Source organism: Capricornis sumatraensis, chromosome 16 (genome assembly GCF_032405125.1).
Source record: "Capricornis sumatraensis isolate serow.1 chromosome 16, serow.2, whole genome shotgun sequence".
Lineage (NCBI taxonomy): Eukaryota > Metazoa > Chordata > Mammalia > Artiodactyla > Bovidae > Capricornis > Capricornis sumatraensis.
The window spans coordinates 25,632,288-25,758,400 of record NC_091084.1 but is presented as its reverse complement, the minus strand read 5'-3'; the positions used below and the strand labels follow the sequence as shown (position 1 = coordinate 25,758,400).

Here is a 126,113-nt window from a genome sequence, read left to right as displayed (position 1 = left end):
AATGGGGAAACTGCTCTGCAAAATGTCCCTACAAAGCCCACGTCGACTGCTGATAAGGGACCTGGTGTGCAGGAGACCAGGCAGAGCAGCTGACAAGCCACCAGGGATAGAGGACACTAACCCTTGACTTTGATCTTGACTTCCCTGGTGGCTCAGATGGTAAAGCGTCTGCCTACAATGTGGGAGACCCGGGTTCAATCCCTGGGTCGGGAAGATCTCCTGGAGAAGGAAATGGCAATCCACTCCAGTATTCATGCCTGGAAAATCCCATGGATGGAAAATCCCATGGATGGAGGAGCCTGTAGGCTACAGTCCATGGGGTCCCAAAGAGTCTGACACGACTTCACTTTCACTTGATATTGACAGGCTGGCCCAGGCAGAAGTTTGGACCTGATCTTGCGACAGGTAACCAGAAACAGGTAATCTGCATCTACATGTTCAAACTTGTTTAAAATATAAGCCTCGGGCTTGTTTCTGAGAAGTGAAGAGAAGCTACAAATTGACTGAGAAAGTGGAACCTGACAGTCCAGCCTTGTCTTCATCTCTCCAGGTACTTTAGCTGGATCACCTCTCAGCTGTTTTTGAGTGAAAAGGCCAGTGGTTCCCAAAGGTCCACCCACAGATCATAAAAATCAAGCAAAAACTGACTTAGTACACAGATTCCTCAGCCTTAGCCCACAGCCCCTCAGTAAGCTTGAGAGAGTACCCAGAAGTGTACAGTTCTAAGCACTCTGCAAGTAATTCTGATTACAGTTAGGTTTAATAGTAGTCTTCGAAGCCCCATTTGACTGGATATTCCAAATCTGCCAGGAACAAGCTGTGAATTATTTGATCTCTTTGAGATTCTACCAGTTATATAAGCTGTGCTACCTTAGCTAAAGTCACAACCTCTCTGAGCCTTACAAGCCTCATTGGTTCTAGCAAACAAGGCTATTTGCGGACTAAATAAAACTGCCAGGCACTCGCGATGATGACTGGTTACTGTGAGGCATCATTATCTGTAAATCAGGGCAGGGGACTTGTGGCTTAACTAAATGATCCATAGGCTTCTTTCCAGCTCTAACAATTTAGGCTCCGGTGGAACTGAGGCCTAGCCAAGTGAGTTAACGTGCTCAAGGTTAGGAGCGGCAGAAGGCCGGCTCAGAACTACCCTGGGGCAGGCACCAAGCCCTCGGCTCCCAGGGCGGGGTCTGAGGGCGCTCCCTGCCTAGCCAGCAAACGCACGACGGGACGAGAAGGTAAGGGCGGAGTGAGGCCCAAGAAGTTCTGCAGTGCAGTGCGCGCTTCACCGGCTAGAAGCCTACGGATAGCCTGGAGCCTCAACGTGAGCTCGGGCCCAGACACGCCCCGCCCACCCAGAGCAGGAGGGCGGGGACGCGACATCGTTGCCTAGCAACTGCTCCACAGCGTCCACCCGCCCAGTACCCGCCATAGGAGTCCAAGCCCACAACTGATCCCATCCCATCCTCTGGAGCCCAAACCAGTGTCCTCTGCTCAGTTCTGACGGAGCGATCAGGACCAGACCTGAACGTGCGCAGGCTGGGCCACCCCGATGCAGTTACCTGACCGCGCCCCCGTCCAGACAGGAAATGGCGGCTGTGGGCTGGCGGTGACCGACTCGGACCGGGGAGGGGCGGGGCCGAAGGTGGGCGTGGCCACATCGCCGAAGCCCCGCCCCGCCCCGCCCCAGCGCTCAAGTTCGGGAGCACGCAGCCGAGTTCAGGGCCAGCTCAGGCTAGGGATCTCTGATTGGCATGAAGGAAAGGTGGAGGGGGCGGGCAGGAAAGCCCAAGTGACCTGCGCTGATCCCTAAATGAGCGCTAGGTTTTCACCTCTTTTTCCTCTAGGATTGGGGTAGGGGCGGTGGTGTCACTTCCAAACGGGCAAGGTCAATAGCGGTACTCGGGAGAGTCAGGCTTGCTTATTGGTATAAATGAGATCTTCGGAGAAGAGAGTTACATGACGACTCTTATCTTGAGTTTTCTCATGTGTGACATGTAGAAATGGCACTTTCTCATGAATTTTGGTTAAAGCGCCAGGCGCCTAGTCCAAAGGGCTAAGTTGGTTATTATCCAGGGAGTCGTAGGATTTAGAGCAAGAGACAATGGACTCACAGAGACTGATTTACTCTAAGGAACTGGCTCCCATTATCATGGACGCTGTAAAGTGCACCATCTGCACTTCAGTTCAGTCGCTCAGTTGTGTCCAACTCTTTGTGACCCCATGGACTGCAGCACACCAGACCTCCCTGTCCATCACCAACTCCCCGAGCATGCTCAAACTCATGTCCATTGAGTCGGTGATGCCATCCAACCATCTCATCCTTTGTCATCTCCTTCTCCTCCTGCCTTCAGTCTTTCTCAGCATCAGAGTCTTTTCCAATGAGTCAGTTCTTCACATTTAAGGCCAAAGGATTGAAGCTTCAGCTTCAGCATCAGTCCTTCCAATGAATATTCAGGCCTGATTTCCTTTAAGATTGACTGGTTTAATCTCCTTGCAGTTCAAGGGACTCTCAAGAGTCTTTTCCAACACCATAGTTCAAAAGCATCAATTCTTCAGCGCTCAGCTTTCTTTATAGTCCAATTCTCACATCCATACATGACTACTGGAAAAAACAGAGCTTTAACTACATGAACCTTTGTTGGCAAAATAATGTCTCTGCTTTTTAATATGCTGCCTAGGTTGGTCACAGCTTTTCTTCCAGGGAACAAGTGTCTTTTAATTTCATGGCTGCAGTTACTGTCTGCAGTGATTTTGGAGCCCCCCACCCCCTGAAATAAAGTCTCTCACTGTTTCCATTGTTTCCCTGTCTATTTCCCATGAAGTGATGGGACCAGATGCCATGATCTTAGTTTTCTGAATGTTGAGCTTTAGGCCAACTTTTTCACTCTCCTCTTTCACTTTCATTGAAAGGCTCTTTAGTTCTTCACTTTCTGCCATAAGGGTGGTGTCATCTGCATATCTGAGGTTATTGATATTTTTCTTGGCAATCTTGATTCCAGCTCAGCTTCATCCAGAATTCATGATGTACTCTGCATAGAAGTTAAATAAGCAGGGTGACAATATACAGTCTTGATGTACTCCTTCCCAATTTGGAACCAGTCTGTTGTTCCATGTCTGGTTCTAACTGCTGCCTCTTGACCCACATACAGATTTCTCAGGAGGCAGGTAAGGTAGTCTGGTAGTCCCATCTGTTTTTCCACAGTTTGTTTTGATCCACACAGTCAAAGGCATTGGTGTAGTCTATAAAGCAGAAGTAGATGTTTTTCTGGAACTCTCTTGCTTTTTCAATGATCCAACGGATGTTGGCAATTTGATCTCTGGTTCCTCTGCCTTTTCTAAATCCAGCTTGAACATCTGGAAGTTCACAGTTCACGTACTGTTGAAGCCTGCTTGGAGAATTTTGAGCATTACTTTGCTAGTGTGTGATATGAATGCAATTGTGCGGTAGTTTGAACATTCTTTGGTGTTGCCTTTCTTTGGGATTGGAATGAAAACTGATCTTTTCCAGTCCTATGGCCACTGCTGGGTTTTCCAAATTTGCTGGCATATTGAGTGCAGCACTTTCACAGCATCATCTTTCAGGATTTGAAATAGCTCAACTGGAATTCCATCACCTCCTCTAGCTTTGTTCATAGTGATGCTTCCTAAGGCCCACTTGACTTTGTACTCCAGGATGTCTGGCTCTAGGTGAATGATCACACCATCGTGGGTATCTGGGTCATGAAGATCTTTTTTGTATAGTTCTTCTGTGTATTCTTGCCACCTCTTCTTAATATCTTCTGCTTCTGTTAGGTCCATACCATTTCTGTCCTTTATTCAGCCCATCTTTGCATGAAATGTTCGGTATCTCTAATTTCCTTGAAGAGATCTCTAGTATTTCCCATTCTGTTGTTTTCCTCTATTTCTTTACATTGGTCACTTAAGAAGCCTGTCTCATCTCTCCTTGCTATTCTTTGGAACTCTGCATTCGGATGGGTACAGTCATCTGTAGCTGTGCAAACTGGAGACCCAAGGAGCCACTAGAGTGAATCCCAGGACAAGTCCAAGGGCCTGAGAACTAGGAGAGCTGATGATGGCGTAGGTTCCAGGCTGAGTCTGAGTACTAAGGCAGGAGAAGACCAAGGTCCCAGCCAAATACAGTTAGGCAGAGAGAGAGAGAATTCTGTTCAGGCCTTCAAATGATTGGTTGAGGCCCACCCACACTGGGGAGAGAGGTCTGCTTTACTCAGGCTCTTGATTCAAGTGTTAACCTCATCCAGAAATACAGACAAACCCTGAATAATGTTTAACTAAATATTTAAGTACTTGTGGGCCAGCCAAGTCAATGCATAAATTTAACTATCACAAATATCTGGTCCCCAGACTCAAAGAGCTTATCATCTAAGGGGTGTTAATGCTCAATTAGCAAATAATCACTTAAATTCTCATTGTGATAAGAGCTGTAAGATGTGAAGAGTGAAAAACAAAAGTACCAAAGGGTACTATGTCTCCTCCAATGGCAGGTGGGTTCTTTACGACTAGTGCCACCTGGAAAGCCCACCAAAGGGTACTAAGAAAGTTTAGTCTCAAACCTTGGAGATTGTCCCTGAGGACATGATGCTTCTGCTGAGTCTTAAGGGATCAGTGGGCATTGGCCAGTTGGAGAAGGAGGTGGAAGCAGAGGGGCTGCATGGACAGTCAGGACAGAGCCTGACAAGGATGAAGCATCAGCAGGAGACCAAGCTTGGCTGTAGCCTGGAGCGCAGAAAGTTAGCGGTGCAAGATGAAGCCAGGCCAAGACCACACCGGGCCTTTGACAGCTTCCGAGTCTCCCCGTTAAGTGCTACAGGCAGCTTCCAAGGGACTTTAGGAGAGGAGCAACATGCTCAGATTTTTCATTTTAGAAAATCATTCTGGCTGCAATGTGGAGAATGATCTGGATCGAGGCCAGAGGAACACTGGGAGACACATTAGAGGTTGTTGACAGTGTGTGTTGGTAGAGGGAATAGAGGGGATTAGATGAATTTGAGTTGTGTTTTGGAGGGAGAATTGAAAGCAAGGGGATAATAACAATGGCATTAGGTTTCTGGCTTGAGCCAAAATAGGGCTCTCCATTGGCTGAGATGGAGAAAACTGGAGGAGAATCAGGTGGGGAGCCAGATAATGAGTTCAGGTTTATATTCAGTGCCAGATGCCCATGAGTTATTCAAGTGTAGATATTGAATAAATCAGTTGTCCTTTCTTAGTTACTCTCCTCTTCTTCATATCCTCCAATTTTTAGCAAAGCACAGACACCTAGAATAGATTGTATTTCCCAGCTCTCCTTATACATGACTGGGTCAATTAAATATAAGCAGAAGTGGTGGGTGCTACTTCTAGACGTCATAAAAAAAAAGTTTTCCTTCTCTTTACCTTTTATTCTTGTTGGTTGGAATGTGGACACAATGGCTGGAGCTGGATCAGTCATTTTGGGCCATGAGTTAGAAGCAGTATGCTGAAGATGGAAAGCCACAAGGTAGAAGGAATTCGTGTACTGATTGATGATCATGGAGTTACTGTACTGGTTTGGACTACTGAACTCCATATTTCTGGGTAGCAAAGCTATTTACCCTCAACGATATGTCAGGTTCTTGGATTCTAAAGACTTCTATGTTGTTAGAGTAACTGTTATGTTGGGTTTTCTGTCACTCCCAGTGAAACCTAACGTTATCTGATATGCAAGGCACTGTTCATTTACTCAGCCATAAAGAAGGCTGAGCGCCGAAGAACTGATGCTTTTGAACTGTGGTGTTGGAGAAGACTCTTGAAAGTCCCTTGGACAACAAGGAGATCAAACCAGTCAATCCTAAAGGAAATCAGTACTAAATATTCATTGGAAGGACTGATGCTAAAGCTGAAGCTTCAACACTTTGGCCACCTGATGTGAAGAGCCAACTCATTAGAAAAGACGCTGATGCTGGGAAAGACTGAAGGCAGGAGGAGAAGGGGATGACAGAGGATGAGATGGTTGGATGGCTTCACTGACTCAATGGACATGAGTTTGAGCAAGCTCTGGGAGATGGTTAACGACAGAGAAGCCTGGCATGCTGCAGTCCATGGGGTCGCAAAGAGTCAGAACCACTGAATGACTGAACAACAATTCATTTATTCAACCGTTTTAAACTTGGTTTCCAATTTTTTTCATTACACATCTTTTCAAATAGTCCAAATGATGTCATGCAAAATAGAAATGTTGATATTTTAAATAAAACATGTCAACTTTAAAATAATTTGTTGTCTGAAGAACTCAAACTCCAGAGAAATTTGGGACTGAGATCACATAATTAAAAAGCATGTGAAGGAATTCCCTGGTGGTCCAGTGGTTAAGATTTCGCCTTCCTATGCAGGGGTGCAGATTTGATCCCTGGTTGGGAGCTAAGATCCCACATGCCTCATGGCCAAAACACCAAAACATAAACAGAAGGAGCAATACTGTGACAAGTTCATTAAAGACTTTAAAAATAGTCCGCACCCCCCCAGAAAACCAAAAATCTTTAAATAAAAGCACATGACTAATGTTTTATGTTAGAAGATATTTTTTTCTCTTCCAAGTCATATTTCCATTTTACAACCCCCCGCCTTCCCCGCACACACACATTCTGAATCCAGTCCTAAATATGGGGTATTTTCATGCTTCAGTATCTTTCACTGACCATCATAATTCTCTGCAACAGAAGTATCAACAAACATCGCTGGAGTATTTGCTTTAACCCTACTATACGTCTGGGGTAGAGCCCCAGTCCTCACAGCCCAGTGAGGAAGGTGGATGCATAAACAGATTGTTCCAGGACCATGTGATTAGGACAGTCTAGCCGTTAAGGAAGAGAAAACGGTGTCAGGCAAGTGCCCACAGAAATAGCAATTGACACAGTTAACGTGGAAGCTGAGTGTGTGGGGAGTGTTCCAGGCACAGGGGACAGACTGAGCAGAAATTTAGGAGGCAGGAAATATGTGTGAGAAAACAGAGAAGTTCAAGGCAGGAGTGAGATGAGCCCATCAGAGATGTGGGCAGGGCCCAGAGTACCAGGGAGGGGAGCCACAGGGAGTGAGAAGTAGGGGAGAGACGAGGGAAAAGTCCAGGCAAGACACAGGAGAGAGATCTCAGCAGGAGGCATGCCGAAGAGAGGGAAGCTGTGTGTGCTCCTAGGTCAGGCTGGAATAACAGAATGCAGCCTCCACAGGCTCTTGAGGCATCTTCAAAGTCACCTCCGTCTTGATGACATCTCCGTGGGTCTCTGTCAAGCCCACACCTCACTCCAAGTCCCATTCTGATAAACCCAACAGGATAACTAGACTACGAATCTTTTAAGAGAAGGGATTTTGCTTTATTTTGTCTTAATATTCCCAGCACCTCGTGCTCAGTTGGAACTATAAGAAAGAGATGTGTTGTAGAAGTGAGTTAATCTCTTGCTCTGCATGGAGAAAGGCTCAAATCTAAGTTATTCTAGATGGAAAAGGATTAACAGTGCTTGTAGTTTCTCTGTTTCAGTCTTCCCAGGGAGCTCCATGCTGGAGGACAAATGCTGTGATAGTCACAAAATACATTGCAGTATGAGGCTGATCACTTTAAAAGTGTCAGAAGTCCTAGGAAGCCTGGGTGGTGATGAACTGCCCACAAAGAAGCCGGGTTTCCTCCTGGTAGGCTTACAGCAGGATCTTACCTCTCTGTGGTCAGGTGACTTGCTCAGTGCTGTAACTGTGGTCAGAAGAAGTGAAATGGGCAGAAGCCTTTAAGAGCCAGAGTGTGGCTCACCGTATGTAGCCAGCCCTTCCCCCTGCTCTGCAGCCAGAGAACGGAGTGTGTGCCTGCCTGAGGCTCTGAATGAGAGGACAAGGACCAGAGATGCCCATCTACCTTTGCTGGACATGCGATACTAGTGAGGAATAGACATTTAGAATAGACATTCTATTGTCTCAGCAAATATTTAGGACCCATTTGTTACATAGCATAGCATAGCCCTTCATGTCCAACATGCCCATGCAGACCATTGTTCTTTGCTTGCTACAAAGACAAAACCTGGGGACCTTGTGCGCTGATGTATTAATAGATTATGATTATTTACACATTTCATATGATTAATATTTTAAGTGTCAAAGTCTGCCAATATTGAGGAAAACAGACTTAAAATTCATGTGCTGTTTTTCACTCAGTCGTGTCTGACTCTTTGCGACCCTATGGACTGTAGCCTTCCAGGCTCCTCTGTCCATGGGATTTCCCAGGCAAGGATACTGGCGTGGGTTGCCATTTCCTTCTCCAGGGGATCTTCCCAACCCAGGGGTTGAACCCAGGTCTCATGCATCACAGGATGATTCTTCACCACTGAGCCACCAGGAAAGGTGACACGTTTCAAATACATTCCCCCTAGAGAACCTTGATGAATCACGCTTTCACAACTGCTGCTTTCATCTGACCTAAATCCCTTGTGTGGGACTTAAATTTTACTTTTTCTTTACGTCCTCAGTAAAAAGTTGGAGAACAGTCAGTCGGTCATTTTCACTGTGTAATGAACCTGGACTTGGAGATCATTTAAGCTCTCTCTCTTTCACTCTTCTCTCTTTTTGTGTAAACAGTTCTAGCTGTTTGCCTTTTCTCATCAATCATACTTTATAAACTTACGAGAAATAAAGAAGAAAAAAACTGTGTTTTTTCCCCCGAGGACAACTGCATGAGGAATAAAGGAATTGTACGTTTGTCTCCTGGCAGGAGAAGGTGCAGACAAGGTCAGCCTGGAGACTGGACCCGAACAGACTACACAGCTGTCCTGCTGGGCAACCCCTCACGAAGGGTGCTGGGACTACAGTTCAGTGGGTTACTTTGGCTTCAAGATTTGGCGGGGAAAGAAATGAGGAATTCAGCACTGTCCCTTCCCTCCCTAAAGAGAATTCAAAGACCACATTTGAGTTTGTTCCCCAAAACATATGTCCATTTTTTGAAAAACAGCTAAAATTCTTGCCTCTTGGACCCACCCTTTGCTCTCTCGCCTTATTAGAGATAGAGAAACAATTTCAGGATCCAGTCACAGATTTAGTCTGTGTGTCCATAGCGGGCAAGAGTCTTGGGATTTCTATGCACGATTATTAACAACTGCAATTGTGGCAATGACTATAGCAAGCAACACTCGCTGAGTTGCTATGTGCTGACCATCCCACTTCCGTCCTTTGTAAGATTTATTTAACTTCATTCTCTCAATGGCCTTGCAAGTTCCTATTCCCATTTCACAGACAAGAAATGCAGCCAGGGAGGTCATGTTACTTGCCAAAGTCTGAGCCAAGATGTGAAACCTGGTCTGAGTATCCCCCCACCTCCCGCCCACTCTTGCCAGTTTGTAATATCACATCTCACTAAGTTGCCTCCCGGGCATCAGCTTTCCCTGGAGAGCTGTTTTCAACTTCATCCAGGACTATCCCAGGAGCCTCTGGCCCTAGCTCCATGTCATGGATGTATCAACCTCAGTACTGGGTGCCCCAGCGGTTTCGCAGTCTGGTCCATCCCTCCCACGTCTCCCACTCCATTGGGAAAGACAGGGCGACTCTGAACAGTGTCCTCCTTTGGAGCCTTTCTGTGGATCCTAGGTCAACTCTGCCCGAAAAAGGAAGGGGAATTGGGCCTTGACTTCCAGGTGGAGAGTGCCGCCCATCTCTACCTTGTGTGGAGCGGTACTGCCACCGTGTGGACAAACTGGCTCAGTTCACCTCAGTCGCTCAGTTGTGTCGGACTCTGCGACCCAACAGACTGCACCAAGCCAGGCTTCCCTGTCCATCATCAACTCCCGGAGCTTGCTCAAACTCATGTCCATTGAGTCGGCGATGCCATCCAACCATCTCATCCGCTGTCGTCCCCTTATCTTCCTGACTTCCATCTTTCCCAGCATCAGGGATTTTTTCTAATGAGTCAGTTCTCGCATTAGGTGGCTGAAGTATTGGAGCTTCAGCTTCAGCATCAGTCCTTCCAATGAATATTCAGGACTGATTTCCTTTAGGATGGACTGGTTGGATCTCCTTGCAGTCCAAGGGACTCTCAAGAGTCTTCTCCAACACCACAGTTCAAAAGCATTAATTCTTCGGCGCTCAGCCTTCTTTATGGTCCCACTCTCACATCCATACATGACCACTGGAAAAACCATAGCTTTGATTACATGCACCTTTATCAGCAAAGTAATATCTCTACTTTTTAATATGCTGTCTAGGTTGATCATAGCTTTTCTTCCAGGGAACAAGAGTCTTTTAATTTCATGGCTGCAGTTACCATCTGCAGTAATTATGGAGCCTCCCCCAAAATAAAGTCTCTCACTGTTTCCATTGTTTCCCCATCTATTTGCCATGAACTGATGGGACCGGATGCCATGATCTTCGTTTTCTGAATGTTGAGCTTTAGGCCAACTTTTTCACTTCCCTCTTTCACTTTCATCAAGAGGCTCTTTAGTTCTTCTTCACTTTCTGCCATAAGGGTAGTGTCATCTGCATATCTGAGGTGATTGATATTTCTCCCGGCAATCTTCATTCCAGCTTGTGCTTCATCCAGCCCAGCGTATCTCATGATGTACTCTGCATAGAAGTTAAATAAGCAGGGTGACAATATACAGCCTTGACAAACTCCTTTCCTGATTTGGAAACAGTCCATTGTTCCATGTCTGGTTCTAACTGTTGTTTCTTGACCTGAATACAGGTTTCTCAGGAGGCAGGTCAGGTGGTCTGGTATTTCCACCTCTTGAAAAATTATCCACAGTTTGTTGTGATCCACACAGTCAGAGGCTTTGGTGTGGTCAATAAAGCAGTAGTAGATGCTTTTCTGGTATTCCCTTGCTTATTCGATCCAACGGATGTTGGCAATTTGATCTCTGGTTCCTCTGCCTTTTCTAAGTCCAGCTTGAATATCTGGAAGTTCATGGTTCATGTACTGCTGAAGCCTGGCTTGGAGAATTTTGAGCATTACTTTACTATCATGTGAGATGGGTGCAGTTGTGCAGTAGTTTGAGCATTCTTGGCATTGCCTTTCTTTGGGATTGGAATGAAAACGGACCTTTTCCAGTCCTGTGTCTACTGCTGTGTTTTCCAAATTTGTTGGCATATTGAATGCAGCACTTTCACAGCATCATCTTTCAGGATTGAAATAGCTCGACTGGAATTCCGTCACTTCCTCTACTTTGTTTGTAGTGATGTTTTCTAAGGTCCACTTGACTTTGCACTCCAGGCTATCTGGCTCTAAGTGAGTGGTCACAGCATCGTGTATCTGGGTCATGAAGATCTTTTTTTGTATAGTTCTTCTGTGTATTCTTGCCACCTTTCTTAATATCTTCTGCTTCTGTTAGGTCCATACCATTTCTGTCCTTTATTGTGCCCATTTTTACATGAAATTTTCCCTTGGTATCTCTAATTTTCTTGAAGAGATCTCTAGTCTTTCCCATTCTATTTTTACCCTCTATTTCTTTGCATTGATCACTGAAGAAGATTTTTTTATCTCTCCTTGCTATTCATTGGAATTCTGCATTCAAATGGGCATATCTTTCCTTTTCTCCTTTGCCTTTAGCTTCTGTTCTTTTCTCAGCTATCTGTAAGTCCTCCTCAGACAACCATTTTGCCTTTTTGCAATTCTTTTTCTTGGGGATGGTCTTGATCACTGTCTCCTGGACAGACTGGCTATGGCTGGACAAACACAGTGGCAGAGAAACTGGAGACCTCCTGAGCAGTCAGCTCCTGTTCAGGCATGTATTTAATGTTGGCTGAGCACCTACCAACTATTGCCATGAACTCAGGTCAGCTCCTTCTATTGCTGGTACTGCCACTGCTGTGTAAATTCCTTCCCTGGGTAGGTGATGACATGATGTCAACAATTTAGGCTAGAGTGACTGTTTAACATTTATTCATCATTTATTTAGAGCACTTTATTCTAGGGCTGCTTCATATCAGATATTATAAAGATGCACCAGCTTTGTGCAGTGGGACTTTCTTTGCTTCCGAGGCTTTGAAGACAAGAGGAGACAGAAAAATATAGGGCTTCAGAGGTACTTAACTCCATCTCAGTGTTATTAAAGTTACATGTGTATTTCTATCAAACATTTCTGCTTCTCTTTGTTTTAATAGTTTAATAGTATATTGAAAGCATACCTGAGGAAGTAGAGAAAAGCATAACATCATTCCTTGCAACCCCTTTACAATGAACATTTTGATATATTTCCTTTCTACCTTTTCCCCTGCATTTCTCGGGGTTGAGGTAACCATGCTTGCATGTGATGAAGTAGGTCACTTTACTGATCTGGCGCTATATCATCATCATAGCTGATACATTCTGAGCACCCACGATGTTCCAAGCCCTTTATCAGGGGCTTCAATAGGGGCTTCCTCTCATGAAGCCATAGAACCATCTCAGGAGATAGTATCATTCCCCCCCTTTTAATAGAAAAGACAGTTGAGGCTTAGAGGGGATCCGTATGGCTCTTGCCTCTCATAAGTCTGTCCCACGTTATGCATTGCTATAGTAGTGATCATTTAATCTCTATGGTATTAATCCATTTCATCTACCCATTCTCCCTCCTTCACCTACCTATTTGCCATCATTTTAAATCTTTCAGTTCAGTTCAGTTGTTCAGTCATGTCTGACTCTTTGCGACCCCATGAACCACAGCACGCCAGGCCTCCCTGTCCATCACCAATTCCCGGAGGTTACCCAAATTCATGTCCACCGAGTCGGTGATGCCATCCAGCCATCTCATTCTCTGTTGTCCCCTTCTCCTCCTGCCCCCAATCCCTCCCAGCATCAGGGTCTTTTCTAATGAGTCAACTCTTCACACGAGGTGGCCAAAGTATTGGAGTTTCAGCTTTAGCATCAGTCCTTCCAATGAACACCCAAGACTGATCTCGTTTACGATGGACTGGTTGGATCTCCTTGCAGTCCAAGGGACTCTCAAGAGTGTTCTCCAACACCACAGTTCAAAAGCATCAATTCTTCAACACTCAGCTTTCTTCACAGTCCAACTCTCACATCCATACATGACCACTGGAAAAACCATAGCCTTGACTAGACGAACCTTTGTGGGCCAAGTAATGTCTCTGCTTTAAATATGCTATCTAAGTTGGTCATAACCTTCCTTCCAAGGAGTAATCATCTTTTAATTTCGCTGCAATCACCATCTGCAGTGATTTTGGAACCCCCAAAATAAAGTCTGACACTATTTCCACTGTTTCCCCATCTATTTGCCATGAAATGATGGGACCAGATGCCATGATCTTCGTTTTCTGAATGTTGAGCTTTAAGCCAACTTTTTCACTCTCCTCTTTCAATTTCATCAAGAGGCTTTTTAGTTCCTCTTCACTTTCTGCCATAAGGATGGTGTCATCTGCATATCTGAGGTGATTGATATTTCTCCCGGCAATCTTGATTCCAGCTTGTGCTTCTTCCAGCCCAGTGTTTCTCATGATGTACTCTGCATAGAAGTTAAATAAGAGGGTGACAATATACAGCCTTGACGTACTCCTTTTCCTATTTGGAACCAGTCTGTTGTTCCATGTCCAGTTCTAACTGTTGCTTTCTGACCTGTATACAGGTTTCTCAGGAGGCAGGTCAGGTGGTCTGGTATTCCCATCTCTTTAGAATTTTCCACAGTTTATTGTGATCCACACAGTCAAAGGCTTTGGCATAGTCAATAAAGCAGAAATAGATGTTTTTCTGGAACTCTCTTGCTTTCTCCATGATCCAGCGGATGTTGGCAATTTGATCTCTGGTTCCTCTGCCTTTTCTAAAACCAGCTTGAACATCAGGGAGTTTGCAGTTCACGTATTGCTGAAGCCTGGCTTGGAGAATTTTGAGCATTACTTTACTAGCGTGTGAGATGAGTGCAATTGTGCGGTAGTTTGAGCATTCTTTGGCATTGCCTTTCTTTGGAATTCGAATGAATACAGACCTTTTCCAGTCTTGTGGCTACTGCTGAGTTTTCCAAATTTGCTGGCATATTGAGTGCAGCACTTTCACAGCATCAGCTTTCAGGATTTGAAATGGCTCTACTGAAATTCCATCACCTCCACTAGCTTTGTTCGTAGTGATGCTTTCTAAGGCCCACTTGACTTCACATTCCAGGATGTCTGGCTCTAGTGAGTGATCACACCATCATGATTATCTTGGTCATGAAGATCTTTTTTGTACAGTTCTTCTGTGTATTCTTGCCACCTCTTATTAATATCTTCTGCTTCTGTTAGGTCCAGACCATTTCTGTCCTTTATCGAGCCCATCTTTGCATGAAATGCAAAGATGAAATGTTCCCTTGGTGTCTCCAATTTTCTTGAAGAGATCTCTAGTCTTCCCCATTCTGTTGTTTTCCTCTATTTCTTTGCACTGATTGCTGAAGAAGGCTTTCTTATCTCTATTTGCTATTCTTTGGAACTCTGCATTCAGATGCTTATATCTTTCCTTTTCTCCTTTGCTTTTTGCTTCTTTTCTTTTCACATCTATTTGTAAGGCCTCCCCAGACAGCCATTTTTCTCTTTTGCATTTCTTTTCCATAGGGATGGTCTTGATCCCTGTCTCCTGAACAATGTCACAAACCTCTGTGCATAGTTCATCAGGCACTCTATCTATCAGATCTAGTCCCTTAAATCGATTTCTCACTTCCACTGTATAATCATAAGGATTTAATATAGGTCATACCTGAATGGTCTAGTGGTTTTCCCCACTTCCTTCAATTTCAGTCTGAATTTGGCAATAAAGTGTTCATGATCTGAGCCACAGTCAGCTCCCAGTCTTGTTTTTGCTGACTGTATAGAGCTTCTCCATCTTTGGCTGCAAAGAATAAAATCAATCTGATTTCAGTGTTGACCATCTGGTGATGTCCATGTGTAGAGTCTTCTACACATATTTAAATCTTTCATTTCAGTTCAGTTCAGTCGCTCAGTCGTGTCCGACTCTTTGCGACCCCATGAATCACAGCACGCCAGGCCTCCCTGTCCATCACCATCTCCCGGAGTTCACTCAGACTCACGTCCATCGAGTCCGTGATGCCATCCAGCCATCTCATCCTCTGTCGTCCCCTCCTCCTCCTGCCCCCAATCCCTCCCAGCATCAGAGTCTTTTCCGATGAGTCAACTCTTCACATGAGGTGGCCAAAGTACTGGAGTTTCAGCTTTAGCATCAGTCCTTCCAAAGAAATCCCAGGGCTGATCTCCTTCAGAATGGACTGGTTGGATCTCCTTGCAGTCCAAGGGATTCTCAAGAGTCTTCTCCAACACCACAGTTCAAAAGCATCAATTCTTAGGCGCTCAGCCTTCTTCACAGTCCAACTCTCACATCCATACATGACCACAGGAAAAACCATAGCCTTGACTAGACGGACCTTAGTCAGCAAAGTAATGTCTCTGCTTTCGAATATACTATCTAGTTTGGTCATAACTTTCCTTCCAAGGAGTAAACGTCTTTTAATTTCATGGCTGCAATCACCATCTGCAGTGATTTTGGAACCCCCCAAAATAAAGTCTGACACTGTTTTTACTGTTTCCCCATCTATTTGCCATGAAGTGATGGGACCAGATGCCATGATCTTCGTTTTCTGAATGTTGAGCTTTAAGCCAACTTTTTCACTCTCCTCTTTCACTTTCATCAAGAGGCTTTTTAGCTCCTCTTCACTTTCTGCCATGAAGGTGGTGTCATCTGCATATCTGAGGTGATTGATATTTCTCCCGGCAATCTTGATTCCAGCTTGTGCTTCTTCCAGCCCAGCGTTTCTCATGATGTACTCTGCATATAAGTAAATAAGAGGGTGACAATATACGACCTTGACGTACTCCTTTTCTTATTTGGAGCCAGTCTGTTGTTCCATGTCCAGTTCTAACTGTTGCTTCCTGACCTGCATACAGTTTTCTGAAGAGGCAGGTCAGGTGGTCTGGTATTCCTATCTCTTTCAGAATTTTCCACAGTTTATTGTGATCCACACAGTCAAAGGCTTCGGCATAGTCAATAAAGCAGAAATTGATGTTTTTCTGGAACTCTCTTGCTTTTTCCATGACCCAGCAGATGTTGGCAATTTGATCTCTGGTTCCTCTGCCTTTTCTAAAACCAGCTTGAACATCAGGGAGTTCGCAGTTCATGTATTGCTGAAGCCTGGCTTGGAGAATTTTGAGCATTACTTTACTAGTGTGTGAGATGAGTGCAATTGTGTGGTAGTTTGAGCATTCTTTGGCATTGCCTTTCTTTGGAATTCGAATGAATACAGACCTTTTCCAGTCCTGTGGCCACTGCTGAGTTTTCCAAATTTGCTGGCATATTGAGTGCAGCACTTTCACAGCATCAGCTTTGAGGATTTGAAATAGCTCCACTGGAATTCCATCACCTCCACTAGCTTTGTTCGTAGCGATGCTTTCTAAGGCCCACTTGACTTCACTTTCCAAGATGTCTGGCTCTAGATTAGTGATCACATCATCATGATTATCTTGGTCATGAAGATCTTTTTTGTACAGTTCTTCTGTGTATTCTTGCCACCTCTTATTAATATCTTCTGCTTCTGTTAGGTCCAGACCATTTCTGTCCTTTATCAAGCCCATCTTTGCATGAAATGTTCCCTTGGTATCTCTAATTTTCTTGAAGAGATCTCTAGTCTTCCCCATTCTGTTGTTTTCCTCTATTTCTTTGCACTGATTGCTGAAGAAGGCTTTCTTATCTCTTCTTGCTCTTCTTTGGAACTCTGCATTCAGATGCTTATATCTTTCCTTTTCTCCTTTGCTTTTTGCTTCTTTTCTTTTCACATCTATTTGTAAGGCCTCCCCAGACAGCCATTTTGATTTTTTGCATTTCTTTTCCATGGGGATGGTCTTGATCCCTGTCTCCTGTACAATGTCACAAACCTCATTCCATAGTTCATCAGGCACTCTATCTATCAAATCTAGACCCTTAAATCTATTTCTCACTTCCACTGTATAATCATAAGGGATTTGGTTTAGGTCATACCTGAATGGTCTAGTGGTTTTCCCTACTTTCTTCAATTTGAGTCTGAATTTGGCAATAAGGAGTTCATGATCTGAGCCACAGTCAGCTCCTGGTCTTGTTTTTGTTGACTGTATAGAGCTTCTTCATCTTTGGCTGCAAAGAATATAATCAATCTGATTTTGGTGTTGACCATTTGGTGATGTCCTTGTGTAGTCTTCTCTTGTGTTGTTGGAAGAGGGTGTTTGCTATGACCAGTGCATTTTCTTGGCAAAACTCTATTAGTCTTTGCCCTGCTTCATTCTGCATTCCAAGGCCAAATTTGCCTGTTACTCCAGGGGTTTCTTGACTTCCTACTTTTGCATTCCAGTCCCCTATAATGAAAAGGACATCTTTTTTGGGTGTAACTTCTACAAGATCTTGTAGGTCTTCATAAAACCGTTCAACTTCAGTTTCTTCCGCATTACTGGTTGGGGCATAGACTTGGATAACTGTGATATTGAATGGTTTGCCTTGGAAACGAACAGAGATAATTCTGTCGTTTTTAAGATTGCATCCAAGTACTGCATTTCAGACTCTTTTGTTGACCACGATGGCTACTCCATTTCTTCTGAGGGATTCCTGCCCACAGTAGTAGATATAATGGTCATCTGAGTTAAATTCACCCATTCCAGTCCATTTTAGTTCACTGATTCCTAGAATGTTGACATTCACCCTTGCCATCTCTTGTTTCACCACTTCCAATTTGCCTTGATTCATGGACCTGACATTCCAGGTTCCTATGCAATATTGCTCTTTACAGCATTGGATCTTGCTTCTATCACCAGTCACATCCACAGCTGGGTATTGTTTTTGCTTTGGCTCCATCCCTTCATTCTTTCTGGAGTTACTTCTCCACTGATCTCCAGTAGCATATTGGGCACCTAATGACCTGGGGAGTTCCTCTTTTGGTATCCTATCATTTTGCCTTTTCATACTGTTCATGGGGTTCTCAAGGCAAGAATACTGAAGTGGCTTGCCATTCCCTGCTCCAGTGGACCACATTCTCTCAGACCTCTCCACCATGACCCGCCCGTCTTGGGTTGCCCCACAGGCATGGCTTGGTTTCATTGAGTTAGACAAGGCTGTGATCCTAGTGTGATTAGACTGACTAGTTTTCTGTGAGTATGGTTTCAGTGTGTCTGCCCTCTGATGCCCTCTTGCAACACCTACCATCTTACTTGGGTTTCTCTTACCTTGGGGGTGGGGTATCTCTTCACGGCTGCTCCAGCAAAGCACAGCCGCTGCTCCTTACCTTGGATGAGGCCTATCTCCTTACTGCGACCGTTCCTGACCTTCAGCGTGGGATAGCTCCTCTAGGCCCTCCTGCGCCTGCGCAGCCACCGCTCCTCGGGTTGCTCCTCCCAGCCGCTGCCCCTGGTCTCAAGCTCAGGGTGGCTTCTCAAGGTCACCGCCCCTGGCCTCGGGCGCGAGGTGACTTCTCCCGGCCGCTCCTTACCTAGGACGCGGGGTGTCTCTTCCGGGTGGCCACTGGCCTGGGACGCGGGGTAGCTTCTCCCGGCCGCCGCCCCTTAGTTACTGTTAATATTTTTTGCCAATGTAAACATTACTGTAACACACATCTCTAAATACATTTTTTTATATGGTTAGGATTAATTTCTTAGGGCAGCTTCTAAGAAGTAGGTTTCTCAATCAAGATTTTGAGTCTTTTCATAGTTGTTGGTATTTTCTAATTGCTTCTCAGTGGCGTTGGGCAAATGTGTACACATCAGCCCTGCAGCATCTTCACCACTGACTGTTATTTTTTCCTAACCCAAAAGATGATAAACGATTTGATAGATAAATCTGCGATAAATGGATTATTTTGTGATTTTTCATCACTTCTCACCACCTGCACAGGTACATTCTACCTCCTTTTGCACAGTCCCAGAACGTCTCTGTGGTCTTGGGCCCACTTAAAGCAACAGCTTTTAACCTCGGGCCCATGGATAGAACTCTAGGGGTCTGTGAGCTTATTTGGGGAATAATCACACGTGTATTTCTACAGACTTGTCACTGAGGTGCTGCTCCGTTCATTGTTAGTGTAGGCAACAAATCTCAGTGGTGTTAGCAGTGGCCGTGTTATCATATATGTTCTGCGACACTTTGAAATTAGTTATTAGACATGCTGCTAGAACTTGTGTTTTGATGTGTTAATAAACAAACACATTTAATAATATATCACACATTGGTTTACAAAATATTTTGATAATTGAATTTCAGTATAATTGTTTTCCTTTGTAATGTGTGTGTTTTATTTTTAAAATAAAAACATTACTTTCAAACTACTGTTCTAAGAAGTACTTCCCTGATGGCTCACCATTAAAGAATCCACCAGCAATGAAGGAGATACAGGAGCGGAGGGTTCTATCCCTGAGTCGGGAAGATCCCCTGGAGAAGGGAATGGCAACCCACTCCAGTATTCTTGCCTGGAGAATCCCATGGATGGAGGAGCCTGGTGGGTACAGTCCAAAGGGTTGCAAAAAACCGGAGCAACTAAGCAAATAATTATTTTCCTTTGTAGTGTGTGTGTTTTATTTTTAGAATAAAAACATTGCTTTCAAAATACTATTCTAAGAAGAGGGTCATAGGCTTCGCTACCGACCAGTAGAGTCATAGCAAAAATAAAGTTTAAAATTCCTGTCCTACAAATCTTCATTACAGAAGAATTCCAAATAATAAATGTAGATGCTTCCTTTCTGTGGCTAGAACTCAATTCCTGTCCACTTGAATATCCATGGACTTAGTGATTCATGTCTGAAGAACAGCACATTAAAGGGAAAAGAGTGACTCCACGGTGGAGAAGCGAGCAGACATCACCTTCGCCGAGTGCCCAAGGTCAGCACAACCAGTGAGAAGTCACGTTCCAGCACTCTTGATGCAACAAGAAGGGCACTTCACCTCTGTGACGTTCTTCCCCCAAATCCATAACCCTGGTCTGATCACGAGGACTATCAGACAACCCAAATCCAAAGATGTTCTACAAAATACCTGAAAGATATCTTAAAAATAAAATAAGGATCTAAAGAATAAGGAAAGCCAGAGAAACTGCCCTGGACTGGAAGACACTAAAGAGACAGAAAGGCTAAGTGCAAACTCGTCCTTGGATGAGATACCAGCACAGAAAAAGGACATTGGTAGGAAAATTGGTGTAATCTAAATGAAACTTTCAGTTTTAGTTAGTAGTATTGTATCAATGATAATTCTCTAGTTTTAAAGAAAAATTTACTGAAGTATAGTTGACTTACAATGTTGTGTTAGGTTCAGATGTACAGAAAAGTGTATCAGTTATACAAATACATATTCCCTTTTATTAAGATTCTTTTTCTATGTAGGCCATTACAGAATGTTGAGTAGAGTTTCTTGTGCTACACAGTGGGTTCTTATTACTTATCTGTTTCATATTTAGTAGTGTGTATATGACAATCCCAGTCTCCCAATTTCTCCCCCTTCCTCTGGTAACCAGAAGTTTGTTTTCTAGATCTATAACTCTACTTCTGTTTTGTAAATAAATTCATTTGTACCTTTGATTAGATTCACATATAAGTGATATGATATTTGCCTTCTGGTGTCTGATTTACTTCACTCAGTATGATACTCTCTAGGTCTATCCATGTTGCTGCAAATGGCATTATTTTGTGTTTTTTTTATGGCCGAGTAATAAATGAAATGAAAAAAGTGCAAAAAGGTTGTCTGAGGAGGACTTCTTATAGCTGAGAAAAGGGGAGAATCAAAAGGCAAAGGAGAAAAGGAAAGATATATCCATCTGAATGCAGAGTTCCAACGAATAGCAAGGAGAGATGATAGCCTTCCTAAGTGACCAATGTAAAGAAATAGAGGAAAACAATAGACTCAGAAAGACTAGAGACCTCTTCAAGAAAATTAGAGACACCAAGGGAACATTTCATGCAAACATGAGCACAATAAAGGACAGAAATGATCTGAACACAACAGAAGCAGAAGATATTAAGAAGAGGTGGCAAGAATACAAGAACTATACAAAAAAGATCTTCATGACCCAGATAACCATGATGGTTTGATCAGTCACATAGAGCCAGACATCCTGGAGTACAAAGTCAAGTGGGCCTTAGAAAGCACCACTATGAACAAAGCTAGAGGAGGTGATGGAATTTCAGTTGAGCTATTTCAAATCCTGAAAGATGATGCTGTGAAAGTGCTGCACCCAATATGCCAGCAAATTTGGAAAACTCAGCAATGGCCACAGGACTGGAAAAGGTCACTTTTCATTCCAATCCCAAAGAAAGGCAATGCCAAAGAATGTTCAAACTACCGCACAATTGCACTCATCTCACATGCTAGCAAAGTAATGCTCAAAATTCTCCAAGCCAGGCTTCAACAGCATGTGAACTGAGAACTTCCAGATGTTCAAGCTGGATTTAGAAAAGGCAGAGAAACCAGAGATCAACTTGCCAACATCTGTTGGATCATGAAAAAAGCAAGAGAATTCCAGAAAATCAACTACTTCTGCTTCATTGACTATGCTAAAGCCTTTGACTGTGTGGCTCACAACAAACTAAGGAAAATTCTTCAAGAGATGGGAATACCAGGCCACCTGACCTGCCTCTTGAGAAATCCGTATGCAGGTCAAGAAGCAACAGTTAGAACTGAACATGGAAAAATGGACTGGTTCCAAATTGGGAAAGGAGTATGTCAAGGCTGTATACTGTCACCCTGCTTACTTAACTTATATGCAGAGTACCTCATGAGAAATGCTGGGCTGGAAGAAGCACAAGCTGGAATCAAGATTGCCAGGAGAAATATCAATAACCTCAGATATGGAGATGACACCACCCTTATGGCAGAAAGTGAAGAGGAACTAAAGAGGCTCTTGATGAAGGCGAAAGAGAAGAGTGAAAGGCTGGCTTAAAACTCAAGATTCAAAAAACTAAGATCATGGCATCTGGTCTCATCAGTTCATGGCACATAGATGTAAATAGTGACAGTCTTTATTTTCTTGGGCTCCAAAATCACTTCAGATAGTGACTGCATTGTAAAATTAAAAGACATTTGTTCCCTGGAAGAAAAGCTATGACCAACCTAGACAACGTATTAAAAACCAGAGACATCACTTTCCTGACAAAGGTGCATGCAATCTAAGCTATGGTTTCTCCAGTGGTCATGTGTGGATGTGAGAGCTGGACCATAAGGAAAGCTGAGCACCCAAGAATTGATGCTTTTGAACTGTGGTGTTGGAGAAGACTCTTGAGAGTCCCTTGGACTGCAAGGAGATCCAACCAGTCCATCCTGAAGGAGATCACCTGAGTGTTCATTGGAAGGACTGATGCTGAAGCTGAAGCTCCAATACTTTGGCCACTTGATGTGAAGAGCAGACTCAATTGAAAAGACCCTGATGCTGGGAAAAATTGAAGGCAGGAGGAGAAGGGGACGACAGAGGATGAGATGGTTGGATGGCATCACCAACTCATGGATGGATATGAGTGTGAGCAAGCTCCAGGAGCTGGTCATGGACAGGGAAGCCTGGCCTGATGCAGTCCATGGGGTCGCAAAGAGTCAGACATGACTGAAGGACTGGACTGAAATGAACTGTACTGATGGCTGAGTAATATTGCATTATGTATCTGTACCATATCTTTTTTATCCATTCCGCTGTCAGTGGACATTTGCTTTGCTTCCCTGTCCTGGTTATTGTAAAGAGTGGTGCAGTGAACACTGTGGCGCATGCATCTTTCTGAATTACAGTTTTCCCTTGGTGTATACCTAGGAGTAGGATTTCTGGGTCATATAGTAGTTGTATTTTTAGCTTTTTAAGGAAACTCCATACTGTTTTCCATAGTGTCTGTACCAATTTACACCCCCTCCCTCAGCAGTATAGGGGGTTTCCTTTTCTCCACACCCTCCCCAGGATTTATTGTATGTAAACTTTTTGATGATGGCCATCCTGAGGTTAAAGCATCTGCCTGCAATGTGGGAGACCTGGGTTCGATCCCTGGGTCGGGAAGATCCCCTGGAGAAGGAAATGGCAACCCACTCCAGGATTCTTGCCTGGAGAATCCCATGCACGGAGGAGCCTGGTGGGCTACAGTCCACAGGGTCGCAAAGAGTCGGACACGACTGAGCGGCTTCACTTCACTTCATCCTGACCAGTGTGAGGTGATACCTCATTGTAGTTTCAATTTCCATTTCCCTAATAACTAGTGATGTTGAGCATTTCTTCATATGTTTTTGGGTAACTGTATGTCTTCTTTGGGCAAATGTCTGTTTAGAGCTTCTACCCATTTTTTGATTGTCTTGTTTGCTTTTGATAATGAGCTGCATAAGCAAGCTGGTTGTATATTTTGGAGATTAATCCCTTGTCAGTTGCTTCTTTTGCAAATATTTTCTCATTCTGAGGACTGTGTTTTTATTTTGTTATGATTTCCTTTGCTGTGCTAAAGCTAAGTTTAATTAGATCCCATTTGTTTACTACTTTTGTTTTTATTTTCATTCCTCTGGGAAATGGATCAAAAAAGATCTTCCTTCAATTTATGTCAGAGAGTAATGTTCAACCTAGAGTTTTATGGTGTTTGACCTTACATTTGGGTCTTTAATTCATTTTGAGTTTATTTTTGTGTATGATCTTAAGGTTACAAATTTGAAATCTTCTAATTTCATCCTTTAATTCTCTAGTTTTGATAAACTTATTCTGTTTTACAGTAATTCTCTGCACTATCTTTGTAATTGTTCTATAAATCTGATTTATAGAACTCTTGTCCCCAACCAGTCTTTCCTCCCACTTTCTAGCTCATCCATCCACTCAGTCATCCACTCAACAAACACATTAATCAGCCTCTTTGGCATGGGGTTTGTGCAGAGGTGTGAAGACAATGATGAAACAACAAGAGCTGATAGTCTTTCATGTAAACCTCTAAGACCTGCAGGCAGCTAAGCTTCAGTGGGATGGATATGTCAGTGGAAATTTGCATAGTGTGCAACACAAAGGCAGGGGATGAAACAGAGCTGGAAATATGCCTGGTGAACCAGGCACTGTGGGAGGAGTGCAGGGCAGGTGTGGAAGGGCAGACATGTGAGAGCGTGGTGTCACTTGGAAGCCATGAGTAGTTCTGTCTTGCAGAATCATGCAGTGCAAGCGTGGGTTGTTCTCTGGGAAGCCAGAGGGGGAGGAAGATATGACCATCAGCTTTTTTCCTGTAGGTGGAGAAGAAGAGGAATGTTCAGAGCCAGTTAGTCACCGGTCTGTGCTACAGAAAGCTACGTTCTCACTGAGCAGGAAGGATCGGACCCATGTGGGGCTTCTCTGACTATGCACAGAATGACCCAGGTCCTTCTGTCTTGGATTCTTGGGTTCTCTCTCGTGAGTTCTGCCCCCTGCTCTGGGCCTCACTGTCTGTACATCTACAGTCTCCTTCTCTGCCTGCCTACCTCACGGCATCTCCATAGCCTTGGATTGAGGGCTTTTCTGTGGGGATGACTCTGCAGATAGATACCCAGGTCCCTTCGTCAGTTCTCACCCCCTGCCTGAGTCCTGTGGTTGATGCTGAGTCTCCAGGCCTTCGCTTGTGGGGAAGGAAGTACATACTATTGCAAATCCACCTTTGGGAGCTGGTGACTGCCTAATTAGGTCCATGACCGCATGGGTGAAGAGGAAATAATGCAGACAAAAGACGCTTAGGGTGAGTCAGTAGAAAATATGGGCTCGGAAGTAGAAAGGAAGGATTTGGGGATGAGGCCAGTTACGCAGCTCAGGGAAGTGCGTGGATGGCCGTGCCTTTCTCTGCGAGAGGAAACAGAAGAGGAGAAGGAGAATAGAGGAAAGAAGACATAAAAGAGCTTTGATGGGTTGAGTTCAAGGTACTGGGAAAAGAGTTGGCTATTCATATGTGAATTTTGGAAGAAAAGTTGGGGATGAGGATAAAGATGGAAGGTTATTAGCATAGTTTTAGCATCCTGTATCAATAGGTTGCATGTAGGCCTCCATGCACATATTCATGACTTTCTATTCAGTTCAGTTCAGTCGCTCAGTCGTGTCTGACTCTTTGCGACCCCATGAATCACAGCACGCCAGGCCTCCCTGTCCATCAGCAACTCCAGGAATTCACTCAGACTCACGTCCATTGAGTCTGTGATGCCATCCAGCCACCTCATCCTCTGTCATCCCCTTCTCCTCCTGCCCCCAATCACTCCCAGCATCAGAGTCTTTTCCAATGAGTCAACTCTTCGCATGAGGTGGCCAAAGTACTGGAGTTTCAGCTTTAGCATCATTCCTTCCAAGGAAATCCCAGGGCTGATCTCCTTCAGAATGGACTGGTAGGATCTCCTTGCAGTCCAAGGGACTCTCAAGAGTCTTCTCCAACACCAGAGTTCAAACGCATCAATTCTTTGGTGCTCAGCTTCTTCACAGTCCAACTCTCACATCCATACATAGCCTTGACTAGACGGACCTTTGTTGGCAATATGCTATCTAGGTTGGTCATAACTTTTCTTCCAAGGAGTAAGTGTCCTTTAATTTCATGGCTGCAGTCACCATCTGCAGTGATTTTGGAGCCCCCCAAAATAAAGTCTGACACTGTTTCTACTGTTTCCCCATCTATTTGCCATGAAGTGATGGGACCAGATGCCATGATCTTCATTTTCTGAATGTTGAGCTTTAAGCCAACTTTTTCACTCTTCTCTTTCAATTTCATCAAGAGGCTTTTTAGTCCCTCTTCACTTTCTGCCATAAGGATGGTGTCATCTGCATATTTGAGGTGATTGATATTTCTTCCGGCAATCTTGATTCCAGCTTGTGCTTCCTCCAGCCCAGCATTTCTCATGATGTACTCTGCATATAAGTTAAATAAGCAGGGTGACAATATACAGCCTTGATGTACTCTTTTTCCTATTTGGAACCAGTCTGTTGTTCCATGTCCAGTTCTAACTGTTGCTTCCTGACCTGCATACAGGTTTCTCAAGAGGCAGGTCAGGTGGTCTGGTATTCCTACCTCTTTCAAAATTTTCCACAGTTTCTTGTGATCCACACAGTCAAAGGCTTTAGCATAGTCAATAAAGCAGAAATAGATGTTTTTCTGGAACTCTCTTGCTTTTTCCATGACCCAGCAGATGTTGGCAAATTGATCTCTGGTTCCTCTGCCTTTTCTAAAACCAGCTTGAACATCTGGAAATTCATGGTTCACGTATTGCTGAAGCCTGTCTTGGAGAATTTTGAGCATTACTTTACTAGCGTGTGAGATGAGTGCAATTGTGTGGTAGTATTCTTTGGCATTGCCTTTCTTTTGGCTTGAAATGAAAAGTGACTTTTTCCAGTCCTGTGGCCACTGCTGAGTTTTCCAAATTTGCTGGCGTATTGAGTGCAGTGCTTTCACAGCATCATCTTTCAGGATTTGAAATAGCTCAACTGGAATTCCATCACCTCCACTAGCTTTGTTCATAGTGATGCTTTCTAAGGCCCACTTGACTTCACAGTCCAGGATGTCTGGCTCTAGGTGAGTGATCACACCATCGTGATTATCTTGGTCATGAAGATCTTTTTCGTACAGTTCTTCTGTGTATTCTTGACACCTCTTCTTAGTATTCTCCCATGGAAAAGAAATGCAAAAAAGCAAAATGGCTGTCTGGGAAGGCCTTACAAATAGCTGTGAAAAGAAGAGAAGCAAAAAGCAAAGGAGAAAAGGAAAGATAGAAGCATGTGAATGCAGAGTTCCAAAGAATAGCAAGAAGAGATAAGAAAGCCTTCCTCAGCAATCAATGCAAAGAAATAGAGGAAAACAACAGAATGGGAAAGACTAGAGATCTCTTCAAGAAAATTAGAGATACCAAGGGAACATTTCATGCAAAGATGGGCTCGATAAAGGACAGAAATGATATGGACTTTCTATTAAGCAGCTTTAATTGTGAGAAGTAAAGAGCACTGGACTTAGAGTCAGAGCTGGATTCAAGTTCCAGTTCTGCCACTTACCATCTGTATCAGGGCTCTCCAGAGAAACAGAACTGTATCTATAGGAAGCAAATATAGATACAGATGGGCTTCCCTGGTGGATTAGCTGTAAAGATTCTGCTGGCAATGCAGGAGACATAGGAGATGCAGGTTCGATCCCTGAGTTAGGAAGATCTCTTGGGTGAGGAAATGGCACTCACTTCAGTATTCTTGCCTGAAAAATCCAACGGACAGAGGAGCCTGGCAGGCTACAGTCCACGGGGGTCGCAGAGAGTCAGACATGACTGAGCATAAGAATATATACGTAGATATTAATATATATGGTTATAGGTTAGACAGACAGATGATAGATAAACAGATAGATGCAGCTTTAAGGGATTAGCTCCCACAACTTTAAAGTCCAAGTCTATAGGTCAGGCCAGCAGGCTGCAAACTCATGTAGAAGTGGATGCTGCCATTTTGAAGCAGAAATTTTTTCTTTAAAAAACCTCTGTTTTCGCTCGAAGATCTTCCAACTAATGGGAGGAAGGGACTTTCCTTTGCTAAAAAGCCAACTGAATAAGGATGTTAACCACATCTACAAAATACCTCCCAGCCACACCTAGATTAGTGTTAGATTAACTGGGCGCTATGACCCAGCCATAAGCCTAAGCGTGACATCATCTATGTGGTCTGTGTCAGATAGCTTCTCTGGGTCTCAGTTTCCTCATCTGTAAAATATGATAGAAATTGCTCCCTAAAGAATTTGTGTTAGGACTCTTTTGCTCTTTGCTTATTTATTTCTTTTTGTCTGTGCTGTATCGGCAGGCGAATTCTCCACCACTGGACCACCAGGGAAGTCTAAGACTTCTCATGAAAGTAACAGGATCCTTTTTGAACTCACCTAAACTAAATAAGGAATTTGCAGGCTCACAAATGAAAACTTGGCTTTGGTCACGGTTAGATTCTAGGTCTCAAATGACATCATTAGGGCTTAGATTGGGTTCCCATTTTGGCTTTGCTTTTCTCCGCTGGCATCACTGCAGAAAAACAAAACAACCCACAAACTCAGAATGTCTCTCATTGGCTTGATTTGGGTAACTTGGCCCCATCTGAATAATCACGAGGCCAGGAATGTAATATGACGACTGCCCATGGCCACACCCAGAGCCACAGTCCGCCCTACCCAGCCCATATAGAGTGAGGGAGCATGACTTCCCCGAAGGAAGCCAGGGTGTTGTTACCATAAGCAAGGGAAATAGATGCTGAGCAGGAAAAAGAATTCCACTCGAGTTCATCGTTTGGCTGCCCAGCACTCCACAGGCCTTTCTTCCCAAGTAATAGTTTTAAAAATCCTCCCCCTTTTACGGCTGGACACCAACACACTCACTTCTGCCCAAAGGAGGAGATTCCAAAGCCATCCACTTCTGAGCTTAGCCCCAGGTCAGGGCTCTTTGATGTGTGCCCCCCTCGGTCAGGTCCACGTGTGAGTCTTCACGGTGACATGACCTGTAGCCAAATGATAAATGTCATCAGCCCCATGTGCCCGGTGTGTCACTGTGATGGGAAAATCCTCTGACAACGTGTCACCCCACTGTGGTCACTGAGCCATAGGCTATCTTCCACCCTGCAGTTTGGGAACATGAAATCATCCTGCCTGGGGAAGGAGTGCGCTTCTCCACCAGCCCCCAGTCACCCTCCCTGGAAAGCTGTCCTTTGTCAACTCTGCTCCTTGACCTCACTGAGGAAAGGCATGAGAGTGCTTCTCCTTCCCGGGGTCTGTGACATCAACAGCTCGTTTGCCACTGGTATGTGGGGAGTAGGGGTGGGGATGGGGCTTGTGAGGGGGGTTAAATGTCAAGCAGGATGAGGAGTGTGTCCACACGTGGAGACGGTGCTGGAGAGGTGAGAGCAAGCCATCCGTGTGTGTCCACTGAGAAGGCTTGGGAACAGTAGTACCTCTGGGCTCCAGACCTTGGAACCTCTTGGCTCCTTGGAGAAATGGCTTCCAGTTCTCATGAGGAGAAAGTTCAAGATGATTCTAGAACATTTTGTGCCAGAAAGCAATGAAGTACTCAAAAAATGATGGGGTCTTATAAAAAATGATACAGAAGCCAGCTTGCATGCGCTCCACCGAGTGGCCAGACAAAGGAGCATCGGAGTAAATAACAAGAGTAATAATTCACTGAAAAACGTAGAAAGCTGTTAGTCCACATGGATGCAGATGAAGGATAAGCCTTTTGAAATTTTGATGGAGCAGGGGATGTTTACAAATTTTTAAAGTACCTCTTCACATATTAAGCCCTTGGCTAATGATATTTCCTATAAGGATGAGCAAAGGCTTATTAATTAAGGGCTTACCTGATGGCTCAGTTGGTAAAGAATCTGCCTGCAATGTGCGAGACCTGGGTTCGATCCCTGGGTTGGGAAGATCCCCTGGAGAAGGGAAAAGCTGCCCACACCAGTATTCTGGCCAGGAGAATTCCGTTGACTGTATAGTCTGTGGGGTTGCAAAGAGCTGGATATGACTTATTAATTACAAAGAAGGAGGAGAGGAACTTTGCTGTGGAGAAGCCTGGCAGACACCACCTTAATCCAATGATCAAAGTGAATGCCATCAGGTACAGGAAAATGGAAATTGCATGCCACCTCAGAGGATGCAATGAGAAAACCCATTACCACCTCTGTGAGGTTCTTGTCAGAGGCACTGTCTGAATTTAATTGTGAGAAAAATTCAGACAAATCCAAATCAGGAGATAGTCTGCAAGAGAAATGGCCTGTACTCTTTCGAAAATGTCAGGATCATGGCAAATGATAAAGGTTGAATCTTCCAGACGCAGAGAGAAGCAGAAACCTAAACGGGATTTGTGTTTCTGGAATGAATGGTAGACACATCAAAATGATAATTTTTGCTGAAAAGGTCATTACTGAAACAACTCGGGGAATCTGAATAAAGCCTGCTGATTAAATACTGGTATTAAAACCTATATTTGTTTCTTGATTTCAGTTTTGCTTGTGGTTAGGTAAGGGAGGGAATGTCCTTGATTGTGGGAAATAGTAAAATATGTGCAGATAGTGGGACATCTGGCTAGAAACTTATTTTCAAATGTTACAGTAAAAAGAAAATCTTTTATAACTTTTGTGAAGTTTGTGATTACGATTGGGGGGAGCTGCAGTCATTTTTTGTAGCCATTCTTTTTGATCAAATAAAATATTTTGTCTTTATTTTTTTTTCAATCTACCACTATGTCCACATTGGAACTCTTATATCCAGCCTTAAATATGCTCCTTCTTGTCTCAAAAAAAGCCCCAAATCCACCCTCTGGCTTAAGGCAGATGTCTAGGAGTCATTTTGACTGTCTTCTTTCTCTTACCAGTGAGTCCTACCAAGTCCGCCTCTGGAGAAGATTTTAAACCTGTTCACTTTCCACCTCTCTAATACAAGCTACCATGTTTGTGGGGCTGTGAAGGAGGGATTCATTGAGAGGCCCATGGGAGACGGTCACCTCTGCGTATCCTATAGTCAAGTGTCTAGCTGTGGGCTTGTATGTGTGTGCTTAGCTGTGCAGTCACATCCGACTCTTTTCGACTTCCCGGACTGTAGCCTGACAAGCTCCTCTGTCCATGGAATTCTCCAGGCGAGAATACTGCAGCCTTTCCCTTCTCCAGAGGATCTTCCTCATCCAGGGATCAAACCCCGGTCTCCTGCACTGCAGGCAGATTCTTTGCCATCTGAGCCACCAGGGAAGTTTGCAGTGGGCTTGAGGCTGTTGTTAATCAGGACGCTAACAGATGGCTAGACTTGAGTGGAGGGGAGCAAAGATGTCGCGGACGCGCCCAGCCCCTCTGCATTTGTCCATCCCGGGAGCTGGTGGCAAAAAGTCCTCAACAAAGCAGTGGGCACTGCCTCACTTCTGCCTTCGAATCTCACACAGGTTCTTCCTTTGGCCAACTCTAATTGGAGCTGTCCATAGAGGGGAGTTCTGGGAAAAAGGAGCCAAGAGGTCGGGGAGCATCAGACCATTCTCTGACCCCCCAATCTAAAGTTCTCATCTCGTCCTACACCATCACATCTCCCCATTAGAATTCTCTGGGTGGTGTGTATTGCCAGTTGCTGTTGTCTAATCTGTTTTTCGTGGAGTTCCCCACTAGAAAGTTAGCTCAGGAGAGCCTGGATCTTGTCTGCCCTGGTGCCTACTTGATATCCAAGGCCTAGAACAGAGGAGCACGTGGAAGTGAATAATGTGCCTCACTACCTTGTCTTTGAAGATTTCCTATTTTTAAAAATCTGTTGGATCCTACTTCCACATTAATTTATTTTATTAAATAGGAATCCGTAGAATTAATTTGGTTTAAAATAAAAAAATAGTTCATTCATATTTAAGTCAAGGGAAACATGTTGGTTCTTGGAATTGGAAACTCCGGGACTCTTTCAGGTACGGCTGGACCCAGGGGGCTCCCGTGTCACCGAGATTTGCTCAGCTTCTTGTGGATTGGTTTCCATCTCAGACAGGTTTTCTCCTCCGGTGGCACTTTTTCTTATGGGTTCATGGGAAGAGAGCGTCTTTTTGTCAGCAGTTTCAGTGAAATTTCTGAGAATAGAAGGGGAATCCTTCCTCTGACCCCCATGCCCATCCCAAAGAGAGATGCTATTGAGAGAAGGAAGGAAAATGAAAGCCATCTGGGTAAACGTGTTTGTTTATTACAGACTTGTTATGAGGATCAAGAGATGGTATTTAAAGTTTCCACAATATAATAAACAGAAAGAGATGGGAATATCAAACCACCTGATCTGCCTCTTGAGAAACCTGTATACAGTTCAGGAATCAACAGTTAGAACTGGACATGGAACAACAGACTGGTTCTAAATAGGAAAAGGAGTACATCAAGGCTGTATATTGTCACCCTGCTTATTTAACTTATATGTGGAGTACATCATGAGAAACGCTGGGCTGGATGAAGCACAAGCTGGAATCAAGATTGCTGGGAGAAACATCAATAACTTCAGATATGCAGATGACACCACCCTTATGGCAGAAAGTGAAGAAATAAAGAGCCTCTTGATGAAAGAGGAGAGTGAAAAAGTTGGCTTAAAGCTCAACATTCAGAAAACGAAGATCATGGCATCTGGTCCCATCACTTCATGGCAAATAGATGGGGAAACAGTGGAAACAGTGGCTGACTTTATTTTTCTGGGCTCCAAAATCACTGTGGATGGTGACTATACCCATGAAATTAAAAGACACTTACTCCTTGGAAGGAAAGTTATGACCAAGCTAGACAGCATATTAAAAAGCAGAGACATTACTTTGTCAGCAAAGGTCTATCCAGTCAAGGCTATGGTTTTTCCAGTGGTCATGTATGGATGTGAGAGTTGGACTATAAAGAAAGCTGAGTGCCGAAGAATTGATGCTTTTGAACTGTGGTGTTGGAGAAGACTCTTGAGAGTCACTTGGACAACAAGAAGATCCAACCAGCCCATCCTAAAGGAGCTCAGTCCTGGGTGTTCATTGGAAGGACTGATGTTGAAGCTGAAAGTCCAATACTTTGGCCACCTGATGCAAAGAGCTGACTCATTTGAAAAGACCCTGATGCTGGGAAAGATTGAGGGCAGGAGGAGAAGGGGATGACAGAGGATGAGACGGTTGGATGGCATCATCAACTCGATGGACATTAGTCTGGGTGGACTCCAGGAGTTGGTGATGGACAGGGAGCCCTGGCGTGCTGTGGTTCTTGGGGTCGCAAAGAATCGGACACGACTGAGCGACTGAACTGAACTGAACTGAATGTTACTACTGATAATAATATTGTCATGTAATTAGGTAATGCAATTATTATTACATGACAATATTAACAATAATATTAATAGTATTATTATCACATAATAATACACAATCATTTTTGCATGACATATTAATACTAACATTATTACTGTGTGAAAGCATGTGGCACACTTTAGGGTACCAAACCAATATTAGATATCATTTCCTTCTTCGGAGTTTGTTGAATTCGACATCTAAATAGAGGCGTAGAGCGGAGGAGGTGGGCTCCTTTCCCAGACTCCAGGGGAGGTGGGCCTTCTGTCCAGGCAGCCTGGTTGGAGGGAAGGCTGGCCCTCCTGTCGTTCTCAGGATGGCCACTTGGTGGCAGCTTCAGCCCACTCTGCTCCCTTCCCAGCCAGCTCCCAACACATCTGGGTTTTTCCGGACCGTCAGGGGCCCCAGCCTTTCTCAAACCTCCTGCCTGAGGCTCTCCCTTGTGCTGGAGTTGGGGCCCACGTGCACACAGAGGCACACAAAGAATTTCCACGGCTGCCTGGTGTGTCAGGGTTGCCCCGTGAGGGTACAGAGGCCTTGGGAGCGGGGGACGTCCACCAGGAGTTCACAGAAGTGGCAGGAGGCTGGGAATATATTTGGTGACTACTGTGGGCAAGGGACCCCAGTGGACATTTACCAGCTTCTGGTTGTCAAGCACTCTTTGAGCACCCTTGCCTTTTTGGAGGAAGGGCCAGCCTTCTGAGTCCTAACATCCCCTCAAAGGTGGAAGCCTGAGTACTCAGGCCCCAGGCTTCTTTGCAGCTCCTTACTGGCCACTGGTGAGACCCAGGGCCCTGTGACCAGACTCCCAGAGAGGAAAACAACGCGCGGAGAGAAGTTCTGCTCAGAACCCATTTTTCGGGCTGAGAGTGCTGAGGCATCAGCTTTCTCTTAGAGGAGGGGTTGAAGGGAGGGCAGTAGCACTTGAAAGGCCAGGTGCCCGACCTGGACCTGGCATTGCCTGGGGGGAGAGTGGGCAGTGGTGGCTTTCTCATCGGGTCAGCTCTGCAGCTCTGTTTAAGCGTTACTTTTGGAAGCTTGCTCTAAAGCCCTCGTCTCCAGGCCTCCCACAGTGGCATGAGCCACAGGGTCTTCTTTTCGCAAAATCCTGTTTTGGTTTAATCCACCAGAATCAGCTTTAGCTGCTTGCAGCTAAGAACCCTGACTAATGTAAGTACTAATCCTGATTTATCACGTGCCACGATAAGGCCTCTTTGAAATTTCAGATAGTTCTGTGAGGTAGGAATTTGCATTTTATAGATAAGCCAAACTTACTCAGAGAGGTTAAGTGCTTTGCCCATGGTCACACAGCGTGGACATACCAGAGCCTCAAGTCCAAGGCAGAATACATGTTGCTCTCTGGAGTCCATGATCTTTCCACTGTGCTGGGCTTTCTGCCAGCAGGGCAAGGATATTATCTGTACCTCCACTACCCAACTCAACGCCTGACCCATAATAGGTGCTTCATAAATATCTGACCTTAATAAACACTGAACAAGTGAGTAAATGCTACAATCCATTGTTCTTGGAGTGTGTTTGAGTTTGGAGTGTCTTTGGGGTAGAGTCAAGTCCTGGGGTCGGACATGACTGAACGACTTCACTTTCACTTTTCACTTTCATGCACTGAAGAAGGAAATGGCAACCCACTCCAGTGTTCTTGCCTGGAGAATCCCAGGGACCCCCGGGGGAGCCTGGTGGGCTGCTGTCCATGAGGTCGCACGGAGTTGGACACGACTGAAGTGACTTAGCAGCAGCAGCAGCAAGTCCTGGTACAATGGCAGGTGAAACTCGTCTTAGGAAGTCTCACCTCTCTGGAGAGCCCAGTCTCTTCCTGGCTCCAGTCTCTCTGCTCCAACTGGAACTTAAGCAACAGTCTGTCCCCGGAAGGTGAATTCCAACAGCTGCGGTGATCACGTTGACAGTTTGCTTCCTCCACCTTCAGTGGTGGTGAGGAGCTCAGAGTCGCTGCTATCAAAGGAGTAGAATCTGAACAGAATCTTCTGTGCATCCGACGTACCATCTCCTCTCCTTGTGCCTGAGGAGGGCCACCCAGCCTCTGCTGAAGGATCTGACTGTCCACTTCCAGGGCTGCCCTGAGACAGTAGTCTTCTGCTAGTTGGTAAAGCCAGGTTCCCTCTCATTCTGGCTCTGCTTGAGCCCCGAGAGTATTACATCTGATGCCCACTCCCCTGTAATCGTTTCTACTTCTGAGGTTGTTTTTCTTAATTTAAGTTAAAACATTTTATTGAAGTAACCAGAAAAACAACCCAGTCAAAAAGTGGGCAGAAGATCTAAACAAACTTTTCTCCAAAGAAGACATGCAGATGGCTAATAAACATACGAAAATGTACTCCATACCACTCATTATTAGAGAAATGTAAATCAACACCACAATGAGATATCACCTCATACCAGTCGGAATGGCCATCATCAAAAAAAAACCCACAAACAATAAATGCTGGAGAGGGTGTGGAGAAAAGGAAACCCTCTTGTACTGTTGGTGGAAATGTAACTTGGTACAGTCACTAAGGAAGACAGTATGGAGATGCCTTAAAAAAAATAAGAATAAAATTACCATATGACCCAATCATCCTGCTGGACACATACCCTGAGAAAAGCATAATTAACAAAGACACGTATACTGAGAGACTTTATTTTTGGGGCTCCAAAATCACTGCAGATGGTGACTGTAGCCATGGAATTAAAAAACGCTTGTTCCTGGAAAGAAAAGCTATGGCCAACCTAGACATCATATTAAAAAGCAGAGACATTACTTTGCCAACAAAGTTGCATATAGTCAACGGTATGGTTTTTCCCATAGTCACGGATGGATATAAGAGTTGGACTATAAAGAAATCTGAGCACCAAAGAATTGATGCTTTTGAACTGTGGGGTTGGAGAAGACTCTTGAGAGTCCCTTGGACTGCAAGGGGATCCAACCAGTCAATCCTATAGGAAATCAATTGCGAATATTCATTGGAAAGACTGATGCTGAAGCTGGAACTCCACCTGATGGCCAATACTTTCCCACCTGATGCAAAGAACTGACTTATTGGAAAAGACGCTGATGCTGGGAAAGATCGAAGGCAGGAGGAGAAGGGGATGACAGAGGATGAGATGGTTGGATGGCATCACCGACTCGATGGATATGAGTTTGAGCAAGCTCCGGGAGTTGGTGATGGACAGGGAGGCCTGGCGTGCTGCAGTCCAGGGGGTCGCAAAGAGTTGGACATGACTGAGCGACTGAACTGGACTGACCCCACTGCTCACTGCAGTACTGTTTACAATAGCTAGGACATGGAAGCAACCTAGATGTCCATTGACAGGCAAATGGATAAAGAAGCTGTGGTACGTATATACAATGGAACTGCTGCTGCTGCTGCTGCTAAGTCGCTTCAGTCGTGTCCAACTCTGTGCGACCCCATAGACGACAACCCACTAGGCTCCCCCATCCCTGGGATTCTCCAGGCAAGAACACTGGAGTGGGTTGCCACAATGGAACTACTCAGCCATAAAAAAGAACACATTTGAGTCAGTTCTAATGAGGTAGATGAACCTAGAGCCTATTATACAGAGTGAAGTAAATCAGAAAAACAAATATTGCATACACGTGTATATGGAGTCTAGGAAGATGGGACTGATGAACCTATTTGCATGGCAACAATGGAGACGCAGACTTAGAGAACATGGAGGGTGGGGACGGAGAGGGTGGATGAATGGAGCAAGTATCACAGAAACATTCATACTACCACATGTGAAACAGACAGCTGGCAAGGATTTGCTGGTTGAGTCAGGGAACTCAAATCAGGGCTCTGTGATGACCTAGAGGGCTGGGATGGACTTGGAGGTGAGAGGGAGGTTCAGGAGGGAGGGGACATGTGTGTACCTATGGCCGATTCATGTTGATATATGGCAGGAGCCAACACAATATTGTAAAGCAATTATCCTTCAATTAAAAATAAATTTTAAAAAGAAACTAAAAAAATTTTTTATTGAAGTATAACTAATTTGCCATGTTGTGTTAGTTACAGATATATAACAAAGTGATTCAGCTATACACACACGCATATATATTTGTTTCCCTCATGATTTATTACAAGACATTGAGTACATTTCCCTATGCTGTGCGGTAGGTCCTGGCTGTTTACCTATTTTCTGTGTTGTAGTGTATATATGTTAATCTCAAACTCTTGGTTGATCCCTCCCTGATGCTGCTGTCTGCTTTGGTAAGGGGACATAAACTTGTTTTCTATGTCTGTATGTCTGTTAGGGTTTTGTAAAGAAGTCCATTTATATCATTATTTTAGATTCCACATATAGAGGATCAGTTTAGTTCAGTTCAGTCGCTCAGTCGTGTCCGACTCTTTGCGACCCCATGAATCGCAGCACGCCAGGCCTCCCTGAGTTCACTCAGACTTGCATCCATCGAGGCGGTGATGCCATCCAGCCATCTCATCCTCCGTCGTCACCTTCTCCTCCTGCTCCCAATCCCCCCCAGCATCAGGGTCTTTTCCAATGAGTCAACTTTTTGCATCAGGTGGCCAAAGTATTGGAGTTTCAGCTTTAGCATCAGTCCTTCCAAAGAAATCCCAGGGCTGATCTCCTTTAGGATGGACTGGTTGGATCTCCTTGCAGTCCAAGGGACTCTCAAGAGTCTTCTCCAACACCACAGTTCAAAAGCATCAATTCTTTGGCACTCAGCCTTCTTCACAGTCCAACTCTGACATCTATACATGACCTCAGGAAAAACCATAGCCTTGAGGGTAGCATGTGATATTTGTCTTTCTCTTTCTGACTTGCTTCACTAGTATGACAATCTCTACGTCCATCCTTGTTGCTGCAAATGGCGTTATTTCAATCTTTTTTTATGGCTGAGTAATATGTGATTGTACATATATAACACACCTTCGTTACCCATTCCTCTGTTGATGAACATTTAGGTTGCTTCCGTGTCTTGATTACTGTGAGTACTGCTGCTATGAGCAGAGGGTGCGCGTGTCGTTTTGCATTCGAGTTTTCTGGATACATGGATATATACACAGGGCCCACACTCTTTTTTCACTGGTTAACCTTCAGATGTGTGACGGCAGCCACTTGAAGTCTCCTGTGCTGAGCCCCACAGCCTCTCACTTGCTCCCAGATGTTCTTCCTCGAGTGAAACACACCTGCCCCCTCTGCTGCTTTTCAGATGTGGCTTCCATCCCTCCCCTCCCAGTGGTTCTGCCCTGGGCATGCTCTGTTGGCCTGTGCCTCTTCTTGGTTATAGTTTGTCACCCTGTAGTATGAAAGCTGTAACCCAAGCGTGGTCTGCTCAGGGCTGGGTAGAGTTGGCTTTCGTGTTCCTCACTGTGGAAATCTTACGGCTGGGTTCAAATTCTGGCTCTGCTTCTGGCTGTGTGACTTTGGGTAAGTTATGAAACCTCTCTGTGCCTCAGTTTCTCCATCTGTAAAATGGGGTTAATAATAATATCTACTTCATAGAACTATTACAAAGACTAACAAAGTAAATACTTATCAAATTAGAACCGTGGCTAACACAGTGATGTGTGAAGTAAAAAGAAACACAGTGATCAATATCACAAGTATTTTTGAATGTCTATACTGCATCAACTCTCACACTGAATTTATAGCCAATTAAAAACCCATCATCTTTCTTTCTCTTTGTTCTGCTGCTAAACCCTATCAGCATGCGCTTCAGCAGCTGGATTTTGGAGGGTGCAGGAGTTTACAGCTCCTCCTCGGACATGACATCATCTCAGTGGCTCGTGGCCTCGAAAGGCTGGTTCGCTGGGATGCTGGCTCTGCCCTCCAGCGTGTGCGGTGGAGCGTGCTGAGCCATGGGGCCGTGTCTTGCAAACTCCAGACACTCAACTGTGTCTGCGATCCTTTCTGTCTGCCCGTGCGGTACCGCTGAGTCTCCTGCAGGAGTCTCTCCCCACCCTTAGCTGGATGGACTGGGAGCTGGGGCCAGTCGCCCACAGCGGGGAAGCTGAAGCAAGGTGGTCCCCATCCACCTGCCTCGCAGCCTTTCTCTGCCTGCGGGCTCTGGACCACCTACAGGGGTATCCCGCCGCCCAGACCCGCAGCCTGAGGATCTGGGATCCAGGAGAGTGTGGTTTATACAGTGTCTCAGGAGACCCAGAGGCCTGGCCTAGGGGATGACAGAGGAGCGTGACCAAGCGTGGCTGTGGGCAAGAACCGAAACGGACCTCCCGGCCTGGGCGATGTGGAGAGGAGGCGGTTGCCCATGGGAGACCCTCTCCTTGTCTCCAAGGACCCACTTTCTTCCTTCTTCCAGTATTAGGCCACGAGTGTGGCCGGACTTGTGGGCTGGATCCTTGGGCTCCAAAGTGTGGCTCGCTGAGAAAGCTGTACCCCCTCTCAGCCAGAGAGCTCCTCAAAGCTCTGTCCCTGATGCTCACTGGCAGGTTTCCAGTGGGCTGTTGACAGCCATCGTGACAGAACGCACTGCAAACGGAGAGACTCTGTGGGTTCTCTTGCCTGGGCAGGGGTTGGCAGTCAGACGCCTGGGCCCACCTGCTCAGGAAGAGGCCCCTGCGGGGCTGTCCGCAGACCAGCCCACCGACACTTGGACCTCGGGATCAGAAGCCCTGCACAGACCTCACCAGCCGCTTCTCCTGCCCCCTGTTCGCTCCTCCCGGCCTCCCAGCCCAGAGGTTTTCCCTGAGAGGAAGCTCCACAGAAGGAAGAGCCCTGGGCTAGCTTGTCAGTCCTGCCCATCAGACAATCACGGCTCTGGGTAATAGGACGAGGTTGACTAGGCTGCAGTGTTCTTGCCTTTCGTGTTCCCCTAAGCCGAGTCTTCCCAGCCTGCCTCCATCCTGGAGGGGCTGCTCACTGCCTGGATTTGGTCACCAAACCTGGAGGAAGGTGATCCGGGGCTGGGGAAGGCGCAGCACACTCCCTCCAGTCACACGGGAGCCTGTGACCGGACCCCTCCCTGGTCCCCAGGGTGAACTTCCTCCAGGACTCTGGGCAGGGGACACTGCTGTGTGGCTCAAGATTAAAGGCATCATCCCTGGCCAAGTAGAGACCCTGTTTGTACACACACACACACACGCGCGCGCACACACACACACACACACACACATGCACACACAGGAACACACATGAATGGGCAAATAACCATGATTGGTGTACATGTATACATATATATGTATTCACTTCATTCATGAGCTTGTCCATTCACTCCATGATTCACGTAACTGACAAACACCAAGATTCTACTTTCTGACAGATGCTTTACGATGTGCTGGGATGAAGGAATGAAATAAGACAGACACAGAATCTGCCCTGGAGGAACTGAGACTCAGAGGGAAAGGGAATCATTCAACGAGAAAGTAAAGAAAGTGTGGGGTCTTAGCATATAACTGGAGGGAACGTTAAAAATATTTTACAAACTGTATTCCGTGGATACTGACCACACCTCCAAAACGGAGCCCTGCAGACCCTCTTCTGGATCAGGTGTGACCCCCTGGGTTGTGAGATCTTGCGGGGGCAGGTGGATCAGAAGGATCCCTTGTGAGGGACTGGGGGACAGCAATGGCTTATAACAGTGAAGAAGCATTTCAACATTTTAACAATCTGATACAACAGTACCTGTGAGTGCCAGCTGCACACTGGCCTGCAGAGACCATCTAACAGGGAACTATGCAACCTGGATCATCTTTTAGGAAAGGCTTACCTGATCAGGAGATATTTAAGCCAAGACCTGAGGATGGAGTAAGAGTCAAAGATTAGTGTGCACAGGGGATGCCAGAGAGTGTTTCAGAGAAAGCAAGAAGTGAGAAAGCCCCTGGCATGATTAAGGAAATACATTTATTTCCCCACTAATTCCGGCACATGGAGTAGAAAGGGAAACTCACATGATGGGCTTGGAGAGGTAATTAAAGGTCACGTCAGCAACTCTGAGAGGGCTGAGAGGTGGAACTTTAGTTTAATGGAGATGACATTTCTACCCAGGTGGTGCTAGCAATAAAGAGCCTACCTGCCAATGCAGGAGACATAAGAGATGCTGGTTCAGTCCCTGGGTTGGGAAGATCCCCTGGAGAAAGACAGGGCAACCACTCCAGTATTCTTGCCTGGAAAATTCCACGGACAGAGGAACCTGGTGGGTGTGCTACAGTCTGTGGGGTCACAAAGAGTCAGACACGACTGAAGCAACATAGCATACACACATTTCTACCACCCCATGGCATGGCAGATTGAAGGAGGAATTAAGTTCAACGTTAGAAAAAACTTTTCATTTCATATTAGCCCACCACACCCACACAAGCTTGCTAGCTGAGGAGGGCTCCAGGTGCATGGAACACAGGTTCCTTCTTGTTCTTGCTGTGCTGTGCTCAGTCGAGTCCGACTCTTTTGCAATCCAACGGACTGTAGCCCTCCAGCCTCCTCTGCCCATGGGATTTCCCAGGCAAGAATACTGGAGTGGGTTGCTATTGCCTTCTCCAGGGATTGAACCTACATCTCTTGCATTGGCTGGTGGGTTCTTTACCACTGTGCAGCCAGGGAGGCCCCCTTCTTGTTCTTCGCTCTCTGCTTAATGCCAGTTCCTCGGAAAGGTCTTCACCTATTCCTGCATGTCAAACAGCTATTTCTCCTCTGTGACTCACTAGCCTCCTTTCCTTACTGCGTATTTCTTACCTCACTTATTGTGGACTCATGATGTATATTTAGAGTGTCAGCTCCATGACAGTGAGGTCATTGCTTCCCCAGCATCTAGAACAGGCATGGCCGTGGCTGGTGCTCAGTGATATTTGTTAAATGGATCTTGAATGGATGGAGAAAGAATCCATAAATGGAGGAGCGAAAGGCCAGTGCCCAGCAATGGAGATTGCTTTTAGGAAGGGGAGAAGCTGCTTCCTTATACAGGAGCCAAGAGGCAGGGACAGTATGTGTGTGTGTGTGTGTGTGTGTGTGTGGGTTGTGGGTTTTATGTGCGAGGTTGAGGATGTTCCTTTCTGCCACCTGTTTTTTTTCTTTTAGAAGAAGGAAGCAAGGCCATAAGCTGAAATGGAAGGAATGGCTTGACAGAGGAGTTGGTTTGGGGAAAGTGAAGATGTTTTGTTGGCAATGAATGAGTTGTTGAGAAATGTCATTTGGATTGTTGGGCACTGCTATCTTTAGAGCCTAAGTGAGAGGGACTTGATCTACTGATACGAATGTGACCGGTTACCTGTTTTTTCTCCAGTGGCACCCAGCTGTCCAGGTGTGAGCAAAGAGATGCGGCCAGATGATTTTCCAGGGCTGGAGTTTTATAAGAGGGACACAGAGTGAGAACACTGAGGTAAGGACTGTTGGATTTCAGGGAATGAGTGGTTAGCGTGCTGGACTGGGGAATGGAAGCCGGATATGCAGGGAGAAGAAGGGAGAATGTAGCAAGTGGGGAAAAATCTGGGAGTCAGTGAGTAGCAGCCTCAGCAAGCACGAAGCACTGATTTATTGGCAGTAGCCTGGAAACTTCTGTGGACAGAGGAGCCTGGCAGGCTGCAGTCCATGGGATCACAGAGAGTCAGACACATCTGAGCAACTGAAGAGACACACACATGCAGAAACAGCTGAGTGAGAGTTGGATGGGCCAGCAGCAATGGAGAGCATTGCTGTAATGTAAATTTGAACTTCTGATTCAGGCTGGATGACTGAGATGATGATCGGGTCTGTGGTTTGGTCAAGGGATGAGGTGGTTCAAGGTCACTGCTGACAGGGCAGTGAAGCTGTGTGTTGGAGGGGTGGTCCGCACAAAGCACTGAAGTCATCTAGGGTGATGGGGGAACTCTGGGGGAGAGGAAGACCACGGACAGAAGCCAAGGTCTTGACCGATGAGGGGCAGGGTCAGGCGTCTGCGCTTGGCAGTGACAGCCTGGAATCAGGTGGCCTTCCGTCTCATCAGTGTCAGCTGGCTCCTCCCCTCACCTCTGTGTAAATGCTGTTGCTGTAAGAGCCAGATAGAGAGCTCCTCGGTTTCTTCCTTGCCACACAGCTGCCTGGGGATTTTCTTTTCTGGGTTCCATGCTTGGTTCTCTCCTCTTCTTAGCCTACATTCGTCCCCTGGTTGACCTCAGCAAGTGCCAGGGATTTAATCACAAGCTCTGTGCTGACAGCTTTCACATGTGTCTCCGGACTCTGGAACTTCAGTCTGTTTAAATCTTCACTAGGATGCTCACATGGATCTCAGACTTGGGGTGTCCAGAAACAGAGTCTGCGTTCCTAAACTCTGCTTCTCCATGACTCCTTTTAGAGAGTAAATGGCAATTCCATTTTTCCAGTTGCATGTGTGAAAGTAACTCAGTCGTGTCCGACTCTTTGCAACTGACCCAGGGATAGGACCCAGGAATGATAGGGCTTCCCTGGTAGCTCAGACAGTAAAGAATCCACCTGCAATGCAGGAGACCTGGGTTCAATCCCTGGATTGGAAAGATGCCCTGAAGAAGGGAATGGCCACCACTCCAGTATTCTGGCCTGGAGAATTCCTTAGACAGACAAGCCTAGTGAGCTATAGTCCATGGGGTCGCAAAGAGTTGAACATGACTGAACGACTTTCACACACATTTTTCAGTTGATTTGGCTCCAAATCCAGAAGTCATCCCTGACGCCACTCTCAGATCCATATCCATCACCCATTTCTGTCGTTTTTACCTCCAGCAGAGCCAGAATCATTTGCCCATCATTTCCATTTGGAAATGGAACCAGCTTTTTCCACACACACCATCTTGTTTCATCTACATTGTTGCCTCCTGATTGGTAGCCTTGTTTTTTCTCTTGCCCTCCTGCGGTCTATTCTCTACCCAGCAGCCAGAGTGACAGTTTTAAACCTGAAGTCATGTCAGGCTTCTGTTCAAAATTTTTTTCTCAGCCTTCCATCTTGGTTGAAGAAGGAGCCAAATTCTAACCATAGTCAACAGACCCTCTGTGAGCTAGCTCTGGATACCTCTGACTTATTTCCTACTCTTCAGCCACTGGTACACACCATCCCTTGCTCTTTGCTCTGGCTGAATTGGCCTCTTTGCTCTTTATCAAACACACTAACTAAGCCTTCACCTCAGGACTTTTGCACTTGCTGCCTGAGATATCTCTGTTCAGACATTTGCGTAGCTCAGTAGCTCACTTCTTTCAGGGCTGCTGCTCAGGAGTATCTTTTCAGAGAGGACTACTCTGACTTCCCTCTCACTTGGACTTATTATTGTCCATAGGACTTGGCGCTCCCTGAGTTAGCCACGATAGGCTAAATAACGCTATGGTTGCAGATAGGCTAAATAACGCTATGGTAGCAGGTAGGCTAAATAACGCTATGGTAGCAGGTAGGCTAAATAACGCTATGGTAGCAGATAGGCTAAATAACGCTATGGTAGCAGGTCCTGAGGTGAAGTGGCTTGTGACATAAAGGAGCATCCAGTGGTAGGCTGGAGCCCACTTGTCCTGGAGCAAGAGAGCCAGTTAAATTTTCAGGAAATTTGTGAGTCATAGTTAAGCAGCATCATTATTAAAAGTTAAATCACATAAACTTACAATTAACATACTTAAGATGAGGCAATACATATTCAAAACACATCAGTTCTCCATTGTTTCAGTATTATCATTAGTGTATACAAAGTCTATTGTACACTCCATATCATTATGACCTCTGTGCTTGAGGTTATCTACGCTTCTTTTATTTGCATGTTGGGAATACTATATAATATGTGCTACTGTATGAGGGTGCATGCTAAGTCACTTTGGTCGTGTCCAACTCTTCGCGACCCCATAGACTAGCCCACCAGGCTCCTCGTCCATGGTATTCTCCAGGCAAGAATGCTGGAGTTGGTTGCCTTGCCCTTCTCCCGACTCAGGGATCGAACCTGCATCTGTTAAGTCTCCTGCATTGGCAGGCAGATTCTTTACCACTAGCGCCACCTGGGAAGCCCCAAGCTACTGTGTATCTCTACCTAATTCCTCATCCAGTGATGACATGTTGTAATCGGTCATATTGGACGTATTTTTATATCCCTGAAATCAACAAATGCTACAAATCAAGGTTTGATTGCTTTTGTGTCTCTCTGTGTGTGTGCCTTTCTAGACTTAAAGGAGTGATGGGAAAAATATTTATGATGCAGATTAAACTTTAAAGTATCATGTCTGCAGCCATTACACTCTGAATAGCAAAAATTGAAGCAGTATTCAAAAACTTACACCTGATTTGGCAAAGAGGTTGCTCACTGTTGATGAACGAGTGAAGTTCTGACTCATAGATCTTCATTGTGTCACTTTCAACTTACTTGTTAACATAAATGAACACATCAGCCAACATTTATGTTGGAACTATGCTCATCCATCAGTTGCAACCACAGGTTGATTATGGATACAAGACTTCAGCAAAAATAAAGCATCTGTATCGATTGGATACATGGATTTCAGTACAGAGTACTGTGCGCATGACTATTGTAACTTGATTATGTCAGCAAAGTTTATAATAAACATACACCCCCCCATACATATATCCCCCCTCCCCTCCTTCTTTGGAGAGCTGGTTGTTAAACATTTACTGGGTTGATTGCTCATGCATGTTACAGGTCCATCATGGGCCTATTCACACTCCTCACTCTGGGCCCAGATGATGGCACTTGCACCACGTGCAGAGTTGGTGGGGCAGGGGCAGGGGCCACAGAAAGACCCACTGGCTTTCAAAGTCTCCGTGTAGAAGTGACATGCATGTCCCTGTTCATACTCCAGTATCCAGAGAGAGCCATGTGGCCACGCCTACTGAAAGTGAACAGAGACGCACAATCCTACTGTGTGCTGGGAAAGAGGGGAACTGGGACGCTGGTGCACAGCCCTAATGACCCCATGGCCATTAGTGCTTGGGCATGTATTGTCTGCCCCAGTCCCCCCACAATGAACGAACGTTGCACTGGACAGTGTTTTGTCTCCTGGAGCATCTTGAGACACTCGAAAAGTACTTAGTGAAGCTGAGAGAGACTGGCCTGAAGGAGGAAGGTTCTGGAAACAAGCCCTCATGGATAATGGAGAGTCATCCAAATCTTGAAAAGCAATGTGCTCCTTGCACCCCTCGCCATACTATATGCAGCTGGAAATTTGTGGCACAGGATGCCCCACAGATTCATGTGGCTCTGCGTCATTTAAGCAGGTCCTATGGCCAGAGAAGGAACAAACCCTGGGAGTGACTTCAGACTGACCCAGGCTGGGACCAGGGTGAGGCCGATAGACATGAAGGGCAGTCTCATTCAGACTGGTGCAGGTAGAGGGCCAGCCCTCAGAAGAAGTTATGTTTTGCCCCCTGGGTTCTTTGCCGGTCTCACCTCCACCTGGCTGTCGGGCCAGCTCTTCTCTAGGAACTCCTGATTCCATAGTTAAACAATCCCAACCCTATTGGCTGCTTCTTCCCAACACAGATGCATGGTAGTGTATGCAAGAGAATTCTGAGCTGAGGGAAAGTTTTCTTCACTCTCTGACTCAGAGGCTTCAGTAAATCCTGGGGGCTGAATTAAGGCTCCAAGTGCTGAGAGGGATGACAAAAGCAACAAGGAGGGGCATTATATATCCTAGAAGTCTCGGGTGTCTAACATGGGTTGGCGCCCTGGAGCTCAGGTGTGCGCTGTGACTCCAGCTGTGTTCGCTGTTACCACACAGCAGGGAGGCAAGCGCGCCACTTCCATTTATTGGGTATCTACTATGTGCCAAGGCTTTCCTATAGAGTGCTTCATTGCCAGTACCCAAGTCTACTATTCTTGGCATTTCCTGTTTGTCAAAAAAGGAAACTGAGTCTCGGGGAGATTAAGTAACTCTTCCAATGTCAAAAGGAAAGTGGCAGAACCAGGACTTGAATGAAACCTTTCTGACTCTGATATTTGGTCCTTCTCAATGAGAACTCCTCTATGAACCTGTGAGAAAAGACTAGAAACCCCATCATTCAGGCAACACAAACTCAGGACCCTGGGTTTTACTGGTGTTAAAAAAAAATTACCAGCGTCATTTCCACATTTGATTCACACGACAAACGTCCGTTGACTTGAAAGAAATTCCAGTTGGGCCATAAGAGCTTTTTTTTTTTCTTTCAATTTTTATTGAACACAAGTATTCTGACAGAATGCAAAGTCAAAATTCTCAGTTAGTACTCAGTATTTACACCGGTGAGAATGAAACAAAGGTGGTATCGATGTTTCACTTGGTAAAAAGTCTGTAACAAGAGAGAAGGCCCCCGAAGTCGGGAATGCTGGGTAGAGATGTTAATGGAGATCTGATAACCACCATCCGGACAGACAGCCTACAGTGAAAGCCTGGGAGTCGGAAGGCTCCATAGGAAAGTGTGAAAACCACGTTCCACTTCACAGCTGCACTATATACACTACGGCCCTTCAGGGTTCGGAGGCCCCACGCGTGGCACCCGAGTGCCCCTCTGGCAGAACCTGGCCATGCCGGTCTTTATGTGACTACATATGTATGGCACATACACATATAGACACACAGACAGTGGAAGCTGGTAGGGTGATCCCTCCTTCAAAAAATTAAAAAAGGAAAACTATAAGCTTTTATCTCTTAACATAAAAGATACAACGTCTTGAAAATAAAGCGACTCCCTCTATGACTTTAGAGAAAGCATTGCTCTGTTTTTTTTTTTTCCAAAGAAAGGAAGGCTCACGCATGCAGAGACAGATCTACGTGTGACGGGAGAGAGCAGAACAAAAGGATGGCGGAGTTTGGGGTTCCAGCAGAGCCGGGGTCTGGGGAGGGGGCGGGGAGTCAGCTGCCCTGGGCCAGGTTATCTGAGGGTCGACCATACCTCTTTCTCTTCCTAACCATCAGAACCAAAATCAGTTTACATGACCACAACCCCGTGAAGTGAGATGCACAGTCTCAGTGAGGTATAGTGTGGGCTTGGCTGAGGTGGTCGAAGCCATTCCCATCCCAAGATGAGGAATCGATTCCACTGACAACCTGGGGAAGCAGAGGAGCCCACCGCTCCCCGCTGGGTCCTCCCCTCTGTCTCAGCGTCCAGGAGCTCCCATCTGCTGCGTGCTCTAACCACTGTCATCACCTGGCTTGGTCCTGGGGGCCTGTGCGTGCGAAGCACAGATTTGTGCAAGCCCCAAGGTCAAAGGGCCAGACCTGTGTAGACCCGGATCCTCCATTTCCATCCCCAGGAGCTGAGAAAATGCAAAATAACCCCACACTGAGCAAATGACAAGACCATTATTTTTCACAGTTTGAAATAAACTAGCATAAGCGCCACTGACCAGACTGCAGAAGTGTCAGCACACGGGGGAGTGTGGCCCACAGAACGGACGCAGAGGGAGTCCTGCCACCCTAACCTCTGGCTGCTTTCTCTGTACCTTGGGAAAGGTGCCCGCAGAGCGCTCATTTCTGTTGACTTAGCATCATCGTCATCATCATCATCGTTTCTATTTCATTCTTTGTTTAAAGGCTTCAATTCCTTTTAAGAGTTATTTTTTGTTTCCTGAATGTTTTTTTTTTTTTCTGAACTATCTGCTATACCTTCCGAAACCAAACTATGTTGAAGTTTTATTTCAATACTATGACAAAAACACGTTTCACACTAAAATATTCACGCATCCACAGTGCACAAGCTTGCAGTTCTAAAGTAGAATGAGGGAAAAAAAAAGCAAAATTTCTATACAAAGGGCTGGCTTTTCCCTTCTCCCCCCTCCCATCCCCCTTAAAGTTTCTGTATTTTTTTCCCCCCACTTGGTTTCCAATCCAGGAAAAGTTGTCTTATGACTCCAGACAGCAGGTTGGTGTTTTTTTTTTTTCCTTTTGTTTCTACAAATGCTGCCTAAGTGAACAGAAGGCTGATGTTATTTTACTTCAACAGATTTCCAAAAAAAGACACTAATTCCCTGAAGCACACATGCTCTTCCGCTCAAATCTAGATTCTGGGCTCAAAAGGAAATTGTATGTATATATTTTATTTGGCTTGCTACAAAAAAAGGGGATGTTTGGGGTAAAAATGTGTGTTCACCAAGACCAGCCCCAACTATACAATCTTCTCTGCTTCATTCAACAAAGCCTAAGAGTCCTTCAAAAGGAAGGGTGGGGACGCCTGGGGAGCAGATCCTTTTCACAGATACAGGCAGGTGGTCGCTAATCAGAAGTGGTCTAACCCCCAAGGAAACAAGCAAACAACAAACAAACGGAACCGAAAACCCGAAAGCAAAACCATTCCAGAACGAGATGGATCTTCACCTGAGTCCCACACAGGCAAAAAATTTCAAAGCAGATGGGGGGAAGAGCCACTGTAAACAATTAGATTTTGTAAAGTTGTCCTGGGAGGATCCTACACCTCTAGGCAGTATTTGTAATTAAAAAAAAAAAAAAAAAAAAAGGCAGCTATTTTACATGGACATCGAAACACAACTGAAGTCAAACATTTGTCAACTTGTAAACACTGGAAAGCAAAGTTGGCAGAAAGAAAAAAAAAAGGAGAAAGAAAAGGAAAAGAAAAGAAATCCGAATACTGCAAATTGAGATCTACCCCCAGAAGCTGCATTTGGCATTCTTCCTACAAAACAAGAGTCTATGTGGGAATTGAATTCAGCTAGGAAGGGTGATACACTTTGCATACTGAACAAATACAAAGTGAACAGAAATTATAACTTATTTATGAGGTTTCACAGAGTCCAAACTCGACTGAAAGTAGAAAAATAAACTTGGACTTTGTTCATTCGGTTAGTCTTAGCGTCTGGAAGTTATTTCTCTGAACCCGGTCTGTGCCGGTTCGGCAACACCAAAATCCTGAACCTAGATTCTTTTTTCTTCTGAGCTTCCTAGATTCTTAATTTGGGGTCCTTTTGTTTGATTTTTAAATGGTTTCAGGGAACCGAGTGTCCTAGTTTGGCTGTGGGTTTCACGTTTTTGTCTCATTTTCTTACAAGTGAGTGTGCAACAAAGGAACCCTTTCTATAAATCTACAAAAAGGAGATCCCATGTTGATCTGCTTAGTTTTTTTTTTTTTAAAGGCAAAAGACACTAGAGGAATGAAATGTGTGTGTGTGTGTGTGTGTGTGTGTGTGCGTGTGTGTGTGTGAGATATTGGAGATGCTCTGGTGAAGCTGTTGTGTCACTTTTTATTTTGATCTTTGCTGGTGTCTCGTCACCCATCACGCTTTGCTCTCATTCTCCTTTGTTTGTGTGGCATCGTTGGGGACCGTCTGGACTTCGGCTGGCGCTGGCTTCGTTTCTGTCTCCGGCTTCGCTTCTACGGGACCCTTCCTGTGGAGAATCGGGAAAACAGCACTGAGATCACCGTGTGCCGTAACCCACCCTCCAGCCAGTCCCTCAAAAGAGCACTGGACTCCAACTTCAGCTGCATCTCCGGATCACCTGGAGTCTCTGAAAATCACTGACCCTGGGCCGTGTCCCCAGAAATCCTGATCTCCTGGGGCAGAATGCGGTGACTTTTAAAAGCACCCAAGTGGCTCTAGATGTGCAGCCGAAGTGGAGAGCCGCTGAATCAGAGGAAGGCGCCCTTCTAGCCCTGATCTGATGTGGTGGGCGGGGGGGCTCCAGCTTTACCTGGAGTGTGGAAGTGTTTCAGGAGCAGCCTCTGCTCACCCTGCACGGCTGCAGCAGCAGCAGCAGCTGCCCAGCTTGATCTAAACGCTGTGTGTGTTGGGCTCCCCGGGACTGATTCCAGGGGACCCTCTGCAAATCACGCTTGCCTGTCTGCAGGCCCACCGCTCAGTGCTCTGCCTTTCCTGGTGATGCCCCTGTAGGGCTTTCCCCGTGCAGGATAAGAAGATGCTCTTTGTTACCATGGCAGTTTTCCATGGGAGTCTGGTGAGAGGCTGGAGTGGGCTGCCAGGCTCCAGGGGAGCTGAGTGCAATTGGATGGGCAGGGCCATCCTTTTATTTCCCCACAGACTCAGGGTTCCTGGTGAGGGTCCCCCCTGTGACTCTGGGTGGCAGCACCCCAGCTTATCTGGGTGCAGCCAAGGAGCCTCTATAAAAACCTCCATCTGACTCAGTCACTCTTGGCCTCAGTCAGTCCCAGGAGTGAGAAGCTGGTCTAAGGACGCACGAGAGGAGGCTAAGACTCCAGGCCCAGCTGGCGCCCCTGCATTTTGGCCTCACATTTAAGAAACCTGTACGCTGAAGGACATGGTCTTGAACTTGGGAAACCCGGCCCTCATTCAGGGCTTGGGAGCTAGAGTCTCCCCAGTCACTTGGGGCAGAAGCAGGAGCAGGTGGGTGTGTGGGCATCCGGGCTAGGGTGTCTCGGGGGGCTTCTGGATCAGATCCTACCCACCCCCTACAAGCCTCGGGATCTGCCTCTTCACTTCCTGCACCACTGTGCCATGCTGGTGGGGACTTGGCCTTGGCCCTGGATGACACCCCGCCTGTGGGCCCTAGGGTGGCCGATGAGGGCACCTTGGCCTCTTTAGCTCACTTCCTGAGCTATGCTCATCAGCAACCCAAATGCAAGGGCTCCTCCAGGGACAAGAGATGCCACTGCTAGGATGATAAGGATCAAACGTAATTAACACGGCCTAATTAGTAAGCAGGCGGCTGCCTGCCTGTGCCCCGCTCTCTGCCTTGGCCCAGCCCCTGGCTGACAGTCGCCTCCGAGAAGCCCTGCATGAGGCTGCAGACACATCTATCAGGGAGGACACAGCACAGCACAGACGCACACCACCACGGGACACCACCCGACGACAGCGGACAGAGAGAGGCCGTACTCGGTCTTGGCTGGTGCAGGCGGAAGAGAGCCGTCGGCCGTGGAAGGAGCAAGCTCAGAGGCTTGTCCACTGGCCCCAGCGGCGGGAGCAGGAGAGCCCAGGGCTGCAAAAACATCCTTGGCAAGGTCAATATCTGGGGTCTTGAAGTTCCCTTCGTCCATTTTAAAGTCCTCGCCCTGGGCAGGGTTTGTGGTGCTGACGGAGGCCGCCTCGCTCTTCGGGCTGGCGAGGGCCCTGGCGGCCTCGGGTGGGCTCTTCGAGGCGCCGGGCTGGGTGGGCTCAGGGTCCGGACCTTTGGTGCCGGGAGCCTCCTGCTTGGCCTGGGGGGCTTCCGGGGCAGGGGCCGTCGGGGCAGCTGCCAGAGGACTGGCTCCCGATGGGGAGACGGCCTTGCTGGCTGGAGGGGCCTTGGGGGCCTCGCCCGTGCTGGCCGGGGCGCTGGGGCTGAGCACGGCCCCCTGGGTGGCCAGGACGCTAGAGGACAGGTTGCTGGCGGCCGGGGCTGAGGTCGGAGGGTCGCTCAGGTCAACGAGGGGGGCGACCTTGGGGGCTGGGGCCGGGGCCGGGGAGGCGGCAGTGACGCCGGTCCCCTTGGACGGGGTGGCCTGGCCGGTGGGCACAGAGTTTGAATCAGGGGTGGCCGCGACCGGGGGGGCGATACTGGAGGTCAGGGTGGTGGTCTCACTGGTGGGGCTGTTCTGAGCAGTGGCAAAGGTTTCGGTGATAGTGTCAGAGTTAGCGGTGACGGTGGTGACAGAAGGCAGCATGTCCTCCACAGTGGCTGTGGTGTCAGCAGGCAGCCTGCGGGGAGGACAGGAAGTAGAAGAGATAGACGATGAAGCTGAGACAGACAGAGAAGCCGAGAGCAGGCGGAGGCCGAGGAGGGGGCCGAGGGCGGGCATGCGGGGACGCACAGGCAGGACACAGGCCCACAGAGAAAGGAGGACACGGGAGGCAGCACACGCTCAGGCGGGCAGAAGACACAGGAGACGACAGAGAACGTGGCGCCTGGCGGGGCCTCTCGCCTTCCTCCCTGCCGCCTGCCTGGGGCTCCCTTTCCCTGACACCTGCAGCGGGCCCTGTTCGCATCTCGACCCGGGGAGAGGCCAGCTGAGCTCAGCGTCCACCACCGCAGGCATCCGAGGTCCCTGGGGAATCAGGTCCAGCTGCCTCACAGACAGGGGCTCCACGTGGCCCCTCAGGGCTGGGGCGCTGTCCAGCCAGAGATTCTGCGCGTCCATCAAACTCCATTCCCTTCAAACCCACGGTACCCACGACAGCCTGGCATTCATGACACCCAAAGCTGGACGTGCCTTCTGACTGGTGGTCCTCAAGGCTTAAGAGACCAGGAGGGCCAGGCTTTACCAGGTCCCCAGCTTCCCTCACCCTTTTAGGAAGAAATGCAGAAAACCCTAAAATTCTTGGAAATCCTAAACAGAATCTAAGCTCTCTCACTGATGTTTGTCTCCTTGAGTCATTTCCGGGGTGTGTGTGTGTGTGTGTGTGTGTGTGTGTGTGTGTGACCTGGGCCCAGGGTCTAGGGAACCCACTGATGCACAGAGCTCTTTAAAAGGTCACCCACAGTCACCCAGATAGGACCACGAATGCCTCCTCTCTGAGGAGAGTGGGGTCAGGCATTCCTGGCCCAGGACTCCAGAATTCTGGCCGGTGATGCTGGGCCCGGAGCCGCGGGTGGTAAGCACAGAGGTGTGGGTAGGGTGCTGTGGTGGGTGTGGGGCTCTGCCAGGGAGGGGCCCACGTACTCGGGCTCCGTCAGCGGCGTGGTCTCGTTCGGCTCCGTGTGCTTCCCTCCGTCGTGATTCGGGGTCCGCTCCTCCTCTGTTCGCACCTCCACGATGGGCTCCTTGGACTCGTCTTTCCTGTGGAGAGAGCTCCGCTGGTTCCATCCCGGAGAGCTGGGGGAAGCAGGGGGCTTCCAGGGGAGCCAGCCGCACTCAGGTACCTGCGCCCAGCCCCAGGCTGGCGGGGGCGCGGTGCATCCAGAGCCAGAGCCCAGTGCTGCATCTCAGCCCCTACTCCTGCCAGCTGTGTGGCCCTGAGCACCTCACTCGCTCACCCATGCCTGTGTCCCCACCTGGCAAAACGGGGCAAGTAACAGTCTCCACTTGCCTAGGCGTTACGGACATCAACTGAGACGACGAATATAAAGTACTGAGGAAAGCACCTGGTGCAGACTACTGCTGAAGTCATCTATGTGTGTATACACGGTAAATACGTACATGCATACCTATGTGTATATGTAAGAATGAACACGTAGATCATGTACGTACATGTGTAAGTATATATAAGTATACACAAGTTTATGATGCATGTATATATTTAAGTATATATATATAAAGTACTAATGTACATGAACACCTGAGTATATACATGTATATGATATATATATAAGTATATGTATATGTAAGTTTGCACACGTACCTGTATATGTGTGAGTATATGTAAACACACACACATATATGTATATGTAAGTATTTACACGAATATGATGTATGTATAAGAATATGCACATGTAAGTAACACACATGTATACATGTGTGTCTACCTATATGGACTTCCCTGGTGGCACAATGGTAAAGAATCCCCCTGCTGATGCAAGAGACTTGGGTTCAAGATCCCCTGAAGAAGGGACCGGCGACCCACTCCAGTGATCTTGCCTGGAGAATCCCCCACAGAGGAGCCTGGTGGGCCACAGTCCATGGGGTCACAAAATAGTTGGACATGACTCAACTTCCCAAGAGACTAAACAACAACAACGTATGCATATATGATGCATGTATGTGCACATCCTATACGTACACGTGACATACGTAGTGTAAGTACAAACACATATGTGCATGAGTAAGCGTGTATACAATGCATGTAAAAGTATGTCTACGTACACGTATGTTTATACACAGTGCCTGGCATGGGTGGTGCCAACAACCTATTTCCTTGCTCTGTCCCTTCTGGGCTGGCTGCAGCTCAGCCCCACCTGGCGACAGTCTGTGAAGGCTCCTCTATTTGGCTCAAGATCTGTTTCTCCAGAGATGCTGGAGCACAGCTTCTGTCTGGATCGTCCTCCAGGAGGACAGGCATTCTCATCTGTTTTGGTCACTGTGTCCCCGAGTGCTTGGTGACGGTGCCATGCCCATAGCAGCTGCTGCTCCGTGAATATCTGGTGAGTGACAGGGCATGGATGGTGGCACAGCAAGTGGGTCTCTCCAGGGCAGCTCCCCTCCAGGCTAAGCTCTGACCACACCTCTCATTTTGACCTACATAGGGAATTTCTATGAGATTCTAGATGTGAGGTTGGGTTCAGGTGTCTGCTTTTAATATTTCTCTAATGCCTCGCTTCCCTTGGGGTTTGCAATGGGAAGGCTGAGGTGGCTCCCTGATTGGGGCCTGGGCCTGGGTGCTTAGCAGTGGGGGGTGGGTTTGCACTCACGAGAAGGCAGCTTTGCCCTCCTCCATGTCCTTGCCCTTGGCTCCGGGCCCAGCTTTGCCACACAGGTTGACGGCAATGCACATGAGCAGGCCACACTTGTTCAGGAAGTAGCAGGTGACGTCCACGGCCACCAGGAGCAGGACGAAGGTCACGACGAGGATGCCCACGATGGCGCCAGTGCTCAGGCCCGAGGTGGGGCTGCCGTTGGCTTGGGTGGGAGGGAGAGAGGGATGGGGGTGGTTAGTACCTGGAGATACAAACCCGGACCTGCCAAGCAACAGCCCTGGGGGTGGGATAGAGCCCACTGGACGGCCGCGGCACTTGGGTCCAGGGTGCCACCGACCCTGGGCCTTTTGGGGTTGAGACATCAGGGTCTCTTCCTATCTTCAAGACGGAGGAATGGCAGCCTGCTCTCACAGATCAGGGGATGGGGCACAAAGCAGCCACCAGCCAGGACAGGGGCTGCTCTCACAGATCAGGGGATGGGGCACAAGGCAGCCACCAGCCAGGACAGGGCCCCAGACCGGCGCCATGTCTCCGCCTCTGCTCTCAGCCCACACTCGGCTGGTCTCCCCAGGAGCCCTGGGAGCTGCCAGGGGCAGGGTCCCAGACAGGGGCAGAGGGTCTCAGATGGGGGAGCAGAGGGTCCCCAGGGCTCCCTTTGGGCTTGTGGGGACATCAGGGACAAGATGCCCCATGCCTTGCTGCTCTTTAGGAATTGCTCCAGAGGATCTCGACTTTGGCCCACACCTGCCTTCACTGCACTAGGAAGATGAATGAAACCCACCTGCTCTGGAGACATGGGGGTCTCCCCAGGCCCACCGAGCAAGGTAGAAGGTCTGGGAATACTCACCATCTGGGAGCCAGGCCCACTTGGATTTGACTTCTGGAAACTCAGCAGACTCACCCAGAGATACACTCCCGCAACGGCCGGCTCACTCACACAGGACACATGCCCACCACAAGACAAACGCACCCTCTCACATTCGAGCAACGCCCAGCATCCCTGCTCTGGCTGGACCCACTCGAATGACCACCTCTGTGTCTTACTCCCTGGTGTCCCCCTAGAATTCTCCAGGGCCCTGGGCTACTCGCAGTATCACGGAAGGACCCCAGGCTCAGCTCCAGAGCAAGCCCTCGTGGTTCGTGCTAGCGCTTGCGGTGAACCCCGGATTGCCTGGTGGTTCCCACCAGCTTCAGAAAGGCAGAGGCTGTGCTGAGGGCAAGCAAGGATCCATGCAGAGCTCTGTGGAAGCCAGTGTGGAACCATGACCTCAGACTGAAAAGTCTGTTTCATTTTCCTCTTCTGGGAGGGCAGGGTTCCGCCAGGACAGCAGTGTCATCCCACCACCAGACCCTGTCCTCCAGACCCACTGGGATGACCCGTCTGCGGATGGGAGGCAGGGACTGTGGCCAACACGACCTGGTTCTCCCTGAGCCTTTGCCTGGAGGGCTGCTGGCCACATCACACACCAGTTCACGGAAGGAAAAGGTAACCCAGGGTGATAGAGATGGAACACATCCTCTTTCTGCATTGGTCTGTGTTCCTGGGGGGCTCTCTGTGTGCCCCAGAGCCCTGCTCAGGCACAGTGGGGCTCCTTCAACAGCTGTCCCATTCTGATGGTCCTTATTTCTAACTTCAATTCAGGGTCTGGGCCACCGGCCAGCAGGTAAGAGACAACCACTCACAACCTAATTTCTACACCAGAGGAGCTGCCTAGGATCTTGAATATTTTGGCCTCCTTTGCTTCCCAGGCCCTCGCCAGGTTCTCCCACTGGCCCCTTTCAACCCTGCACTGAAGACATGGCCTGTTTCTCAGGAAGACCCGAGTCTGGAGACCGGCTCCACGCTCAGGGCACCCGGCTCTGGTCACTCTGTCTCTAGGCTTCGGCAGCAGGAAACTGACCACGGGTCCCTACGGTCAGCTAGAGCTGGTCTCCCCAGCACCACACCATCCACTCCACCTCTCTAAGGTGCTCACACATCCACACACAAAAGAAAAGAAACAGCGATGCAGGCCTTCTTGGCCTTCAGAATCCCAAAGCTGCTTCCCCGAACAAGAAGAAATATGGTCTTGGGTTTCCTCCCCATCCCGTGACTCAGGGCCAGAGGCCACTGTGGTCTCCTGACTTCCATACCCAATAGGTGTTAACTGTCTACTTCCTGCAGAAGGAGCCTAAGGTATTACTGCGGGGAAAGAATGTCTGTACTTTTGGACTCAAAGGCCCTAACACCATGTTCTGAGGTTGATACATAAATATAGTTTTAGGGGACTAGTCACGTCTCTAAGGAAGGAAAACAAACCACCACCAAGTGGTCTGTGTGGGAGAGACAGCCATTATCCACCCATGCCCTGGGCTCAGCAGACCCTCTGGAGGGCTGCATGGCTTGGAAGGCCAAAGCCAACATCACGAGACATTTGGGGAAGGGCCAGGAGGGCTGTAAGACTGATATAAAACAGAAGGCAGGGCAAGAGGTCTTCCCTCTCATTTGACATAAGATTCAAATTGCTTTCCCTGGTCTAAAATGTCCCACATGTGCGGTGGACTCTCCCACGCCTCTGGCCGTCGTAAGTCAGGGCACTCTCCACCCATATCTACCACATTACTCTGTTTTATTCCCTTCTTGACTTTCCAGGTGACTTAGTGGTAAGGAATCTGCCTGCAACTCAGGAGATGTGGGTTCAATCCCTGGGTCAGGAAGATTCCCCCGGGAAATGGCAACCTACTCCAGTATTCTTGCCTGGAAAATCCCATGAACAGAGGAGCCGGGTGGGCTACAGTCCATGGGGTCACAAAAAGTTTCAGACACAGCAACTAAACAACAATTTAGCAACTAAACGACAATTCCCTTCTTATTACTATTTCCATCTGCCATTTTCTTTTCATTGACATGAATAGAAATTTTTTTTTTTTTTTCCACACCGTGCAGCACGCAGAATCCTGATTCCTTGACCAAGGATTGAACCCACACCCCTTGCAGTGGACGTGCTGAGTCTTAACCACTGGACGCCCAGGGAAATCCCCATTGATGTGCCTTTTGTTTGGCTGCCCCACCCTCTTGAATATCCTAGCAGGCATATTTGTCTCTGTCTACCTCTTGTTCCCCAAGCAAGTAACACAACTCAACTTACAAAAAATATTTACAGAATATTTGCTGCACAAATGAGCAGTGTTTAGCCTTGGAGATGAGAAGTCTGCCTCCAAATACTTAAATATATGTCATGAGAGGGGAGAGGCAGTCTCAACCAGGGGTCCCAGGGGATGGAAACTAAGGGGGTGGCAGGCAAACTTCAGCTCAGATGAAAACAAAAAACTAGCAAATAAGAGCTCTTCAGACATGGTGTGCGCTGCCTCAGAAGATGAGCTCCCTGCTGCCAGAAGCATTAAGCAAAGGCTAGAAAATCCCTTGGTCAGGATGCTATAATGCTCTGGGCTGAGGTTCCTGCACTGGGCAGGGCCTGGGATGGAGGATGTTATCAAGTCCTCTTTAACTCTGAGAGCCTGTCATTGCATGTTAGATGTCCCACAGTCCCCAGCAAAGGACACAGCTCCTGCTAAGTCACTTCAGTTGTGTCCGACTCTTTGGGACCCCATGGACTGTAGCCCGCCAGGCTCCTCTGTCCAGGGGAATTCTTCAGCAATACTGGAATGGGTTGCCAAGACCTCTTCCAGGGGATCTTCCCTACCCAGGGATCAAACTTGTGTCTCTTATGTTTCCTGCATTGGCAGGTGGGTTCTTTATTACTAGAGCCACCTGGGAAGGCCCCCAGCACAGGATATGGGTCCCTAATGTCCGTCACCTCCACAGTGTGTACCAAGCGGGACTTTTTCCTGTAAGACTGAAACACTTAGTAGGTCCCATCTTTATTCACAGATTCTTGTGATTTTTATCTCTAGTTGAAAAATAAATACCTTTTAGCATAATGTTTCTCCACTTGCAGCAGAATTCCTGGGGCACTTTGTGAAGAATTCAGATTTGGGGGTTCCCCCACTCTAAGAAATCAGAATTTCTGGGGTGAGGCTCAGGCTCAGGATTTGATCAAGCATCCCAGTGATTCTTATGCAAATAAGAGTTTGAGGACCACTGTTTTCTAGGTTTTTCTCATCCTTGCATTACGGTGAGTAACAGTTGTTCCTATGACTCACTACTCAAGGATGAGCTGTGTAATCTTACCTGGTAGCCTTAACATTACTGATGTATTTGAAGGATGGAAAGAGAGCAAAGACTTATCCCCAAGGGATCACTCACTTTACCACTAAGAATCTAGACTTACAGAGGAAGTGAGGTGCCCCTCAAGCTGAAGAAAGGGTATGTGGTGCTTTTACAAAAAAAACGTAAGTAAAGGACACTTTTTTGTTGTTTTAGTCACTAAGCTGTGTCTGACTCTTTTCAACCCCATGGACTACAGCCTGCCAGGCTCCTCTGTCCATGGGATTTCCCAGACGAGAATATTGGAGTGAGTTGCCTTGCCTTACTCCAGGGGATTTTCCCAACCCAGGGATGGAACCCAAGTCTCTTAGGTTCTCCTGGATTGGCAGGTGGAATATTTACTACTGTGCAACCTGGCAAGCAAATAAAAGACAAACTGGGATGGCAATGAAAGAATATCCAAGTCAAGGCAACATTCATTACCTCTCGGTGGCCTTTACAGAATTGTTCAGTTTAGGAAACCAGAAGGACAAAGGTTATCTCCTACATATTGCTTAACATTTTACAAAAGGAAAAAGAAAACAACTTCTGAGGTCTCTGCGTGACCTTCCCCGACCTCTCTGCATACAAAGAGTGCCTCTTGGGAGCAATTTCTCCACAACCTCTGGGCTCTGAGCTGCCCTGAACCTTGAGGCTATGATCTGGGGCTGCTCAGCGTCTGTGGTTCCTGGTCTAGGGGGCGGGTATTGAACAGGGACCTGGCTTGCCCAAGATTGAGACATCCAAGTGCCTACACTCTTAAATGCCGCAAAATGAGAAGCCAGTCTCAGCCCTGGCAGATGACCCGGGGCCACAGTCACTGTGCCCCAGGACGGCAGTGCAGAAAGACGTGCCCATCTCCCTCCTCTGACTCTCAGGACCATTAAGCTGAGGTTCCAGTTCACTCCTGAACCCCTTGTCTGCTTGTTTCTTCCCAGACTCTGATGAACAGATGGCTAGGTCTTGGGGCTTTCAGGAGGCGTCCAACTAAGTGTGATGATAAACAGAGTAGGGTCTGCAAATGAGCACCTTCTCTCTGATTCGCTGTCACCAGGCCATTCTATGCAGCCTTTGATATGAAGTTGTAAAGGGAGCCGTGAAATCGGGAGAACGTGCAACAGAGTCGTGTGTCTGGTGGCCCAGAGCGTGCCTCTGACCCCAAGGTGACCTTCTCGGCTCTGCAAGGACACTTTCCCCTCCCCCATCTCCTGGGGGAAAGTCCAAGGAGGCATGACCCCACACAGCAGCTCTGACTTAGGAGAACTAAGAGAACCGAGCAGGGAAAAGCGGCTCCAGCGGCTAGACCTCCACTCAGTGGGCTGCAAGTCTGGGGTGCCATTTAAAGGGTCCTCTGGGGATCAAAGTAATCCATGGGGCCCTGTGAATGGAGGCGAAGGACTCTGGCAGGATACACTGTTATCAAATAAAATCCAAACACGCTGGTGAGCTCACATGAACTGTTATTTCCTTTAATAATGCAAAGGTGTAAACTTCATCAAGGCCTTGCTGATTATCTGCACAACAACGTTAGCATTCTTATTAGTAGAAAAACGTGATCCAAACCTGCCGTATAAATACTCCAAAAATGAGCAGAGAAGCCCTGTGGCGTGTGGAACGTGGGCAGCGCTGAGCCAGGGCAGGGATGGCTGAGCGGGGTGGTGTGCGCGCCCTCCTGCAGAGGGAGCCGTCTCAGGGGCTGGGGGCCACAGCCACCATGAGAGGGGGGGTGTGCCCAAATGCTGCCACCCCCGAAGGGCATTCCTTACAAACCAGGGGCCTGTCTGAATGGGTCCAACGCAAGGACCCCAGCTGGGGTCTGCCTGGCCCAGAATAAGCCGAGGAGACAGGTTCATGGATGTCAGGCTTTCCCACACTTTGGGCCCGATCCCCGCAGTCCCTTCAGAAACACTGGCTCGGGCCCTCGCCTATAGGACTGGGATGGGCTCTCCTGGGAGAATATGTGACTTCCGCCCAAGATGATATCAAGAGGGGGGCCCAGCGATGGGTCACTGTGCGAGGACCATCTCGTCCTCCTTTGCCCTCGGGATGGCGCTGGGATTCTACGCTGGGCCCGGAGGCATGTGTGCCTCTCTGCAATCCTCTCCTTGTGTCTAAGAGCCGTGTCTGCTCCTGCTGCCCCGGTGGGGCTGGAGGTGGAGGACCCCGGGGAGAGAGGTTTGCGGCGGGGCTGCAGGCCGACGGGGCTGGGGCGAGAGGCACTGCCCGGCCTCACTGACGGGCAGCGTGGGGCCTCCGGTGTCTGCACGTGACCCTCTAAACTGCCAGTGCCGAGGACACAGGACTGTTTGTGCCCAGCGACTTGGGCAGTGTCGCCCCGAAGATCATAGGATCACAGTTGGTTTCCCAAAGGGAAAGGCTAGTCTTTGAACGTTAAAAAACAACAACAGAACTAAAAAATGAAGGAACCAAACAGAACAAAAATCAAACTTCTGTGGAGATGCTCAGAGATGAGACATGTGAAATGGTACGCGACCACAAGAAGGACCCCTGAGCACAGACACTGATGCTACTGAACAGGAATCTCCACGGGGACTGTAACGAACACATCCCACTTCCTCTCGTGGGCACGTGGGGGATGGGGTGTACCCCCAACAACAGAGGAGCAGCTGGCTTCCACCAAAATTTGAAACACGTCACTGAAGCCACTGACAGATGTGGTGGTGGCGGGGGGTGGGCTTAGGGACACTCTGGAAATGGGACTGGCTGGCTGATGGGGTGGCGGTGGGGCTCAGGTTAGGGACACTCTAGAAATGGGGCAGGCTGGCTGAGTTCTGATTCATCGACGCTCAGGACTCGCCCCACCTTCAGCTCCACTGAGCGTGTGTGGGGAGGGGTTGTGACTCAGGCCAGGCTTAAAGCAGATGCTTCCAACCTGGGGGACTGTCACTTAGGCAATAGGGTGGGTCACAGTTGGACCACATCTGCTGAGACACGAGGTCCATGGCTGATCTTTAGCCAGGCAGCAGAAGTCACCCCGAATGGGAGACATGACTTTCCAGAGCCCACAGGTGCTGGGCACATCCTAAACAGCGCCTGGTGCTGGTTATACTACCAGGACCAAAGCGCCTCCCAGAATGTGGGATCAGCCCCAGAAAACACCTGACTAAGTCGGAGTTCTTCCGCTGTCTGGGCAACATGGCAACTGAACGGTGCCCATCTGGCCAGCAAAATGCTCTGGTGGATTGCAGCGGGCTTACCATGGGCACTGAATGCAAGCAAAGCCAACTGCTGACTGCAGGGCAGAGGAGGCGCACGGGGTTAGAGTGGGGACGCGGGTGGCTTTAACTATCTGATGCGAGCTTTAGAGGGCACCTAGAAACCTTCCTCTGCTACATCATCTTCAGTTAAGAACCAAACTGCGACCAGTAGCAGCCATGTAAAGACTTGTCTGTAAGTTTTTACAGACAAGGTTTTTACGTGTAAAAACCTAGCGTAATGGTTTTTATATATATACAGGGTCTAAAGAAAAGAGCTCCCAACATTTTCATACTCTGCGGAAAAAAGGGGCAAACTTCGTAGGAAGTGGCGCAAACGTTATCTGTGGGTGGGAATAACATGTCTGGAGGTCCAGCTTGTTTCCAACCGCCAAACCTTCCTCTTCCACAGAGAGCTTGTTGGCGTGGCCGTGGCAGTCCTGATAGATTCTTCCAAAGGAGGGGGGCACTGATCATTCTCATAGGAACTGGGCTTTTAAGCAAATTTAAATTTTCGTGTGTGTGTGTTCAAGTTCCTAACAGAGCAAGAGAAGAGTCACTGCAGAGAAAAGCAATGAGACAAAGGTGTAGGATGCGGAGGAGCCTCCCAAGGTCGCTGCAGGTGCCAAGCAATGGGTCCCCAGAGAGAATGTGGTTGTTTAAAAACAAATGTGGCAGTGGGGATGTCCCAGTGACGTCCAAGGTGGTATATGCGACGACAGACACAGGGAGGGGAGGGGGAAGGAGGAAAGAGGAGGAAGAGACAGAAACAGAGGAAAAAAATAGATAAAAAGAAAAAAAAATTAGGTCAAATACAGAGAATGCAAGAATCCAAGGTTAATTCAACTTCGTAAATTAAGCTGACAAAGGTTAGAGAACTGAGTTCAGTGCGGTATTATCACCATAAGGCCAGTTCTGCAGCTCAGCAAGGCCACAAGCAGCACAGCAGGGTGAATTCAGGGGTTAGGGGTCAGCGAGCAAATGAAATTCAAGTGAGAGAACAGAAGCCTCCACGGTCAAGTACAGGAGTCTGATTAGGAAAGTGTTACCTTTGATAAGGGAGGTCAGGAGCCTTCAGGTCTCCAGAGTTTTTGACACATGGGGACAGAAATGTATCTGATCACTGGTCTGTGCGCATCAAACTGAGCACAGGGACGGGGCTGACTTCTCAGCAAAACATCGGCCTCCTCTTCCTGCAGCAAAAGCCCACCCCACGCCTGGCGGTCTTAAAGGGGACCTAGTTCTGTGCCTCTCACCTCCAGCGCCCGCTGACCACAGAATTCCACCATCAACGTGCAGCTCGTAATTCAGAGGCGTGATCCGCAGGTCCCAGAGGAGGAGTCTTAACCAGGCAAGCTCTTGCTAAGACCTGTGCAGTAGAGCCTGGAGCCCTGGTGGGCGAGGTGAGCAGCCCGTCCTCTCCGTTAACGGGGCAGCTGGGAGATTAGCCAGAAGGGCTCTGATCACGCCATGGGCAGGACTCCCCAGAATTTCTGTATCTGAAACGCAGTGGCCCCAACTTCTCCAACCCCAGGAGCTGATGCCGCTGGCAGTACCCCATCTGGGGACCCAGCGTGTTGGAATCACCACCTACGGAGGCTTACCCGAGGAAATAGATGTCAGCAGGACTGTTTCACTGCAAAGGAATCACTCGGGCTTCTCACTCCCCGAGCTCCTAAGTGCCCCGTAAGAGCCGAGCGGATCTGGACACGCCCACCAGACTGTCGATATCAGGGAAAAACTGACCCAAGAATGCAGAGACAGAAAGGGCAGAGGACAGACAGGGCACCTCTGTTTGGAGAGCCTGCACATCAGTGAGGAGACCATCGCTTGCAGTCACACCCAGATACCACGGCGTCATCACTGACCACGTGGCCAGTGTCTGCAGAGACACGCCCGCCCTAGCCTGTGCTGAGGGGTCTCCCTGCCAACACGGAGGGGAGGACCATGGATGCGTCTCATCTGTGGCCGCCAACTCCCTGGGGGCCTGCACACGTCTCTCAGACACACACACACACACTCACGCACAACCAACCATCGGGGGATCACACACTGATCTCATTTTGCGCCTACTCAACTAACCCACTGCCACACACACAGCCCTGTGTCACTACTGTGACATGTCCCTTCTGGCCTCTCTCCCCCTGGGATGAGCGATCATGACCACTGAGCTGAGAGCTAGGGGGCAAGCACTCTGGACAGGACAGACAGGATGGCGGCCAAAGAAAGGCCACCAGGAGGTTGGGGCATCTTCCTATCAAACTTGGATGCTGCCCAGAGTTTTTGGGGCTCCCTCTACTAAGCTGCAGTTGTATGTTCTGTGCCCGCCTCTCCTGCTTGTGGTCAGTATGTGGCTGGTCAGGAAAGCAGAGAGGGACGATGAAGATCTCTTTCTGCTCCATGGGGTTTGGTCAATGAGGAGTCTGGCCATCAGCAGCAAGGTAGCTGGGCCAGGAAGCACAACTCTCACTTTATTCCCGCACTTGAGTTGGTCCCTGATCCCTAGAGATGGATCTGCATCTCTTGGAAGGGATGCATCTCCCATCCTGGTCTCTAGCAGACTGGACTGCCTTTCACAGATGGGGGTTTCCAGCACCTACATTCTCCACTTGATCTTTTTCAAGTGGCTCCATTTAATCTTTGTTTCAATTGTGAGGCCCTTGGCAGAGGGGATTTTTAACTAACTGGGCACCATCTGTTCCTTCTCTTGGGCTCCCCACAGAGAAGAGAATTTGGACCACGGTGGTGCAGGTAAGCAAGCATCAGACAGAAAGCGCTTAAAAACAGGTTCGTGGGCCTTGTATGAAATGGTAGATAGCAGATAAGATCTCAGAAAAGGATCCTTCCTCAATCAGCATCCAAAGCTTGGCTAGAGCTGGGGCCTTTCCCACCTGAGGGGTTCCCACGGACTGGCTTACCATCAGTCCTCCAAGGCTGATGGACGACACAGGACCTTCACCCAGGATGCTTGCCCAAGCCTTCCTGGGGGTCCAGTCCAGCTCAACCTACTGCACAGCTCGGTACAAAGCAAAACTAAGCTCTGCATGGGCAACCAATCATGAGGATGGCTGTAAGCAAGCGAGTTGTCAGGGGCTATTCAGGCACATTAGGAGGTGCAGTGCTTGTGCATTAATTCAAAGCAGGAAACTCACAGAAAGCAGAGGGGTCATACCTGGGATGGCTGTGGGCTGGGCTGAGGTCCTGAACACAAAGTGCGCCGCCTTGGACTTGCCCTGCTGGTTCTCGGCCACCACATAGACCTCGTACTCAGCATTCCAGTCCAGGGACTTGAGCATGATGTGGTCACTGCCAGATGGGAGCCTGATCTCTGGTTTCCACTCGGAGGAGAGCTTCTGGGAGAAACCGGCAAGAAAGATACGAGACACCAGCAAGCTTTAGGTGAAACAGCTGGTAAGACCAGCCAACAGGAGGAATGTGAGGGAGTCACTAAATACTGGGGCAAAACGAAAATAAAAACCAGAGATATGGGGCATAGCTTTTATTACCAGCTTGAAAAATCTGAAGGCAAATGATCCCGCAGGTCAGAAGGTCAACCTTGGGGGCTTGCAAATAAGAACAGTGGCAGATTCCCAGTGTGGCATGGGGTCAACCCTTTAATGCCCCGTCCATTACCTTGAGGGCGTGCAGGGACCCAGGCTACGCTCTGGAATGCTGGCACATAGCGTAAGGACGCATGTCTGCTCAGCCACTCAGTGGTGACTGACTCTTTGCAACCCTACGACTGGAGCCTCCCAGGCTCCTCTGTCCATAGGATTCTCCAGGCAAGAATACTGGAATGGGTTGCCATGCCCTCCTCCAGGGGATTTTCCTGACCCAGGGATTGAACCCGAGGTTCTTAGGCCTCCTTCCACTGGCAGGCGGGAAGCCCTATCCTAACGGTGATGTAGAGGATGATCCAACAACTGTGACTCTTGTCCTGTTTTAGAATGTGGGTCACACTCAGGTGTGTGCTCACCTCTCTGACACGGGGACACAGCACAGATTCCACTTTTATTAAAAGCATTAAAAACTATCAGTTACAGAGCACCCGCTGTATGCCAGGGCCTGGACTGAAGGCTTTCTGCACATTTTCTCACTGCATCCCCACAACAAACCTGCGAGGGCTTAGGCCAGGCCCTCACTAAAGCTGATGATGGGGAACGGGGGGAGAGAACGGGTGACTTCCCAAAGCCACAGAGGCAATCGAGTTGCGGGCAAGTGCCTCTGGGCCCAAGTGGGGATGTATCCTCTCACAGGAGGGAGCGCAACACACATATGCTGCAGGGAACAGGGTCTCTCTATTCCATGCAGTGTGAGCTGGTCTCTGAGGCTGCAGCTGGAGGTGTTGCTGGAGGGGCTGCTGTCATGGCCTGTAGTGGCCAGCAGAGCACTCCCAGGACATAATTTCAGGCACAAAGCTGGAGTTAGAGGGGCCCCCCCTTGGCTCGAACGTTCTTTCCAGTCCTATCCTACACATCTGCCGGTGAATTTGTTCTGGGTGGGAGGGCTTGACACATGTCTACTGGATGATGGGCTGTTCCTGAAAAGAGCAGAACACACTAGCAGTGTCCTCTGGAAGGTGAGCTAGCCTATGGCTGAGGCTGGAGGAAGTTACATTACAGGAAAGCCAGCCATCTTCCAGGCAAAATGCTTTGTATCAGCCAGAGAGATGCCTTTAGGGTCGTGATAGCACACGTGTCGTGGCCATGATAGTGTGGGGAAATGCTGGGAGAGGGGCTCACAACCTCTGAGTCTAATAGAAAGCCAGACTACCTTCACAGGGCTCTAAGTTAGCTCCTGCGAGAGTGAGCATGTGTCCCATTTTAATGTAAAACAAAGAAATTCAGCTCTTTGTCTTTTGTCTTCTTTCTCTGAAAGGCTTCTTTCCTTGGCAAACATCATTGCAAAAGAGATGGACAGAATCTAAAGCAAATATTATGTTACATAATAAATATTAATAATGTATAATAATCAAAATATTTAGCAACAGTTGGGATTTCGAAGTGAAAGAGAGAGGATGGTTAAGGTTGTCAAAACGTAACATATCCCAGTGTTTTGCCCGGCTGTCTTTTTAAAGCAGACCTGCCCAGCACTGCCAGAATGACCCTCCTGAACATTGACATTCGATGGGGCCTCACACGGCGGTATTTCCTGACCCAGCCTGCATGGTAGCAGTGGTTATTAGTTACCGAGTATAGAGTTTTCCCAGTGTCAGGCAAGTCTCAGGTTCTTTGCTTGTACTCTAATAACCAAGCTTTACAACAACTTGATAAGCCATCCCCCTTTTACCAATGGAGAAATGGAGGTGATGGACCATTGGGTGACCTACTCGGGGTACAGGCTACTAAGTGGTAAGGTTGGAACTGGATTCCATGTCTGTCTGGGCCTCATCAGCCCAACAAATGCCAGAGGCATCCCCCCACCACACTGTCCGCTTCCAGCGGTTTCCATGGGGCCAGCTACTTGGTACTTGTATCCTATTCCACATCGAGGAAGTTACAGGGACCTCTCAGCCAGTGATGCCTCTGGGCCGGGCCTTACAGAGGTCAACTGAGGTTCCTAACCCCATATCAGGCTCCAACCTGGCTTCGCAATGAAGTAGGAGGGGGCTGAGTGACTGACAGGTGGCCCAGCAGCTAGGAGGTGTTCCCAGGGTGCGGTGGGGGGCTCTGTACTGACTCTCTGCAAACCTAACCAGGTTAGGGCTTCCACCAGGTTAGGGCTTTGATCAGTAGGGGTTGATCAAAAGGCAGAGACGGAGTTAAGTCAAACTTTTTGGAAAAAGCCTTTCTTGGGTGCTATTTGAAGAAAAAAAACTCCACTCAGGTTATTTTCTACTGTTAAGAAATCCTAGAAAGAGGCTATCTGCAATGCTCAGATGCTGTCTCTAAATCTCCAAGCAATCGGTTATGGTTGGTGATGGCCAAGTATCATTCTAAGACCAAAAAAAAGAGGGGTGATTTTCAGTTTGGGCGCTGGGGATGAAAGGTGGAATGTCAGAAATCTCTGATGGGCAATGGGCAAACCAGGAAGAGAAAAGGCTAGGGCCAAGCTCATGGGTAGCGGCACAACCACAGGTCGAGTGGGCTACACTAGAGTGGAGGGAAGCTGAGGGAAGGAGACGGTTTAGGAGCTGAGGCAGCCCAGGCCAGGGGGCTTAGAGCCCCGTCTCTTCAGTCAGACAGACTTGGATTCAAACCCTGGCTGCCTGACTGTGTGAGTCATGTGGTCACTAACTGCATAAACCTCATTCACTTCCTCTGTAAAGTGAGGATAACTGTTGAGACCAACTTCTTAGGGTCCTTGGGGGGAGAAAATGCATGTGATCACGGGCCCACATGCTTGGCCCATAAGGCACTTTATCCAAGTGTGTTCCAAGGTATCAGTATGTTATTTGCAAAAAAGTACTGAATGATGGGAAAATAACTTTGCAGAAAAACCTAGAAAGCAGAAAAATCAGTCATGGGTGGGTTTATCATTCCCAAAATCATTCTAGAGGTTTTATAATGGTCTCAGTGTGTGTGTCCATTCTATATATCGCACGTGTGTGCATGCATGCTCAGTGATGTCCCACTCTTTGTGACCGCAGTGGACTGTGGTCTGCCAGGCTCCTTTGTCCCTGGAATTTTCCAGGCAAGAATCCTGGAGTGGGTTGCCATTTTCTACTCCAGGAGCTGTTCCCAACCTGAGGGTTGAACCACCCTTGTTTCCTGTGCATCTCCTGCATTGCAGGCTGATTGTTTGCCACTGAGCCACCGGGGAGGCCCCATATATAGCACAGTGAACTATATTCAACACCATATGATAAGCCATATAGAAAAGAATATAAAAAAGGAATGCATACATGTGTAACCGAATCACTTTGCTGCACAGAAGCAATTAACACAACATTGCAAATCAACTATACATCATTAAAAAAATAGAGAATTGAAAAAAAAAATAAAATGGTCTCAGTGTGGATATGACCTAAAGGCTGTAAGTCAGTCTTTGAATTTAAAACCCTAACCTGGGCCCATGAGCCACCTGCCGGGCACATGGGCTGCCCTGCCCCCTTGCTCTAAAGACACTGTTGGTCCAGCAGGGCGGGTGTTAGGGTTGTGGGTTGCAAGAAACCCGGGAAGGAGGCTACTCACCGCTCGGTATTTGACCAGGTAGTGTCGGATGGGGGAGCCGCCGTCGTCTTGCTTGATCACCTTCACCTTAATAGAGTTTCCATCCTCTCCCATCTGCCCTTCGAGCTTAGGTGCACTGGGTTCCCCTGAAACAGCCAGGGAATTCACATGACATTTTCATCCACACAATGAAAATCCAGTCCATCAAAATGAGATGCAGTGATGGAGTGGGGCTGGACTCTTGATTTCTCAGCAATTCACATGGTTCAAAAGCAAAACATGTAAAACTCTAAATTCCAGTTAGATGCCTCAGTCTTGACCCAAACTGAGAACGCCTTTCGAAAATGTTCTGGGAAACCACCCTCCCTCCTAGTATAGTCCTTTCACCATTTTAAAGAGAGGATTTTTTTTTTTTTTTTTGGTCTGTCTCTTCCTAGTGCTTGCATTTTCTGTTAGCTGCTCCTACAACTGCAGATTTAACTTTTATATAAACCTGGTACATTTTAAGGAACAGCCTGAAATATGGGAAAATGTAGGCATTTAAGGAGAAAAATACCCATAAAATAAGTTTTCAAAGCAGCCTATTATTTTTTCCCTGGGATATATGATCTATTCGAGGGGTTGTGAGCAGCTTTTGCATGAATTAAATTTTATGACTTAGAGTCATTAAAAAAAAATAACAGGTTTCCACTTGTGATTAAGTAAAGCATGATTTGCCATAGGCAAGTTTCCTGTAAGCATTCTGCACTTGGGGCTCAACTGCCTTGGTGATAATCCTTGGTGCCTTGTATTAATGGAACGTTCATTAAAGTCTTTTGTGAGAAGAGAGAGGGGAAAAAAATGTCTTCAGCATTTCTCAACAGAAAAAAATGTCGATGTTTCTCTATTTTTTGCAGTAACATTGTGAATCCAGGTTGAGAAGAAAGATGAGCTTGTATGTGACCAATTCTGAGGGCTGGGATGGTTCTCCTGTAAGATGCTAATTTATTTTAAGAGAAACTATTTCATTAGTATATGTTGAAAGCCATGAGATGACAGAACGTCTGTTATAAAAAGTTAAAATGAAGATTTCAAACACCTGGGACCCTGGCGCTTCTGGTGGAAACCATCTCTTGTATCTATTTCATGACTTCAGACAGAAGATTTGCAAAGCCTATAAAACAGTTACCTTCTGGGTGGGTGGTCCTGGCTTGTTCTCTGGAAGACAGAATCTCAGATATGGGACAGAAGAGCCGGGGGAGGCTTGTCACCAGGTTTTGGACCTCATCACCCACAAGTATGTTGCTTGGTAAGGCCAGCCCACCCCACCCAACTCACTCAGTTGCGCTGGGAACCTCATGATGGCCGCGGGGGCTGCTTTTCCCTTTGAGACCAGGAGGAACCAGAGGCAAAACTGACGAGAGCCCTGCTACTCGGTCTGGGTGGGCCCCTGGCACACCCCCTGGATTGCAAGGTGCCCCTGTACTGGCCATGGGGCTACAAAAAGCGGCAACAGGGAGGCTGTGTAATCTTAATGCCTGTGGGATAAAGTATTTACGAAAAGTTGTGCTTATGACTGGCCTCCTTTAATCAGTGACTCAGGAAAAAGAAAAACAAAAAGATAAATGGGCTTCAGATAGACTTGTCTTGTTTTTACACCACTGTCTAGCCACCAGCAGCAATTACTCAGTGGAAAATACTTGGAAATTCTGTTTAGATAATGTCTAAGTGTGCACGCTTTTCTAATTCTTTTGGACCATTATACATCTTAGACAATAATTAATTATGCCTTATGCCCCATCAGACATATCCAGTGCTAAAAAGAAACTCCAAGTGAAATCTATTTTAGAGTAGGGAAGGAAGTCTGTGTAGATTCACCAATGCTGAACAATGAAGCAGGAGGTGCGGAAGAACATTACAAATTCTACTCTCTCACTGAACTGGGGTGACCACCGCATGCTGGTTAGCCTGTGGCTTTCCAGGCGCTAGCAGTGCAAGTCCTTTACCCTGGACAAACCCTTAGTCCCAGGTGAAACGGGATGTTGGTAACCCTGGGCTGAATGAAGACTCACATCAATTGTAATAACTTTCTGGATTCAGAATTGCAACACTGACTCTGTGATTAATGATCTCTTTGCCTGAAGAGGGAGAGGAGGAGGTGGCATCAGTGGCCCTTCCAACACACCCACCAGGCAAGGACCTGTCGCTCCCCCGAGACCTCCCAGGAAGGGAAATAGAGATTATTCCACTGGGGCTGCTCTGCTGCCGTGAAGATACCTTTAGAACTGAATGCTACAGAGGCCACAGCAGAGCCCAGGGGGTTTAGTAGCCACCACCTCAGTCTCCAGGTTTGCAAAACACCAGATGCCCCCAAGGGTTCCTTCTTATTCTGACATCACTGTAACGGTCACTGTGCTAGGACAAGCTCTCAGAGCACCCTGGCTGTGTTCATGATGCTGTAAAACATAGGACACCAAATCTGGGATGCACAGTGAATTTTAGGGAAATGCGCCCCAAGATAAACAATTCAATATCTCCTTGCCACAAAATTGCCCATTTTTCTACAAATTAAAAAAAAAAGTCATTTCAAAAATTCCTGTCTTTGAAAAAACAGACCCTAAGAATCTTCAAAGATATGTGAACAAAAATCTCGCCAAGGAAACCTTGTGAAAACCAAAAGCCCTAATTACCTGCTCTTATGTTTGGATTTGCTTCAGAAAAAAAATATAGACGGAATCACAGAGAAATCACTCAAAACTATACCATGGAACACAATTCTAACATCTACAGAAGTTAGAACACTATAATTTGCCATCATTTTATTTGAGTGACTACCATGGAACTCTGATATGTATTGCTTTCTCATAGAATTCAAGACATTTTATATCATATCATATCATGTATGTATTTTTTTACTTTTTGGCTATACCACACGGCCCGTGGGATCTCGGCTCCCTGACCAGGGATCTAATGTGGTTAGATCTAACCCTGCCGTGGAAGCACGGAGTCTTAACCACTGGACCGACAGGGACGTTCCTATATTATATCATTTAGAGTGCTTTAAAGATGATTTATTCACCAAATGCACATTCAGTATCTATTAGGTACCATGTAGTCCATTAGGCGTTTGAGTTTCAATGGTGATTAAAACAAGATTTTGTTTGCTAAGTGAAAAAACTTACTCAATTCTTATTCAGTTCTTTGAATTGTGGGGCCCTTGTACAGAAATCTAATTTTTCCTATGATGGTGTTTCTAAAGGAAGATCCTATTGGACTAATATCATAGAGATTATGACTAACTTTATGGCCATGCAATTGCTGTCAGTACACACAGATGTGGAAAGAGTGATATTTGTTTAATCAGTTGCCTTATTCATCTTCAAATGTTCACTGGGAGCCAATATTTTTAAAGATTAGAAATGGGGTGAAAGAAATGATTTCCTAAGCTCTCTGCAAAGAGAATGTTCCAGCCCTGCCTGATGAGGGATGCCAAAGAAACGGGCCTGCATTCAGGAGACTGGCTGCTTTATTGAACACATTAAGAGAGGAAATTATTTAGAGGGTCCCAACATAGCAGCAGCAGCAGCAGCAGCAGCAGCAGCAGCAACATGCACTCTGTTCCGAGATGGATGCTCTGATTGAAATCATTATGGGTAATTTCAGCAAAACCAATATTGTAATTATTTGTAAATGTTGGTTTGCAATTCAGCAGCAATCGGCAGGTGGCTCTGAGAAAACCCCTGGGGTTAATTATACCCTCTGAGTTTAGCTTTAACCGTGAGTCAAATTTTTTTCCCCAAATATTTTATGTAAAGACTAAAACAGTGGTATTCGTAAAAATAAACCTTGTCGATAACAAACATAAAATATCAGGCAGTTCTGGTAGTTTCTAGAAGGATGCACATCATGTATGCAAGGAAAAAAAAAAAGAAAGAATGTACCAGAGAGACCACATACAGTCAAAAATATTCCTGGCAGGTCCTATAAATTCCCCTTAGAAACCATAATTGAGATGTGTATTTCTGGCCATGCAGATTGTAGGTTCTTCTTTATAATTACGGTGCTACTGGGCCCTAAAATCAGAGTCAGCTTCATGTCTTTCCCCGAGTCAGCAGAAGCCTTGGGATCAGCAAACTACTGCTGGATATCTGAATCCCACAACAAAAATTCTAGCAAGCCCAGGGCCTCTGAACAGCAATTGTGAATTTTGGAAGGAAAACAATATTCTACTTCTCACTCAAAGAGCTCAAGAACCGAGAGTTGTACATTCTGAATGGAACGCTAATTGGCTGACAGGCCTCCCTGAGACAGGCTGGACCTGGGTTCCCTCTTCACTGCCTTTGCTTTCTCTCTCATCAGGACCCCACAGGGGCTTCTGAGAAAACCCAATAATGGGCATAGGGCCTGCATTAGAACCTTTTACTATCAAATAAGATTGCCTGGCATTAACAACACTATTTGCTCTGCTTATCCTAATGCCTCTTCCCCCTTACTGATTATTTCTTATAAGTGATTTTAAAGTGTTGGTTTTAAGAAGTCCAAAACATATGATGCAGCCGATCTGATGCACCTCTTTGATTTTTCCAACTCAGGAATATTCACAATTACACCAAGAGGTCAGAAGTTTGAATGGGCCTTGGGGGGATCAGCAAATTACCAAAGGGAATCAGGATTAATTATTAGACCACTAATTCTCCTTCCTCAGACCAACCTCTTAGCCCTAATGTCAAACAGAACAATGTGATCTATACCACACACAATCCTGGAGCCTCAGAACCTCCCTGATGGTGCTTTGGCAGCAGACCTGGCCATTCTAGTCAGAGGTGGTTTTCTTATACCCGAAGAGTGGCCGGCAGTGCTTGGGCCGGCACCGATTTGTCTCAAGCACCGCTCCCCCAAACCAGGCCTTCGGAGGAAAGCATTCTTTTTCTCCTGAACACTTTTCTCCTAATTGTCAAGGATTCACTGCGCTAGTGTGGCCTGACCCTTCATCATCCTCGTCCCTGGCTCTGAGGAGTGCTGGGGTACAGAATGAGTGGTCATGGGTGTGGCCAACTCCCTCGTTTCTACAGAGAAAAGATGCTTGGCTCTCTGCGGCCATGCTCACGGAGGCACCCAGTCCACAAAGCTTTCCAGCGCGAGTTTTCTCAGGAATTGTGAATGAGTGCTGGGGGTAGGGTGGGGAGGCTTGGCGCTACCGAGGATAAGTTAAACAGCGATAAATGAACTCTGACAGACCGAACCACAGAAATACCAAATCCCTTCTCGTGGGTGTCATGAAAACACCAACAGATTAATTGATCAATTATCTTTGTTTCATCATCCTAAAAAGAAAATATGACTACGAAGGTATGGCTTGTGGTTATGGGGCTGATCCAGGCTGAGGAAGTTAAAGACAGAAATAACTGCCATCACCACCAATTAACTCGGCTCCTGCCTCCGAGGCCACAAGGGGGGTGGGGGTTGTGAACATCTCCAACATTAGTTCCTGGACGATAGGTGAGTTATGAAGAAGCATGAGGCTCCTGGGAGGTTTCAACCCTCCTCCTGGTAAACCCCAGGGAAATGGGCACTTTCCATGGCCCCCAGTCTCTGCCCACGGGATTCGGGCTGATATACATCACTGACTTGGTCCCTTCACGCTAGCTTTCTACCCTGGTAACCACCAGTGCAGGGAATCCTTGGGAATAAAGGCAATTAGAACAGAACCCCTCGTGAAAAGTCTATGTCGACCTGCCAGAGACCGTGGCAATCCAGACACACAGCTGTAAAAAATAAAGGAGGGGGTGGAAGGGATGGTTAGTGATGTTTTCAATCTAAGAAGGAAGAGTGGGTGTTAAAAGAGTTTAGTTCATCAGAATCAGCATTTCCTAGTACGAGTCAGTGTCAGTAGCTAAAGAAAAAAAGATCATTATAAATGGGTGGGGAGGGATCCATGCTCAAACATGCTGCACGCGGACGGGAGGGCGGGGAGGGTGCAGGGGGCGTCTCATCACACGCATGCTGGTGGGGAGGGGAGTCCCATTTACACAGAGTCCTCGGTAGCTGATGGAGTCACCAGAGGAAGCAGGCCCTGCAGTTATGTGATGCTGTGATAGTAGAAATAAACTTTGACATCAGGGGGCTCAAAGTTTTGCTTCCAGCAAACCCAGGCCTGTGCCCTTGGGCCATGCGTCTGCGCTTCCCTGTCATGGACCCTGCCTGCAGAACTCTGTGGGCTCAGGGTCCAAGTGACCCAGGGCTGGTGCTCAATGCCTGTGTTCATCTCTCCTCTTCTGGACAGAAACTGATGGTGTACAGGACATCCAGCATACATTAAACACATCCTAGGCAATTTGGCGGGGTGGTGGTGGAGGGTAGTGGACACTGAGTTTAATCATTTGTGGGTGTACAACCTACCCATTGCTCACTAAACCATTTTCATTAGGCCTAACTCACCTGAAACCCTTACTTAAGCCTAGAGGAACCATGCCTAACTAAGTTTTATTTCTCTCCCCTGTGAATTTTATTTGCTCCAGCCTCTCCATTCCCTTCCATTCTATTACTAAGGGCCATTTCCTGCTGTGTCTTGCTCATCTGAGTAACAGTCCTCTGCCTGCCCGCCTTGCAAAAAGCAGAAGAGGAGTGATTTGATGAGGGGGTGATCAGACTTTGGAATTCCACAGTCTCCCAGTGTTTTAGTACTGGCCACATTTCCTACTGACAGCTAAGACCACAGCTAAGGTGTGTTTCTAGGGCAGCTGCGAGGAACACCTTCAAGCATTTCTAGCCTCGCTTAAAATGTCTGCGAGAGATAGCTCCTCAGAGGTGTGAATTAGCTTCTATCTTGTGCTTCATTCTGAATCACAGCATTGCACAGAAATGACTAAACTTGGGTTTAAAGAAGAAACTATGGTTTCAATCCAGTTATCTGCTCATACTTCAGCTTCCAGGGGGAAGGTTCAGCATCTGAGCAGTCATCTCAAGTCTGAAAAGTGCCTTTCTCCCTTGAAACCACATTTTTGGAGTGGGACTGGGAGTTTAGACAATTGTAGGCTCCCAGCGTTTTTTCTTCTGCCTTAAGATTCACAGATCAAGGTAATTTTTAAAGCTAGGTCCAAGTTCTTAGCATAACAGAGGTTCCCTGACTTGGGGACCACATCTGGTACCATGCATGTGTGGTCAGTTTTGTCTGACTTTTTGAGACCCTGTGGAATGTAGACCACCAGGCTCTTCTGTCCATGGGATTTCTCAGGCAAGAATACTGGAGTGGATTGCCATTTCTTCCTCCAGGGGATCTTCCCGACCCAGAGATCGAACTGGCGGCTCCTGCGTTGGCAGGCAGATTCTTTCCCAGAGCCCACCTGGGACGCTTCAGGGACATCCCTCCTTTATTTCATATGATGTAAATGCTGAACATCCTCTTGTTTGAAAATGAGGACCCTCCCAACCAAGATCCTGTCCAGGAGTCTGACTGTAAATGGGACTGACTTGGGGCTCTGTGGCCATGCCCAGAGAGCTGAAGTCCTCACACGGGTCAGTGTGCAGGGTGACGGGTGCCACATACAGGGTTCACACACGTGGGGCGCACGGGACACAGGGCAGACCAGGGACAGGGCACATGCGAGACGAGCGGCTGATGGTCTTGTTTGTGTGGATGTCGCCCAATCAGCTCTCTGAGAAGCGAGGTCGCCGGGGACCCCTCGCATGCACGGGCACCCTGGGGGGTTACTGGTGTTAGTTTCGCTTTTGTGATCATCGCAGCCTATATGTGTCTCAGGTTGTGATGTGAAGTACACATTTCCAGTTAGGAGGGAATGGCACGCATGTGACTCCCAGGGCAGGTTTGAATGGGTGTTTGATTTTACTCGGGCGGAGCTGTGAGCAGAGGCTTCATTTTCCTGTCACGGTCATGGTAAGCAAGAAATGCATTTATAGGATTGTGACAGTCACAATATTAACGAATTATTTTGTCACTCCTTTGAGCTTAATTAGGCTATAAGTTTATTTCCTTCGCTGCAAGGGTCAATGGTATGCTTTTGAATTACATGGCGATCATCAGTCATGGTAATTGTTTTTTTTTTATTTTTTATTTTTTTTAGTCATGGTAATTGTTAAATGACTTTTGCTTTGATTTTTCTTTCCTCCTGCCTGGGGCGGGTGGCAGGTCACTTGCAAAGTGCTATCTTGGAGATTACAGCCAAACTGCTCTAATTCCAAATTCTTAAATCTCTCATTTCAGAAAGTCCTCAATCTGCATGAATTTTATGAAACACTCTCACTGGTTTCAAGCAAATACAACCTTTGTGATGGACATTTCTCTCTGTAGGTGTTCAATGTTATGTTTTCATGGAAATGTGACATTTTATAACAACTGTGCTTTGGAGAACTACTGGATAAAGTGAGATAACTATGCTATAAAGCTCACTTACAACATTACTTCCTGGGAAATAAAGTTTATGAACTATCTGGTAAAAATTCAAGGGTGCAAATTTGGCTGTGGTTAAAGTGATTTTACTGTAGCCAGATTTCTTGAAGCAAAACATTAAATTGAAGGCTGTCTTGGTATCAAATTGTCATCTAAAGGCTCCAAAGGTTGATGAATTTTGGATGTGCATTGAGAACAAGAGGAAATCTCTCAAATGAGTTCGCTTAGGAAATCCGAGACAGGAAGAAATGAGTGGGCCCTATGTGCCAGGCTGTGGTCCCAGATTTATTTCATGATTCAGAACAAAGAGTTTTACCTTCTGTTCACCAGCGTGGACGACATCATCAGCACCATGCAAGCCACATGACAAAGTCACATGATACGCACGCACATGATTGGTTGAAAGGAAAGTGGAGGAGATCACATGGAAAATACAAAAAAATTAAAAACTGATGTAAACAATGGGCAGGGAGAAAAATCAACAACAAAATCACAGACTAAATAAAAGGAGAAATTAAATTAAATTAGCAGCATATATAAGAAACATTGGGAGGGCAGTAAAACTGCCCAGAAATAGAAGACTATTAAATCATAAAGAGCATTTGGTTAACAACACCGATAAGCATTAGATACAGCTGCAACACTGCATATTAATACCACACCAAGGAGCATGGACACTTGTTTTGAAATGGGGAGTTGTCTCTGCCAGGACCCGGATGCCAAAGTCAATCCAGGAGACTGCTGAAGGAGAAGAAAAAGGCAAGTTATTCTTCACAGATTCCAGAAATGTCTCGGCATCCTTGGGAAGCAAGGGCAATGAAATAGAGCATGGTCAGGAAGGAGGAGTCCCATGACTGGGTGCCCTGGAAGAATAAAATATCATATTACATTGAGAAGAGTCATTCCATGTTTCCTTTGGAGCGATGAGGAGGGGGTTGTGGACTGAGGGAAGTCTGCTGGGTGCAGGCAGAGAAGGTGGCCAGGAATCTCATCTTCCTTCTCTGTTCGTCTACTCAGGTTACCCAAGGGCTGCCAGACACACCCTGATCAGGACACATCTAAGAGGAGGGGCCACTATTTTGTTCCCTACATCTGTGAGTCTGCTTCTCTTTTGCCATCGTCACTAGTTTGCTGTATTTTTTAGATTCTCCATACACATGACATCATACAGTATTTGTCCTTCTCTGTCTGATTTATTTCACTTAGCATAAGGGTTACCAGTGAGGAACAAGTACCAACTATTTGGTTTAAAAAAAGCTACAAGGGTATATTGTACAACACGGGAAATAGAGACACTATTTTACGATAACTACAAATGGCGTATGACCTTTGAAATTGTGAGTCATTCTACTATACACCTGTAATTTATAATATTGTATAGCAACTATACGTCAGTAAAAAATAAAATAAAAAAGGAAAGAACCATGAAGCAGTCTAATAAAGATTCTAGCAAAATAATAATAAAAAAAAGAGGCCAGTGAGGAAAGGGAATAGGTTTCCTTCTGGGGGTTGAGGTCAGAGCTCTGTCAACAGCAGAAACTGAACTGCTGGCCCAACGGGCTAAGAGCTGGACATTAGACACACGCTTGCTGTGGATACAGTCATCTCTTTAGACTTGCAGTGAACGGATAAGACATGAACGTGACTTCTACAACGAAAAGTAGCTTTCTTCTTTGGGTATGTCTACATTCCCTTCTGACCTGTGTTCTATTTCCGTCTGATTTTTCACTGTGTGACTGTGTTTCTTGTAAAGGCCTTTTGGGTTCCCCATCTTCACTTGCACAGGCCAAGGGGTGTTTTGGCTGTCACTAATCGAAGCTAACTAACAGAGAGTGCGGACAGAGAGGCAAGGTGAAGATTCGTTTCTGCCCATAGCACACCACTGTTCAAAAGTGATTCTAGAGAAATGCTTCAATCAAGTGAGGGCCCTCACCACTGTGGGCTGGTACAGCGTTCGCTTCTCATTGTCTGACGCTGCATAGGATCCGGCATGTTCCAACCACGGGTGTCTGCAGGAATTATACACAACTGAGCAGTTTCTCCTTTTTCTATTTGAAAGTGAAAGTGGTAGTCACTCAGTCGTGCCCAACTCTTTGCGACCCCATGGCCTATAGCCTGCCAGGCTCCTCTGCCCATGGAATTCTCCAGGCAAGAACATTGGAGTGGGTAGCCATTCCCTTCTCCAGGGAATCTTCCTGACCCAGGGATCAAGCCCAGGTTTCCTGCACTGCAGGCAGTTTCTTTGCCGTCTGAGCCAGCAGAGTACCTTCATTCACTCATAGATGGATCCATGCACATATACACACAGAAAGCAAAAAGAGAGAGACACTGTCTATATTCACCCCTATTGACCGATAACGGACAGGTTTTTGGATGGTTCTAGCTATTCTGCTGTTAGCCCCACCGCAGTTCACACGCGCTACATTCTGCCTTGCAGTTTAGAAAGACATTCATGCTCAACACGGGCTGCTGCTCACCCGAGTCTGTCTTTCTATTCTCCCAGTAACCACTGGGACTTACAATTTGGGTCAGTAGTCAAGTGGTTCAAGATAAAGGAGACTCAAACTTTCTTCTCTTTGGATGTCACTACTCATCATTTGATCTGTGGGCAGACATGCTTGATATTTAAAAATGAAACCTACATCAGGGGAGAGACACTTAATTCCTCCATAACAAAAAACTGGATCCAAGATTGTGTTTTACTTCCAGAGAAGACCAACCTACAGTGAGACATCTTAAATACAACCCGAGTTGTGCAAGGACATTGTGTGGCCTTTTCCCGCTACGCTCGGCACGGCATACATACTGCGCCCAAGATGCAAAGGATGGGGCATCACTGTCAGCAGGAGAAAGGGTGCTGTTAGTCTCATTCCTTTTCCAAATGCAAAGAAACCCATCACTTGAATGAAACCCGTGCGCGCACAGCTCATTGTCGCCTGCCTGCTCTGCTGACAAAACGAAACCTCAAAAGCGTCAGGAATTAAAATTCACTGCAGCACACACACGGAGGGAACACCAAGAAAGCAGACCCTAAGCTACGTTCTGCAGGAGAAAAAAGAACCGTTTCATGCAACACGCAGGAACTCTTTTCTTCTCTATTCAATTATGCATCAGAAACCCTGGCCCACAGAGTGGAGAGGGAGCCATATTTTGCATTCTTGCTTTCTGCCTTCTGCTCTGACTGCCTTTAATGGGATGCATGCCATTTTCCCTGTGTACTCAGAAATATTATAAAATCTAAAACTCGCATACAACTATGGACACACACACACACACACACACACACACACATGCTCCAGTTGGCTTGTCAGGGCTTTCAGGCCTAACACACAAATGCACTTCATTAGAGCATCACAAAGACGAGTTCAGAACATGTTTCAGGTTGTGATGAAGTGTGATGTTTTCCACGACGGGAAAGATGGGACGGTTCGGCCCTGACTCCACCATTAGGAAATGGATTCCAGAACTTTCAACTGAACTTGAGAGAGCCTGGTTGTGCTTTCTCAGGCCACAATTTTTCTAGCACGAGGAAGGTGGTCCGGGCTGTGCTCAGGGCACACATGTCCTCTCTCTGCGGGAGCAAAGGAGGGCGCGTGGTCAAGGAGCAGAGGCTCCCTCCTGCCTCACCGCTCCCTTTCCCCAGGCAGCCAGCCTCTCCTGTTCCTTCCCTTATTTTCAGTCTTTCGGGTATTCTGTTTTAATGCATGTGTGAGCATGTGTGTGTGTGTGTGTTTCTCTGTGTGTTTCTGTGTATGGGGGGTCCTCTGTGTGTCTGTGTCTCTCTGGGTGTGTCTGTGTCTGTGTGTGTTTGTGTGTATGCATGTGTGTGTCTCTGTGTGTGTGTGCCTGTGTGCCTGTGTGTCTCTGCATGTGTCCCTGTGTGTGTATCTGTGTGTGCCTGTGTGTCAGTGTCTCTGTGTGTGCATGTGTCTGTGTGCAGGTGTTTGTGTCTGCGTGTGCACGTGTGTCTGTGTGTGTCTCTGCATGTGTGCCTGTGTGTGTATCTGTCTGTGCATGTGTGTCAGTGTCTCTCTGGGTGTGTCTGTGTCTGTGTGTGTTTGTGTGTATGCATGTGTGTGTCCCTGTGTGTCTGTGTGTGCACGTGTGTCAGTGTCTCTGTGTGTGCATGTGTTCGTGTCATGTTTGTGTCTGTGTGTGCACGTGTGTCTCTCTGTGCGTGTCTGTGTGCCTGTGTGTCTCTGTGTGCGTGTGTGTGCCTGTGTGTCAGTGTCTCTGTGTGTGGATGTGTTCATGTGCATGTTTGTGTCTGTGTGTGCACGTGTGTCTCTCTGTGCGTGTCTGTGTGCCTGTGTGTCTCTGTGTGCGTGTGTGTGCCTGTGTGTCAGTGTCTCTGTGTGTGGATGTGTCTGTGTGCAGGTGTTTGTGTCTGCGTGTGCACGTGTGTCTGTGTGTGTCTCTGCATGTGTGCCTGTGTGTGTATCTGTCTGTGCACGTGTGTCAGTGTCTCTGTGTGTGTATCTGTGTGTGCACACACCTCTGCGGTAGAGAGACAATGAAAGCTGGGAAGAGATGCTCTCCTTTTGTCTTCTCAGCATTTCTCTAACCCTTTTCTGTTTTTAGACTTGCAAGTAAATTTGGAAAGGTCTCCTTGTGCACAGAGCTCTCGTCAAGAATCACCCCTGTCTTTTGGTGATGCTAGTTCTGCTCTCTTGGCTGGGCAGACAGCATGCTTAGGGACCCACACCAGGAGAGGAGCCTCCAAGCATGCACAACTGTTGCTTTCAACACTCAGGGGCTGGGGCAGCACTGGGACCCAAGAGTCCACTCTACACAAGCAGCAGTCAGGCCCAGGGCAGCTAAGCTCTCTACTCACTAGATGCTTCGGTGGTTGTAAGCGCAGGAAGAGGCCAGGTTGCTATGGAAACATGAAGGATGGAAAGGGCACAGAAAGGTGAAAGAGAATAGAGATAAATTAAATTTACTGATACATACATGTATGTGTATATTATATATATTAAGACCTTGTTATAGAGAAAAAAGAGATGGTAAAGGAGGTATGCTCTCATTTCCTTCTTCCCTGGTTTATCAGTATGAATGTAGATATTTTAAAGAGATTATCAGAGGTTTTGCTGACAAATTACTCTCAGATGGCAAGTAATAATGTAACTTTTATTTATTCTTACTATGAATTCCAGCTACTGCATGCTGGGCATTGTGTCTTGTATCTCTCCTACTTAAACTCTGATTTTCATAAATACCTACAAAGTAAGCAGGAGATAAGGAGTCTGAGGTTCAGAGAGGTGGGGTGACTCATTCAAGGTCAGGGAACTGCATGCCAAAGCAGGGGAGCTTGGAGCTGAACCTGGTCGCTGAGTTCTTACTGTTCAAGTCCACTGCCTGGCAAGCAGTGCAAGAGCAGGGGGCTGTTTCCAAGTCAGACAGATGCCACAAAGGGCTCTGGGCTTGGGGCTCCGGTCACTCCCGAGGCTGCTCCCGAGTGCAGGGCTCCTGATCTGCCGGGGGATACGGCCAGCTGAGCGGCCTTGCCTGCTGCACTCACCGCGCTGAGCACTGGCTGCCATGCCACCCTGGGTCTTGTTCAGCTGCTGTCTCCCTGCTCTTTCCCCTAGGAGCACTGCGTTCATCACTGCAAGCAGTGGGAGGCCTGGGGTGCTCCCACCCCCGAGGACTCAGGGGAACAGCAGCACAGGGCAGCCAAGTGAAACGAGGTGGTAAATGAGAGAGGCTGAGACACGGTGACAGAGCCGGAGGCTGACCAGGTGACACCACTGCCAGGCTTAGTGGCACTGCTCCCGGGTGGCAAACAGCTTGATAAACCCTAGGTTTGTTGTTATTTGGGAGCGGGGTGTGATGACTTCTCCTGTTTTAGAAGAAAAGCAAGGCTCCCTTGTAAAAGGTTAAATAATTTGCCTAATGCCTTCTGCCAGGCACATCTGCAAGCAGGCACTGTTTCTTCTCCCACAAATATTTATAAGAAATGTATGCAGTTATGGAGACAGCAAAAGCTACAGGCCTTGCTATCTAATTTCAACGTCTGAACCCAACTGTGCCAATTAAAATGCCGGGTGAAAACATAACACCCCAAACATTTCTTATGACCCTGTGGAATTGACATTTTTCTTGGCAAAATCATTTGGCTTCTCTAAATAATCAGCTGACTACAAATCTGGAGGCCCGGGCTGGGGTGGCCATAGCCTTGGGGAGCCTGCCTGCGAGATTTTCTGTCCAGAGCAATGCTTTCCACGCACCTCCTCCTGGGGGGAGAGCTGCACTCCCCTCTCCGTATCTGAGCAGCCCTATGCCTACATCTCATCTTATTTGCTCCTCTAAAACCCAGTGCTGCCCTCCACCAACAGAGTGGAATTATCACCCTGTGGAGGAGATCACGCCAGACAGACACACTGTGGCTGGCAGAGAGCCACCTGCAGGGAGATGGAAGATGGAAATGATACTCACTATCCAGATGAGACAACGGAACAGGGGTGGAAGAGCTAGCAGGAGCCGCTGAGGAAAGAAAAATGAAGATGAAAAAAAAAGATCATCTAGGCACATGGACACTGAAGGGGAAAATGGAAGAGGCAAGCCAGGGGTGTCAGTAGGAGAAGCTGAGGTGAGTTGCAGCAGGAAAAAGAGCTCCATGCAGGAGAACAGGTGGCCTACAGCCCCTTAGAGAGCAGGACGCTCTGACTTCAAACCCTGAGCCTGAGCGGCGGCCCAGCCCTGCGGTTCAGGAAGGGACCAGGCCAGGAACAGCTGCAGGGCTCTCCAACCCTGTGAAAACACACAGGCAGTCAGCAGCTGTCTCCACAGGATCAGATGTCTGGAGGGAAAGACACCTGGCCCCCAGCTTAAGGTGAACCAACAGAAAAGGGGAAAATGACCTTGGCCGTGACGTTACCTACCTCTTCATGTGTTTACATTTAGGCAGACACCTACACAGATGGCACATACTTATTGCAAAATGTGTGTGCACACCACTCTCTGATTTTAAGGTCCCGATAAAACAGAAACAATCGTCTTCCTTAATGCTGTGACTGGGCAAGGTCGGGATGGTTTGGGATCTGGATGCTACGACAGCCACTGCTGTGCTCCAAACCCTAGGAAGTGTGATGCTCTGGCTGCTGCTGTGTGCGCGGAGGACCAAGCAAATTAACACTGAGCCAGGGCACTTTGAAGGGACTGGGACTAACCAAGTAATGCTCACCAGCTTTCTGCATGGTGAAGCTTAAGAAATGGTGCATTTGAGACATTTTGGACACTGAATGGATCTTTAGTTTTTCAGTGGCAACTATTCAGAAGCTGTTGCATCAACAGTCACAGAAAACAGGCCCCTTTGAGAGCCAGATAAAAATTTGGAAAAACGTCACCCTATCTCCAACACTGTCTTGACACTCATGGTTAGGTCTTTCTCTTACCTTCTAGATGAGGTTACCTCATTAAACCATCCAGAGCAATGTCACTGGAATCAGAGCAAGACAGGCTACTAACTCAACATTACTTGACAGTCTGGTTAATTCTGATAAAAGTGTATATCTCTCTTTTTCTCATTCTTTCTCTTTTATTTTCTTGGCTTAATTGTATGTACAGTTGTCCATATTATTCTGGCTGAGGGATGGGGTTTTATATACTTTAATTGCAATACATTGAATACATTAATGTATTTTCCATGTGGCATCTAAGGGGCAAAATATGAAACAACAAATTTCAAGATGCCACTTTTAAAAAGTAGAGACTCACTTGCAATCTTTATATCCTGTAAGAAAATGTCTATTTCACTTCCTGGTACAGAAGCAATTGAAAAGGCAACATTCAGGCAACGAGATTCTGATGGTGTGTGGTTCAACCATGGAGGAAAGTCATAATAAATTATCATGTCACTTCTTTAGGGTTTTAGTAGCTCTAAGAAGGAAGAAGCCCCTCCCGGGGCAAACAGAGGTCATGAGCCTTCCACCTAAGAGCTTCCTGACAGCATGCAGACACCTGGCCTCGAAATACATGAAACAGGGACATCTTCCCAGGCTGGAGCTTCACTTGTCCCATTGGAGCCTCGGCTTTCATTGGCTTCACAGAAACAAAGGAACCTCCCAACAGGTAAGCCAGGCTTTCTAACTGGGTGGCTCCAAAGCAGGAGTCCTCGAGATACTGGTGGTACTGGCTAGTTTCACCTGCTCATCTCTGCTGTGACATATTCATGCCCCTGAATGTGGTGGAGACCATTAAGGAATCATGAAGCAACACTAATATTGAGACATTTCAAGTAACTTCAAGTGATGAGCAAATGGCTCTCCCTACACCTCCCAACTCAGAGAGCCAGCAGCATCAACTCTGTCCAGGGTGCCGGCTCCTGCTGACCCTGACCTGTCTCTTCGTCAGACCTGAGGGTGTACCCAGGGCCCATAGGGCCCCAGAAGCAGCCTGTGCACCTGTATCCCAATATCATAGGAGGTGGATGCACTGTCCGTGAGTGAGATGAGCCAGCCTCAGATGCCCCTGGTTCTTGGGCTTGGCATAAGCCTGCAGCTAAACTGATGGCTGATCTTGTTTAAGTTCAGATAACCTTTGTGCCTTTCAAGGAATGGGAGTGAGAACTCAGAGAAGGTCCTTCCAAAAACTTATCCTCACTTCCTAGCAGCAGTAATTGGGTTTTGTCCTGGCAGTGGGAAACGCTGGCATCTTCCTTCCAACTGTAACCTTTTCTCAGGATGGGTTTAGGCACAACAGGTTACCTTTTGAACAAGACCCTCACTTCAACCCTAGGAAGGCTATGGAGGTGCGAGGGAAGACCATAACGATCAGCTTCAGTGAGAGTCTAATCATCTCCCACCCTGCTCAAGTTCTAGAAAAAAATCACGTTCAGCTCTAAAACTGTGCCATGCTTTCTGTGTCTAAAAGAGGTTTGCTTTCTAATTCATGTTCAACTCTAAAACTGTGCCATGTTCTCTTTGTCTAAAAGAGGTTTGCTTTTTAATTCTTTAAACCATAACTTAATTAGGTGGTTGAGAAAACTGACTTTTCTTGTCACTAGCAATGCCTGCTGCTGCATTACTCATGACTGACTTGGAATGAAGGACTGACCCCACCATTCTCCAAAGGACTTCTTGGAATCTTGCTTGGTTAATCATCCATTTTCATACTGGCAGATAACAAACAACAAAATCTAGAGGTCTTCTTTTAAAAAAATATTACACACTGGCTTTTAAAACACAGTGTGCTGCTATAAAAATTTCCACCTTGAAGAAGGCTGGGCTGGCAATGAAAGAAAACCACTTACAACCTTTGAAGTTCAAGACCCAGTTACTCAGATTCAGTGCTCAAACCCCAGTTACTGGGTAGACACTCAGAAGGAGGTCTTGCCTCTCTGTGATGTTACTAAGCCAGCCTCTGTTTACGGATAAAATCCAGAGGAGTGGGCACCTGAAGACCGGGTTAAAGACCCAGGAGGAAGGTGCCCTTACGCCTTCTGGATGCTCTGAGGGCAGAGCTGAGCTGTCGGCCCAGAACGGACAGCTGTCAGTCCTCACTGACAACTCCATCCCCCCTCCACTCTATCAGACTCCTTCCAGAACTGGTTCATTCAGGAACCGACTCTGCTGAGAGAGTAGATTTAGCCCTTGTTCAATATCTCAGGATGCCTACACTGAGCTACTTAGTTTCTGCTGGTGCTGCAATATTTCTGAATAAATTTCCAAAAGATAAGCTTCCCTGAGTGCCTGTCAGGAGCTAGGAGCGTTGCATGAAAAGAATGTGCTGCTGAAGACCTCCCTCCACCCTTCTGAGCTCAGCCTGGGAAGAAGCCGAGCCTCAGTGGACGTGAAGCCCGGGGACATCTATGCAGGTAGAGACCGGACCACAGTTCTGCTCCTGGAGCAGCAGGGACACTCCAGTTACTGCCGCTTCCAGGGCTACTACTTACAACTTACAAAATTAGGATGTCCTTTTTGGGGAGAATCACCCCCTTTCTTTGTTCTCGGCAATACTGCTACTAAGTAGCTGGCTGTGTGTGTGCGTGCTAAGTTGTTCAGTCGTGTCCGACTCTGTGCGACTCAATGGACTGTAGCCCACCAGGCTCCTCTGTCCATGGGATTCTCCAGGCATGAATCCTGGAGTGGGTAGCCTATCCCTTCTCCAGGGGATCTTCCTGACCCAAGGATTGAACCTGGGTCTCCTATATTGCAGGTGGATTTTCCCAAACATGGAAATACATGTTGCAAGTAACCTAGTGCTAAAGAACAGAGTTCACCAGTTAAACTGGGGGCTTAACTCCCCTGCAGGAGGTGCCCGTGATGCAAACCCATTCATGCTGCGTGGGGTCCCCCACCCACGCTCCTAGAGCCTTTCAGCTACCACCTGCCAGACAGAAAAGGGAGGTGCAGTGAGCTCAGTTCTTTCACCTCCTAAAAGCAAATGTGAAAGGCCTTCTGGGTTCTCGTGACCATGAAGGGATTCTGCATAGAGGCCTGGAGAGGCTGTGGTTACTTTTCCGGCGTCCCGGCTAATGGTGAGATGATGCCATATCCTTATTCAGAGGCCCTTTGCAGACCTCCACCGTACTTGGCTCAGCAAAATATTGCCACAGGGTAATCGTCACACACAGAAATTAATAAATAAACACAATTTCAAAAGACAAAAAGTTTGCATGCTCTAAAACAGGACGAGTGTTAGCCTCTTGGAGTAACCTACAGACATTAACACGAGTACAAGTAGACTAAGGTCAGTGTGGTTAGGGCCCGGATGGCATCATCTACTCCAGCCTCTAGGGGACGAAGGGGACTGGAACTAAATTAAAAGCTAGAACTAGCAGATGTTAACGCTCTAGAAACAGGTAGTGAGGTATGAAGAGGCACTTACGTGGAAGAGGGCTATCTGCATATCCCATGGATGGAACACAGACGAAAAGAAAAGACAAGAGACAGACCCAAGAAAAAAAAATAAGATGTAAAAGAGATGAATAGGATCTGCAGAACACACGGAGCTGGAAACGCAAATTATCAAATTACTTCAAATCCAGAGAGAAGCAATGCCTGTAGGAGGAAGATGAGACAGGCTCTCTACTTCTGCGAAGAGGCAGGGGGATCACTCTGCAGGCCCTTGACCCCACAGGGAAGAAAGCGGAGGATTCTCCCATAGGCCTTTTGACCCCAGGAGTCAGAGGGGGGGACCAGGGAGCTCTGGGACCACTGGGGTTGTCTTGCTACAGCATCTTCTTCACCTGGATGGACTCACCATCCTCCCTGGGGAGGAATCCATCTGTGGAGGGACTGAACTAGACCAGGGCTCACCCAGAGCTTGGCTGTGTGTGGGGAGGGAGGGATAAGTATGGCAGGCTTGGCTTAAGGAAAGAGGGAGCAATGGAGGAAAACAGAACTGCAACCCTGAACGGGATCAGGAAGAAGGGACTCCTGAAAGAGGCCGCGACCAAGGAGACCCCAGCGGTGCTCCTGAAAGGAGGAGGGGTACGAACGACAGAGGCCATTTTTTCCCTCTTTATTTTGTTGGGGTTTTGCTCCTGCTCATTCATCCTACAGCAGGCTCTGTTGCCCTGTAACTGGATATCTCTGTTTCATTAAAACCCCACAACCAATTATGCCAACCATCACTGCCTTTACTGTCTTCCTTCAAGTCACCAGGTGCTTACAGCCCATGTGAGTGTGCGTGTGTGTGCATGGGTGTGCGCTCAGATGCTCAGTGGTGTCTGACTCTTTGCAACCCCGTGGACTGTAGCATGCCAGGCTCCTTTGTCTATGGGATTTCCCAGGCAAGAGTACTGGAGTGGGTTGCCATTGCCTTCTCCAGGGGATCTTCCTGACTCAAGGATTGAACCCAAGTCTTCCTGCACTGGCAGGCGGATTCTTTACCACTGAGCCACCTGGGAAGCCCCTAGGGCCCTTGTGACAAAGAGCAAATCTCCAAAATCTGTGCCCACCACGCTGCCCTGAGTCTCCTCGGTGCCTCTGATAACATGCGTGCGTGGTTTTCCGCACCGGCTGCTACTCTAACAAGTTGGACCAGATATTAGACTGTGTCACCAAGCCCTCTGAGAAACTGAGAAGGGAGTTTATCGGGCGCCGCTGAAGGCCAGAGAACTAGGAGGTGGGACCACTGTGAGCAGAGGGACCTGTAAAGACAAAAAGCTGTCATCTGAACACTGGATGGGTCCCCCCACCCCAAGGGGACGAGCCGGGCAGCAGGCTATACTTACGGACTGGCTGTGTCTTGAACTCGGAGGCGGCGCTGATCTCGCCCAGGCCCTTGCCGTTGAGGGCTGCCAGCCGGACTGCGTACGTCGTCTCAGGCTTGAGGCCCACGATGGTGACGATGCCCTCCATGCTGGCTGTTGTGAGAACATGTAAAGGGTCACAAAGGGGGAAATGCCTATTGGTGAAATAGTGCAGCTGCTGCGGAAAACAGGACGGCAAATCCCTCTGCGATTAAAGGTAGAATTCGATCCAGCAGGTCCAGTTCTGGATCTATGTACCAAAGGGCTGGAAGCAGGGACTGGAACAGATATTTGTACAAACATTCACAGCCGTCTTGTTTACAACAGCTGAACTGTGGAAACAACCCAAATGTCCCCCGACAGATGAATGCAGAAACAGAATGTGGTCTTCCACACGGTGGAGTATTGTCCAGTTCTAAAAAGGCATGCCATTCTGATGCCCTACAACGGGGATGAACCTTGAGGACATCATGCTAACTGAGATAGGACAGATACAAAAGGACAAATACTGTATCATTCCACTTATATGAAGGACCTACAATAGTCAACCATATAGAGACTATTAATAGTCAACTATGGGCTTCCACGGTGACACAGTGGTAAAGAATTGTCTGCCAGTGCAGGAGAAGCAGGAGATACAGGTCTGATCCCTGGGTCAGGAAGATCTCCTGGAGGAGGAAATGGCAACTCACTCCAGTATTCTTGCCTGGGAAATCCCATGGATAGAGGAGCCTGGCAGGCTACAGTCCAAGGGGTTGCAAAAGATTCAGACATGACTCGGAGACTAAACAACAACAGCAAGGGTCAACTCTATAGAGAAGGGTGGCTGCCAGGGGCTGGGGCAGGAGGGAATGGGGAGTTGTTATTTAATGGGTATTGACTTTAGGATGAAAAAGTTCTGGAGACGGACAGTGGTGACTGCGTAACGATTTAATGCCACTGAACTGTGAACACTAAAGAATGGTTAAAATAATAATTTTTATGTTATATATGGTGCTCACTCAAGTCATGTCCGAATTTTGTGACCCCACAGATTATAGCCCACCAGTCTCCTGTGTCCATGGGATTCTCCAGGCAAGAATACTGGAGTGGGTTGCCATTTCCTCTTCCCGGGGATCTTTCTGACCCAGGGATCAAACCCGGGTCTTTTATGTCTCTTGCACTGACAGGTGGATTCTTTACCACTAGTGCCAGCTGGGAAGCTCATGTTATATATATGTTACTACATTAAAAAAATTAACTAGGAAACAAAAAGTCTGTTGGACATAGGATTAACCTGCCACAAAGTTGGTATGAGGTTTCAGAGGGATGTCAGGGAGGTGAAGGATGATTTTCTTCTAGTTCTAATCCTGATTATGCAGAAAGTCCTCCTAGCCCTCCCCAAAGCTGGAGTGATGGGAGCTTGCTTCCTGGAAGGATGAGTTCTCAGTAAAACTGAGTTGGAAGATGTCTCTGAATTGTTGTGACACTGCATGTTAATCCAATCCATTCTCAGCTCTCCCCTCATTTCTGGGATTAAAAATTTCTATGGAAACAAAACTTACTTCACTGACTTATTCCAATTAAACCTCAAAGGGAGAGTCAGATGTAAACACATTCAGTCCTCAGGGCAAGATGAGCTGAGCTCAGAAACTTCAAACTGCAGTCGTGCAAGGGTCATTTTTCAAATCTTTGGAAGTATATCATAGAATTGATTTAAAAGAGCTGTCTTGCTGGGTCTGCTGATTAGGTTAATGTCCTAATTACACGGCAATCCCTGAATATACACAAGCAGGACAGGATGGCTGACGCACATGGAGGCCAAATACACAGAGCAGGGTAGACAGGACTCCTCTGGGTTGTGCCCAGCACTTAAGCAGGGCTTCTGCTTGGAATGCAGCTGAGCTGGCCTCATCCGTCCTGGCACAGTCACCTGAGAACCAGGTTCTGAAGTGCCGGGGTGGCAGAAGGCCAAGTCTCACATGAGACGTGACCACAGCCTAGACATCAGTGGGACGGCAGGCGGTGGCATCTGGCATTACCCAGTTGGGGGATGTCACGTCAGAAGCCAGGATCTGGTGAACTCAAGGCGGGTGTGTGTGTGCCCAGAGACATCATTCGCAAGTAAATTCCGACTCCGCAGCTTACCTTCCTTGGCATCATACCACTTGGAGTGCCACACCTCCTCGCCCATCGCTCTCCACTCAGCTTTGTATTTGAGGATGGGCACCCCGCCTGTGGCCTCTGGCTCATCAAATTGCACCTGTGCTGTGCTAGAGTATGGCTCCACCTGGTCGATGGACGGTGAGGATGGGGTGTCTGTGGGGAAGACACAGATGGAGACCCAGGTCAGCCGGATTTGGCCCAGGATGTAACTTTCAATCATGAAACATGACTCTCTTTAACTCCTGCAAATCTTGTCATCTGTATTCTGTCTTCCTGGTCCACCCCAGCAAATAATTCTCTCCCAACATACCCCATGTCCAGATCCTTAAGCCCCCTTACCTCTCAGCCTCCTTACCCTTTGGTTGCTGACCCTTACTCCCCCTTCTTCCCACGTTCTGTCATCACAGAAGGTCATGAAATGGACCAGCCAGAGTGAGGCTGGTATAGCTGGAAGGGGCACTCACCTGCTTGGACAAGGATGAATTCCAAAGACTCCTGTCCGATGCGGTTCACTGCAGTACAGTTGTAGTTTCCAAAATCATTTTCAGAGTCTGGGGTCACCTTTAGAGAGACGGAGCACTTGGGTTACAAGTGTCCCACGGAATGGCCACAACCTCAGATCCTTATTTACTGAACGAAGAGTAGAATCAGTAAAGCTCCAGCTCATAGAGCTTATAGATGCAAACTATTACATACAGAATGGATAAATGACAAGGTGTAGCACAGGGAACTCCATCCAATTTCCTGGGATAAACTATAACGGGAAAGACGATAATAAGGAAGAATGCATCTCTGTGTATAACTGAGTCGTGATGCTGCACAGCAGAGATGGGCACAACACTGCAAATCAACTATGCTTCAATGAAAAAAAATTAAATAATAGAAAAGGGGTCTCATGAGGAAGGAACACTCTGCTCCCCTCCAGGCCCTGATCTGGCTCCTCGAGATAAAGGGGCAAGCTGAGGCTGGCTTTCTTCCCCAACCAATGGCTCCAGTGCGCAGGATGAGTCAGAGAAGCGAGGGAGAGGCTATCAGCTGTACCCAGCAGCCTGTCCACGCCTGGACCACGCCTCCTGCACCGCCCCCCGCCCCCACACCGCCTCACCTCCAGGTAGCTGGCCGACGGGGTGTTGTAGATCTTGATGTTGCTGTAGTTGGAGCTGGGCAGCAGCTGACCGTCTCGGAACCATGAGATAGTGGCACTGGGGTAGGCAAACACCTCGCAGGTGATGTTCACCTGGTTCCCCTCCCAAGTGTACACAGCCACAGGGCCCTGCAGCTTGGGGGCATCTGCAAAGAAGGACAGCGGCTCCAGAAAGACCGCCGTGATCGCGGAGTCCCCCACACTCAGGCTCCCGGCCCTGAGACGGCGGGGCGAGCCTCGAAGCCGATCTGACGCGGGGGAAAGCGGGGATCGGGGCTTTTCCCACGAGCTGCGTGGGGAGCCACGCAGACCTGTAAGTCTGAGGATGGTGTTGGGCGTCCCTCGGGGACACAGCTTTGGGATGACCTGGGGCCTGCCGCCGCGGGACAGGTCCGCCACCCCGACCCTGTGCAGCCCTCCCTGCCTCGCGTCCCCCGCCGTTTTCCTTACACTGCACTTCGAGGTGCATGGACTGGGAGTCCTGGCCGATGGCGTTGCTGGCAGTGCAGACGTATTCCCCAGCGTCGGTGTACTGGATGCTCTTCAGCGTCAGGGACGACACGCGGGCGTGGCTGCGCACCACCAGGTGCCCGTCCAGGGTCTGCCGGGAGGGGAGGGGCGGCGTCAGGCTCTGGGGCGGGCACGGCTGAGACCATGAGCAGCCTCACAGCTCTCCCCTCTCTGTGCCAACTTCTAGGTTTTGCTTTAGGTATCAACTCCTGGCAGCGCGGCTCCAGAGAGCACCATGTGAACTTGGGTGCATCCCAAACAGAAAAATGGGTCTCAGTTTATCCAAGCAGCCTAGCCTGTGTGCCAAGACTGGCTTGGGAAGGACAATCGAGGCCCCCAGACAGCCTGGCTTGGCATATCTGAAATGGAAGCCAAAGTCTGGCCAGCAGGCATTGCAGCTGCAACAGCCTCACCTCATGAGGGTCTGGAAAACCTGCACTCCCGTCCTTTCCTTCCCGTCTATCTGCCTGTTCCCTGGTGTGTGCACACGTAATGGGAAATCCAAATCCGCCAGATGAAAGAAATGATACAAGAAAGTCATCTTTCTGAAGATGCCTCATTTTCTTGAATGTTTAAAACTAAAACAGTTTCATTCCAAAAAAGTCTAACAATCCAGAGCTCAGGAGCTGTTGTGCTGGAAGTAAGGGGAACTGAGTTCCCTGTCCTGGGATAGTGATACAGAGATTCCCAGGCATATTTAGGACCCCAGACACCACAATCACCATGTTTTAGCCCTTGACACTAGAATTGTCTTCCTAAGTCTTTGGAATTACAAGAACTGGTCAAACAGGCAATCAGCATATGAGCCCTGGGCAATGGGTACTGGAATATTTCCTAGGGGTTTCCCCTTTATACTCTTAAGTAAAATGGTTGCTGGCCTAGGAAGAGTCTGGGCATGTGACCTGAGTTCAGATCTTCAAGAAAGCGGGTCATCTGAAGAAGGAGTCTAGCTTCTCATGGGCTGGGCCACACTTTTATGTCCACTGTATGGGGCATGTGAGTGCTCTGCTGGTAACATCTGTCATCCCATGAGGTCGCGCTTTTAAAGAACTAGAGAATACCTGCCTTCAGGTTCCTTTGAGCTGCCGGTTTGGAAGCCTGAAATCCAGTCCTGAAATATCATAAAGCAGGCCAGTTTGGGGAGTTCAAAAGCAAGACACCATTGGCCTTAACTGCAGCCTCAGATCTACCACAAGAAGTCCCTCTGTCATCCCTGGTATTTAGCCGATCAGTCGTGTCCAATTCTTTGTAACCCTATGGACTGTAGCCCACCAGGCTCCTCTGTCCATGAAGATTCTCCAGGCAAGAACACTGGAGTGGGTTGCCATGCCCTTCTCCAGGGGATTTTCCTGACCCAGGGAGAGAACCCAGTCTCTTGCATTGCTGGTGGATTCTTTACTATCTGAGCCACCAGGGAAACCCAGCAGCCCTGGTAGAGCTAGTCTATTTCAGTCATTTAAGCCGCATCACATTTCATATCCAGAAGCTGGAACACAACTGCCAGCAAGGAGACAGAAGAGCTGAGCAAAACCATCACCACCTGCTGCAGCGAGCGCCAGGAATGCCCAGGTGCCTCGGCTCCCCGCCCCCAGCATGTGAAGCTGAGAGGCTGATTGGTTGAGAAGATGCACCCCAGAGGATATGCTCATGAATGTGAGCTGACGTGGGCTGGGGTAGAGGGCTTGCCTAGAAAATCTGAGACATCTGGTCTGTTGAAGATACTGGCTCCTGAAAACCCTTTTCAAGTGGGCTGACAGTGTCCACGGTAGTGGTGATTTTCACGTGCCAAACAAAATCTTGACCCATCACCTAAACTTGGGGCATCCGGAGTGTGAGGTCATCCCTGCAGTGTCTATGAGGGCTGACCTGACCTGCTCATCATTCCTATTTCCCCAAAAGACAGAAGAGTGAGAACACAGGTTCAGCCAACAGTAACTCCAGCCAGAAGCTGAACTCCACAATTTTTTGTCACATTCCCAGGACTTGTCCTTGGGGCCACCACCACAAACAAGGAAAACTGACCGGAACCTTTCAGAAGTCAAGAGAACATTTCCATAAGGAAGGGTGTAGCAGCAGAAGACGCAAAGAGAGTGATGTAGGTAAGAGAAGGACATCAACAAGCAAGCACAAAGGGGGACATGAGCAGTTTTTACTCAGAATAACCTAGAAAATGGTCAGAGAGAAATGACTGCACTGACAGTCCTATTCCCCCCCCACCCCGCCGCTTCTATCAGGTCTGTTTGTCTAAATTTCTCTCTGGAAAATTTTTTCATTGAATGATGTCAACAGAACAGTAGGCGGCCTTCCACAGCGAACTGCAGTTCTGCGGTGGCTCAGGACAGAACTGATGACAGGATTACTTGCCAGACGCCCAGTTCTTCCCTCCGAGGGGGCACAGACAGACTCCAGGGTGATTGGACTATTTCCCTCTGAAATGATTTACTCTGGCACCAGGCCAGAGTCAGACAGCGCCCCCCTCCAAGCCATCCAGACCAGACGTCATGCAGGCTGATGGTCCAGGTTCAAGAAGGAAGCAGATAAACTGGGCATGAATGAAAAGATCGTTATGGCAAGAAGACTCTGTTTTGCAAAAAAAAATGCATGAAGGGCAATTATAATTGCTCTTCTCATCAAACATCTTTGTCTCCCTTCTTGCTGGGAGAAGTCCTAAGGCTTTCCAGAGCTTACAGACTGAAATTGGCCACAACTCAAGCCTTCTTTCAAACTCATCTGGGTTCATGGTCTTCATTCCTGACTGAGACAAATAGAAGGGAACGGCGCTTCTGAGCCCCAGGGGGCAGAACTCACTTGAAAGTCAATTATGTCCAGAGTGAGATAACTTAAGATAAGGACACTTCGGCAAAACGGAGTGAGATGTCTGCTTTCCTGGGAGTAAACCAATTACTTCCACTACTAATAGCAATGCTCTCAATATCTCCTTAATGCTCCCTGATAAATCTCAGCTCCTCCTCTAGCTGCGTCTAAATCTGAATGACAGGGGAAGACGCACAAGGCCAAGTGGAATGAGAGGGGAAGTGGTTCCGGAGTGGCTGACAATCAACCCTTCTTTTCTCCCATCCCCTATCCTAATGAGCCTGTGACTTCTGGGCAATAAAGCACCCAGTCTGTGACAGCACTCCTGGGCTGCAGGAAGAAAGTTTTTCAGTGAGCCTGTGCACCTAACTGCAGTCCCTACGCTGTGGAGGAAGGCATGATACACAGGGAGCTTATAATGAGCTAGATTCGACGACAGCAGGCTGCAGAAACTACCATCAGTGCCTGGGGACAGGCAGTCAACTTTTCAATATTAAATGGCATTAAATATTTATAGCCATGACCTGAACACATGAGTTATGTGTTCTGAATAATTATCATTTCTGAAAGACTAGGGGGATGGGTTTACCCAATTTAAATATGGTCCACAGGATTGCCATATTCTACATTTATAGTATTACACAATATCTAAGTTCCATCTAGAGAAAAGGTTCCTTTATATTTTACATATTAGATTTTTGAACTTTATCTAAAGCATACTGGTTTTGATTTCAATTCTGTCACTTAATCACACAAATCAGGGCAAGAATGGTAGACATAATCCTAAGTAGGGTCTAGGGTACGTAGCAATTACAATCTAAAGATTAATATTTAACCTCAGTTTTCAAAGTCCCACATTACCCAAATGGAAGCGAGTAGTCAGAGAAATTTCAAAGGCTAAATATGCTACTGACTTAAAACACACACACACACAGAACCATTTATGACACATCATTCTAATCTCATAAATTTAATGCCCTACAAAAGTAACATAGATGTGTTTAGCAATTTGGGAAAACCAATGAGAGATGTCATTTGCATTGCTTCGAGATGAAATGTGATGTGGTAATTTACCAAGACCAATCATGAGAAAATAAGCGAGCAACAAGATGAGTTGAGCTGGAAAGGTAAGGGCTGAGTGGGTTTTTAGATCACTAAACTCTGTGACTTTATGATCCAAAGCCACATCAACCAGGCGAGAGTCAAAAAATTTCATCATTTCAAAATGCCTGGCCTGGGAATTGGGGCCATTTATTTCTCTGAGTATAATTACCTGGATATGATTTTATCAGCACCAGCAAGAGAATAAAGAAATAATACAGATTTGTTCATCCACTCCCAACACACCTTGCTTGCTCATCCTGCAATGACACTGTTGCTAAGTAACGTCTACCACTATGGACCTATTCTTTAATCAAACTAAATTACTAGTTAGTTTTAGCATGTCTGGTTATTAAGCTGCAATGGTGAGTTAAACTGTAGTGCTTGCAGAACTAAAGACTGACTAGTGGTCGGGCAAGCTATACCTCTTGCTTCTCTGGTCGAGTCCACGAAGCCTGGAGAGAACAAGATATAAAACACAACAAGAAAGCAGTAAAATTTTACAATATGTTGCTTTAGAGAATTGATGTATCCCACTGCATTCCGTGCACATGCAGTTTCTTTCCAATTCAGAGCTTTTTCCAAGGCCCACTTTCAATGGTGTGTTCACTGCCCGCTTTAACTTAGGATTTAGCTTATGCTTAGCTTTTCTGCCCCCCTTATGCCCATTAAGGTGTACAGTTCACAGGTAAAGCTTCTCCTAATCTTTGGAAGACATACATATGGCTACCAGCTGACATATTAGACTGCTCCTATTCCCAAATACCTTGAATATTCCTCATGCTAGTAGGTGACACTGCTAGCTCCAACCACACAATATAGAGACACTTATAGAGTAGGTTTCCTCCTTTGGATTTGATGGGACAGCTTATCACACATATATTATTTTGTGCTCATGCATTTTGCAACCCTGCATGCATACTATTAAAATAAAATGTGTATTAAAAATAAAAGGAATGAAGAAAGGAACAGAGTGGGTATATTAGGAATGAGAAGGATGCCCTTAAGACTACGGGGCCGGATGCTTTGAGGATACTGAACTCTGAGTGCTGTGGTAGGTTCCAGCTGGTTCTTCAAGGCAGAGGGATGACATGCTGGTTTAAGCCTCTTCATCAAACACGGCATTCACAAAGGAGTGAGCCAACCCAGGAACACAGGGGCCTTTGGGTATTTTCCTACCCACATCAAGATTTTTTATTTATCCAGCACTGGGGAATCTACTCCTGCTTACAGCTTTTCTGTTTTCATGATGGGAGTCAAAAACATCATACCTGATGTCGTTGACTGCCTGACTATCCCTGAGGTTCAGATGGAAAAAGGATACAAAAGACACCAGAGACACAGCAATGCAACCCCAGGAATGAGAATGAGTTAGCAAACATTTAGTAAGAGTCTACTAAATGCAAGGAGAGGCTACTAAATGCAAGGAGCTTTCAGGAGAAATGAGGGATGCGGACTATGTCGCAGGATGGTGGAGTGAAGAAGGAAGTGAGGACAGGAACACGCACAGACCAGAGCAACAGTGGGCAGACATGTTACACGTGGCTGCTGAATCCACATCACTTAGAGGCTTGTGTGTCACATGCCAGGGCTGCACGAATCAAGACTGGTTTCAGGGCCTCCACCATATGAGTTGTTTGCTTTTCAGATCAGATTCTTCCTGCGTCTCTCTCAACTCACTGTGGTTTTGTGGTTTTTACAATAAGTGGGTGCTAGTAACACAATGCTTCTAGTAGCCTGAACTTCCACCTGTGTGCCTGGTGGGATAATAAGATATATCTTTTTTTTTTTTTTTTCCCTTAGATCAGAATTTCAGAGGAACAAAGACTAATTTTTTAATTTTAATTTTTAGTGTAGTGTTTAAATTTTAAAACATCTAGCAAAATAAAGATCCCCATGCAGCGTTTACCTGGGACACACTTATACTTAAAAAAAAGTAGCTGGTAACCCTAGTTGGGAAAAGCAGAGGCAGTTCAGTAAGTGGCTAAAGCACACCTCCTGGAAGAGGAACTGGTAAGGACATCAGTCCAGGTCCTGACAAACAGTGCCAGTGAGACAGCAAACAGGATAACCCTGACCCTGATAATTTGGTGAAGGCATGTAGCCCACTTTAAGATAACCTGATATGCAAATATACGCTCTTACAAATTAGAATATGATTAGCTATCCGAAAGTTGTTAGTTCCAGGTGCTTTTTAACATCGCATGTTTCATGGTGTCACACACAAGTCTGTAGGAATATGTACACAAACTAAAGTGGAGTGATAGACACTTATCCTAGGATTTCCCTGTTAGACTTCTGTCCACATCTTGGATAAAGCAGACTCTAACTGCTCAATGCAGGCACCTAACCCTGCGTTTAAGAGTAAGCACCTGATTTGTATTGAATGAGGAGTTCTTCCTGATGAAAAGAAACTTCAGTCTCCAAGGAATCCAGAGTTTCAAAAAGTTTCTCTCTTTTGTAGGATACTCTGTCAACTCAAGATACAAGGTTCATGAAATGCCTTTTACTTATTTCTGTCTCTCTTGATCTCAACACTTTGTGTCTCTTCTCCTCCTTAGACATTAAGTAGCAGCCTTTCTTTCTCACTCTCTTCAAAGGCCTAGAGATGGTCAAATGAGTAGGCAATGGAGAGAGTATGCAAATCACCATCTAGGGGCCTCACTTAGTAAGTAAATAGTACCTGGAATTTAGTGCCACTTACTGCGAGTCTTTAAATACCTGGCAATTTAAAAAGTGAGTCTGAATAGGATGAGTAATAAAATGATGTGGATGCACAAACTTTCTTGGTATCACAATGACCTCCATACACAGAGATCAAACTGACCCATCACAATGTTCAAAAATTTTGGCCAACATGTTAGTGACCACTAAGAAATGGATTAACTTTCAGACAGATGATCTCCCCTAATGATCTTAGTGACCCAACCTAGCCTAGCTATTATCAGTTGTCGAGTGAAACCAACTCAACTAACTAAAGCCTAACAGATTGATTATAATCAATCTGAAATGAGTGCTTGGACTAAAGCTAGACATTATCAAGATATGATGTGACTTTCGGGCTCATTGTACTTTTTTTTGCCTTTCTTTCTCATCTTTTTTGAATGAAGAACATCAGTATTCCATTAGAAAGTCACCACAATTCCATGGTTGAAAGCTTTTGCTCTCCCTCCTCTTAAAAGGAGAAATACTAGACTCAACTAAGCAGTGAAGCAAAAGAGAAAGCTGTATTTAATCAGTGTCTACTGTCACCAACTTTATTAAAGGAAGCACTGAGCGTCCCGAGAAAGTCATCAGGATCATTAGAGAGCACCACAGCGTTATGGCCTCTACCCCTGAGCCACTGACCCCTGGTTGCATTCTAAGGGCTCAGCACTTGATTTTGTCTTGGTCAATATTTTTGTCAAGGACTTGGACAAAGATATTTCAAATAAGTATTCATACAAGGTTGGAAGCAACAGCTAATACAGATGCTGGATAGCAGTTGCATAGGGAAGGATGAAATACCTGCCCTGGGGTTTTGGACTTAAGAGCTGGGTCATCATTGACTGTTAGACCCCATTACTTTAAACACATATAAATGAAACAGGGAGCCCCCACTGGCTGAAATGCTGTGGACCCAAAGACCTCTAAGGACAGTTCTGATGAAAACCAGTCCTGACTGGTCACCAAGATGGACTAAAATGGTCATTCTCAAGCCAAGGAGTGTTTCTGTATGTGATGTTTTTGGTAATCAGAATGATTAGAGGTGGTTACTAACATTTAAAGGGAAAAGAGCAGTGGTGCTAACTATCTTATAATGTACAGGACAGTCTCAGTGAAGAAAGTCTTTCCAAACTGTCATCCTGACTCCCACTGAGAAATACTGGGTTGCAACAAACAAAACAATTTGTAATAGAAATAAATATAAAATTCTACATTATTGGTTAAGCAATCAATTGCATCAGGACAGGGGCTATGTGGCTTAAATGCAGCTCATACTAAAACGAGCTGGGTCTTTTAGCTGACCACAAGCTCAACAGGAGACAACGGAATGAGAAAACTGCTAAAGGGCTAATGTGATGTTGACTGCATGATGTCAGTGTCCAGACCAAGGGAGCGATAAGCTAGGAGGACTGCTGTACTGGGCGCTGCAAACTGAGAGGGAACACTCGTGAAGTGAAGCTCTCTGGTGCAGGACAACCAGACAGGCGAAGGGTGTGAAAACCGTAAGATAAGAGCAACAGTGAAAATAGCCGGAAGTGTCACAGGGTAAGAGGGCCGACTAAAGAAACACTGGAGGGCTAGTTAACAGTTCCCACCCAAGAGGCCCAGTGGCAGGGCGGGAAGGCTGGGAAGCAGCGGGCCCTCTCGAGCGTCAGGGCTACCACCTGCCCTGCAGAGGACTGACACTGTTGCCCTTCAAGCAGGGGCTGAGTGACTTTCTGGCAGTGAGACGAGACAAGCTCCAAAGGAGGCTTCCTTCCAACCTTCTGGGATTCTGGCAGGTCATGGGATCTACGTCTCAGGAGCCCTCCTGCTCTCCCCGGTAGACACAACTGTCTGTTCTTACTGCTCAGTACATAATCTTGACTTGCAAAAGAAAATGGTTTGCCTCCGCTCCCACAGTTCTGTGACTCTGATAATCATCTTGATACCTAATTATTTATCATGCAACTTCAGATGCAGGCGACAATGAGGAGTGGCTGCCAAATAAAAGTAAAATTTACTATTTGGGGTCCAACTGGCTCACGAATAGGCCATCTCTGTTTTCTAAATTTTTAGCTACTCTTAGTGTAAGATGACTACCAGGCTGTTTCGAAGTCAATATATAATTAATAGAAATGGCAACTTTTCTCTACAGGGTTTCATTTAGGCAAATATGCTGATCTGGGGTTCCATCACTGGCCAGTTTGGAAGACTCATTCTGACACTGATTCATTCATGTTTCAGTAATGTCACTTGAAGGTGGTCCATAGTAAAAGAAAGCGCTACACAACCTATGTAGCTGGGCTTAAATACTTTCTCAGAATGAGACTAAGGATCGACACCGATACCTGATTTACGCAAAGCCTCCTTGGCTTGAGATGGTCTCTGCTGGACACGTTTGGTTTTAATATTTAGGAAGTATGAGGGTGTATTAGTGACTGTTTTTTTGTTCTCATTCTGTAAACATGAATTCCCAGGTACAAGCCAGAAGTATCTACCTATTAAAGGACCTGAGGCAGGCACAAATCACAGTAACCTTTCTGGTCTAGCTTGGCTGCTGAGCTATTCCTAGAAAAGATACAGAATTTAAAACCATCATTAATCTGGGGTAGATGTTATTTCTGTCCTTCACTTTAGGTCAGACATGTACATTGGGTCATTCTGGACAAATCTACTCTCAAGCTTGGTACAGAAAAATCCTCCAAGAGGCAGCCCTGTGATTTGAGCCCTGAGATGTACATTCAATCCACATAACACACATGATGGGAGCTAAAAATCTGAGCTGAGGGTTTAATTCCAATGTGGATAAAGGAAGTATCCAAGTAAACACCACATTACTTAATTCAGTTGGTTTTCACAATATCAAACAGCATATGCAAGTTTCAAAAATACTTAGCAGTTCCTCAGCTGAGTTTCGGTTAAGCTGAATTCAACTCTGGAGGTAAAACTTGCAAAAAATAATGGATTTTTTTTGGAACAGCAATTTCTGTTCCTCTTGATTTAGCTTTGTCTTCTATTAGTAGTAGAGAAATCAGTTGCTCAAATGCAAATTCCAAATTTGGCTCTGAAATTTCACACTCTCTTTTTAGCTTTATTTGAGTCTACTCTCTCTAGGGATTTCCTTATGCAGACAGAAGAGTGATGATTTATCATGTTCTGACATTCTGGTCAATCAGCAATCCATTATAAATGTTCTTTAAGGCTCTGGCCATTACTCCTGAATAGGTGACAAAGCTGTGGCTAACTAAAATGAAGCCCATGACTGCAGGATATATGAAAAGAGATTGGAGAGGTGCCATGAGATGGTTTAAGTTGCTTTAAAACCAAGCTTCTTCCTCCTCCTGCCTTTTGGCCCACTCAATAGCAAAAGGCTGCCCAGTATGGGGTTACCTCAATTTTCATATATTGTCAATAATAAAGACAGCTTTCCGGTGACCTGTAAATCCATGTGCTTGAAAGGTATATCTTACAAGTCATTTAAATTTGCCAGGAACGTTGCTGCAATGTTTTTCAGTTCTCAGAGACTATCCTGCAGAACCTTGTGTAATCATCCTCATGTAGAAACTGCTAATTATTTTTGCCTTGAGAACAAAATGATACCCACATGTGACTGAGAGTGCAGGCGGACACAAAGGCAACCAAGCTTTTGTGCGTATAGTGCATGTAGAGCATGAATATACACGTCACAAGGAAAATAATTAAGAGGCTCATTCTGATCCCTGTTAGTCCTGGGAGACATGTCCTTGGGTGCTCCTGAGATGATGCTAATAGCACCTAGCGCACCGAGATCTCAACTCCCCCCTGTTCCTCCCCGGCTCTGTAACCGTGCGCTGGAGAATCCCTATCTCCCTCCTCCTCGTGATGTCTAACTTACCCACACCCACTAAGATGACACCCCTGCAGACCCATGCAAGGAACTATGCCTCCTCCATCTCAAGGGGGTGCCGAACAGGCCACAGCCAGGGCAGATGGGAGGAGGGGGCCCACAGAACTTAGCGGTGACCTCCAGTGACCGCATCCTAATTTCTGGTTCACTGAAGAGGACTGGGCATGGGGCAGACTCAACCCGAGTTGGGTCTGAGTTCCATGGCCCTGAAACTCTTGGGTGATATTATACCTTTTCTTCGCTGCTGATGTTTCGGGTGGACGTTCTCCAGGTGATTGAGGGAATGGGGTCTCCCGAGGCTTCACAGGTAAGAGTGACCTGTTCCTCCAGTTCCATGGCAGTCTGGTTCTCTACGTAGGTGATTTTGGGTTTTGCTGAAAACAGAGAACATTTCTGTGAGTTTACCTGATGTATTTTAGCTTTCCAGGTTTGAATTATAAATGCACCTATCCAACGAGGTTATTAACTTATTAAGCCTAAAGCCCTGTTCTAGGTGTTGCACGAGATAACGAGTTGGATTCCCCAGGAGCTGACAATGGAGCAGGGCTGTGTCAGCACCACAGTGACAGTAGTAGCAGCAAGGTCCTGTATGGTGACAGCTGCGAGCCAGTGGTGCAAAGGGCTAAGCAGAGGATGGGCCTGCCCCTGGCTGAGTCTTCAAGGAGGAGACAGCTTTGGGGCTGGGCTGTGAGATTTTCAGGAGGTGGAACTCAGGGTGGACACAGAATCATTCCGAGTGTGGAAAGCCGTGTGAATGAAAGCAAGGAAGCAAGAACGTGTGAGGAAAGAGTGGGGAGGAGAGCCGAGTGTCAGGGTCCATGGGCCTGTGCCTCAGAGCAGTGGGAGACAGCGCTGGATCCAAGCAGAGTGCCTTGATCATCTGGTGATAACTCCTGCTTGAAATTTATCCCGTGCCTGCTCACGGTGTTTGGTCAGAGGAACGAATGCTTGTTTGCATTACAGGAAGGTTAATATAGGAAAAATTAAAGATGGAGAAAGCCTGAAGGTGGAGAAACCAACCTGGAAGCTGTGGGACCCCTCCAGATGTGATGTAATATGATCCTGAACATCATCTCTAGGGGAATAGAGAAGGGGCAGCTTCCAGAGAGATGCTGAAGGAAAGCTTTGCAGGAATGGAAGTGAACAGAGTGCAAGGAGAGATGGGGAGAATCCAAAGGAGGGATGAGGAGACCAAATGGCTCAAGAGATTCTGAGCACCTCGGAGAGCTGTGCTAGCATTAACTCGAGTAAGGAGATGTGTTGGGTGACCTGCTGGGGGCTGGGGAGTGGCTGGGGAAGAAGATGAGTTGAGATGAGTTCATTTTCCAAATGTTTTGGGTAACGCAAGAAAGCGCAGGCATTCACGGCTGAGTTTAAATGTTAAAACATTAGAGAAAATTGAATTTTCCCAATTTAAAACAATTATACTCTGAAATCGCTAAACCTTCCATCGAAAAGAGAGCACTGCACAAATGTAACTTATTTCACTAATAGAGAAAAAAGCCAGACTAGATAAACAAACAAATGATACATAAATTCAGAGTATGAATAATTTCTGAAAGAACTGCATTTGCTTTATATTCAAATTCATACAGTAACTTCAAGTAGGCTAATAAAACCACTGCCTATTATATATCCTCCAAGTTGAGGCCTTGGTTCTATTTTAATCAACAGAAAACAGTGATGGAGCTGTGCATTATCCATAGGAAATATCTACTTCTATATGAAATGACCCATATCGTTCAAATATTCTCCTACAGCTTATCTTTCCTAACAGCCCGCTTAGAGCAAATCCTTTTTGAAGGTTAGCATCAAGGCATGTCTCAATTCAATGAAGCCAAATGATCACAAATTTGAACAAATTTGATGGAGCCCACATGAGTGAGGTTTTCCTCCAGGAAGGTTCTGTGTCTATCTTGATCAACAAAACTTCCAAGGAGCTTACAACCCATACTGGACGGAATAAGTGTTAAGTGTTTTTGTTGAAGAGGAGGTTTTACAGAGGTAAAATAAAAGTTGCATTTCTTTTCTGTTAAAAATCACAAATTGAAAAGTTAAAAAAAAATCAGGCAAACAACTGAAATCACTGAACTCACAGGTAGTCTGGGGTCTGAGGACAGCCCCAAGAAAGTTACGTGGACACTGTGATCCAGACAGTGCTTGTGGATATTGTCCTGCCCCACAGCACTTTGTCCTGGCAGCAAAAGTTAGAAGACAGACCCAGGGACAGTTAACATCTATGAAGAGTATCTGGTCTTGGTGACTCCATTTCCAGATGGTCATAAAGGTTGCCCTGTATAAGTCTTTAGAACAAGGCAAAATATATTCTTCCTAAAACACGATTAACAATGGCTAATTTTGTATGGTCTAGAGAGGCTGTTGGAAGGAAGGCAAGCTACTCACTGTTAACTTAATCCTTTCTGCACCCCAGAAGCAAGCTACTCTTGTAACTAACTGAAGTCTTAGAATACTGCCTTGGAAACAGGCTGCTGCTAAGTCACTTCAGTTGGGTCCGACTCTGTGCGACCCCATAGACGGCAGCCCACCAGGCTCTCCCATCCCTGGGATCCTCCAGGCAAGAACACTGGAGTGGGTTGCCATTTCATTCTCCAATGCATGAAAGTGAAAAGTGAAAGTGAAGTCGCTCAGTCGTGTCCGACCCTCAGCAACCCCATGGACTGCAGCCTTCCAGGCTCCTCCATCCATGGGGTTTTCCAGGCAAGAGTACTGGAGTGGAGTACCACTGCCTTCTCTTGTCCAAACTGGGGCATTCTTGAGAGTGAAAGGCATGCTGTAAATAATTACTCTGGGACAATGGGCATGATTGAGCAGACAGGGACAGGTGTGGAATCACACTACTCAGGAAAGAGTCCCTCCTTCTGCACACCAGCATCTAGAAGAATCTCTTCAGGGTTTATCTGTGAATGGTCCTTGCACCATCTTAATGAACCTCTGTTGTTGGCCCTTGACTTTGGATCTCTGTTCTGTTCTTTACCTGCCACCATGTGATTTAATGCCTTAGACTGTTCCATTGCACCTCTCCCCACAGGCCCCCCTGTGAGCACAGCTGTGCTTGTGAGTTTTCTAAGCATGCATGCTTTCCCCATCCAGCACATCAATGGCTCTGCACCTGCCACTGAGGGCCAAACTTGTCCACTCTCACTCCAGCCCAGGTGCCTGGAAGTCCGAGGAGGGCTCCAGGGCCTCTGCTTCCCTGCCCTGAGATGCTGGGTGTGACCAGGTGCCCTTTCCTTCAGGCACCTGTTTGTCTTTTGCTGTAACTCATATGGGCTGCTTTGGTCCTAGGGGGTCAGCTAAGCAAAGCTGAACTTGCCTCAGTCCAAGCCCAGAGAGCAGCACAGCCCTCGAGAGCATTGGCAGAAGCATAATAAGTATCTGTAGAGACAAAACTGCTTCTTCAGAAGGTCCCATGGCAGAAGCAGTGGAAATGCACCGCCAAGTTTAAAGGAGATAGGATGAGCTTAGATAAAAGAGCTTCTGGTTGATAACTAGGGTAGCGCATGCTAGAACACATCCCTTTCTTAGGAAAAAATGGTATTGCTTAGGACAATTACGGTAGTCCTTAATTTAGATACGTCCCTTGCCAGCCCTTCTTGAAGCCACAGTTCTGCGCATCTTCACTGTCTAAGCTGCAGGCTTCTTTCTTCTTGTACCTTACCACTGTGACTCTGCTGCTTTTTGGAAACCTACTCCATATCTCCCCTAATGCTGGTCCCTGAGGACAAGCCAGAATGCCAAGGAGGGGGAGAAAGGGGCTGGAGAAAGATGAAGTTCCACCAAGTTAGCCCCACCTCACCTGGCTCCCAGGTCCTGGCACTGATCTCCTAAACCCCTGGGAGAGGCTGGAAGGAGGAAGAGAGAAATGAGCTCAAGAATATGGGATGAAGACAGAAAGGAGGGCATATATGGGGACCAGGTTACTCCAAGGAGGCCACATGAACGGTGCTCAGGATGTTGCAGCCGAGTATGGACCTGGATTAGACATCCGCTGCTAAAACTGTTCAGTCATTGAGTGTCTGACTCTTTGCGACACCATGGACTGTAACCCACCAGGCTCCTCTGTCCTCCATGATCTCCCGGAGTTTGCTCAAATTCGTGTGCACATCGAATATGGATTAGATACACACGTCTGTCGAGAGAGTCAATTTCTAGGCAGGTTGATAGGAAGTCCGGGGTCCCCGAGAAGGAGAAAGGGGTCTGGGGCTCTCAAAGCAGAGATAGGGGTCTCAAAGCAGAGATGAAAGAAAGTGAAAAAATGAAAGTGAAGTTGCTCAGTCGTGTCCAACTCTTTGCGACCCGTGGACTGTAGCCCACCAAGCTCCTCTGTCTGTGGGATTCTCCAGGCAAGAATACTGGAGTGGGTTGCCACTTCCTTCTCCAGGGGATATTCCCGACCCAGGGATCGAACCCAGGTCTCCCACATTGCAGGCAGATGCTTTAACCTCTGATAGGGGTCTGGAATTCTCAAGGAGGAGGAAAGGACAAACATCTTTTTTCTCTATATTCCTTAGTCTTAGTCACATAAAATGTTTTTTTCTTTAAGCTGATGATTACACAACGAACAGTTTAAACCCTGTACTAAGGATTATATAACAACAATGTTTCCTGCTTGAAGACAGTTTCTCCTTTCTGAAAACCTTCTGGCTAATCCTGTTATCTTAAAATGTAAATTATGGGAGTGGGCCTAGTAAGATCTTTACAACCTTGAGACATTCTTTGACACGACTGAGCGACTGAACTGAACTGAACTGAATAACTAATTTAAAAAGCATATAACTCCCTTGCTGACACTAGCAAGGGGTGGCACGCTCCGTCCCCCTTCTGATGTCGATGTCAGAAGCTTTCTCTGTCCCTTGTTGTACTTTAATGAAATTCTGCTACACAAAAGCCCTTGAGTGATCAAGCCTGGTCCCTGGTCCCAAAGTTAAACCTTCTTCTTCGGAGATCACAAATCCTATACGGTTCACCATAAGCTATCACTAGGATTGTCTTAACTTGTCTCTGCAGGAGTCACTCACATCTCTTTGTTTGCTCTACTGGGCTGCCGAACAAACATTCTCTCAGCTGTAGTCTTGGGGAAGAACTGTGGTAGTGGAGGGAGTGAGTGTGAGTGTGTGTGTGAGAGAGAGAGTGTGAGTATGTGTGTGAGTGTGGGTGCGATGCAGGAGGGAGTCTGTGGGGAGGGATGAGGGTGGGAAGACAAACGGTGCTCTGCCACAGCTGCTGCATCCTATCTGTTCTGCCTGCTTCCCTCCTTCCCTGGACCTTACCCACCCTCTTCCCTCCAGCATGGCCTCACCCGGCTCTTGACACTGCCCACTCCTCCCTAGGGCAGCCATCACCACCGGAGAGGCCTGGAACAGAAGCGAAGATCTGTCCTTGACTAGCAGAGTTAGAACTGAGTGTATGGCCACAGAGAAATCACGTGAGCCATGGAGGGAAAGGCAGAGTCCACTAATCAAGAGCCACTTCACACGGAGGTCGGTCGTAATACGTGCTAAACTGGGTTGCGTGGAGGAGTGATCACCATCGCTAGCCCAGAGAATGGACACGAAAGCTTGGATTTGAGTCCTGGTTCCTTGGGTAGGACACCTAATCACTCTGTGCTCAATTTCCTCATTTGCATAATAGGGATAAAAATTAACTCTCCTTTGTAGGATTGTGATGAGGTTAAAAGAGCTCATTTATGGATAGTACCTCTCACAGTGCTAGGCACATTATACGTGCCCACTTTCTGTTGGGTACTATTATTATCATTACCTTATGGGGCTGCTATCTAAAGGAATTTCCTAAAGACAAATGATTACATGTTTCCACATGCATCTCCCTGCCATATAGATCATGCTTCGTTCCTATAAAGCTAATTATGATTCCCTCATTTACTCAAACACTGGCGTCTCTTTTATGCCAGCTGATGTTCCACTGAGGATGCTGACACTGAGGGTAGGTCTGTGAGTGGAGCAGACGCAGTCCCTGTCCACAAGGACTGCACCTTAAGCACATGGGCTCTTCCAGCCTCGGTGCCTGTGCAGTATACCCCTCCTGCATCTGGGAAACTCCCACTTGGGAAACGCATCACCATCTTGGAAGACTTCCCTAACTCCTGTCACACCGGACCAGACAACAAATCTTTTTCTGTAAAACACTGTGCATACTGCTATCTCTTGCTGCTCTTCAGTTGCTCAGTTGTGCCCCAATTTTTGTGACCCCAGGGATGCACACCAGGCTTCCCTGTCCTTCTCCATCTCCTGGAGTTTGCCGAAACTCATGTCCATTGAGTTGGTGATGCCATCCAACCATCTCATCCTCTGTTGTTCCCTTTTCCTCCTGCCTTCAATCTTTCCCAGCATCAGGGTCTTTTCCAGTGAGTCAATTCTTTGCTTCAGGTCGCCAAAATATTGGAGTTTCAGCTTCAGCATCAGTCCTTCCAATGAATATTCAGGGTTTATTTCCTTTAGGATGGACTGGTTTGATTGTCGTGCTGTCCAAGGGACTCTCAAGAGTTTTCTCCAGCACCACAGTTTAAAAGCACCAATTCTTTGGTGCTCACCCTTCTTTATGGTCCAACTGTCACATCCAAACATGACTACTGGAAAAGTCATAGCTTTGACTAGACAGACCTTTGTCAGCAAAGTAATGTTTCTGCTTTTTAATATGCTGTCTAGGTTGGTCAGAGTTTTTCTTCCAAGGAGCAAGCATCTTTTAATTTCATGGCTGCAGTCACCATCTGTAGAGATTTTGAAGTCCCCCCAAAATCACTGTTTCCATTGTTTCCCCATCTATTTGCCATGAAGTGATAGGACTGGATGCCAGGATCTTAGTTTTTTGAATGTTGAGTTTTAAGCCAACTTTTTCATTCTCCTCTTTCACCTTCACCAAGAGGCTCTTTAGTTCCTCTTTGCTTTCTGCCATAAAGATGGTGTCTACATTTCTGAGGTTATTGGTATTTCTCCTGGCAATCTTGATTCCAGCTTGTGCTTCATTCAGCCCAGCATTTCACATGATGTACAGAGAAGTTAAATAAGCAGGGTGACAATATACAGCCTTGATGTACTCCTTTCCCAATTTGGAACCAGTCCACTGTTCCATGTTGGTTCTAACTGTTGCTTCTTGACCTGAATACAGGTTTCTCAGGAGGCAAGTATGGTGGTCTGGTATTCTCATCTCTTAAAGAATTTTTCACAGTTTGTTGTGATCCACACAGTCAAAGGCTTTTGCATAGCCAACAAAGCAGAAGTAGATGTTTTTCTAGCATTCTCTTGCTTTTTCAATGGTCCAACGGATGTTGGCAATTTGATCTCTGGTTCCTCTGCCTTTTCTAAATCCAGATTGAACATCTGGAAGTTCTCAGTTCATATATTGTTGAGGCCTAGCTTGGAGAATTTTGAGCATTACTTTGCTAGTGTGTGAGATGAGTGCAACTGTGGGGTAGTTTGAGCATTCTTTGGCATTGCCTTTCTTTGGTACTGGAATGAAAACAGACCTTTTAGTCCTGTGGCCACTGCTGAGTTTTCCAAATTTGCTGGCATACTGAGTGCAGCACTTCCACAACACTATCTTTTAGGATTGGAAATAGCTCAACTGGAATTCCATCATCTGCCCTGTCTTTGTTTGTAGTGATGCTTCCTAAGGCCCACTTGACTTCGCACACCAAGATGTCTGGCTCTGGGTGAGTGATCACACCATCATGGTTATCTGGGTCATTAAAATCTTTTTGTACAGTTCTGTGTAGTTTTGCCACCTCTTCTTAATATGTTCTGCTACTGTTAGGTCCATACCATTTCTGTCCTTTATTGTGCCCATCTTTGCATGAAATGTTTCCTCAGTATTTCTAATTTTCTTGAAAAGATCTCTAGTCTTTCCCATTCTATTGTTCTCCTCTATTTCTTAGCATTGATCACTGAGGAAGGCTTTCTTATCTCTCTTTACTATTCTTTGGAACTCTGCATTCAGATGGGTATGTTTCCTTTTCTCCTTTGCCTTTTGCTTCTCTTCTTTACTCAGCTCTTTGTAAGGCCTCTTCAGACAGTCATTTTCCCTTTTTGCATTTCTTTTTCTTGGAGATGGATTTGATCACTGACTCCTGTACAATCTTATGAACCTCTGTCCATAGTTCTTCAGGCACTCTGTCTATCAGATCTAATCCCTTGAATCTATTTGTTACTTCCCACTTTATAATCATAAGAGATACTGTTATTATGAACTCATTATAATGGGTTGTTATAAAAAATTTTATGATTATCTGTATTAGCCTATGAACGCACTGATGAAAACAGAGTGTATGTTATTCATCTTTGTAACCTTGGCAATGGCTGGACTTATGGCAGGTACTTAGATGTTGGAAACCAACACCATTTACTATAATTTATAGGCTTATATGGAGAAGGCAATGGCACCCCACTCCAGTACTCTTGCCTGGAAAATCCCATGGATGGAGGAGCCTGGTAGGCTATAGCCCATGGGGTCGCTAAGAGTCGGACACGACTGAGCGACTTCACTTTCACTTTTCACTTTCATGCATTGGAGAAGGAAATGGCAACTCACTCCACTGTTCTTGCCTGGAGAATCCCAGGGATGGGGGAGCCTGGTGGGCTGCCGTCTATGGGGTTGCACAGAGTCAGACACGACTGAAGAGACTTAGCAGCAGTAGCAGCAGCAGCACAGGCTTATATAGGAGCTTCCCTGGTGGCTCAGAGGTTAAAGCGTCTGCCTGCAATGTGGGAGATCCAAGTTCCATCCCTGGGTTGGGAAGATCCCCTGGAGAAGGAAATGGCAACCCACTCCAGTATTCCTGCCTGGAGAATCCCATGGAGGGAAGAGCCTGGTAGGCTACAGTCCATGGGGTCGCAAAGAGTCAGACACGACTGAGCGACTTCACTTTCACATAGGCTTATATTTTTATCTCCCTCTTTGTGCTTCTTGGGGTCAAAAGACCTTATCTTACTCATTTCTGTAGCCCTTCTGTCCAGCAACAAGGGTGCTCAATAAATAATTATGAAATGAAGGAATACATGAACAAATGCATCTGTCTTTCATTTAGAAAAACTGAAAATCAGAGTGACTGAGAAAACCACAAATCAAACAGACACATGTTCCCCAAACACTGCAACACGATTTAAAATAGCCAGGACACGGGAGCAACCTAAATGTCCACCAACAGATGGATGGATAAAGAAGACGTGGTATATATATATAGTGGAATATCACTCAGCAATGAAAAGGAATGAAATTGGATCATTTGTAGTGATGTGGATGAACCTAGAGTCTGTCATACACAGTGAAGTGACTCAGAAAGAAAAAAACAAATATCGAACATGAACGCATATATATAGAATCTAGAAAGATGGTACTGATGAAGCTATTTTCAGGGCAGGAATACAGACGCAGATATAGAGAAAAGACACAGGGTGGGGCAAATTAGAAGATTAGGATGGACATATATACACTATCGTGTGTAACACAGAGAGCGAGTGGGAGCGCTTATAGCGCAGGGAGCTCGCTCAGTGCCCTGTGATGACTTGGAGGCGCGGGGTGAGGCGGGAGAGGGAAGCGCAAGAGGCAGAGGATATATATCTACATGTATCTGATTCTTGCTGTTGTACAGCAGAAAGTAACACAACATTGCAAAGGAATTATACTCCAGTTTAAAAATTGTGAAGTGAAGGAATGTATTAACAAATGCATCTGTCTTTCATCTAGAAAAACTTAAAATCAGAGTCTGAGGTAAACTAGTCAAAATCAGAGAAAACACTGTCAAGAATATTTTCTAAGAAATTTAGTTGCACTCTCAATTTCGACCCAACTGATAACCTGTTTCTAAGTCCAATTGTCATTAATGAATAAGCAGGATTCATCCAGGATAGCAGAAATGCTTGGTTTTCAAAGGTCTGTGTTTACAAGCATCAATGTGTTCTCCTTATTAAGCTAAACAAGCAGGTCCCAGGCAAGGCTCCCCAGGCACATGTGCCATAACCACCAGCAAGCTGCATGCCTCAGGGATGCCCCTGCAGGGTCTGTAGTCTGGCAGCACCATCTACACTGGACTCCCTTATCTGTGTTTTTAAAAAAGATGAGCAGACAGAGCGGAAAGTCACTAGGTTAAATATCTCTCCACCGCAAATTCGTTTTTCAAAGTCAGGTCAAAATGCATTTCAGCTCTGAGTGAATGGAAGTTAATTGAGTTTACAGAGACAAAGTGAGTAGAGATATAGAGTTCCTTTTCATGACTTTTAGGTCAGGGAAGGAAGAAAGGGAGACAGAGGCAGCCACTTGGTCACTAACACTGAACAAGGGCCTATTTATCATGGGCTTCCCTGGTGGCTCAGACAGTAAGGAATCTGCCTGCAATTCAGGAGACCCAGGCTCAATCCCTGGGTTGGGAAGATCCCCTGGAGAAGCGAATGGCTACCCACTCCAGTACTCTTCTCTGGAGAATTCCATGGACAGAGGAGTCTGGAGGGCTACAGTTCATGGGGTTACAAAGAGTCAGACATGACTGAGCGAGTAACATTTTCACTTTTTTTTTTGTTTTCACTTATTATGGAGTCTGGCAGTGTCTGGAGTGCCAGAGATAAAGTGATGTAGGAGGCAGCTGGTGCTCTGCCATCTTGGAGTTCACATGCTTAGTGGACGCAGGAAAAGCAATCCCCCAAACCAGTATGTAAGCGAGATCAGTTCAGGCAGGGAGAAGGGCACTGCAGAAGAGGTCAGTGGAGTGGGTGGGGGCAGTGATAAGGGAGCTGCATGGGTCAGAACAGGGAGGGCAGGGTTCACTGAGAAGGTGATCTGAAGGATGCGCTGAGATCTGGATAACGGATGAGCAGAGGGCAGCTTGCGGGGGATCTGGCAGAATGAGATTCCAAGTGGAAGAAGCACCTGGAGCAACGTCCCTGAGACAGGGAACACGCTTAGTGTGTCTGAGGGAGAGGAAGGGGGCTTCCGGGGCTGGAGAGCTGTAAGTGTGGAGGGATGATGAGGTTGGGGAGGAAGTCAGGGCGAGCTCAGATATAGCGTCTTGCCCCAAAAGAGGAGTCCGGATTTTATGCCTCTAACAGGAAGCCACTGGAGGATTTGAAACAGAGGAGCGGCATGCATGTAAGGTCATTCCGGCTACTGTGAGTGGGGGAGGCTGCTGAGGGGGACAGTGGGGAGAGGGGCGATCAGGTGGGAGGCCGTCTCATTGACCAGGTGAGGACCAAGATGGCCTGGACTCGGGCTGAGGCGGTGGGAGCTGGAGAGAAGCGGCTGCTTTGGGGGCAGCTTCCCAGGCCAAGTGGACAGGGTCTTGCTGATGGACGGCGTGTGGTCAGAGAAACTGTGGCAGAGCAATGACCTCGACTGCACTGTCCTTACCGAAGACCTTGAGGTGGATGGACGCGTCCTGCTCGCCCGCCTTGTTCTCGGCAATGCAGACGTACTCGGCCTCGTCGCTCTTGTCCACCCTCCTGATGGTCAGCTCGGAGCTGTCGTCGCTGAACAGGTACTTCTCGTCCTCCTCATTCTCTATCTGCTCCCCGTCCCTGCCGGGCACAGAGGCGGGAAGGACCGTGATTCGGATGACAGAGCTAAGAGGTTGATTTTTAGTTTGTTTCTATAAAATGCAGACTGAATGCATGTGGATGACTGAACTTGCACAGAAAGTTAAGATGTTCAATTGTATTTCTTTCTGTGTGATTCCTTTAACCAAATCTCCGATTTTGCCTAAGGGCTGCAAATGGCATCCTCCAAAACTCCAAAGAGGGTCTCTGATTCTGCCTCACAAACTGAAAATGGAGGAATCCAATGCACACACAAGGCAAGTGGACCTTACTGGAAGAGTCCACTCTGCCCTCGGAGCTGACGGCTCCCAGCTTCCCACCCCATTCCCTTAAAACCCCAACACAGAGTAGGCCCTGCAAGCTCTCCTCCTCCACTAGCTGGAGAGAAAGGCTCAGCCAGTTTCTTACTTTGTCCAGCTCATGGTGGGCTCTGGGAAGCCTTCGGCGTTGCACACGAGGGTGACGGACTGGCCGAGGTTGGCGGTGGCATTCACTATGCTCTGTCTGGCCTGGACAGTGGGCGGCACTGAAGGAAAGAAGGGCTGTCAGTGGTGGCTGGGAAAACTTGAAGGGACTCAGTGGCCTGGAGGAGAGGCACTTTTGGGGGACCCCAAGTCAGAGGCTCGGGGGTCTTGGGTAACTGCCGAGCTTTAGTGTAAGGGGTCTAAATGCAGGCGTGCACTAAATAATTACTGTAAACTGGATAAATAATTCACCCACAAGCATGCATTAGTGTTTCCCAACAGTACTTAGTACTGTTATATGTATAACAACATATAATAATATTGCTTTTCAATAATACAGATTTAGAAGCTATATTAATGTTTTCTTTATTTTAAAGTGGTATTCAATTTATAGTAGCTATTTATCATTATATATTTTCTCAATCAATGCATACCCATCTGAACAACTACCATGATTGGCAGAACTTAACATTTAAAGGGGGGCTCTTGATACTGGAAAAAGTTGAACATTTTGGTTCCCAGTGATTAAATGGTTAATACCAATGTGAAATGCACTAGGTCACCAAAGAGTGACATTTCTCTTGGATTGTCCTAAACAACTTTGTGCACAAACTGGTTTTTACCAAAGGAATGAGAAAGAGAGTTTGGCAAAAAATACATATCAATATCCAAAACAATTCAACCATGATTTACTTATTTTCTCAGTACTGACATTATAATTTCCTCTAAACATCTTGTAAATGTCAGATCGATTCCACGGGTGGGTTTATTTGACACTGCAAATTAAGATTCATAAACGCACAGATGGACTATGATTCTGACTATTCTGAGGCCTGAACTGATGATAAAATTTTCTCTGAACACTGAACCAGGGGACGGACTACAACGTTTTGGTAACATCAAGGACAGTAAAGGATAAGGAAGAATTTATTAGGAAGCACGGGGCAAATTTCTGGTGTTGCGGGATAATGAAGGACATTCCAGAATTGTACTGGAAGTCCCCATAGGTAAGGGAGACCCAAAAGGCGTGTCTTTACAAACAAACAAACAAATAAACAAGGCAAAGGACGGGGGTGCGCTGGAAGGGGTGGATGAGCCAAGGCGGGGCCGTGGAGGGAGCGGAAGGCCGGGTCTCCTTACCATTCACGATGACCTGAATGTCCTTGAAGTTGACCTCCCCGCGGGCCAGGATCCTGCCCTCACAGCGGTAAGTGCCTTCATCTGTTTTCCTGATGCCCCGGATCTGGAGGTAGTTGTTGGCCAGGACTATGAATCGGACTAGAAAAGACAGGAGGCGGGCTTGTCCCAGGATCAAAGGACGGGAGCCTACAGGCAGGGCCCTGAGCCTTGCCTTTTTCCTACCTTCAGTCTCATGGGGGAGGGTGGAGGGCTGGGTGTGGGGAGGGGCTTTGTGCTGAAATAAGATCATACGTCCCTGGCTCCAACGCTGAGCCAGGAGCAGAAATCTGCAGGAAATCTGTATTTTTCTTTGGAGAGAAAGTCAAGTGCCTGAATAGACAAGCTATAGCCACGCAACCGCTAACCTGGAAACGGCATGCGGTTCTGGGGCACTGGAGTCTGAGTTTGGGGTAGGAGCCTCAGTAGCTGGCGGAGGTGGGAATGCTAAGGGGCTCAGCGGGCCAGGGGAAGGGGCGGCTGCCGGTCTCACCATCTTTTTTCAGGACGACATCTCGGCCTTTGTGCTTCCAGATGATGGTTGGGGGGAGGGAGCTGACCACATCACACACGATCACGGCATCTTCCCCCTCCCTGAACTCCTGTGGGGTTGGCGCGTTCTTGAACATGAGCTTCTCTGAAAGAGGGGCCAGAGGAGAGTGAGGGAAAACAGTGGTTCTCCCGCAAAAATCCCTTTTCGCTGGTGCCTTACCGCTTGGATCCGAGTCCATATATGCAGCGGTACCCAATAGGCTCCACCCATCACTCGGCCAAACATGCAGGCAAAGCAGATGGCACCAGAAGGGGAATACGTTCAGCTATGTTTGGCAATTAATTCCTATTCAGAGTGCTAAATTTATCACACTCTGTGCAGAAAAGGGTCTACAGAGGGAGATGTGTGTCCTTACCATGTGGATGGAGCTAATGGGACACAACTCACAGGTAGATTGAACTGGTAGGACATCCACCCTACAGTGAATAGTAGGATCACTCCTCTCTCTGTCCCCTAGTCTGCCTGACACCCCAACCCCAGCCTATCTATGGCAGAGAGAATTTTGAAGACTAGAACAGGAAAGGCAGGCTTATGGCAATAAATACTGTGGCAATCAATACTGTTCAATTAGCGGTCACCCACCATTACCCTGGCCAACAGGACAGACGCATGATAATAAGATAATGAGATGCCACCTTTAGACTGGCTTCAGCGGCGAGGGGAACCACCTGCTCTGAGTGGCACAGTGCTCAGATAATAACCCCTCCCACCCCACTGAGCCTTTGTACTCCACTGCCAGCAGGAAAGAGTGAAATAACAGGGGTAAACTGAGGTGTGAAACAGTCAGCCAACACTTGGGGAAGGGTGAGGGGAACACACACCCTCTGGGAATGGTGCAATGTGAATTTAGAGAGTCGAGGCCAGGGCGAGGTAGCTGTGACCAGCATGGACACAGCTGTGAGTCTGGAGTTGGCCAAGGATCCTTTAAAATCACACTGGATGGAAGACAGGATATATGTATACACATGGCTGATTCACTTTGCTGTACAGCAGAAACCAATACAACAGTGTAAAGCAGCTATACGCCAATAAAAAAATAAATTAAAAAAATACAAATCCCGATATAACCTACATATGTGTTAAAAAGGCATTAAAATATAACAAGTTTTTAGAAAACATATTGATAAAACATTTTTAAAATTTTCCTTTAGTTTTAATTTATTTATTGTTGGCTGCACTGGGTCTTTGTTGCTGCGGGGGCTACACTCTCATTGTGGTGTATGGGCTTCTCATTGTGGTGGCTGCTTTTGTTGCAGAGGACTCATATGAAAAGACCCTGATGCTGGGTTAGATTGAGGGCTAGAGCAGAAGGGGACGACAGAGGGTGAGATGGTTGGATGGCATCACCAACTTGATGGACATGAGTTTGGGTGGGCTCTGGGAGTTGGTGTTGGACAGGGAGGGGTGGTGTGCTGCAGCTCATGGGGTCGCAGAGTCAGACACAACTGAGCGACTGAACTGAACAGGTTTTCGAGTGTGCAGGCTTTAGCAGCTGTGACCCACAGGCTAAGTTGCTCTGCAGCATGTGTCATCTTCCCCTACCAGGGAATGAACCCACATCCACTGCACTGGCAAGTAGATTCTTAACCACTGGACCACTACGGAACTCCCTGATAAAAATCTTATTTGCACAGACTGTGCGCGTGTGCTAAGTCGCTTCAGTCGTGTCTGACTCTCTGTGACTCTGTGGACTGTAGCCCGCTAGGCTCCTCTGTCCATGGGACTCTCTAGGCAAGAATACTGGAGTGGGTTGCCATGCCAGGGAATCTTCCTGACCCAGGAATCAGACCCAAGTCTCTTACATCTCCTGCACTGGCAGGCAGATCCCTTACCACTAGCACCACATGGAAAATGTTTGTATAGAGTACCTCATGAAATAATAAATTTAGTTTGAAACCCCCTGCCAAAAAAACCCACCAAAAACAAGCAAAAGAACCCACATTGGAGCTCTTATCTTGATGCAGAAAAGACCTAGAGAAAAGTAGAAAAGAGCCCGGTCAAGCCCTCTATTCCACCCCACTCTCTGCTACCCATGTTGTCTTCCCGGCCAAAGGAGAGGTCAGGGAATACAGAAGGAGAAGGAAGGGGGTCTTACGGAAGATCTTCACGTTGACCGTGGCCTCTGACTCGGTGCCATCCTCCGCAGTGACCACGCACTTGTAGATGCCGGCATCATCGATGTTGGCGTTGTAGATGGTGAGGGTGGAAGAGGAGTCATCGTTCCACACCACCGAGATCCGCTGCTGGTTTGGGGTGAGCTTCTCTCCGTTGGGGGAGAACCAGGAGATGTCTTTATCTTTGGCATCTCCGGCCACTAAAAAGGGAGAGATAATTTTCAAACCACTGATGCTAAAAAGACAAAGACACCTCCAGGAAACAGTAGGTAGCTGATAAGAGCTACTGAGCAAGAGCTCTACTGAGGCGGGAGGTGTGCGTGTGCCTGTGTGTGACCACTCACGTTGGTCACGTCTGCATTTACTTGCTATGCATTAGTATTTGGAAAGAACTCAACAAACACTGGTGCTGATATTTCTCATAGTGGGCCTAGCCCTAGTAAGGGAAGAGATATTTGTTAAGGACCTACTGTGTGCAGGCACTGAACTAGCAGCTTATAGCCTCGCAGAATGGGGGGCAAAGGGAGTTCATATCCAGGATCTGAGCTCAAGCGCTAGTTGGTTAATCAACTCATCAGCTTGTTTTCGAGGGCTTAGATGCTATCTCCCATATAGAAGATGAGATATCGGCTAGTCTCTGAGTATAAATTCCAGCAACTTTTGCTCCACCATCTGCCTGCACAAACTAGTGTTTCAGCACTCCCCCCAGCCTCAGACAGGCAAACACATCTGCTGAAATGCTTCAAAGAAGGGAGCCAGCATTGCCCATCATCCCTTCCCCAGGCAGCTCAGAGGCTAGGATGCTGCTGCTGCTGAGCTGTCCAGACACTGAGCCATAACAAGGGCTCTGGGATCCTGGACGGTTCTTGCACAGAGTCCTCTCTGCCCAGTGCCCTTCCCCCGCTGGCACCCCCACCCCACCGCCCGGCACAGATGCTTAGTGTAGAAACGGAGCAGCCTTCCTTTCAGGGCCCATCATGTTTTCAACAAATATCGCTTTTTGCAAGATGCGCTGTGGGAGCTACGGCTGTATCTCCGGTTCGTTTCAATGGCTGTAATGAGGCAAAGCTGGAGGGAAGACATCCAGCGGCCATGAGCCGCCTCATCCTGTGCAAATCACAACAGCGTTTCAAACCCCTCCCTGCCAAAAGCGGCATGCTGGATGTCAGCTTACACCTAGCTCAGCTCTTTCCTGGTCCTTTCATGTTTCAAATCCCAGGCATGTCACATACAGAGACTCCAGAACCTCACAGGAAGCCTTTCCTCTGCAGGACATTTCCAGATAATTAGCTGAGCTGTGGAAATGGGGCATGTTTTCTAAACAAAAGACAAGGACACCAGGTTCGACAAATTCTGAGCTCTGGTGTGGGCAATGGGACAGAATATTGGAATTGACTGGAGAGCTGGGAAACCCAGGAAACCTGTTCTCACCACAAAAGAGATGCTGGCACTCAGCTTTCTTTCAGGCACGTTTTAGGACTTCTTGTATTTTCCTTCTCTGGGAGATTCTAATAATCCAGACACTGACCCACTGAAGCATTCGTTCTGAAGCAGTCCTGCTCCCGTGTCATTCACGGAACTCTGGAGGCACCCAGAGCAGGGGTCTGGGGGCTGTGCTGACTTTCCCAAGGAAATCCCTTGATCTCCATCACCAGGCGGATGTCCACAGGGCACATTTCACTGTACTGGGGCAAACTTGGTTTGGGGAAGGGAGACAATCTGAACACTTCCCTGGATCTCAGGTCACCCTGTGACAGGGTCACAGGGTCACAGGTCACAGGGTCACTGAGATTCCAGGCACACCATCAGCCCAGCAGACGCAGCTGTGACCTCTGCCCTGCAGGGCAGGTTTCCTGAGACGCAGGGTGATGGGGGTACTTGCCTTGGCACAGGAAGAACTTAGACTCTCCCACGCTGATTTCCCCTTGGCTGGGAACAATATCCACTTGCAGAGAAACTGAAAAAGACAAAAAGTCCAGTTTAAACGCGCGTTTGCAGTTTTGAGACAGAAACCAGAGCTTTCATTAAAAAACGGAGTCTCCTCGCGCACTTCCAGAAAGAGTGAAGAGAGGAAGTTATTTGGGTTTTGAGAACGTATCATCACAGTTCCTCACGCCAAAGCCAGGAATGGACACGATCCAGGTCATTTCACGTGCAACTGCTGTCTTCTATCAGATGGTGCAGGCCGCCCAGGAGACCTGGAGTAAACTCTGCCCTAAATGTTCCTGACCCCTGGAGAAGACTTAGGGTCCTGCTTCCAAACAGCAGCACTTCGTTCATCGAAACAGCAGCCCATACACTCGATTTGAATACCCATAGGCTCTATCCAGCTGTCCAGGTGGTGCTAGTGGTAAAGAGCCTGCCTGCCAATGCAGGAGACATAAGAGACGTGGGTTCAATCTCTGGGTTAGGAAGATGCCCCTGGAGGAGGGCATGAAACCCACTCCAGTATTCTTGCCTGGAGACTCCCATGGGAAGAGGAGCCTGGCGGGCTGTAGTCCACAGGGTTGCAAAGAGGTGGACACGACTTTAGCAACTTAGCCATGCACGCATGCATGCTCTATCAGTCCACTCCACCCATTAAGACAAAACACATCGCACCAGATCTCATGGATTCCTGTATTCACCGGGTTCCTCGATTATCTGCTTAAGTCAGATAACCATTGCTCATGAAAATGTATTCTCAGGGTAGGAGAAGTGCTATTATTCATTGGGATCCAACTTCTTTCTCCCTTTCCTCCTCTTAGGTAAAGTAAATCAGCAAGCTAAAGGCTAATGGACATTTGGTTGAGTGCATGAAGCGCCTGCAAGCCAGTATGAAGGAGGGGCCTGGACAAAACAGAGCGAGTGATAGAGACTCAGCAAGCCCTTCCTTTTAACAGCCATTTTCTCTGCACAGTAGAGCAGAGGGAATACTCGTTGCCATGGTGACGGACTTGCAGGCAGAGCCGTTGTGGGTCTCAGTCTGTGCTCATTTGATGAAGCAACCACGGTTGTACTCCATGAAACACAGGGCTCAAAGGGCCTGCTTGGGGCGGGCAAGGGGGAGCGTGGGGCAACATATCTACCAGGGGCACAGCCTTCCTTGCCATCCTGTGGACAAAGCAGCCCACGGAAAAACCCAGCAGAGGCTGCAGGGAAAGGGATGGTTTGGTGGGACAGGAACAGAATAGGGAGGGGTGAGAAATCAGGAACTGGCTGGGTGAGGATGCTGAGCGCGCCACTCTGAGAATATGAAGCAGGAATCCAGAGGCTTCCAAATGCCAGCTCAGAAGAAATATGATAGGAATGGAGGGGCCGCCTGTCTCTCAGCAGTCGGTTTGCTTCCGATTACTCATGTGAGACCCAGGACAGAATTCTTCCTGAGGGCAATGAAAGGTCTTCCCCCTACCTTTCCTGAATTTCGCCCGTAGTGTGCAGTGCTACAGTGGATTATTTTTTTTAATTTTTAAAAATTAATTAATGTATTTTAATTGGAGGCTAATGATTTTACAATATTGTGGGTTTTGCCATACATCGACATGAATCAGCCATAGGTGTACATGTGTTCCCCATCCTGAACCCCCCTCCCCATCCCATCCCTCAGGGTCATCCCAGTGCACCAGCCCTGAGCACCCTGTCTCATGCATCGAACCTGGACTGGTGATCTGTTTCACGCGACGGTGGATTATAATGTGGAGGCCACAGCACCAGGGTCGGGGGGCAGGTGTGCCTGGTTGTGGCTGCTTTCTTCCATCACTCTCCTCTGGATGGATTCTGAATGGACCTGAGCAGGAGGGGTCCCAACCATCACCAGTCCCACCTCCTCATTTTCTGGTCAGATAAGAGTGGTAGGGACTTCCCTGGTGGTCCAGTGGTTAAGAATCTGTGTCGCAATGCAAGGGATATGGGTTTGATCCCTGGCTGGGGAACTAAGATCCGACATGTGTTGGACCAACTAAGCCCTCAGGCCACAGCTAGAGACCCTGAGTGCCACAATGAAAGATTGTGCGTGCTGCAACTAAGACTCAACGTAGCCAAACAAATAAATATTTAAAAAAAAAAACTAATTTTTTTAAATTAAAAAAAGAAAAGAGAGGTAAAGTGACTTCCCTAAGGTCACCTCTAGTGAGGGCCAGCGTGGCCCCAGAGTGCAGGCCACCTGGCTCCCAGGCAAGTGTTCTTTCCATTACATAATGCTGTCTCTGCCAGTAGAAGATAAAGAATCGGATACACATCCCTTAACAGAAGAGACCAAGTCCGCGGTTTATTGGGGGAGCACAGGGCCCTATAGGAGAGGGCTATACGCCAGTGCCACCCATCTCAAGGCTACCTGGACCTGTTTAATCCCTATCTGTGGCTCATACTCTACAGAACAACAGGCCTATGAAGCCCAGAAGCTGAGCCTCAGCCACCCGTTGCTGAAGTTATGGTCCTTTCTGGAGTTTACTGGGGCATTCTTTGGAGAATTAGAGGCATATTTCTAGCTTGGAAAGTGCACTGGCCCATATGCTATGTATTAGCAGCCAGCTTCAACATATGGATCCTGTTACTCTCACAGAGCCCTTATTGCTTTGAGAAGGATTTTCTTATCCCAAGTGAAAGAGCAGCCTTCATTTTTTTCAGCTCTTTTCAAACAGAACATGACTCTCAAGGGGCAGGAGAACACGGCAAGGCTGAAGAGTTTCCATCCTCGAATATGGCCGGTATCTATCTCTGGGCCATGGACAGAAATGAGAAACGAGCATTACCAAGGAATTCCCAGTTCCCCCAGATCCCAGCCACACATTTATCATCACAGACATTTTTTAAAGAAGAGATATCCATTCAGACGCCTGCCCTTTTGCACACATGGAGAAGACAGTGATTTCTCCTTCTAGACACCAGTCAAAGCCAGGCCAGAGGAAGCCCAGACTCTCTGGAAACTCAACGCTTGGATGTTTTCCACTGGAGTACAATGGCTGATTATTCTCCCCCAAATGCAAAACCATGAATTATTAGGTTTAATAACAGTGAGTGGAAATCCTGCTCCAAGTCCCAAACTCCTTCCCTCCACTTCTTGTGGCCTTTTCCTTTTTTACGGTATTCGTCTTCTCACTGTTTCAAATAAAAATTCCTGTCTTGACTTTCACCTTTCTCCAGTTGCAAATATAACTGTAATTTCCTCACCAAGCCTCACTCAGACCCTTTAGAGGAACTCTGAAAATATTTCTCCCAGAAAAAGAATCTCATTTTTTGCTTTGCAGAAACATTCTCTGCAGAAACATGGTGCGTTATCTAGTCATCTTAGATGCATCCAAAGATACATGCTTATAAACACAGGTGGCTGGGCTGGCTGGGACCCTGGGGTAGGTTGTCAATGTCCTCCCATTATGGAAGACGGTATGGAGATTCCTCAAAAAATTAGGAATAAAACTACCATATAACCCAACAACCCCACTGCTGCTGCTGCTAAGTCGCTTCAATCATGTCCGACTCTGTGCAACTCCATAGACAGCAGCCCACCAGGTTCCCCCATCCCTGGGATTCTCCAGGCAAGAACACTGGGGTGTGTTGCCATTTCCTCCTCCAATGCATGAAAGTGAAGTCGCTCAGTCGTGTCCAACTCTTAGCGACCCCATAGACTGCAGCCCACCAGGCTCCTCCGTCCCTGGGATTTTCCAGGCAAGAGTACTGGAGTGGGGTGCCATTGCTTTCTCCACAACCCCACTATTAGGCATATACCCCAAGGAAACCATAATTGAAAAAGACACATGTACCCATCACAGCATATCTACACTAGCTAGGACATGGGAACTACCTAGATGTTCATCGACAGATGAATGGACAAAGAAGCTGTGGTACATATATACAATGGAATATTACTCAGCTATAAAAAGGAACACATTTGAGTCAGTTCTAATGAAGTAGATGGACCCAGAGCCTATTGCACAGGGTGAAATGAGTCACAGAGAGAAAACAACTATTAACACACACACACATGGGATTTAGAAGGATGGTATGATGAACCTATCTGCAGGGTGGCACTGGAGATGCAACCAGAGACCA

The 126,113-nt window shown here is 47.1% G+C and overlaps 1 protein-coding gene across 2 annotated transcripts; it reads right to left on the bottom strand.

Annotated features, from left to right (window-relative positions):
* Positions 1–48,643: 48,643 nt before the first annotated feature.
* NCAM1 (neural cell adhesion molecule 1) lies at positions 48,644–120,188 on the bottom strand. 2 transcript variants are annotated; one of them, XM_068988382.1, is made up of 17 exons: positions 120,068–120,188; positions 117,913–118,056; positions 117,384–117,521; positions 116,188–116,305; positions 115,595–115,761; positions 104,453–104,595; positions 93,673–93,823; positions 93,184–93,368; positions 92,543–92,639; positions 92,061–92,231; positions 89,916–90,047; positions 69,370–69,494; positions 65,409–65,586; positions 54,830–55,037; positions 53,145–53,261; positions 51,382–52,182; positions 48,644–49,915 (listed from the first exon to the last, which is right to left on the bottom strand). In XM_068988382.1, the coding sequence occupies exons 2-17, from the start codon at positions 118,046–118,048 to the stop codon at positions 49,804–49,806; spliced, it is 2,979 nt and encodes a 992-aa protein (XP_068844483.1). In that variant the 5' UTR covers positions 118,049–118,056; positions 120,068–120,188; the 3' UTR covers positions 48,644–49,803. The 2 variants fall into 2 exon arrangements, with proteins under 2 accessions (XP_068844483.1, XP_068844484.1); XM_068988383.1 differs by lacking the exon at positions 51,382–52,182.
* Between the last annotated feature and the right edge of the window lie 5,925 nt (positions 120,189–126,113).

Bases quoted from the DNA above. Each gene is read 5' to 3' on its own strand.
- NCAM1 (XM_068988382.1), bottom strand. From the start codon at position 118,048: ATGTTCAAGAACGCGCCAACCCCACAGGAGTTCAGGGAGGGGGAAGAT. The intron at 104,596-115,594 runs GTAAGGACAGTG...CTCTGTTTTCAG, and splicing joins CATCCACCTCAAGGTCTTCG to CAAAACCCAAAATCACCTAC. The intron at 49,916-51,381 runs GTACGGCCTCTC...GATTCTCCACAG, and splicing joins CCTGCACCAGCCAAGACCGA to GAAGGGTCCCGTAGAAGCGA.